Genomic DNA, 144,179 nt, shown 5'->3' with positions numbered 1-144,179 from the left:
GCTTCACCTTGGGGAAAAAAAAGCCGCACATCACACTTACAGGCTCAGCAATGCTACACTCGCTAGCACCATGATCAAAAGAGACTTGGAGGTCATGATTGACCACAAGATCAACATGAGCCACCAATGCAATACCACAGCTGACAAAATGAACAAAACTCTAACTTGCATCTACTGATGCATCTCAAGCAAGACCCAGAATATCACCCTTCCACTGTACTCAGCGTTGGTGAGGCTGCAACTGGAGTACTGCATCCAATCCTGGGCTCCACAATTCAGGAAAGATCTGGCCTTATGAAGAGAGGCTGTGAGCTATGGGAGTCTTCAGCCTGAAGAAGTGCAGGCTGAGGGGTGGCTTGGTGGCAACCTATGAGTACATAAGGGGTGTGCATAAGTGTCTGGGGAAACGCCTGTTCACCAGAGGATCTCAAGGGATGACAAGGTCCAAAGGTCACAAACTCTTGCAAGACCATTTTAGGCTGGACATAAATAAAAACTTCTTTACTGTCTGAGCCCCAGGTATGCAAGCACCTACTCTGGACACTTTTAAGAAACATTTACTTGCTTATCTTCCTAAGATCCTTTGACCCTAGCTGACTTCCTGTCCATTGGGCAGAAGGCTAGACCCAATGATCTTATGAGGTCCATTTCAGCCCTAATGTCTATCAAATCTATGAAATAGATCATATTCTTTTGTTAGAGACAAAATACAGTTCATTATTGAAACTATTCTATTCTATTCTATTTAAGAACTCAGCTTGCATTTTTCACAATCTTTTCCCCAGACAGTGGCTCAAAACAATGTATTCTTGATTGTGTATAAACCTTTACACTTTCTGACCTTATGAATTGTGGGTTTTTTTAATACAATCATAAGATTTGTCAGTATTCGAGGCCTATTTTCAAGGCCTAGCTTGTGAGTTTAAGTTGGAAATTGCACCAGCTTTCAGGTCTGTCCTTTAAAATAAGGGAGAGTGGGTTTATTTCTGTAACAATGATCCTAATGGATTGGGTAGTAGATTGGGAGTGTGGAGATCTAGACTGTGCTCCAGCCTGTTCTGCTGGTCTTCTATGTGTTTATGGGCAAGTTACTTCACTGTCTGCCATTTTTTCCCCTCATGCCCTTTGTTTGTTGTCTCTTTTATGGCTGTGCAATTTGGGTGCAAAGTCTGTCTCTTAATGCTCAGGCATAACCTGAAAGGTCATAAAAGACCATTATGGTTATATAGTCTGACCTCCTGCATAATATAGGCCAGAACATTTCACCCGGTAATTCCCACATCATCCCCACAGTTTGTGATTGTGTCGGCACACTGCCTACTGATGCAGCTAGAACTGCCAAGATGAGCTTCAGTGTGGATGTATAATAATAGCATTAATAACCATGCTCTGAAATAGCTGGAGCTTGCTGACCTTTGGGCCATTCTGGTGGGAGAATGTTAGGGAGTATGTTTCCAAGAATGGGGGTGTTTATACTGCTTTGATCTATTGACCGGTTGAGTTCATTCACTGTTTCTATAGGATTATTTTTGCTGCTGCTTGGGCATCATTTGTGCCTGTAAATGCAATTCATTGTCAGGGGCCCTAGAGCTTTTTTGTATTGGTATTTATAAACTTTTATTTGAATCTAAATAAATCCATTATGATTAGTAGAAGCAAAGGGAGAAAAAAAATAACATTATACAAAATATGCATGGGGGGCATTGTTTGTTTTTTTAAGGAAGCAAGAAACTACTGATCTACACCCTACAGGAAGCAATATTGCCTACAGAGAAAACAAGTCGATAGCTCAAGGAACCTGGGTTCATGCCTTTCATACCCCATTTGGAAAGCACAGAGTATGAAGCTGGCATAGGTGGATTTAGGATTTTGAAAATAAGAGTGTGAGAACAGCAACGAATGTCAGGGTTTGGCTACAACCCCTCCAGCTCCCAGTGGTAACCCTCAGTGGGCAGACCATGCTATGGCAGCAGCAGCAGCGGGCACTTTTTGAGTCCATAAAACAGGGAGAGGAGGAATGAAAGGGGAGGGGAGGTACCACTGAACAATGGAAGGGATGGGGTGCCAAAAGCAGAGGGTGGGGAAAATTTTGCCTGCTTCAAGGAGTCAAAAAGGTTCCTGGCTGGTACTGCAGTGGCACTGTCTGAGCTCAGTTCCTGCCTTGACTCGATAGGGGACATTGGGTAACCAGATCCACCGGCATGTGAGGTACACAGCAGAAGAAGGATGTGGCCACACCACCACACTCCCCTTGATCCCCTCCTAGATGCTAGTAAACACCATATAAATAACAAGCTTTAGTTAGTTTGCTGCTTGACAAAATCATTCCTTAATTTTTCAGTACAAACTTAAAATACAATTTTATTTTTTGGTTGTTGTCCCATAATAATCATGTTTTCTTTTGTGGTGACCCACAACAAAGTCTTTCATTTCACTTTAAGGCAGTGATTTTCAACCAGGGTGCCATGACAGTCTGGGGTGACTTGACATCATTTCAAGGGTCCCACTGGGTGTCACATACATGAATCACAAGATAAACCAAGAGTCCTGATCAAATAACAATCCAGAGTTAAAAACATTTTGATCTGCTGTGTTCTTTCTGATTTCTTAACAACAAAAGAACCACTTTATTATTTTTCTGTAATAAAAAATGAATGAAAATTAAGAGCTGGCATTTTCTGTTGGGTATCTTGAGTCTAATAAGGTTGAGGACCAGTGTGTTAAGTTAAATGAAACGTTTTGTTTCATCATTCAATGTCATTTGGGTTTTGAATTGTGTTTTTTAATACTTCTTTTTTTCATGGAAAAAATACAATTAAATTTTGAAACAAAATGCTATTTTGAGTTAAAAAGTCAAGGCTTTCATTAAAAATATATATATAATGAAACATTTAGATTTTTCCAAATGCAGTGTTTCATTTTGAAAAAGTTGAAATGAAATGTCTCATTTAAACTTCATATATCCATTTACACTTAAAAATTTCAGGTTTTTTTAATTAAACTTTTTGCTTGGTTTGAACTGATTTCATGAATAGTTTTTTTCCCTTGGAAATGACATTTTTTGGCCAAAACGAATCACCCATCTCTAATATTATATTCCTTTTTAAAATGTTTTAAGATTTATGGATTACACACTGTACAAGAGCAAGCTCTTTTGATTATGTCACTTGAAATCTATTTGTGAACCTATATATGACCTCCATAGGTCATGTAGATTTGAAACTGTAATTCCTATTGCTGAGCAGTTTTTAATAGAAGTGGTGACCTAAAATGGGTAACTATTCATCAGGGTAAGTTTGCAATTTGGTCATTACTATATGATACAAAACATCACCTTTTATTCATCATGGAATGAATCACTCTGGGTTGAATTCTATTTTCCTTTGTATGCTGAAATAACAGTTTCCAGTGACTACCTGGGTGTTGGTTCTGTCCCTAGGCTGTAGCATTTTGTGGTTAGAACTCTATAGTAGGATACTGGCATGACTGAGGAGGGGAACAGGACATCTGGTCTAGGCACTGACTTAGGGCAATAGAGGGAGTGAAAAAAAAGTGGTTGCTGTTTGCAGCTGTGTGATCACAATTGTGATTGTGTCAGCAACTTGAAGTCCTCCCTGCCAGGTGTCCCAACTGTCTGACTGTGTCTCCACACTGCTGTGATAGGAGGTCAGATAACTTCAGTTTCAAGCCCCCTCTGGGTAAGGGGTGCCTAGAATGTGGATCTCCTGCTTTCTCAATGAGTTCCCTAACTATTTGGCTGCTGGGACTGAAACATTGGAGGGCTGTCCACCTAACACCTGTTAGCTGCAGATTTCTGGATAACTGTGTTTTTGTGACTTCGATGCACTTATGCATGCAGAATGGGCAGTAGCTCTGCATCTGCCTGGACAGTGTAACTTACTGAACATGCTCAATCTAGGTGCACACTTGAATATCCATACTGCAACATTAATTTCCAAAAAATTCAATTGATGCAAATAGAATCTGATATTTATGCCCACCTGAGAAAATAGAATTCTGCCCTCAGCCTTTCACAGATGCTTTTACAAAACTCCAAGTGGGTAAGATTTCTGTTGATGTGATATTTGCTACTGTTTGGGTGCATCTACACATGCAATTAGCACATAATAAAGTCCAGCACAGTTTGCACCAGAATTTATTGCTCCTGGGCACAGCATTTACATGTGCATCCAGGACCACAGCACATTTAGCTGGGGCAGAGAAGCCCTGGCTGGAAGGGGCCCTGAGGGTCAGGCTGCCAGTGAGAGACTGCTCCGCCCTGGCTAAATGTTCTGTGGAGGGGCTGGCTTGGGCATGAGGGTGCTATAGTGTGGGGATAGCCAGAAGGGAGCCCCCCCAAAACTGTAGCACCTTTGTGCCCCAGCCAGCCCTGGTCACCATCTACATGTGCATTTCAGTGCACATACCTACTCAGCTGTAGGACAGTACTTGTTCTGGACAGTACTATCTTACAGTAGAGTTAATTAATTTACTTTACCCTAATACGGGCACAGATGTAGGCAGTGACACTTTACTGCAGAGCTAATTAGTCCTCTGTAGTAAAGTGCACTTGTAGAAACACCCTTTATGGGCTCATCCAGATGAGTGCACACATGCCTCTTGCCCCATCTCAAAGGGGTTTGAGATGGGGCAAGAGGCACATGTGGGAATGAAAAAATGTTCCCTGTGCTGCAGGTTAGCAGTACGGGGAGAAAATTGGACCCCTGCATATCCAGTGGTCTAAAAAACTGAAGCTTAAAAAAGCAGGACAGGACATGGTCAGGGACCATGGTCTGAGGCAACTGGAGGCTAAGTCCTCCATGGAGATGCTCTGGCTGCCAGAGTGTCTCTATAGTTGGCCTCTCACCCTGGGGCTGAACCTGTGGCCCCAGGCCATGTGTTCAGCACCAGGGCTCCAGTGCCATAAGTAAGGGATCGGGGGGGCTGGAGCAGCGAGGAGAGGACCACAGGGGGACCCCCGCTGGTCCTGCCCACTCCCCCAGCCTCCCCCACTCTGCCTGGCCCCACCCTGCCTGCCCCCCAGGCCCCCAATCACTTCCCTGCCTAGCCCCACCCCCTGCCTGCCCCCCCCAACTTCCCCATGTGCCCCCTTGAGGCCCCCGATTCCTGCCCACCCCAGCATCCCCATAGTTAAAAAAGAACAAAACCTGAGCAGTTTGGCTGCCATCTGGCTCACTGGGGCCCCACCCGCATAGCACGGGGCAGAAGGACAGCCCCGCTGCCCCCCAGTGCTCTGTGATGTCTGGGACGGCTCTGCCAGGAGGCCCCAGAGCCCCCTCAGCCCATGCTCCTGGGATAAGTAGGTGCATTTTTTTCTGTTTTTTCTTCATTTTTTTTCTTTAAAGTGATGGTGCCTAGGGTGGGGGGGGGCAGCCATGGGGGTCTGAGGGTGCAAGTGTGGGGTTGGATTGGGCAGAGCAGCCACTGGGGGGGGGTCTGGTGGAGCAGGGGGTGGGGCTGGGTGGGGCAGCCATCGGGGGCGCTGCAGCAGCTGGCAGGAGATGGGGCCAGGTGGGGCAGCAATTGGGTGGCTGGAGTGGGCCATGTGGGCCTTGCAGGGCGGGGGGGTGGTAGCCCTTGCAGGGTCCATTTGTCTTCTGTTGGGAGGATGTATCCCCTTTATGGAGGTCATATCCCCTGTTGGGGGGGCGGTAGCCCCTGTGTGGGGACCAACCAAACCCCCTGTTGGGGGGATATAACCCCTGTTGGGGGGCTATAGCCCTTGTATGGGGGCCAAATCCTCTGTTCAGGGGCCATAACCCCTGTGTGGAGGCTGTAGACCCTGTGGGAGGGCAGGAAAATATATATTCATATATTCATAAATTCATGAAACATGTATTTAGAGTTCACTTTAGTATTATGATAAGAGACATGCTTTAACACTGTAGATATATCAATAAAACATTGTCCAACTGATTGCTGTCTCTGTCTCACTCTCTGTCTCTCTGTATAGTGGTCTTTGCTTTACTTGTGGAGGAACATGAATTTTGGCATATTTTACAGAGTGTCTTTGGGATTTATTTAGTCAGGGATGTTTCAGTTTTCCAATAGGGAATACCAGAATTCCTGCTACGGAGGCCAGTGGCAGGACCCTTCCTGCTCAGAGCTGTCACCTTGGACCCAACTGGCTTTGGCTGACCTCCTGGCCAAATGGAGCCAGGAGGGCACGCTTTGACAGTTCAAAGCACGCCAACACACCCGGAACATCTTTCAGGCGATAGCTGCCCAAATGGCTGGGCAGGTGGCACATGTGGCAATAATGCCACATAGAGGCCAACTCTGCAACCACAGCCCACCGGCAGCTGGCCCAGAGGGGCAGATGCCTCTACTGGCTGTGCAGTCCCCATTCGGGTCTGACAGGTGTGCAGCAGGTCACAGCCAGGCAGCAGCCCCCACTGCCAGACTGTTGCAGTGGGTAAAGGGTACAGGGGACTCTCAGGGCTGCTTCAGCAGTCCAGCTGGCACAAGGGGTAGTGTTCTTAGGTACCAATTGGCTGGGCCGCAGAAGCTCCTGAGAGCTAATAGTCCCAAGCTACTTGCCAGGGTGGCTTTTTATACTGCTGGGGACAGCACAGGTCCTGGCCCCGGGCTGTAGCTCCCCCTGGCTGCAGATCTGGGAGGAGCCAGATGGGGTTATTTTGCCCCAAGTGGCACAATTTGCTCCACAACAAAGAGTATGTCCAAGCATGTGCCCTGAGGCAAAAAGCCCCGGCTCAGATTTGCACTGCTTCTATTTGAGCTGTTGTAAGTGCATGTGCTTACATGTGTGGACACTCCCTGTGTGTTTTTCCTGGTCTCTTTGATAGACTTGATTATGGATTTTGGTTGGAAATGAAGACCAAAGCCACGTTACTCGGAATTTTTAATACTACGTGAAGTTTTTGTATTAAGTCAATGATCAAAGCTATGAATGTGATCTAATGCCCCCTACCCTCCCAAATGTCTGTAACTAGTGCAAGGATGCCCTTCCCACTGCATTCCCTCCAGTTCCTTTCCATGGCCATCACTGGACTCTTATAAGAGATTTTTATAAGAGATTGCATATGTGTCTGTGCCGCATTCACAGTACAGACTAGGGCGGAGATAAAAGTGTGGATTTCCAGACTGGTCAAGACATCATAACACCATTAGAAATAATTAAATTGTGACAGCTTTCAATTGCTTAGGACCAGCTGCAAAGTTCATAGCAAAAGAGAAGGTCTGGCATGTAGATTGCAAGACCTAGGAGCAGATAAGAATTTAGTTATAAGGGACCCAGACAGGGAAGGTGTGAACTGGAAATTTAAAAAATGCCAGAGTGATTTTATTGTCTTTTTCTTTTTTCCCTTCCCTTCCCTTTATGTAATGACCTGCACTATGCTATTACTGAGTAGTAGGAAAAATTACAGTTAGCATCATTCAAACATGCTATACCCTAAGAAATATGATATTTCCCATTTATTTCTATACCTGAATAGGAATAAAAAATGAAATTTCATTTTTTTCTTTAATCACAGATTTTCTGATTAAAAAACCCTCACAGGGAAACATTTTGTCATCCTAACTTTGAAAGCTTTAGTTTCATTTTATTAGAGTCCTAAAACACTTGCTTTTGAGCCAGATTAGCATAAAACTACATTTCTTTTGCTTTTAGGAAACGGGGGTTGCTCTTCTTCCACCCAGTGCTCCTGTTGTCTGGGCTCACTAGAGAACTACATATTAATTACACTGCAAAGGAGGCTTAGTGGATTGAGCTATGTAGCTCATCAAGGGAAACACATGACTCTGAGTGCATCATAGGAGATAAACATCCACAGATTTTGGCCCGCATGAGAGAGAGGTTCATAGCACCACCAATAAGCCATGTTTCTCATGATACACTCTGAGTTAGATGATTTCCTTAAGCACACCGCCACAAGCCTGAATGTGTGGTTTGTCATGCCTCAAAGTAGTTTGGGGTGCCACAAGCCACACACAATGCACATGCACCAGTTTACCTCACTGGTAATTAGCAGCGTGGTGGCTTTTATTGGCACCAGGAGATCCCAGTATTAAAAAAAATGCCACTGAAAAAAGCAGTGCACCACCAGAAAGGGAGCCTGGCTAGCCAGAGCCACATTCTGGCTTCCAACCAGACTCTGAACTGCTGGTTCAGTGCCACTGTTGCCCCAGGAGGCCCCCAGGACCCCAGGTAAGGCTGCTAAGGCCAGCACAGTTGCTAGCTCCATCCTCCCCTACCCCACCTGGGTCACTTTGCCCTGTGCTAGAGTATATGTGTGGGGACATGCCTGTGTACAAATAGCAGTGGCACAAATATGTCCCATGGGAAATGTGTGCCCCTGTACTTGCACACTCTTGGGGACATGCCCCTTGAGTCATATGTTTGAAACTGAATTTTAGGAAATGTGATCCTCTATAGAGTCTGCTTTCAGGGAACTAATGGGAGGCTGAGCTACAAAGTAAAAACCTTTTGGGTCAACTTAATTAAAAATATTCTAGTTTGAATTTCAGCAAAGTATTTCATTTTGGATTTTCCAGTGGAAATAGAAATATTTTTTGCAAAACTGAAATTTTCCCAGGGAAAATTTTGATTTTGCAGAAGCTTCGTTTTCCCCTAAAAATATCATTTCAGCATAAAAATCCTTATTAACTCTTGATAGGACCCTTGTCAGGATCTGTTATTAAGGTATTTACATTTTAATTCCTTTATTTGTGGGAGAGATGTTGTTCCACTGTCAACCAGATAGTTGAGAACACTTAACAAATGAAGTGTGGTAGAGTCTATATCAGATACCTATTTTGCTGTTGGTGTGTTCTTTACTGGAAGATATGTGAACCTGGATTCTTATGACTAAAAGATGCCAACTTGCCATTGTAGCTAAGTATTGGCTTCCTTTTTCATTAACGCACTAGTAGCTTTGACAGTGTGGTCTCAACACTTGGCATTTCCTTGACATCTTCATGTTTCTTTCCCTTTCACAAGCCATTGAGTTCCTGCCACTGTCACCATTTTTATTTCCTGATTTGTTCAACAAATGTTGTAGCCAAAGTTCCTATTTTTTTAAATATAGCACATCAGAGATTGAAATTCAAAGTTGAATGCTGGGTTCTAATGACAGCATCTTTTTCAAAAAGGAAGCTCCTTTCAGAGGAACTACTTTAACTTCTGCTGCCAATCACATTTTGCATGTCTTCAGAGAACTGTCTGGAAAAATGTTGTCTTCTTCCAAGAAGTTTAATGTCAAAGCGCTATGTAGTTGAAGAATAGGATAAGATTCCATAAGACCATTTGTTTCTTTCTTCTTTCTAAATAAAAGAACAAGGCTGTGAATGGACTTGTAAAATCAGAAATCATACAAAGGTGCCATTGTCAAGGAAACACTTCCATTAGGAGGGCTCTAGCATTGACTCTAACTTAAGGACAGCTGATGCCTCTGTGGAGGGAGGAAGCTGTGTTAAATCGCATGACATCAGGAGTGACAATCCTGATGATGTGGTGCCTCTGTGATCTATGATTGCAAAAACCTATTTTAGCAAAGTCATCCTTCAACAGTGCAATATGTTTATAGTAGAAGTCTTAGTAGGCATTGAAAAATTGTATTTAAGAAATGGTTGTTTCTTAAAAGGTAATTTTGAGTTTTGCTTTCATAAGTATATGTGTACTTAAAACAGTGTTGATTTCCCTTGTTTTTCTCAGATTATGCAGCAGTGCTGAGTGCTGCTGGTAATTTGTAGTTGCATATTTTAACTATGGAAAATGACTTCCAGATAACTTGTACCATAAGTAAAACTATCAGGGGTCAAGTCTAGGGTTTAGTGCAGTGGTACTCAACCTTTTTGTCCAGTGGGCTGGATGGGTAGTGCCTAGTCACTCCACAAGTTGGAACTGGCTGGTAGACCCAATGTGGCACCAGGGTAGGTGCAGCAGGGATGCATTCAGCTATGCAGAGGGAATGGGGCAGCCTGGCCCCAAACCAGCTGTGCATGGCTAGGGGTCTGTTTTGGTCCATCCCCACAGATCGGGGGGAGGGAAGGGGAGGGGCATGACCCAGCCCTGATTCAACTCAGTGGGGTAGGGGGCATGGCTCAGCCCTGCATGGGAAGAGGGGAAAGAGGTGTGGCCTGACCCCAAACCAGCCATGCAACAGTCGGCTTTCAGGTTTAGGAAGTTGAGATCATCAGATTGTATTGAAGCCTGCCAGCATCCTTCCCCATTTCACAAGCTTGTGTTTGTTTTGCCACTGTTTTACTTGGAACGGGAGCCAGCTTCTTTTAGGGTTTGGTAAGTGCTTCTCGTAGAGCAGCTGCCCTTACAAATAGCATCTCAAATAGTAATTTCCTTTTGGCACATCTACACCTTCTCCATGAGGGTTCAATCATAGCTACCCTGTGCAACTCTATAGGGGAGTAAGGAGACAAAATTGGCCAATCTTTACCCCAGCCTTGCATTGAGGTTCCAATTCAGGGGAAGAGCATCTGCTGTGGTTCTACTTCCGCTTCTGCATGGATGGGCAGGATATGGATGGGCAACTAGGGCTAGCCAGCAGAGTAATTAGTCTATTCCAGACAGAGTTTGCCCAGAAAATTTCCCTCATGGAAAAGTAGGGAGGCAGGGCTCAAAGTAAGATTCTTTGGGCAACTATGACCTGCCCATTACTCAGTACAGGCTAAAAAAGTGTTACATATTTTCTGTACATGATAGATATTGTTGTAGAAGTATGAATGCAGATATTATATATATATACACACACACACACACAATATGTATCTATATATATATATGTATGAGTGTAGGATATATACTATTTAATTGTATATAATTAATGTATGTTGAACATATTACAATATAATAATATATAATTAAGTATATTTTTTATAATTACACGATATATTGTATACAGAAAACTGCAAAACTTTTCAGCCTGTACTAAGTAATGGGCAAGACATTGTAGAAATGTTAGTGTAGATTATGTATAATCTATCTATATATAATCTACACTGACATTTCTGTAACAATATAGGTAGCAAATAGGAAGAGCACCATCTACTGACACACAACAGTATGTTTACTGTGAATAAAGGAGTAGGACCAATGAATTATTATTGCTGCTCAGTTCAAAAGGCTTCAAGAGTGCACAGCTTTAAAGCAAGATGCCAACATAGCCTCATTACTTTACTCATCTCTTCACCTGCCTACACAGACTCTGGAGAAAGGTTTCAAGTCTTTACCAAGCCCAGTGTTACTTGATTCTGTCACTAGCACAGGCTGATGATCCTTCCCTTAGCTGGTAAGCACTACAGTACAGTAAATCCTAGAATAGCCAATTCAATAATTGGTTTGAAAGCTCCTTTTTAAATGATCTATTTTTTTTTAGGAGAACTTGAACCTTTATTTTAACCTAACATATTCTTTACAGTAATCACTGTGTGAATGATAGGCCTCTGTTCTGAGGCTAGGCCATGTTGATTTCTCAAAACACTGGCATAGCAGGTAGGCAACTTGATACCAGTTGTGGGTAATTCAGAAACTAAGGATGTTGGAAATGTTTTTATTTGATAAACTGGGAGCCCAGCAGATGCAAGCAATACGACTTGCTCACCCCCACTGAAATTCTTCTTGTTCCAGGCTGCTCCCAAATGTTCCTTTTTTTCAATGCAAGGTAGAATACCTGAATGAACTCCAGAAGACATCACTGAATGACTCAAAGTGTTAGCAGCTGGGTATGTGACTGGGTATGGCCATATTTGCAGTGTGGAAGAACTAGTTCTCAAGTATTTCCTTCTATCATGAAGATAACAAACTGTGTCTTCTACATGTGACTTTGATGCCCTAAACACCTGCTTATTCTCTAGTGGCGTCTTTTTTCTTCAGTATATCAATCAGTTATGTCCTGGACCTGGGCAAGTTTTTGCACTCAAAGTTTAGGTTTTGAAAGACTAGCATTTTCTGACCAAAAAAAGTAGGTCTACCACAAACATTATTTAAACATTCAAAATTGTGAAGTGAGAAAATTGCTCACAGAACAATCACCTTATCATAAAACACACCCTGGTAAGAATATTATTTCTGTTTCCATTTAATGTCAGGCAGTGTACCTCATTATTTTCCTTGCACAGTGAGCTCCATCTAAATCAAATCACACTGAAAAGGACAATTGTACCATTGATTTTTGGCACTAAAAATAATGTATAATAACCTTACTCTACTGTGAAATCTGCTCAGTGAATGAAATGGCTATCATAGAAGCTGTATCATCATTCATTGACCATATTATTCCTTCCAGGCAACACAGTATTCATTCAAGTCATTTTAATGGGACTTTCCTTAAGCAATAATAGAAAACAAGGTACACCTTGCCTGGTGCGTATCTGAAAGGTATTCAGCCAAATGTCTTTATCATCACAAAAGAGCATCAAATGCCTCCTAATGCAGCAAAGAAATCCATTTGTGAACTTCTGGATGTGGAAAAGCTGATCATCAGGGATCCTGGTTTTCCCTATTAAACAAAAACTTTGCAAATTCTCTGATAAACCCACAAAAATCTGTGATTAAAATGAAAAGCCACTCACTCGCCGCCCCCCAGCCCTGCTGGTGCTCCTCCCTCACTTCCCCCGCCACCCATAGCACCCTGGCTTTGCTGGTGCCCCTCACTCCCCACCCCCATGACACCTTGTCCCTGCTCATGCCCCTCTCTCCCCTTCCCCCCAGCTCTCTGGCCCTGCTGGTTCCCCTAACTCCCCCCCCATCCCTGCTGGAGCCCCTCACCTACCACCCACAGGCCCCTGCCCACCCTAGCCCTGACAGAGGGGGCCCCCAGGTTTGCAGCCTCCTGCCCTTGGCAGGAGGTGGCAGCTGCAGCAGTGGAGTGGAGCCTAGCTCTCCCCTGCCTGCTGCCTGCCTGTTGTGGGCTCAGGCAGGGTGGGGCCAGTTCTGCACAGTTGCAGGGGTGCAGGGGGACCTTTGCCCCCAGATCTGTGCATGGGGCAGAGGCAGGGACAGGCTCAGGCTCAGGCTTCCACCCTGCTGCCCTCCCTTGGGGACTCTGCAGCTCAGTGGGTGTCACCTGGTGCCGCAGGGAACAGTGGGGCTGTGTGGGGAGCTCCTTGCTGCTGCGAGTTCTGTGCTGCCTTGGTGAGTTATTAAGGCTTTTGAAATTCATGCCTTCCTCTGGCAAAGGGGAAAATCTGTGGTTTCTCCATTTTTCCGTAGGAAACTGAAAACCTGGATCCTTGGTAGTCCTTGGCAGCCAGTTGGATCTACTAAGAACATATTGTGCCAAAAAAATGTTGATCTTTCTTTGACAAAGAAACTAGCTGCATGGATGCAGAGCATGCTGTGGAAGTAGAGTACCTGGATGTTATTAAGGCTTTTCATCCACATGACCATTTCATAAAAAAATTGGAAAAATGTGGGCTAGATTATAGTCAATAGATCAATAGTCACAAGCAAAGGGATGCAAATGAATCAATGTAGGAATGGCAGGAAGTTCAAGTGTTGTTCTTTATTAATCTGTCCTGGATCTGGTGCTCCTCAATGTGTTCATTAATGATTTGGAGACACTAGGAGACCAGGAAGGATTGTTGACATGTGGGAATACAGAAGTAGAATTCAGAAAGATCTTAATGGATTGAAAGACTGGACTAGAGACAACAGGATAAAGTTCAAGGCAGATAAACAAAAGGAGCTGCAACTAGGAAAAATAAATCAAAAACAGAAATACAGAATGAGTGAGGACTGTCTGGGTAGCAGCATTGCAAAGAAGTGTACAGGAGTTTTGATGGTTCATAAACACAGATCAGCAATGCAATACAGTTGCAGTCTTCAGCTCCATCAACAGGAGTATTAAGTGTAAGGCTTGGGAGATGATAGTGCTACTTTCTCTAATGCTGTTTAGGATTCATCTAGAGCATTATGTGCAGTTCTGGGCCCTGTATTTTACAAAGTGGAGGATTTAGAGAGTCCAAAGGCAAGGAATGAAAATAATAAAGGGGTTTGGAAGGTAAGTCATGCAAACAAAGGTTGAAATAAATAAGCATTTTTACCTTGTGGAAAGGATGATTAAGAGGGGACATGATAGCAGTCTTCAAATATCTGGAGGGATGCCATAAATAAGAAGGAGAGCAACTTTTCTTCCTCACTGCGGAGAGTAGGACACAGAGCAATTGCTTGAAATTGCAGCAAACTAGGCTTAGATTTGATATCAGGAAAAAACTTCACTGTAGGATAAAACTTTACCAGTTCACTGGGGGCTTTGAAAAATAGCTTGGATTAGAACTGATAAGGGGTGATTTAGGTGTGACAATGTCTAAAGAATACTCTGAAGAACAACAGATGGAAACCAAGGAGATCCTCACACATACATTATTCAGAGCTCATGGGAAGAGCTCTGCAGCCCAGAGCACGTGGAAAATAAGCGAGGATCATGCTCAGCTACAGGAGAATGAAGTGAGCTCCATAAATAGTAGAGCTGTGGAAAGCTTCAGTCCCTGATTCAATATGGTGGTGATTTGTCCCGATTCAGTGGCTGAATCTTCAAATCCAAATCGAATCAGAGGACCCTTTAAGTTCAAATTGCATTGGAAAGGAGGGAACCTAAAATCTAGGGTGGAGTGTATATGTGTGGGGACACTGCTCCAACGAGCTGTAATTATAGTGCTTCAGAGCAGACTTGATTAATTGAGTCTACTGGAGCATGCTAATTAGTGCACTCTAGAAGCCTCTGCATCTTGTGTATTCAGCATCCCTGCATTTCAAAATGGTGGCGTAGGCAATTTAACTCTTGTTGAATGAGCTTTCATTAAAGTGCCTCCACCACAAGTTTGAAGCATGGGATGCTGCATACATGACACTGCGGGAGCTTTAATTAGAGCAGTTCTCAGAGCCACTCTAATTAAAGTGCTCTCCCTCCACCCCCAGAGTACATGTAAAGACACCCTAGATGCCTTCGAGGTGAAATAGGATCTGGGTGTGGGTGCATGTGGTCTCTGATTGTGATGTGACTGCTAAGGCTCACCCTTTTAATCAAAATGTGACTTTCATATGTGTCCACTGCTACTGACACTGAAAACTGGATCTTCATTTGATTTTTTTTAACATAAGAATCTAAGATGCCCAGTGCCTGAAGGCTACTTCTTCCATGTTGAGTGTAGACTTTCCAGGATGCTTCAAGGGCTAATTGGAAGAGATTGTGTAGGGAAAGATGGTCTAAAGCCTGTGTTCCATCTTTATTTTCATTAGTGCAGACATTCGCAAAATAGGACTGTGACCATGGACTGTGTTTTGGGAACCAGTGAATTAGAATCCTTGGGACTGTAACATCCCACAGTTTTTCAAAAAAGCACAGTTAAATTGTGGCCCCAGTTCTGTGATACAGGCAGGTGCAGCAGAGACGAGACGCAGGTCCTATTCTTGGTACCGCCCTTAATGTTCTGTGATCTTAATGGCATCATTTCTTTTCCTAATTTCTGTCTGATTACTTTATTTGGGCTTTAAGTTAGAACTATGCAACCAGCTGATTTTTTTTCATTTGGTTGCAGAACTAATGTATAATAATAACAGCAACAATAACAACAACAAATTGTATTGAAACAAAAACTGTGTAGTGTAATTCCAAGCTTTTCTTTATTGCTCTTTTTTATCACATTCATGTATATTTTAAATAACAAGTGATTTTGAATGATGAAATATTGAAACATTTTGAATATAATATTTTGATGAAATGTTTCTGTTCATTATTAAATTCACTTGAGACATCTCAAAATATCTCTTGATGCAAGTAGGCCCTTTGGTATACAAAGCTAATTAAGGCACTCACAGGGAGCAATAGGATATCCTCTTGCTGCTGTCAGGTAAGGGAGGAAGCAATCTGAGGCAGAGCAGTACTTATAGTACCTAAGGAAAGAGGACCTTAGACCAAAAGAAGATCAAAGGGAGCATAAAATATACCCTGCCCCTTCAGAACTGAACTCTGGCAATGGGATTGGTCAACATCCCTGTTGTAAGAGTTAATTCAGCACGTGGTTGGTATTTTGCCTGGTGAGACCTGAGTGAGGCCCTCTACAGGAATGTGCTTTGCATTGCAACATAGTGCACCCCTATTAAAAACCTGGTCCTCCTGAGTCCTTGGCCACAGCACTAGACCATATTTTCCTAATAATCCTAAAAATATGTTTTATTTTAATGTGCTAATGGATATTAGGCTGAACCTTTCTTACCATCAGGGATTTCTGAGACCTTAATTGCCTTTCAAACTTAATTGCCCCTGGAATGAGCTCAGGAATGAGCTTTTTGCTTAATGGAGAAATATTTGAGAGACATTATGGCTCTGGAACTATTATTTTTAGACCTAAATTAAGCCATGGAAATTAGATGCTGATAGCAATCTTCACTCCACCATTTATACACCTTAGAATGTACTAGTAGAAAAGAAATTAAAGACTAGTCTTAAACATTTCTGAGAACTTGTTTAAAACAACTAGTCTTGAGATTAAGTTACTAGTTTGTTTTTCTGACCACGTGCAATCTAAATGCATCCCCTCTGTGCTAACTCAAGGGTACAGCTTGGAAACATCATTAATAAATTCACTACTGCATGTATCTGTTAAAAGAACCAGCTTTATTACAACCATATGGGAAACTTAAAGCTTTTATTTTTATCTCATCTTTAAGACAAATTAAGTAAACTGAAGAATTGAGTAATGACCTAATGAGCTTTAGCAGCTGGTATACCAGTGTGTGGAGAATTCATGTGATATGGCTCATCAGTTGGAGACCCTGACCACTTTTTAATGCTTCATACCTCCATGGAGCAGTATTGCTACATCAGAGTAGTTGTGAGCCATAGTGACATACACATTTCAATAGACTGGACTTAAAGCTCATCAGCTGAAAGAGCAAAATCTCAAAGAGTTACAAATCAACAGGTTTTTGTTTTATACCAAAGTCATTACTCAAAGACGGAAAACTGAAAATCAGTTTGAGATGATAGCTAGCACCACTTTTATTCTCTAGAAGATATTTTAATAGCATGATTATTAAGTATTTGTAGTCTCCTTATTTCTCAATTTGGTTTAAAAGCCAATGTCATGTATTATAATTCTTATCATAAAAAGCAAAAACCCTCAACTTTTTAATAAAAAACAATAAAATATAGCAATTCTGAGGCTTAGATTTAAACCAAAGCAATCAACATAACAATATCCTTGACAGAACAATCCAGTGAGAAATGTCTAAGACAGGCCAATCTTTAGCTCATATTTGGGTTTCCTGAGGGGGGAAAAAAGCATATTATATATTTAATTAAAAGCTGTATCCCAATAGTTTTGTACAGGGGAGCTGAATTAAGGCTACATTGGCATTTCTTAATTTTAGGAAGTTTGAGTTTTCGATTCTAACAGCTTAAATAAATTTGCTTGCAGGTTTTTTGCACAATTGTTTGTAAACCTCAGGGCTGCCAAGAAAACCTAATGGGCAAAGAACTTCAGAAGAACACAGATTTCTAAATTAGATGTTTTTTTTTTCTTTTAAGAACCCAGATTCATGAATAAAATGTAAACCAAGGCTGCTTTGACTTCCAGAGTCTGCAGGCAGTTAAAGTTGAAAAGTTCTTGTGGTGTTAAGATCTAAACATGATCTTGACTCTTAAAATCCAAACACTTTTATTCAAATGTTGGTTTTGTTCACTACTGATTGTTTTGGCCTCTGCTTTTCCTAATGTACCTCTCATTTATTCTACAATTTTTACCCACTTGCAAAAGCATCAAGTACCCTTTTCCCCCTGCCAAAACCTTCACTTTCCCTCACCAACAGTGCAATTAAGTGTTGTCATCACAAGACCCTCAAAAGCAAAAGTGTAGAGAGAGCCTAAAATAAAATTGAACATCAAAAGAAATAACATGGGGCTCTGTGCTGACTGTGTTATTTATTGCCTGTTGCTTTCAGTAACAAACCTCCAGTTTAAAATGTAATGAAGCTGCTGTAGAATTCCCAGTCTCCTCCCTCGGGCACCAAAGAGATTGTGGGAGGTCCTGCTGTTGAATTTAGCTCCTGCTGAGGGCATTCAGCTGCTACACTGCATAGCACTGCATAGTCCTGGATCAGGCAGGTGCTCCCCCACAATGTGTTTGAGATGACAGAGGCTCATCATGTGCAGCCCTGAGTCAGACAGCTAAGCTGCAAGAAGGGGTGAGAGTTCAGACTCAGCTTGTGTCTCCCTGATCAGGTGCTCTGGAACATCCTGGGGAGGAGACTGTCTCCCCATATACTCCAGAAGAATCCTACAGCTGAGCCTTTTACTGATATGAGTGAACATCACACTTTTACTAGTATAAGTGATTGGAAACTAATCCAAACCCAGAACAGAAGTTGGGCACATGGACTGGTTTAAAAATGGTGGAACCCAATCTCAGAAAGGCAGCCTCCATGCCTTCCTCCAACCAAAGGGCAATGTGTGCTCTGTTCACTACTGATCTTAACTATGCTGCTTACAGAAAACCACATAACTTAGATTGAGTCCACCTCTGGATTTTTTAATGTCTGTACCTAGCTTAGTTGTCAGATGCTGGAAAGTTGTCCTGCCCTTCTGTGGCAAAGGATCTAAATTGAAGGGATGGCAAAGAGAAGAGGTCTACAAGGTCAATTTGGTTCTGGTCATAAAGGATCCAGTTAGTGGCAGAATAGGGAATAAATCTCAGGCCTCCTGTATCTGATCTCAGGTCTCTGCCATTCCAGAGTAAGGTCACTTTTATCAGTAGAGGAACCTGAAAGCAGAATTTAGCTTCAAGAAATAATTTTGAATTGTTGAAAACATTTCATCCCAAAGTTAGATGATTTCTGCCCCCTCTCAGTCTGAACAGGTGGCTCCTTACAGATTTGGGCACCTCAGGTATCCAGCTGCCTACAGGTGCAACAACCTGCAAGTCTGGGCAAGCTTGGAACCTAGGAATAGGGTATCCTGGACCTTTCTTCTGCTGGGGGTCTTCAGATCCCTATTTCCCCTGAATCCTATTGCCTGGGCAGCCTGAGAGCTAGGGCTTTTAGGAAGTTTGGCAGGCCAAGGAGTCAGCCATCTGGCTGCCTATCACCTTGGGGAGCTGGGAGGCTGACCAGTGAAGGGGCAAGGGTAGGCAGCTTGGCATCTCGCAGTATGGGCAGATAGAAGAAGGAAGCAAAAAGAATAAGGGAGCTGTCAGCTAGAGAACAGTAACTTCCATGTTCCTGGGAATCTGGAAGTCTGGTGGGTGTTCTCATTTTAACTTTTAATTTCATTATTTAAATTTTGGATTCCGTAGAAACTGCATTTTCCAGCAAGATAGTATCCCAATATAAAATACATGTCTCGGTTTAAAAAAAAAGACTAAAAACCCCAATCTTTAAAAAGTTTCCTCCCCCCTGCTGCAATAAAGAAGTGGCATATTGGATAGTACAAATGATTTTCAATATTTTCCCCCTCTATTTGCAAGCACTTTTTTTCCTCGGCTGAATGACAAGGAAGTTGTTTCACTTAGAATTGAAACATTTTTATTTGTCTTTGTTCCAGAGATAAAGAAGAAGAAAAAATCAGGAAAAGAAAAGGCTAAACTTCCTCCTCAAGTTTTGTTTCTCTTATTATCTGCAAATACAAGTATCTTGGCAAGGATTGCAGCTACTCTAGGAATATACCTAGGTCCAGATTCTGAAAACAAATCCCCACAGCCAGTGTCTTACCCACAGATGTGGCTGGGCAGTTTTGCATCTGGGGCAGTGGCAATGCATGGGGCAGCAGCAGCAGCCAAGCTGTGTGTGTCATGGCCTTGGCTTGGCTAGTATGGCCACTCATCCAGGCGTCTCACCATGACTCTCAGCATGGCTACTCATCCATGGCTGGTCACCTTGATAGTGCAAGTCTGGCTTGAAATCTCCAGTAGGGTCTAACCCTCCACTCACTTCCTGACCCTCCACTTTCTCCATATAAACCCCTGTACAGGAACAGGCCTATTGTTATACCATGGTTCAGTGGGCCTAGGCCCACCAGGAGAACTTTAACCCTCTCTTAATTTGGGAGGCTGTTGGCAGGAACAGAAAGTGTCTGGACAACAGAACTCAATTTGATTCCAAATTGCTTTCCTGGTCCGTCCAGCTTGTGCTGTGACTCTGCTCTCTGCTTGATCTCCCAGCTTCCTGACTTGGCTTGTTTCTTGGACAGGCCTCCTGGTTTCCTGACTGCTGGTCCCTGAAGTCTGCTCACTCCTCCCAACCCTGGCCAGCACCTTGATCCCTGAGTGAGGCCAGACCTGGCTGCGGTGACATGGTGGCAGTGGTGCAGGGCTGGCAATGATGGCAGTTATTGGTTTTTGTGCTTCCTCCCCTGAAGTTGAATCTTGAAACCAGTGCCCTGCTGGACCTTCCTTAGTTATGTTACTGGCCCTAACCCTCGCTAAAGTCAGCAAATCCCCACACCGATGGAGAGAACTCCTAACAGAGATCCACTTACGGAATGGGACTTTACATGGTTTGGCCAGGGCAGGCCACACATGAGGCCCATGAGAGGTTAAATTGTGACCCATAGGTATTAGGCCTGTGCGAGTAGGCAGCTATTTGATCCGGCTTCGGCTCCGGCCGCTTCAGATGCCAGTGATCCAATCTGGAGCTCCAGACTGGGTTCCTGCTTCAATCCAGCCAAAGTGGCTCTGAAGCTTTGGAGCCGCCTCAGCGATCCGGCCATAGGGTATAATGGGGAATCAATGAAATATCTATATCTTTAAATATCTATAACTTTGTTGTTTTTTGTCTGATTTGGATGAAACTTGCAGGGATGGTATCCACTTCTGAGTGCATGAAATCTGTCAAGTTTCAAGGTGATTGGTGCAGGGTTTTGGGGGGAACTGCACCCCAAACTCCTGAAAGCAAAATTCATGTCACGTGTATGTGTTACACTATGTGGGGGTGAAAACTGCAGGATTGGTAGGCCCTGGTGAGATCACAAAGCCTGTCAGATTTCAAGAAGTTCAGTGCAGGGGTTTGGGGGAATTGCACTTCAAGCTGTGGACAAGCAAAACTCATGACATGGGTGACACTATGCGCTAAGGTGCAGCGGCATGAAAGCTGCAGGCCTGCTAGCCCCTGCTGTGGCCATGAAGCCTGCCAGCTGTCAAGGAGATAGGTACAGGGTTTCTGGGTTCTGGGGCTCTGCACCTCTAGCTGCTGACAGGCAAAACTCGTGACATGGGTGCTTGTGCAACTCTGTCTGTCTTGGGGCAGTTGATTGTCTGTATTGATTTTTTCTCTCCTTAGTCTGTGGTTTTGTAAGTGTTAATCCTTTCTATTAACTTGCAGGCTTTGTGGCCTCACCAGGGGCCTAGCACCTAACACATACACATGACATGAATTTTGCTTTCAAGAATTTGGAGTGCGGTTTCCACTGAACCCCTGCACTGATCTTCTTGAAGCTTGGCAGGCTTCATGCTCTCAGCAGAGGCTACCACCCCTACATGTTTCATCTGATTCAGACAAAAAATAACGAAGTTATAGATATTTCATTGATTCTCCATTATACCCCATGGCCGGATCTCCAAGGTGGCTCCGAACTGCTTCAAAAAGGCTAAAGAAGCCAGTGCTTCGATCTGGACATGCTGCTTCAGACGCTGATGCATCGAAAACTTTTCTGGGTCCAAAGCCTTGCACAGTCCTAGCAGCTATGTTGGCAGACATCTGGAACCCCTGGAGTGAATGCCACCACTGCTCACCTCCCCACTCTCTTGCCTACTGCCAAATTTGTAGTCTTTGATTGCTGCAGGCAACTTGAATCAGAAGCGGAGGAAAAGTGGGGACAAGTGGTGGCAGTATTCACCCGCTGGTTCTGGAGCCATGTCAGTGCAAAAGCTCTGGCAAACATGCTGACAAGCTATTGCCCTGCCACTAGCAGGTCATCTGGCATATGAAATGCTCCATTGTCTAGATCTGGCCCAAGAGGCCAAATAAATTAGCCAGCCCTCGCTGAGTTTATTCCTTTAACTAATTCAGTATTCATGAGCTTCAACTTTCACTGCCCTTTCCCCTACAACCTCAGGTGTGCAGCCTAGTTGCAAACCAGTATTAATTGTGTGGGGCTTGGATAATAAGATGCCAGATGTGTCTTGCAATATACCACTTTCTTCTCTAAAGGATAAGTAACATAATTTCTGGGAATTCTCAAAACTAAAACATAACTTTTTCTGACAGGGTCAGTCAGATTTATATAATTTCTTGACAGATACTTAAGCTTAAATCTGTACAAACTAAAAAGCTACTGTCGACTGAAGTTAATGGTTTAGAAGCTCCACATTTACAACGCTAGTCACTCAGACCTCTTTTTTTACCACAGAGAAGCTTCTTTCTCTCGATCTATCTTTTCAGAAGCCCCCAAGAATCATGCTGTCATCAGACAAGACCCCCTCCCTACGTAAACCTGATCCCCATTAATAATAATATAAAAAAAAGCTTTTTAATGCGGGACACATTTGGGCTATACTGTGTCATGTCTGAAGGGCTTTTGAGTGTGTTTGACAAAGCAAAAAACATTTTTTCTCCTTGACTGCAATCAGAACAATAAGCCCGTTTTAAGCTGCCTAACTGGGAGAAATGTTATGTGGCTATAAAGTTCAAACTGGATCTTCATTTTACAAGTCAGTGGACACCTCTACATGAGACTTAACAGTGCAGTAGCTGAATAATACTGCACAGTAGTGTATCACCGCAAAACAGTGCCAATACAGTACTTCCCAGTATTATTAGGCTACTGTGCAATAGCTTCACTAAAAAGGCATTTGCTGGTGCTACTGCGTAGTAACTCCAGTTACTGTGCATTTCTTTAGTACTTGATTATGCAAATACTAAAGAAATACACAGTAACCACTGTGCGCTGCAGCAGTGTCTCATGTAGATGTTGCCAGTATGCTACCCTTAAGGTCTCCAAAACAGTAAACCACACTTCTTTATTTGAGCTGTGTGCTGTCTCCACACAATAATTAACCAGCTTATTAAAGATCAAAATGACACTTCAAACCCCATGCTTTTTTTCTAACAGTCATAGACTTTAAGGCCAGAAGGGACCATTTTGAATATCTGCCCTCAATCCTTTTGAGCAGAACTCTCCCACACCCTTTGTCAACCAGATTCATCTCATCTACCTTGTGAATGCTGACTACAAATTAACAGCACATTTCATTCATGTTCTGAAATAAAAGAACACAACAAATAACTCAAAGAGAATTAGAAGCTTAAGAAATATAGTGAAAAAAATTCAAAAGTGTCCAGTTATTTCAGATGTTTCAGGGGTTTGGGGGTGCCAAACTTCCAATACTTCAAAGAGGCTTCATTTCAAAAGTTTTTTTTCCTTTGATTGCTTGGTTTTTTAATAGATAATTCCTTCAAAGTGACTCAAGTTGAGTCAGCAGAAATGGAAATATTTTTTATTATTGGTCACTTTGAAAACGTTTGACTGCAGCAGGGCAAAGTGAGCACCTGCTACTTTAAGGCCCAGTCCACAGGGCAGAGCAGGCTGGCAGGTGAGGCTGGCCTCATTAAGCAGCCTGCCAATTAAGAGGTGAGCAGGTGTGGCCAGTTGGGAGCCTCATATGACCGCTGGGGAAGAAGCTGATTGAGGTCGGTGAGGGTTGCAGTCTGTGAGTTTCATCTGAAGAACCAGGGGAGTTACACTTCCCCGCCGAAGGACTATAGCCCCTGGAACTTCCTGGAGGAAAGGGTAGGAACAATGAGGATGGAGGAGGTTCTAGGGGACCCGGGCAGGGTCCCTAGCCCAGCAGATGCCATGAGAGTGGGGTAACCGGAGCAGGGCTCAGAGGACAACTTACAGGCCAAGAAGTGCAAGGAGATGAGCCAGCTGCCAGATGAGGGTGAACAGCCCTACAGAGCTTGGAGGCCAAGGCACAAATAGAGCTGTGCCAGGCAGTAGGGAAGTGCTGGAAAAATGTTGTGGCTGAGTCACAGAGGGGTACAGGAGACCCCAGAGCCATACAAGAGCATAGGGCTCAGAGAGAAAGGCCTGTCAGAGAGTATGAGAGGGCAGGTGGCTGGGGGGGGGGGCTTTCTCCACCTTAACTGGCACAGACTGAGGCCAGGACCCAGGAGGGGGTGATGGGTGGAGATGCCCATGGTAAGGGGCAGGTCAGGGCTAAAGAAAGCCATGGCATGTCAACTGGCTGGAGAACAGGGCCCAGCCCTAGGTGGTCCCTTGGGTGAGGGATCATTGGTGAGAGGTGGAAGCCAGGGCCACCTGAGGCCATATGAAGGGCGTCAGAAGGACCACCTAAAGACAGAGATGTTGCAGGCCAGGTCTGTAGCACAATAAGGGCAAGAGTTAGTAGAAGGACCCTGGGTATGTGGAGAGACATGCTGAAGGAGAGCAGGGGAGAGCTTAAGGGTAGGACAGGAGGGTCTGCCTGGTCCTGGGTATGACCTGAAACTCCATCCTGCTGAGCGGTGTGGCGGGACTGCCAGTGGTAGGGCAGCCCCCATGAAATGTCACAACTGTGCCTCCTCAGTGAAAGTAGAGGACAGGGCACTGGAAAGCCTCAGCCCCTGCTGCCTTGTGGGTGACCCCATGGAAGGGAAAGGCTAGGGGAGCACACCCTGACAGAAAAGCATTGGGCCAGAGGGGAGTGAGAGGCCCAGGGTGGAGGGTCAAGGTCCACTGAGTGGGGCCCGAGGACTGTGTGAGAGTGATACCAAAGAGGGGCCAGGGCCAAGGTCCATTGAGTGGGACCTGAGGCTTAAGGCATAAGTGAGGCCTAGAGTGTGACTATGAGGGGTCAGAGATGGGCCAGGTAAGGGGTCAAATGGTGTGTATGATAGACCCAGCAAGAAGTCAGTGTGTGTATGTGATAGGTCAAATGCGGCCCATTAAGGGGCCAGGGGAGTTGTGGAAACGGCTGTTATCTGCAAGGCTTGGGACATGGCATAGGGATAGTTTGGAGCTGTGTATTTGGGCCCAAGGCATGAGGGTTGTAAAATGGGGCAGCCTCCCACTTCACATCTATTTATTCACATCAAGGCATGCTGGGTGAGAGCAAGGCAAATTGTACTAGACAGGGGGTGGGCTGATCACCGCAGGTCCTGGGAGGGGCCTGTCACACTGACCTACTCTTATTTTCTGCTGAAGGGATGTTAAAGAATACTTTTCAATTTCCTCTTAATTGTTTTTAGCCAAAGGAAAAAAAACATGGCTTTTTACTGTTTGCTGTGAGCATTCAAAGCTCAGTTCTTTTGTGGGGAATAGTTGTATGAATCACACGCTGTTGTATTTTTTCTCCCATTGGATAAGTGAACTTATTATACTGAGGAAAAATAATGAAAATGTTCTCAACTCTGAAACTTTCAAGGTGAGGTGACAGCTTGAAGAAAGGTAACTCACAAAAAGGATTCAAATTTTAGCATTTTTAAACCTTTTCCTTTCTGAGCTATACAGGCTGTGCTCAAGGAATAACTGTGAAAAGTGTGGTGACTTTAAGATCTACTGGCTGGGTGCAGAGCTCAAATCTAATCTCTCTTCCCATTCATGCAAAGTGAGTGAATCTGCACATTCTATACTGGCAAGGTTTCAATTTAAAAGGGTTTAAACTGAAGAAATGGTTGCAAGCTCTTGTTTCAAGAAAATAGATGCATTTTATCTTACAAAAATAACCTACCATTGTTTAAAATGAAATTTTGCTGGTATTCTAATATGTCTCCTTAACATTTGAGTTTCCCACTCAACACTGTAGCAAGGACACAAGGATGTGCAATACAGTGGGCACATCTACATGGAGCATTTACTGTGCAACTGACTAATTATAACTGCCCAGTAAATGTCTTGGAGTCTACATGTGTGCCTCTATTTGTTTTGTGTGCCCTAATAATCTTGGCAGCAGAGTAGTCTTGTAAAATACAAGTACTACCCTAATGCAGAGCTTTTTCATGTGCAGCATTGCATGTGTTGGCACTGCCCTGGTTGGCTGGGGCACAGGGTGCTTCAGCACAGGGCTGGTCAGCAGGCAGCCCCAGAGCTGAAGCACCCTCATGCCCCAGCCAGCTGCTTTGCAGCACGTGAAGCCCCATTAGAGCAACCAACCCAAGACGGCTCCTTCTAGCTATATATGCTGAAGAGGGGCTGGCTGAGGCAGAAGCATGCTACAGCCCTTTTGTGCCTCAGCTAGCCCCTCTCTAGCATTTGGAACCCCATTGGAGCAGCTCTGGGCTGCCAGGTTGACCCTCCAGGTCCCCTGCCAGCCTGGGCTGCTCTGATGGTGCTCCATGTGCTGGGTATGAATAAACTCCAGAACAGTATGCTCCAGAGTTGTTGTTGTTGACAGAGGACTCAGTGTCTTTGTATGCCCCAGCAGAAGTGGAAACATGCTAATAATGTTGTAGGCATGTCCAGATATGCATGGACGTTTGGTTCCCCCAGGACAAATAGCAGTGGCGCATCCTGTGCCACTGGTTCTTGTCCCTGGGGAATGCCCATGCCACATGCGTTTTGGTGCACAGCAAGTTGCCCTGGGTGGCATAGGGGGGCTGGAGCCAGCACTACACTGGCCCCAGCAGCCTTACCTGGAGTCCTGGGGGTCTCCCGGAGCTACAGCTACAGTGATCCTGTTGGGCAGAGCCTGGCTGGCAGCTACAGCACAGCTCTGAGCAGCCAAGCTCCAGTTTTTACCAGTGCATGCTGCCCAAGCACGTGTTGCATCGGGTATTTTTTTTCTGTGTTGTTTTTTTGACCCCTGGATATCCAGGGGTCAAAAAATACCACAGAAAATAGAGCAGTGTATGCTTGGGCAACATGCCCTTGCAGCGTGGAGAACTCCAGACTGTGTGGTATGTGGTGCTGCAAAAGTATTTGCAGCACCACATACCGCACAGCCACTCTTATTTGCACACATCCTGTTTGTCTCTTAATCTGCATTTTTTTTTACCAACCATTCCTTTCCAAATAATTATAGTAGTCTGACCGTCTTTGTCCCACATTCATGCTAAGATCTGAAAACTGAGGGCAGATGCTATTCTGATGTAAATTGCCATGGCTCTAACTGAAGTCAGTGCTCTACCTCTACTCCTCTCAATTGAATTACAGCAGATTTTCATAAGTCAATGATTCACCTCCAGTGACTTCACTAGAATTACTCCAGATTTGTACTGATTTAGATTAGATTAGAGCCAAACTAAATTCAAAAAGGTTTTATATAAGAAATTACAAAGTCACTGGAGCTGTGACAATTAACACCAACTATGCAGCTTCCCCTTTGAACACTTAACTCAGGGGCGGGCAAAATGGATCCAGCCTGCGGGGGGTCTTTATCCAGCTTGTGGCAGGTCCCTTGGTCCCACCTGGCCCAGGCATCATCTGGCTGTGACACATCCTGCTGCCCCCTGGGCATGCAGCGAGGTTCAGACAGCTCCACGGCTGGACTACCTTTCTAGGCAGCCCAGGCAATGGGGGTTCCTCCTGGTAGCTGCTGCCACTGGCCCCAGCCCCATAATACTGGTAGGGATCTGCATGCACAGTCCCAACCTGCTCCATTCCACCCCTGCTCTTGACTTGCCCACCCAGGCTGAACAGCAGCAGTGCCTGGGCAGAAACCATTGCTCAGAACAGGGGAAAAGCAACCCCTGTCCCTTGCCGCTGCCAGGCCCTTCCTGCTGCAGCTGCCTGGAGCCTGTGCTCAGGCTGCCCCACAGCTGTTCTACACTGCCACTGCTGCTCTGCTGGGTAACCCAGAGGTGTTGGTGATGGCAGCAGAGATCCAGGGCAGCAACAGTTTCTGCCTGGTTGCCAGTGCTGCTCAGTGCAGGCAAGTCTGAAGCAGGTGCAGGGCAGGGAGGTGCTGCAGGGCGTGCAGAATCTGGGCTTTTCCAGGGCAGATACTGACCAGCTCAGGGGAGCATGCCCACCCCACCATACCAACAAACCCATCCCCACAGCTCACATAACCACACCTTCTCTCACACACCCCATAAACCCCACAACTACCCACACTCCTCCTCACACACAGACCCCCCCCTCCCACATACACACCTGCACGTGCCTGGCTCACTGATATGTGCACACATCCCACCACACATGTACCCAAAGCCCCCCAAGCACACCACACACCTACCCACCCACACCCCTAGCTACCTTTCCCCTATACACCACACAGCCCCCTATAAACCCCACACCCACCCATACACACACACACATTAACCCCCCCCCCCACAAACCTACCATATCGACACTGACCCCCACACCTTACATACACACCCTGCATACAGCCTCCTCCAGGAAACCCCATACAGGCCACCCATATCCCCTCCACATACCTCCACACCCCCAATATACAGCAGAAAAACTTCATTTTGAGCTATTATGCAATCACCTTTATACACAATGAAAGCACGCATGGATCAGGACAAAATTATATATATATTTTAAAAATAAAATTAAAATGTTATTGTCAATGTTTGTTTTTTTTTAAGTATATCATTGGTTTTCTATCTGGTTTCAAGATGGCAAACTGCTTTTGCAAAAGGAGTATTTCTGGGGGCAAGGGAAGGGACTTTTGTGGCAAAGGCCAGGGATTCCAGTCCCAAGATGGTAACCAGGGGGTGTGGCACCTGTCAAGGAGTGTGGCTACCCTTGTGGCCTTCAACAGCTCGCCAAAACTCATTATGTGGCCCTCCAACCCAAATAATTGCCCACCACTGACTTAACTTTTTGACAATGAACAATAAGATCTTGAGGGTTAGATCCTCAGCCAGGGAAAATCAGTATCACTCCGCTGATTTAGGTGAGTGGCGGATTTACTCCGAGAGTGAGGCTTTTCTAGCCATCTAAACCTTTACTCTTTACTGTTGTCCTGAAATGGTTACCTTTTTCTTTTTCTTTTTTAATCCATACCTCTTATATTCATTTGTTTCTGCATCTCTGGGCTTATGTTCTATTTTCCCAAGGGCTTTCTTTTTGTATCTTTAAAATCGCTTTTGTATTTTTGTCTTACACCTTGTCCTTTTCCATTTACTGAATCTTTTTTTAATCATTCCATGATTTCTTTTGTATCTGAAATCATCTGTCTGGATTCAAATATACACACTTAACTCCCATTGTTTTAGTGAAAGATGTAGGCATGTAACTGACACCAGAAAGGTTTGAAGAACCTGGACTCTAGAAAACAGTGTTAAAACTGGAATCTGGATGAAGTCTGGACTTCATGACTGGCTCTGGCTCTGTAATGTCCAAAAGTAAACAACACTTCTTGCTAATGAGAATATATGAAAATAGAAGTTGGCTTGGTCTGACCTTTAAACTGTTAAGTGTTACCTGGCTTAATAGACTATTCTAACTAGCATTCTTATAGTGTGAGGAAAAATTGCTAACCTAATGAAACGCTGCCTAGCATGTTCAGACATGAGCCGTGACTCTTCAAGGATAAGGGTTTATACGTGAGCACATTTCTTCTAAAATTCCTTTTGGAACATTATGGAATTCGTTGCTCCTGCTATCTTAGAGATTTTAATATTCTGCTCTTGTGAAGAGCTGGATTTTGCTTATGTCAACCTAAATCTGGAGTAACTCCAGTGAAGTCACTAGAGCAGGGTGTGGCAGGCTAAGGCCTGTGGGCCAGATTTGACTTGTAGAGCTATTAGATCTGTCCTACAAAGTTGGGGGGCTTTGTTGCATTTGACTGAGGGTGTTTCCAGCAAGATTCAGTGAGGGAGCTTCACCCATACCATAGCATGCTGCACCCAGGTGGCAAAGATCTTGGCCCACGCCATGCCTGGGCTGGGCAAGAAGGAGAAGCATTGTTGATCATGTCCAAATCCTGGCCCTAGCCTGTCTCGGACCCAAACTGGCCCACTTTAGTGCACCACCAGAAAAAATGCTGCCAATTGTTCTACTAGAGAATCTAAAAAACACAAATTTCTATTATGTGCTACTTATTTTATATAAAATATGCATTAATAATTTGGAAAAGAAACAGAAAAGGCAACAAGTTTGGATTGATTTTTCCATGTTAACTTCTAATATTAACACACATTTGAGACCTATACATTTAACATACCTGATAGCATAAAAGCAATCACACTATAACTTGACAGGTCAAACTGAGGGTGAAGCTACATCTTACCCTTAGGCCATACAAAAACTATTGAATGTTAAGTGGTGTTAAAGTTAGAACATGCTGTGAGCAATCACATGTTAAGGGTTAGTAATGTTTCTTGCCTGCAGAAACATTACCTCTTGCTTGCCTATCTTACCATTAGGGGGCCGGTGAGCAGGGGTGTGGCTAGGAGCCAAGACATCTGGGCTCCATCCATGTTCTGGGTTGGGAGAAGGGGGGTGCAAACAGTGCATGCTGGGATGCTGGAGGGCTGGAAATAGCTGATTTTTATCTCTGCAAAGCAGACTGAAGTTACCCTAAAACAAGTTATGTAGCACAGCCCAAAGTTAACTCTCACCTGAAGTGGTGTAACTGAGACACTCAGGGCTTTTTTACATGTGTAAGTGCTGCAGTGCTAGGTGCTTTGAAAAGCTCCTGGTGCTGCGAGATGTGCAGTTATATAAGCAGTGAAATGCATGTCAGTGTGAAGAAAATGGTGGCAGTGCCCTTTTGAACTACAACATCTCAGAGAGGCTTTTGTTCAAAAGTGCACCGTCACCATTTTCTGTGTGCTGATGTGCATTTCACCGCTTATACAACTGCACTCAGTTCAGTGCAGTGTGTGTCAGCTCACGTGTGGAGCAGACTCAGTTAATCAAGTCTGCTCCAAAGCAGCGGATCTCCGGCATGTCTCAGGACAAAAACATACATGTATAAATGCATTCAGAGGGAACTTAATACAAGCTATCAAGTTTTAATGTGCAGAAGCTCATGTTTTAAGTGCCTTTACACATTACATTTAGACAATATTAATTTCACTGGGAAACTCAAAAAAATTGTACCATATCAATGTTTCCACATGTAAGTGTGGAATTTGGACTTGATAGATTGGTCAAAATTGCTGGAATTTGTGCACTGCACCAAATTTACAGGAAAATGATATTACTGCAATGTTATTTAATTACTTATTTACTATAGCTTCAAAGTCTGGCAGATAAAAATGTCATTATATTAGCAATGTAGCATTACCTAGGACTCTTTTAATGAAAACCAGGCTACCATTTTCATATTTCTATTTTCTATTTCATATGTTCTATTATGCTTTATCACTTGTCTATTATCCTAAAGGTGGCAAATGGGACAAGACATCATACTAAGGTTCTGGAGTACTTGGTCACCAACCTTAGCCACATTCTGTGTGACCTGGAGCATTTGTCATCTGCATTGCCTCCTGGTCTTTGTTTGCTATCTCTGTTCAGAAAAAGTTATTTGTGGTAAGAACTATCCCTTGCCATGTGTTTTCACAGATTCTAGCTCCAGTCTTGGTTGGGTGCTTTATATTCTAGTATAATATAAACGACACTGCAGAGTTGCATTCATTGTCTCAACTAAAATCCAAAAAATATAGGGTGAAAATGCCTTCACATCAGTATTTTCTTCAAATGTTATCACTGCAGTTAATGTCACCTATAACTGAATTACTTACATATTTCTTCCCAGTGGGTTTATACTTTTTTCATGTTTTCTATTGGGTTGATTGAAGAGACAGAGTGGTCTTTGATCTTCTACGCAGAAGCTATTTTATACTTTTATTTTTAAACACTTTAGATCTCTGAGGGCTTTTTCCCCCTTAATGTTATAAACAGTTTTCTATTTAGAGGAAAAATAGAAATGTGACACAAGGACTGTGCTCCCCACATGGCAGATACAAAAACGCTAGAGGAATTTAGTGAAGCCTGTTTCTTTATTCCCCCAGCTGGCCTGTGATAGCACAACACAAAATTCTAGAAAGAGTGGAATCCCATCAAGATCACATCTGTTCAAATCATTTGCTTTTTAGTTTCTGTGCTGAAGTTCATAAATATGAAAAGAATGAAGTTTCCTGATTTTGCCTGCTTCAGAGTAGACCCTATGCTTTTAAAATTTAAAGTACTGTACCTATTTTAGTCAAAGACATTACTTTGGTATGACTTCAGCATAAAGACAGAAATCTTGCTTTTATAGGACAGCTTTCAGATATGCACAGCACCATTTTTTTTAAAAAGTAAGAATCCTATCCATCTCCCTTTAATGCAAGTTGTTGTTTGTTTGTTTTTTTACCCAGCATGTTTTCAAAATGCAGATGACTATATTCTCCCTGACCCCGGAGTAGTACTTACACAGCTGCTGAGTGTCTAGTTCACACAATGGCTTTCTGCTTCAGTCCATGTAATGGCCTGCATAGGACTGTATTTCCATCTTATGTGGTTAAGCTTGTCTGTTGCACATGCTCAGAAGTGAGTCAATGGGCCACTAAAGTGGCCTGCTCCATTCACACTCCATTGCAATTCAGCTTCCAATGGAGGCACCAAACTGCTGCACAAGTCCCTCCAAATCTTAGTTAACCAGAATCCATGGCTAATAATTGATGCTGATCCAAACACTCTTACTTTGGCAGCCAGTAGTGTAATAGTTAAGCACTTGCCCAGGGTGTGAGAAATTAAGGTTCTAAAGCAGTAGCTACTGAGCAGAGTTCAATGCTACTTCTCCATATCCTAGGATAATTACCTGACAACAGTTTAAGAAGCAATTGTTAAGTATCCTTCTTGAAGCTAAACTACTTTGCAACAAAGGAGAACAAGAAAAGGGGATCTTGCTCAGGGAGGAAGAAAGCTTTTGTTTCCCATGTTGTTTGTGCATTTTGCATTACAGAGTCAATAGGCAAACTACATAAACAGCATTGGGCCAAAGAGAGGGCTGCTTTACTTGGTGTTCCAAGTCTTTGGAACTCCTTTTCCATTAGGGCTGGAATAGATGTCCAGAGCATACTGAAAAGCCTCCTAGTATGAATCCTTACCCCAGCTTTAGTTGCCTATATCCTGGGTACCCAGAGTTGATGTACAGCCAGGGACTTCTCAGTGGCTGTGCAGCTAGGTCTGCCTGGGTACCAAAGAATCTGGCCATACAGCCCAGCCTTTCTGTCAAGCTCCTTTTAAAAGGGGCTTTCATGCAGGCTGCCTACTGGAATAATAAGAGTCTTTGAAGGATGAACAAGGGAAACAGAGAATCCATTTTTCATTCTAAAAATGAACAGATATGTCTCTGGATATGCCATGGCACTCATCTACTAAATTGTTAAGTGCCATTTTTGCATGATCGCTTTTCAGAAGAGAACCAGAATTTCAGGCTTCATCTGAAATACCCATGCATATCAAAAGGCAAGATACTTTAATTATCTACAGTGTCTTGGAAGGATACTAATTAAATAATCTCCACTGGGATTTGAATCTCTAGTTCAAGGGTCTCTGAATATTATGAACTTGATAATTTTGGTTAATAATTCAGGACTGTTTCATAGACAACTTACATGTGTACAAGGAGATAAGAGATGAAGGTAATTGAAGGATATCTGTGAGAGAAAATGGAAGGAACCAAATAAATGTAAGGATTTTGGTAAAATTATTTAGATTTTTTTTCCCCTCTAAATACTGAGAAGTGCAATTTTTTTTTTTTTGTAGTGATGCTCAGTTTTCAGTTTTGAAAACTGTAAAAAGTATTTTTGTTGGGAAAAAAACTTTCCGTTTAGAAAAAAAAGCCAAATTAATTTTAAAAAGTTCTGTCAGAAAATGTTTGAGTTCTCATATGTAGTATACAGATTGCCATCTACTGGCATATAAAAATGTGTGACATTGTTTCTTCATTAGAAGGTTCAATAAAGTTGTTATACACTGCAAGTGGATTCTTGTTTGACTCTTATTAAACATGCCACTTTTCCTCTTATACTTCATCTTTGCTATAGGAGCATTTAAGTATGTATTAGTACCTACAAAATATACAATGGTAATATGGTATTTGACTCATTAGGTGCCTGGAATAAAAACCAGAATAAGTTAGATATTTTATGCTCATATGTAGTATATTAAAATGACTTTTTGGCATTGGATCAAGATTTCTTTATTAGCATTCAATGAACTGCTGAAGCAGGAAGAAAGAGAAACACTGAATGCAAGGGGAGGTTATCAAAATGAATGAGGAGAATAAATTGTTTCTTAACTGTGATCTCTCTCTCATATCACTTGCCAAACCTACCACACTTACCCTGATTGTCTATGTGAAAAGAGCACACAAGAATAAATGTTATGTTGCAGAAACCTGACACTGGCCTATGTAACTTACTTGAAGGTATCTCAGTGGAAAATGTATATAACAACCAGATAGCTGCTAGCAATAATGAATGGAGGAGTCTAAAGCATGAATTATGGGTGTGTCATATCAGGGAACCAAATCAGGAACATGTGCAGAATGCAGCGGGATGGAAGATAAACTATGTTGAAAGGCTGGTGTGTGATTGATCTAGCCCAGGGGTAGGCAAAATGTGGCCTGTGGGCCTGATGCAGCCCACCAGGCCATTCTATCTGGCCCACGGGGCCCCTAAAAATTTAGAAAATTAATATTTATCTGCCCCTGTCTGCCTGTCATGCAGTCCTTGATGGCTTGCCAAAAGTCAGTAAGTGGCCCGGTGCCCAAAATAATTGCCCGCCCCTGATCTAGCCATAATCTAAGTACAGTTATATAGCACGAAAAAAAAGAGATGATGTGGGGAAGGACAAGTGAGGTGCACCCAGGGCAGGAATAGATTTGAATGAACAAATGGTGAAGCTGTATCTGTAACAAATTTAGTGTGGCAACAGTAACTCAGCTGCAACAATTACTCATGTAGGGAAGGTGGTAAGCGTACAGATCAAGGTTAGCAATGGGAAGTGCAAGCCATGCCCCATTCTAGTGCGCACACCACTGGCTTAGCAGGTCTCCTAGGCACCTTGAACAATGGAGCGCAATGCAGCCAGAAGAGGACATTGTACATCTTCTGGTTACCTAATCCTTTCTTGTATCATGTCTGAAGGCCAGTAGTGTTCTGCTGAATGAGAGGTTTCTCCCATGGTGTTCTTAATACCTTCACTTCATAAGCACCAGAGCCTTTTTAACAGAATGTTCTTGCAATAGTAACAGCCATGCACACACAACACAAATGGCTAACACAACATGTTTACTGCAGACTAATTTCACTATCTGGAGCAGACACACTTGCAATGCTTACTTGGCGTAATAAAGCAGGGGTTGGGTAACCATGGTACACATGATAGGAGCCGCATAGGCAGGCATTGTGTGAGATGTGAGCTCTGAGCACTCAGTAAATGGAGTCTGTAATCAGAGTGCTCTGTGGAGCAGAGCAGAGTCAAGACACTACTGTAAGAAGAGATGCCAGTGCCACCACCAAGATCCATGTTATTAGGCGTGCCTCTTTGGGGTAGGGATTGGTGTGGCACTTGCTCAGGGAGATGGAAGAGGCTTAGCTTGTGGTATGACTGCTAAAAAGGCTAGCCAGCACTGGAATAATATATTCGGTGACAATTCAAAGAAACCTAGTTGTAGCAAAAGCGATGGGAAAACAGCAGAAGCAGTCAGAGATGATGTGACTTGTTAGCAATTTCTATTCAACTCAAATTTCTCTTGTATCTTTCCTCCTATAAAATGTTATAATTATTATTATAAAAAGATCAAGGGGCCATATTGTGCTTTCCTCTGTACAGATATCTAGGAGGTAAGGAGCAGTTCCTTGTCCCCAAAACATACAGTTAATAAGTACAAAGGGAGTATTATTATCCTCATTTTACAGAAAGGGAATTGAGTTATAAAGAGCTTTGCCCAATGTGTCAGAGACAAGAAGTGAACCCAGATCTCCTGAGACTTAGACTATAGCTTTTCCATGAATACCATCTCTCTTCTCAGCAGTTGGTTATTACTTTTGAGTCATTTTGTTAGCTCCCAGCATTAGGTTTGTAACATGAAACTTTTCTGAGAAGTAGGCCATGCAGCTATGTGAAAATTGAAATTGTAAACCTATACTGTTAGTAATTGAAGCAGTTTGCTTTAAGTGGAGAAATCAAATTAGCAACCCAATTTGCCTAGAATTTTCAAGTAAAAAATATTGTTCTACTATTTTCATTCATAATCAGTGACTTGAAGATAAATGACTTTGCTTCTCATCGTAGCCCAGTGATCATTGCCCTAGACACTGCACAACATCTCTCTGTTTCGTAATTGATTTTTTTATTAGAAATTTTCAGAACAATTTCAAACCCAAATATTTCCCTCTTGTTCTTTTATTCCTTATTTGCTCACTCACTGATTTGGCTGTCAGTGCAGCACATTGACACATAAATCATTGTCAGGGTCTTATTCCCAAATGCTGAAAAGCCATGAGTTCAGAACAAACAAACAAACAAAAAAGATATAAAGGTCCTTATTTTTTCTTAGTTTTCTCAAAGGGTCCTGACTTTTGGGCATCACAGTGAGAACGAGCATGCACAATATGACATGCAACACCTTCTACCCTCACGCTCTGGGAATACACTATATGCATTTTGTCTAAGTCCTTTGCCACCCAGCATGCACCATACAGATCTACTTAACCTAGATAAAGAGGTTTCATTATGTGGCCTAATGAACCATCATTTCACTATGAATCTGGTGCCCACACTGCTCTTCCTGACTATGGTTACTTTGCGGCCTTTAGAAGGACACTTGCTTCCATGACTCTCTTTTCCATTCATAATTTTCCACCAGATTAATGGTTCACCCAAGCTACATATGGATTTCAACTCATTATCTTTGCTCTTCACGGAAAATGTTATCAATGTGATTTTTTTTCTGCCTTTTATTGGGCCTGTTTTTCTTGTAGTCATGAATGTACTGTCATCTTTTGTTTGTTTCCTTTTGAACTGGAGGGTGTTTGCTACAGTTCACCTAGAGGCATGTACGTTACTTCAAATATTCAACTGCTGATGCCCTGAAGAGTGGAGAGCTTGCACTGCAGACACTATGCAGGCATGGGGCATTGGGGGGAAGGGATGGAGGAGAGGGGGAGGGGTTGCTGTGCACACATCTCAGCATGCTCTGCTTGTTCCCTTAATCTGCCTGGTGACAAATGTCACTCATTGGCTGACCCAGACTACCCATGCAGCACAGTGTGAGGACTGTGTAAGGGGTATGTTCTGCTTCCTGCTGGAGCAATAGCGTCCAGAGAGTGACACACTGTCTCCCTGGGGAAGATGGGGAGGGGGTGCTGGTGATGTTCTCTTTTGAGACATGGCATGTACAGACATTTTCCCTTCTAAGAGAAACTCTCCTGGGATTGATATAACCCTTGTTGTTCCCAGATTATATTTCTCCTGGAGCAGCCATTTTTACCCTGGGTGAAAAAGCCTGGACATGTGTACACTCACGGTTTCTCCAGGGAAAGCAGTGACTCTCTCAAGAGAAGCTGAATGTCTGTATGAGGCTTAAGTGGAGGGGTGGCCCCTTATGTACAGAAAGGCCTAGAACAATTAAACACGATTCTTGTTGTGGCCTCAAGATGAAGAGTAAATGTTTTCGCTCGATCTGAGCCATGAGTAATATCAAGGACTGAAACAGGCTGAAAATAAAGATCTTATTATGATATTATGTAGCTGGCTTTCAGACTAATTTTTTCACCTTGTTTTATGCCCAGAGAGCAAAGGAGGTATATATTCATGTCACTTCTCACAATTAAATCATTAATCTCAAGGTATGGGATGATTTTAGCAGAGCTGTAGCTCATGGTATGAAGGCTATCACCTGAAAATCTTCATCTTCATTTAAAAAAAAAAAAAAAAAAGTAGTACTTGTTACAGAGAAAACTCTAAAAACATGATTCCCACATCAGTCTAACCCTACAGTCACCATTTTCTTAAATCTCATATTAACGTTAGTCAAGAATTGGTCACCACACAGGCTTCTTATTGCCTTGTGTGAGCCTTAATCTATTAGTTGTTTGTTCAAGAACAAGAGCTATTCAATTACATACACAGGCCTATATTATTAGTGATCTAGGGTGGAGATAGTGATAATTCTCCACACTTTTCCAATTCCTAGCATGAAACATATTCTTCTCTGTAGGAAGGGATGGATGAACACTCGGGTAAATTATCCTTTTATAAGTCTTGCATAGGATTTCATAGTCTGTCACACAGGAGCCATATTCTATCATGGTAATATGGTTCTTAGGAGAATATTTATGTCAAAACCCTTGTCTTTCATCATTTTCATTAGTATGAAAAGTAAGGTTTTAACAGTTATGGTAATAGGCAATAATATAGCATTAGAACATAAATTTAGTGACAATACAGATAACCATGAAGTGGCAGAAAGATGTTATAATTTGTCTCCAACACTTATTTTGGGGACAGATTTGTGTAGGTGGCTTAATTTTAGAAAGCATTCACTATTTAATAAGAACAGAAAGGCTTGGCAAACAGTGGAGAAAATCTTTGACTGTAATTAAAGATGTGCACATGCAGTTATAAAGGACTAGATTTCCAAAACTGCACAGAAACCATCCAGCTGCTCTGTAGATCTAACCCATATATGTCTAAAATGTGAAGCTACGTAAAAGGTTCATTGCTACGGACTGCATGGTTTAATGAAAGACAAACTTCTTTATGAGTAATATATGTTCAAGGGTATAAATGAGCTAAAGTTTTATAAAGATGAAACAAAAGTCATGTTGATGAATTATACACGCAATATTTTTGACAGGCAGTAAAATGTTGCCAGATATTTGGAGGAAAGTGGACAAATATTTGACGTAGAACCATGGGGTGTTTTTACACCACTCTGGAGGTGGTGAGGGGGGTGGGATTTATTTAGAGTCATTTGGACTGAAGTGCCTGCAGTGTCCTGTGTATCAGCATCCTTGTGCTTCAAAATGGCATCAAGGGTGCTTTAAAGCTAATTGGATGAGCTTGAATTAAACCACCCCTGCCACCATTTTGAAGTGCTGGGATGCTAATAGACGTGGTGTGCAGGCTGCTGGAGTACGTTAATCAGCATACTCCAGCAGACTTGGTTAATCTGATCTGTTTTGATGCTCTGTAATTATAGAGCACTGGAGGAGCCACCCTTCCTGTTTGCAGGCACCCATGATGGCCAAGAGGGAAGGAAGGAGGGAAACATTGCATAATTACTCAGAAAGTCAGAAAAAATATGAGAGGTAAGGCTTTTTGTGGGTAATATCTTTTATTGGACCAACACATGGTTGGGATAGACAAACTTTTGAATGCATTGCATACTTTTTCAGGTCAGAGACCTTGTTTAAGTCTAAGCCAACCATGCAATTGGGACAATAAAATGTAGCATCCAGAAAAAGTCTTGACCCTTGCATATTTCCTGGACCATCATGGCTACAGCATCATTCCATCACTAGAAAAAAATACAGTAATCCATACTGGAACTGGAATGCCACATTACAGTTAACTTCTTTATTGCTTAAAAGGTTATGAAATATTAAATGGCCACAAGTGGTGAGGAAGGGTTTGTTTGGTTTTTTCCCATCCTATCTGAACAACAGCTGATAATATGTTTAGAAGCACTTAAGTGACTTAGGAGCTGAGTCCCATTTTCAGGAGTAGTTTTAACACCTCAGAGACTAAATCCATTTAAAAGTCAATGAGCCTCTGGCTTTCTAGATGCCCAAGGTATAGGTTTAAGAAAAAAATGGATTTTGGGGCCCACAAAATGGGTAATTGAAGGTCTTCATGTTTAGGTATCTAGCCTCTGCAGTGGAGTCCACAGTCTTGAATGTGGTCCTTAGCTCTTTATGGAGAACATGATGAGACTAAAGCACCTCATAATAGGTTCCACAGCTACCTGTGTGGTGAGGTAGTTCTGCTACCCAAAACTAACTAGTAGGAAACAGAGGATAAGCAGGTCTCTAAAATGCTACTCTTTATAGAACTTAGATATCTGACAGAGTATCTCTATCCATTCATGATCCAAAGACTGGATTCCTCTCCTGAGTACAGGTATCTTCTTTTCAAAGAAAGAGTAAGGGAACAGCTGCTGCTCTTAAAACATAGCTTATGGAAGTTGCATCTTCCTTTCAAATTATGGTCTAGTGGTTAAGAATGTGCGAGATGTAATCATCCCTGAGTGGTGTTGAAACCTGCATCTCCCACCTGCAAACAGATAGCCCTAGCCCTCAGGCTATGGGCTTTTCTTGGGGGTAGGGCAGGGGAAGGGGTCAGAAGGCCACTACCCTGCCACCTAGTTATTTATACACTCATCATGAAGGGGGGAGTCCTGCTTCCAGCCTCTGTTTCAAGAATTCTTTCTGCTTTTGTCCAATGTCCATCCCATGCAAAATGCATCAATTTTTTTGGAGCAAGGGCTGCAATACCAGGCTCATCCACCCCCACAGGTAGGTGCCTAAAGCACTAGCCCTCATTTACTCTCACTCCTACACACTTTTACTTTCTTCCTCTGGGACACTGAATCTTGAATTCTTTCCTGCAGTCAAACAACTGCAGCAGGGAGCATTCCCTACTCTCCACCCCTCCCCAGAACAGCTGATGGCTAGGAATTTAGGGTGCTCTTCTTGGAAAAGTGTTAAAAACCCTTCTGGCATCTTCACTGGCAGCCAATGGGCTTAGGAAACTATGGAGATTGTGCCTTTGGTGAGTTACTGGGTACCACTACAGGTTTTTGAGTGGCTGAGTTCAATGTGTGACAAGCAGACCTTCCAGCAAGTTGCATATACAAATTTAGTTAAGCTTACACCAGCATACCAAGTACTGTCTTGTCTTGACTGCCTCTAATACCTTTTCTATAACTCATCATTGACTCTTTCCATCTTGAAGCAACAAAAGTTCTGTTTCACAGTGGCATTCAACTTGCAGCAGTCCAAACCAATTGATTCCCAGCATTAGCCATCACAGCACAGCTCACAATGGTTTTTCTTTCAGACATCAAGAAAATGGAGTTTGAGCCATCCATGTTGATGCTTGCCAGGGGCCAGCTCACCATAGAGTATGTCCTTGGGGATTGTTCATATGATTCTTATGTCCTAACCAACAGAGGCATCTCTATCTCTGACCCACAAATATACTGGGTATCTTGGCCTGTTCCGGAACAGTTAAGTTGGAGATTTTGTCACATCATGTTATGCCCAGGATACAGACGAAACAATGAAGACGGAAACTTTTCAGTTTTATTTCTTCCTTGACCTAAGGAGTTCACATTTCACTGCCATACAATAGAGAGCAAAGTACACAAGCACTGTTGATGGATATCTTTATCGATAGAGCAAACGCTCCATTTTTCCAAACTCTGTTTTGAAGTTTAGCCATGGCATTGCTTGCCTTTCCAATGCAAGTGTTAATTTCAGCTTCCAAGCTAAGATTTTGCAAGACTGTAGAGCCCAACTTCTTTTGAAAAATTATCTCTAACATAGGGGTTATTGAAATCAAGTTTCCCTCATTCTGGGTGAGTGCTTTAAGTGGGAGACTATTTTTTATAAGGGTGTTAGTAATCTCCACCTTCTCCAGCTGTATTTTAAAAGAAAGCAGTGGCCACTGCAATTTTTTGTGTACAGCCTAGTCTTGTGGGAGAGCAGTGAGAAAATCAGAAGGAAGAATGCCTAGTTTGGAGATCCTAGTCAGGCTTAGGCAAGATTTTCACACTGGACATATCTAAATGAGATACTAATTGCCGTAGTGATGAGCTATGGGGATGTAACTCATTGCTATGGTGACGTATGTCGGTGGGCACTAACTATGATGCTGCCACTACTGTGCAGTAGCAATGAGGTATGGTGCAGTAGCTCATTGCTACTGTGCAGTACAGTAAAAAATGACCCATGCATCACCAGGTCTGTGCTAAAGCAAGTACTAAATGACTGCATAGTACCAACTGCACAGTTAGAGGCACATGTACACATGCCCACTAAGCTGCTTAGCCTTTTCAGGACTGAGGTATTTCAGTGCCTGTGGTGACAATGAAGTGTAGACACATGGGGAAATGTAAAGTAAAAAACTGTGGAGCAGATAGCACTTAGGAATCCTTGGGGTTAAGCAGCAACTGATTGAGGATTGTTAGATTCTTAGTTTTAGACTGAGGCACTAAATTTTCAGTTCAGTCTCTTTTTGTAGATATGTCCTTAAATCACTTCTAAAGAATGGGACTTGTGCTTCTGTGTCACTTAGGTACTGTTGAAGGTTTAACTCAGAATCTTTATGATCACAATGCTGTCTAATTCAATGGCTTAGGCCTTACTTAGTATCGACAAGGAGGACAAGTGGCAACTGGTGCAACAACATTGCCATATTCTACTGCACCGGAGTCTCCCTTGGAGATTTTCTAGTCAGGCCATTCATTTATGGGAATAGGTTACATGGCAGCTCAAGAAAGCACCAAGAAAATCATGTTATTCTTCATCTTGGTGAGATTAGTATTAAATTAAGTAAACATGTTTGTCAGATTTGCCCTCTTTTTTGTTATCTGTAGATTCATCGGTCATCTTGATATCTCTGGTTCAGTTCATTATCAATAACAACAACAACCACCTCTGATTGAGAATATTTTCATAATTCTTGGAATGCTTCACAGAGGAAGATAAGTGCCATTATCTCCATTCTTTTGTTGAGAAACTGAGACACCATAAAGTAATTTGCTAAATGGATGATCAGTAGTAGATTTGAAAATAAATCCTTAACATCTAGTGCCCTATGAATGCATCACAAATTGCAAGAGATTGTTCAGGTGTACATAAAGTCCTATATGAAATATTTTATTTGAAGTGTTTCCTTTAGACAGGCAAATCCCATTATACTTATATGCTTCCGTGGCAGAATAAGCATAACTCCTGAAAGGGGGTTCCAATGTGAATATTTATGCCATTAAATCAGTATTTCCTTTATTAATGTATTGTATTCCAGCAAATATTCCTACCTGCAACCGTACTAGAATAGTCACAGGGAGAAGTCACAATTTGGACCTGCATATAGTAAAAAATAAATTCATTAAAAAGTTTATGAACTAACATTTATGTAGCAATCGCCCAGTTTTGTTCATGAAAATTAAACAAGTGAATGATTTAGCACTGTCATCTTCATTTTTATCAGCATAATCAAAATTATCACTGTTTATTAGTATTATCATTTGGTAGTTCCCGTGTTGCTATGTACTGTACAAACAAAGGAGATGGTTGTACCACTTTTGGGGATCCACCACCCCAACACCTGGTGCTCCATCCCCCACATGGTCTGACCTGCCTGCTCTTTCCCAGCCCCCACCTCACCTCCAGTCTTTTGCCTGCCATGAATCTGATGTTATCTTGGTTGTTTAGGGAGGTGATCCCTGGGGCTGGGGATAGGTTTTATGGTCCCCTTGACAGACGGGTGTGCTTTTACAGCTATGTTCACTCCGTCTGGGGCCTATGCTCTCTCTTTAAGTGCTTCCCCTTTAAGAGAGTGCTGCCTCAGGCTTCCAAGCACCTGTTGGGGCTCTGGCTGTCATAGCCTTAGCATCCTTTATCTATGTCCACCCCTTCTATCTCAGCTCCCAGGCATCAGCACTGACTTGGCAGCAGCCTCTCCTAAGGCTCTAGTTTCATACCACCAGCCTGAGTCCCTTGGGTTTGGGGCTAGCTACTGGCACTAATAGTGGGGAATGCCACTAAAGTACCCCCCACCTGTGGGGTCCTCCTTCCCTATAGCCACAGTCCTCCAGTATTGAGTTCAAAATGGAACATAAACACAAGTAAACAGCTTCAAAACCAAAAAGTCTCCCTCACTCAGGGTTATTGTCACCTGCAGGCCACACCTCCATTGGAGCCATCTAACCTAGATCCCCTAGATGGCTTAGTTGCATACTTGTCTGTCGACAGTACCTTTTCTCTCCGGGGAGCTCCTCTCTCTACCACATGCAGGAGTGGACCCCTGCTTGCATAGTCAGAGACGGGGCTTCTATACTTAAGCCCAGCTTCCTGATAGCCATGTGACCAGATCTCCTGTACCCTTGTATCACATACAGCTAATCACCTCATTAACTGCTGGCCTTTTTAAATCCTTGGTTCAGTCCATCTGATCAGCTTTTTCTTGCTGTCTTCCCTATCCCTGGGTACCTCGCCTTCCTCAACTTTCCTAGTAACAGGGGCAGGGGGTCCCTGTTACATGGTACAGGTCAGAATCCTCAGCTGAATCTAATCAGTTTTGTCCCACTGAAGTCAATGCAGACACCGATTGGCATAGTGAAGGATAAAATCCCAAGTCTCTGTGTCAAAGATCTTCAACTCTGAAACAGACCCAGATAAACAAGAAGGTATCTAACGTACATAATAAAAAAGTCTGGGTGTGGATTAGCGTTTTAACCAAGCATGCTTGACATATTAAAGAAATAGCTGTTCCTTAGAACTACATTTTTAGACTAATCATTGCTGAACCGTATTCTGACAAAAACCCAAGGATAAGTGTCCTTAGAACTGTGCCTGGACTGGAAGTAGTATCTAATCTCTAATTACTCTGGACATTTCAGGGACTCTGTCTTACCAAGCTCAAAAGCATTCTGATTACATGCATTACATCCCAGGCATTTCTAAATGTGGATGTGTAACACTTGACATCTGCACACTAACCTTTGCATCTACTGCATATATATGTTTATGTTGCCACTCACTGGGTCCATCTGCAGGGTGACATCTGTCTGCATTTGGTGAAAGGAAAGTGGCAGTAAGTGCTGTGTGCCTCTCTACAGAAACACTAATGTCTGTGTATTTACATATCACTGCTGACTGATTATTCAGAAGCCCTGAGGATTATTCCAGGATGATGATTTTTACATCAAAAGTAGATTAATGGAAGTCGACAGCCTCGTGTCCATCCACACTCAGTGTGAAGTGATAATAAGTATAGAATTGCTAGTCAGTAGGGTCCCATGTCACACACTCAGACTAGATCAATGATGAATAAGTAATGGAATTACACAGAATTGAGACAGATGGTTCCAGCTTTAGATAAATGCATATATCTTCATAATCAGATAATAATGCCAATGACTGGAAGATCAATTGGGATATAACAACTTTGAAAAATAAATCATTTCACTGCTTTCACTTTCAGATGCACATTAAAAACAGAATGTGGCTTAATTTAATTATAACCATTTCTTCTTCATCATGAAATTAGACACAAAGAAAAAGAAGAAAAGAAACCCCAGGAAAAAAAAATATGGCGACATTCTCATCTTACTTCACTTTGAACTGAAGTTATTTATCCTACTGCATATAATGAAATACCATCGCCAAAAAGAAAAGACAATTATTTTCTCTCCAATGGACATTAAGATAGATTGATGGTCCCTACTATAAAAAAGACTAAATGAAATTCTTGACACCTTTTCAGCAAGATGTCATTTCATTCCCAAGAAGTCTGGTTATGATGAAGCTTATAATACGGTCCACCTGTTATTGATAGGGATGTTTAATATTTTACTGGCTATTTAAGGTGCAAAGTCCTTGAGATAAATCAACTTCTCCTTTTCTCTCCTGATTTTACTAGTTTACTTTAGGCACATCATTCTGGAAATTGACATGATTGACTAAGGACAGGGTGTAAAAATTACCAGTTGAAATAATGTCATTACCAAAAAGTGAGGATTTTTCAGAACAAAATAATTATGAAGCTCATTAAATTCACAGTTTCTGCATATGGCAGATTAGTCAAAGAGCAATGGCAATATCTCAAAACATAATTTTTTACAGTAGTAGTGCATTATCTGAATTACTGTCATACGCTCTAAATTTAAGTTCTTGCTCATGCAGATAAAGAAATATCTTTTCTTCGTTTGTGTAGAATTTAGGCCATTGTTAGGTAAAATAAAGGCAGCATATGTCTTTTGTTTAGTGTTTCACCCAAGCTTAGGTTTTTGTTATAGGATAGTCTACAATTGTGCCATTGTGTCAGGTGCTGTACAGACACATAATAAAGTGATGAACTTGGTTATTAACAGCTAAATAGACAACAGTGAAAACAGAAGAGATGGGAAACTGAAGCATGGAAAGGAGAAATGACTTGCCCAATAGGGCTGTGCAATGCTTTGTTCACTGATTCAATTCAGCAGAGATTTGCCCCAATTTGGTGGCCAAATCTCTGAATCCAAATCGGATCGAGATTCCCTTTAATCTTTCTGAATCTAATCAGAACCCTCTGAATCAATTCAGAGAGATTTGGAAAGATTTGATGATTAGGACAAGACACAACTTTAAATATATTTTCTACATACCTCAGGGTACCAGCCGGGTCGTGAATGCCTAGCTGGTGGGGCAGATGAAGTGTCTCACAGGAGTGCAGTGTTATCCCCAGCACGCTCAGCAGCAGACCCAGAAGTAGACCAGAAGCACTTTGGTCCACTTCTGGGTCTACCAGGGAGCATGCAGGGGGGCCCTCTGGCTCAGCAACTGGCACCTCCTGGGTTTGGGGGGATACCTGGGGTCCCCCCATGGCTGATCGCTGAGCTGGGAGGGCATGGGATCCCCCTAGTGTGCTCCCCAGTGGACCCAGAAGTGGACCAGAAATACTTCTGGTCCACCTCTGGGTGCTCTGCCACACTCCTGTGGGGTGCTTCATCCACCTCACCTTCGCAGCATTCATGAGCTGTGCCTGCTACCTCAAGGTATGTAGAAAAAACATTTAAAGCAGTGTCTAAGGCCGAGTTGCTGATTCTCTGAATCAGCATCGAATCTTCAGATTTGGATTCATCCAAATTGAATCAGGGGCAGTTGTCTGAATCAACAAATCAAACCACTGTCCCTGATTCAGGCTGAATCTGAATTGAATATGGGCCATTTTGCACACCCCTATTGTCCAAGGTCATTCAGTATACTGTTGACAGAGCCAAGAATATAATACAAGTACATCTAATTATGAGCTCTCATGATCTCTCTGAGATTATTAAGTTGGATGAACTCATTGCAAGCTCCATAAAAGGATCTCCTGAAATGCCTCAATCATGCTTTAAGGTGCCACAGTCCACCAGGCCAGTCTGCCTAGTGGGCATAGGTGGGCACGGAATTGGGGGTAGCAGTGGTAGGGGTTTGAAGCCACAAGTCAGGAGCTGAATGCCGAGCCAGTTAGAAGCTAGAAATCAGAAGCCTAGTTATGAAATCTGAAGGTTAATTCACAGGGAAAAGTCCAACAGCAAGCCAAGCCAGGGTCAGGAGACGGAAGTCAGGTCTGCAGGAAAAATCCAAAGACAAAATTCAGTAACAAGCCAAAACAGAATCAGGAACCAGGGAAGACAGAGATGTTGCTAGGATCAGAGCTGCTCAGAGACTAAAGACCAGTGTGTTGTGCAGCCAGGTTCAGGTGCTGGAGGAGTTCCTTAAAAGCAGCTCCAGGATCAATCAGAGGGAAGTGGTTGGGGGTCAGCTGGCCTTGACACTTTAAAGTGGGCTAAATGCTTCTGCACCACTTTAATGGTTTTGGTGTTTGCACTCCTCAGCAGGGTATTGTACATTAATTCCAACTGCTGTAGGAAATATTGTGGCATAATGTGCCTTAAATGACTTGGGGCACTCCTTTGAGGAGTTTTAGTTTGCCGCCCTTACAATAGGGTGAAGCATGATGCTCCATGCAGCTCCACGACTTTGCAGGAAGCCCTGCAGGCAGCCTGGCAGCAGCCCAGAAAAGCAACTCCACTCAAGAAAAGCAGCAAGCCTGATCTCAGCCCCACCCCTGGAGCCTGCCTGGCTGCCTGAGCTGCCTGACTGCCCGGTGCTTCCTTCCATGGCTGTGGTGCCCCACCAAGACTGCCCAAGCTGAATGCTTGTGGGCAGCTGCCACCTGGGTGGGGAAGCCGCTGCTGCCATGATGGGGGAAGTACCAGCCTACCCTACCACACAGCCCAGGGACCGCTCAGCCCACTGACAGCTCGCCCTCCCCTCCCTACCAGACAGGCAGGTAAGTCAGTGGGGTGTGTGCCTGACACAGGAGTTTAATCAGCCCTAAATTGAAGCAGTGTTTTTTAAAACCCACCACTTCAATTTAGGGCCCCCATTTCATCTACACATGCCCTAGGTCAGCAGCACTTAACAAGGGCTGCAGGGCAGGAGCCTACCTGAGCTTTTAAAAAGCTTATCCAGACTGCAGTACAGGTGCCTTACATAAAGAAGGCCTCACTTAGCAGAATCTTCATGGAAGGTGATGCCTTGTATAGTTGAAGAGCCACATAGCCTGGACTGATGTGGATGGAATGAATCAGGCCCAGCACAACACTTTGCTGTCTTTCAGGATTCAGGGAAATATGGAAATATAAATTAATGTATTCTCTCAAAATCACACAAGGGTTACTTGTGCTACAATTAGAATAGGCAAATTGGGTAAGCAAGAGGCTTAGTAGCACAGCCTTACCTCCCAGACAGCTGTGTGATCCCTAAGGCAGCACCAATGTCCATGGTGCAAATCTTAGTGGCGTGGGTTTAACTATTTTTGCACCCCTCCACAAAAACAGCACCCAGGGCTCCTGCTGATCACTCTCCTTCTGTTATGTTACGGGGGTAAGCAACAACATAGGAATTATAATTTTTACTCAGGCTGAAAATAAATTAATGTAAGTCAGTGATTCTCAACCAGGATGGCATGGCACACTGGGATGCCTGAAATCCTTTCAAGGGCGTGACATGATATTAACATTGTTAGGTGTGCAAACATGATTCACAAGACAAACATAGAGATTTCAAATAGGAATGCACAGTGTTGAAAACATTGTGACCTGCTGTGGTCTTTCTGATTTGTTTGCTACAGGAGACTTGCTCTATTATTTTTCTGTAGTCAAAAAGGAGTGAAAAGTAAGTGTTGGCATTTTGTAAGGTGTCTCTTGAGTCTAACAACAAGTGCCCTGAATCTAAGGACAGATGTCTTGTTTTAAAAAGGTTGAGAACCACTGATCCAAGGTCACTGTTGTGATTATTGGGAGGGCAGAGTCCAGATACTTTTTAGCCCACAGTACAGCACAGTTACTAGAAGGCAGCTAAAGCTCTCCTGATTGGTCTTTTGTGGCCTGACCCAAAGCTCATAAAACTCAATGATAGCTTTTCCCTTTACTTAGGTGGTCTATGTGCAAGGCTCTCCTTTGGATAGGTACAGCCTCATGCATCCTCAGGAATGTGCATATTACAACTTACATGGATGTGTAATACAGGTGTACCATGAGCTACTATGCTTACCACTACTGGACAGGAGATAGCAGCCCTTAACAGCTATTGTATTTTCTGGCTGCCTGCTATTTATGGCTCTCTGAGATGACATTTTCTTTCAGTCCTTTTTGGATTTTTGACTATAGTTTATTTTGGGGCTCTTTTCCCCCCTCTTCTGGTTTCCGCATATTCAAAGGATATCTCATCAATAAGTGTCTCATAATCACTTTCAAGGTTAGCTCTCTGAGAAGCACTTTTCTCAGAGATTTATCTGTACCGTGCTGCACATCTTTGCTACAATAGGCACATAATATATTGAAGAAAAGTGATGGTAACTTTGATATCTGGGTACAGTCCTGATCAGTTAAATGCAGCATAACTACCCAAAGCAAATATCTGGTGCTATTCTTTGTTCAGTCTCCAGCTCTTAATTGTAGCATAGATCACCTTGCCCTGATTTTGGGAGAATGCATTAAATTGTATTTCCTTATTTGCCTGAATCCTCAAAGAAAAGAAATTGTTGGCCTAAAATACTGTGTGCTAAAAGAGAGTAAAAAAAAAAAACTGAGAAGGAAGTATACATCCCTTTTATCCCAGCACAACTCAGTGGGCATGTCTACATATGCTATTAATGCAATATAAGCTTACTATGTAGTAAAATACTCTCTGAGGGGAGCTGGGAACTGAACAGCACCAGGACCAGGGACAGAGAACTCCCTTGTCCCCTGTGGCCCACTGCTGGTGTGGCTGATTGGGAGCAATTTTGCTTCCAGTAAGCATTTATACAAGTGTTGCTGTACAGTAACTACTGGGCACATCTACATATGTTGTGGACTGTGCAGTAACTGGCATTACTGTGCAGTCTCATTGCTGCATGGTTATTTTTAGCTGCTACTGTGCAGTAGTGTCACCATCACAGTTTGTGCCTGGAGATGCTGCATTACCATAGCAACAATCTACAGCAATGTAGTGCCTTATGTAAATGCATCCACTGTGCAGTTAATCTACTACCTATATCTATGGGTAGTGGCCAACTATACAATAGACAAATTTACTGCACAGTAAGTGCCACACGTGTAGACAGTGGTGCTTTACTGCAGAGTAGATTAGTTTACCATGCAGTAAAGCACCTTTTGTAGACATGGTCAGTGTGTTCTATTGTTAATTCTGTGTCACCGGTGACTATTATTGGTCCTTTGACATACCCATCAGCCCCAGACAGGAACTCATTACCCATGTGAGACAGGAAGACAAGTTAGGCAAGGGTGAAACTACAGTGCAAATTTGTAGGTACCATAAAAAGGTTTGGCCTTTCAAAAAAACACAGGTCATCCCTTCCTTGAAGATCACCCATTCTGATGTGTCAGGTTGGGCACTCAAAATCTGAGAGACCAAAATCAAAAGGTACTTTTGAAAACTTTGACCCTAGATTGCAGTAAGGATGATGATGATGATTAGCAGTAGTATTAGTAAAGAAAAGACCCCTAAATAAATATTTTTCTTTATTGGGACCCAGTCAGAAAGAATTTGGGGGAAAGATCTTAAGATATCTGTGCACTGCCCAAAGCAATGCCATTGCAGTCATCCCTGAGCCATCTCTGAGGGAACTTGATAAAGTACTGGAAGCAGTAATACTATATTACCCTGGTGCTCTCTCCTGGCTAATACAACCTGTGCACATCAACATGTGCATTAATGTGCCATAGTTACCATGCATTAAATTTAGTACCTGTACTAACAGGTACTAACTCAATGCACAGTAACTGGTGCTACTGTTTAGTAACATTGGTGCACACCTTTTTAGTGATGATAATGCACAGTAGACTAATTTTAATGCACATTAGTGTGTTAGCATTGCTTTTGCCATGACACACTAATGGACAGTACAATTAGTTTACTGCACATTTAGCATCTCACACAGATGCACCCCTTATAAGCCTAGTATATATATATATATATAATATATAATGCTTAGCATGGAAAGAACACCATATTATTGTGATGATTTTGTTTCCAGTACATGTGTTAAACCATTCAGAGCTAATCCAGATCTCTACACATCAGTGCACTGTGCCATGTAGACATGTTACTCCATTTCCTCATAAGACGAGACTTTGTCTCCATTATTACCTTGCTTCTTATTTATGATAGTTGATTGAGAGAAGCAAATGAAATCATGTATTTGACCTCTGGTATGAATACAGTTGATAAAGAGACAGCCAACCAGTATTTTCTTACTTTAGCCTCTTCTGACTGTCCTGTAAATTTTACCTGCTTTTGCCCTTCCTTGTCTTAGATTTCTCCTGTTCTAAGGCTGGGAACTGGGTATGAGGTCCCATTATGCCAGCCACTCATTACTTTGCAGACCTATTTTGGGTTCACAACAGGGTTTTGTCACCTGTTTGACCCTGCTATGGGGGCCTGTGACTAGTGGTGGAACAGTGACCCAAGCTTTTGTAATGTTTATTAGCAAATGGAAGAAGACAATTTAGAAAATGTTCAAAGAACAACAGTCCATATGCAGCTTTAAATTTCAGGCCTATACAAATATATAAATATTTAAAAAAATATTATATTATACACTAATATAAGTAATAAATGGCACTGAAAATAAAAACTGTGTATTTTTCCTTTATTTTTTCCCCTATATTAACCAATATCAGTTGTATATTCTTGCATGCATACATACTTATTGGAGCTAGAGAAAAATAATGCTATCTTTTAAGCTACTGCATCTCTATGGAAAGGAGACCATGCCTTTTCTTTTTAACTTCAAAGCTGCTTAAGGAAAACTTAAATATAGAAACTTGCCAGAATGGGAAAAATAATTATATTGGCCAGAATCCGTCATATACCACTGGGTTCTTTGCCTCCTGATGTGGACTCTGGATTTGCCTTTGAAAGGAAAGAAAAAAGCTTTTGTTGGTTTGTTGTCATTAAACAGTTAGAGGTTGCAAATCCTGTACTGTCATGTCCACAACCAGATTACATTTGAATCATAAGAAAGAACAACATGTTTTGCTTAATTACAGAAGCTGGAACTGAAAAAGACCTATAGGGCACCCAATCCATCTTCCTGCCAACATAGAATTGTTCCCCATAGAACATTTTTTAGTTCCTCATTTAATCTATTTTTTTGTATCCAAGGTGATAGATCTTCCGCTATTTCACAGGGGAACTTGTTCTCCTTCTTTATAGGTTCCTGGGTACACTGTAACACAGATAGCTAAACATAGTGTTGGCTACATATACATAAAAAAAGAAAACTTAGCTAGGTTATCATATCTAGGTTCCATCCCTATCCAGTCATTCTGTTAAAAAAAAAAAAAGCATAAGTAACCCCTGGAGGAAAAACTGAAATACTCAGGGCCCCCATCTCAGGGAAGTGTCCTCATCACTGATGTGTAGGAGTAGGCTCCTTCCTTTGGGCCCATGATCCTGTATTCCTTTCTGTCAAATGGCCCAGCTTCAGAAGAAAGGATGAAGTTTCCTCTTACCATTCCAGACAACTGTATAGCATGCTCTTGGGCTTCAAAGATGCCTTCCTGGGTAGTGAATAGAGAGAGATGTATGAGGCCAGAAGGAAGAGAGCATGTTGTTGGGCTGTAGCTTAAGGAGGCAGGTACTAGGCTCTAGCTTGGCCCTTTACTCTCAATGGAGCAGAAACATACCTACTGTGCATCATTCATTTTAATGTGTCACTATTAAAGGCAACCTGCAGTGGCTAATCTTGAAAAACAGGGCTGGAGAGGTAAATTAATAAAGCCTGACCTGCGGCATAATGGTTAAAATACTATTATTAACAGTCTGAGAGATGTAAGTTTAAATCCCTTTAGGTAAGGAGGGGTCTAGAACCCAGATTTGGTGCTTTCTGGGCAAGCATCCTAAGTCAGAGATGGCCAGTCTATGGCATGCATGCTCCAGGCGTTCTCTGTAAGTGGCAAGCAGCAGAAAGCAGAACATCAGATTTTGGAGGAAGCACAGGGCAGGGAACAGAAAGCAGAGCAAGAGATTGGGAAGAGATGGGAGTGACATTTGGGGAAGACACAGGGCTTAATTTGTGGCACACCTGCCAAAAAAGGTTGACCCCCACTGTCTTAAGTACTCAAAGTATTTGACCCAACCCACAGGGCATGGGCTATTTGGCTCATCCATCCTTCTGGCGGGAGTAACCTATGCTGAGCTATGCACATAGATAGTTGCATAGCTTACTGAACACACAAATTCACGCTGCTGGACCTGTGGCATAATGGTTAAGACACTATTATTAGTAGTCTGAGAGATGTGAATTTAAATCCGTCTGGGTAAGGAGGGGTAATAAACACACATTGTGCATAGGTGCCAAAGATGCCACTTAGGTGGCTGGAAAACAAAGGGTAATCATAGAATCATAGAAGTAGGGTCAGAAGGGACCTTATAGATCTTCAAGTCTGACCCCCTTCCAGGGCAGGAGAAAAAAAAAAAACTGGGTTCAAGTGAGCCCAGATAGGTAGGCATCAAGCCTCCTCTTAAAGACCCCCAGGGTAGGATCCAGCACCACTTCCCTTGGAAGTTGGTTTCAGATCCTAGCCGCCCTGACTGTGAAGTAGTTCTTACGGATGTCTAATCTAAACCTACTCTCCAACAACTTGTGGTTGTTATTGCTTGTTATGCCAGGGGGCGCTAGGGGAAACAAGGTCTCTCCCAAACCCTTCTGGTCCCCCCTAGTGAGTTTATAGATGGTCACCAGGTCCCCCCTCAGCCTTCTCTAGTGAAGGCTGAACAGGTTCAGGTCCCGCAGTCTCTCATTGTAGGGTCTGCCCTGTAGTCCCCTGATCATGCGGGTGGCCCTCCTCTGGACCCTGTCAATATTGTCCACATCCCTCCTGAAGTGGGGCACACAGAACTGGACACAGTACTCCAGCTGACCTGTACTGGCCTGACCAGTGTTGCACAGAGGGGGAGGATCACCTCCTTGGCCCTGCTAGAGATGCACCTGTGGATGCATGACAAGGTCCGGTTAGCCCTGCCAACTGTGACCTCACATTGTTGGCCCATGTTCATCTTGGAGTAAATAATGACTCCAAGATCCCTTTCTGCCTCCGTGCTCTCAAGAAGGGAGTTTCCCATCTTATAAGTGTGCTGCTGGTTACTACTGCCCAAGTGCAGGACCCTGCACTTGTCAGTGTTGAAGCGCATCCTGTTTTTCCTAGCCCACCCCTGTAACCTATCCAAGTCTTGCTGCAGTCTTTCCCTCCCTACTAGTGTGCTCACCTCACCCCAAATTTTGGTATCATCAGTGAATTTAAACAGGTTGCTTTTCACCCCATCGTCCAAATCGCTGATAAAGAGATTGAACAGCGCGGGCCCAAGGACCGAGCCCTGGGGGACTCTGCTGCCCACTTCTCCCTAGGTTGAATATGATCCATCCACCACCACCCTCTGAGTGCGACCCTTCAGCCAGTCTGCAATCCATCTGACTGTGTAGGCGTCAGTGCTACAGTCACCCAATTTCTTAATGAGGATGGGGTTGGAGATGGTGTCAAAGGCCTTGCTGAAGTCCAGAAAGACTACATCCATGACAATACCTACATCCAAGGATTTTGTGACCTGATCATAAAAGGCAATCAGGTTGGTCTGACATGATCTGCCCCTAATGAAACCATGCTGGTTGCCCTCGAGCATCATTTCTGAGGCCAGCCCATCACAGATGTGCTCCATGATGATCTTCTCAAAGAGTTTCCCTAGGATTGAGGTAAGACTGACAGGCCTATAGTTGCCCTGGTCCTCCCTCCTCCCTTTTTTAAAGATGGGGACCACGTTGGCTACCTTCCAACCATCTGGCACCTGGCCCGAGCACCACGAGCACTCATAAAGCCATGCCAAGGGCCCTGCAATAACCCCTGCTAGCTCCCTCAACATCCTGGGGTGGAGAGCATCTGGACCCACTGATTTGAACACGTCCAGCCCCTCCAAAAGCTCTCTAACCCGGTCCTCCCCAACCTGAGGTCTGGAGGCGTTCCCCTCAAGTCCATCTGGCATCACAGTGGGGTGTCCCTGCCCAAGAAAACAGGTGAAGAATTGGTTAAAGAGGTCTGCTTTAGAATTCTCCTGGAGGCACCTAACAGGTTTGTGTATTCCAGGTGCCCAAACCTCAAGTAGGGCATTGCTGACCATTGCTATGCATAAGTATCTTTGTGGATCTGGGTGGAAATGACTTGCATTAGACCATACATTGTGATTTCTAGTTGCTATTCCTGTGCAGTCCCCTACTTCCTGACCCCCTTCCTCCCCCCCCCCATTTTTAATGAGTAAACATGCTTATCCTAGCATAGATAAGGCAAGTTATAGGTAGCCTAAAATAAATGCTTGCGTATTTCTAAAAAAAAAATATGCTGACTGAGCTATGATGGTATTTATAACTAGAAAGCTGGCCAGGGTTTCTGATTAAGAGGCCATATTTAAGCTTTCTATGGAGAAAGAAATTGAATCAGTAATACTATTAGTTAGAAAGTGCAACCCACTGAACTGATATATACCACACCTGTACAGAACAAAATTCCATCTCATGGTACAGTTCATTATGACTCCCTTTACAGTAGCTGTGGGAGTCTAAGATACATAGAGAGAAATATATTGTGGTCATCTGTCAGCAGATAGAGAGGGAAGCACCCTTCTTTATCATCAGCCTCTAATAGAACTCCAGTGTCATGCCCTTCCTGAGCAGTGAGAGGAGAAAATAAAATGCTAGTAAACAGACTGGAAAAGTGGTTCGGATTGCAAAGAGCCATCCTTTCTGTAAAATGGATTAGCCAGAGGCAAAGTGCTTTCATCAGTCAGTGATTACTAGCCCTTTGTTTTTTGTATGCATAAGGTGTTAGAAGTCGAAAACTCAGATAAGGAGGAATGTTCTGTTTCAAAGTGTTCAAACATCAGTTCCTTGAATCTTTCTCAAGGAGCAATAGCAATCTTTAATAACTCCCTGGTTGGTGCCTTGGAAACCTAAAATTGCAAAATTGTTAGAGTAGCTGTTGCCGATAATTCAATACATATGATGCCTTGGCAGTTTCTCAGCACCTTGAAAGATGGCATGGGAATTTCAGGGTTAACAAGGCTTAATGTTTTTCAAGAAGAATATGGCACTTTATAAAACATTCCACCACTCAGTCTTCTTAAAGAAGTTGCGTTGTAATAGTAACTGTGGCAAAAGGAATTGAGCTGTCCATTTTGGTTGTGATGCTCTGGTTCTTGTGACAAAGCGTAGTCATTTAAGTTTATCTTTTAGATGCATTTCCTTCTAGTGGATTTCTTTTCAGCTGGTAGGAAATTACCCCATGCTGGACTTCCTTGAATACAACTTGTCAAAGAAACCTGGCTTCATTAATGAACATAGGTTTTAGTTCTCCAAAACTTGTTGGTTTTTAATGTACCCACCTGAAACAAGGCAACCATTCAAGGATGGTTTCAGCAGTATCCCTAGAAACTCAAGACAGGGTATAATGAACATGAACCCACATGCACCAAATATTAGTTGACAGAGAGCCATGCGCATCACACACACACAGGTGAGGAATAATGCCACATTCCTGTTGTGAACCATAAACTGTGATTTCCAAATCATTGGCTTAAAATCTCTTCCCATTGAAGTCACTGGGTATTTTACTATTGATTTAAACGGGAGAAAAGTTGAAAAACAGTGCCTTTGCTCTATCAGTATAGATTTCCATCTATTTCACCTCATATTATCCCATCCTACTTCACCCCATCTCACTGCTGCTGTATCTGTTTCTGCAGACACGAGTTACAAGACGGTACATGTTACTACTTTGGAACAGGACTCAATCTGATCTCCTCTTGAACTGAGTATCCTAAGCAAGTTCTGCCTAATATTTGCTTCTTAGTATTATGCTGCTATAAGTAAAATAACTTTGTGAAAATAACCAGTGAAAAGAGTGCATATGCAGCTGCCCCACAGAATTGTTGCATATGGTAGGCAGTCTCTGAGAGGTCTGTGTGTTCATTGAAAATCCATTTCCTGCTAATGACAAGTTCACCCGCACCTTTTGTTGCACCTGACAGAATTTCGGGCGGGGGGTGGGGGTTTCCAGTATTATTTTGAATGTATTCTATTAATTCCAAAGACAAATAATATAACCTTGAAAATAAATGCTGGAAATGGAAAATGCAAATTATGTCATGACAGAGAACAAAAAAAAAAATCCCATCTTTTGTCATCTGTTGCATATTGTGATGGCTTGTGTTACACACTCTCAAGCTTGAAAACTGAAAAATGAAGACAATGAAATGCTATGTAAAAATAAGTCTTTTCTTCCTGAGGTATGCAGTATCTTCAGTTTTATTTGAAACAATCAGTAATGTCAACTATTTTTATCAGAAGGAAACCCTTGATACCCACTGGTAAAATTGTGGCCATTTTAATGGAAGTATGAGTAGTTCCAATCTTACTGAATAGCTTTGGTAGCTCTGCAGTTCAAAATAGCAGCCATTTTTAATAAGGGAATATTGGTCCAGATGTTTAAAGGTATTCAGATACTTATTGCCTATTGACTTCAGTGGAAAATAGGTGCCTGAATACCTTTAACACTTTGTTTTATTGTGATTATAATAGGAAAAACAGAAGAAAGTATTCGTTAATAACTTTCTGAAAATTGAACCTAATTTTAAATATAGATTTGAAGAGTGTGAGTGATAAGTTATACTGTATGGAAAATATGAGTAATAACAATTAAGTGTTCGGATATATTGGCTATGACAAACATAAAATGATCTGGATAGACAAACAGAAGAAACTACCATTAGAGAGAAAATGTTATAACCTAAAAATTTTTATAAAAGTCCCATTCTTTTCATCCAACTAAATTCATAAGTAACAGACAACTGAAAATCCTAGAGACTTTTTCACTTATCAGTAGATTATGTGCTGAAAATTAGATGAAAATACATTGTACCCTTCATAGAAAGCCCTGCTTCAAGGGGGAAAAATGAATTCAATGTTAATACAGACTTGCTACTATGCCTCACTTCTGTGCTTCAGTTTCGTAGTCCATAACAGATTAATTGACACAGGACATATTAGGTTATTTTAATTTAGAAAAAGAGGCAATTAAGGAGGTACGTGACAATAGTCTTCCAGAGTGCAAACAGTTATTGTTAAGAGAACAATGAACATTTTTTCCTTCAAGTCTACAGAAGGTAGGACAAGAAGCTACCTGTTTAATTTACAACAAAGATGATTTAGGTTAGATATTAGGAAGAACTTTCTAACTGTAAGGATGCTTACAAACAGAAGCAGACTATCTAAGACGGTTATGAAAAAAATCTATTTGAGAGTTTCAAGAACAGAAAAGGCAATTGTCTTTTACGTATAGTCTAAGCACATTTATCTCTTTAAGTCCCTTCCAATCCTACAATTCTGTGGTTCATCTGGGGCCAGAGACAAGGTTGTGTTGTAAGAAGATACATGAAAAGACATAGTTGGACTAGGAAACAGTCTAAATATTGAAATTAAGTGAAAATACCTATATATTGCCCCTTTCATACATGTAGAAGTTGCATCCATGTAATAAAATACATTTGTCATGCTCTTTTCCCCGTAGAATTTGTTCTATGCTCACTATTCCATTTCTCTAGGACTTGTTATCTAGCAACTGTGCACAGCTAAATGTATGAGAGTTATGCCTTTGGGAAGCGAAGACTCTGTAATGATACTCCTGTCAGAATCAAGTCTGTTATACGTAGTAGTTACCAAAGTTACTAAGAAAGAACTAGAAGTTTGTTTCACCAGTGCCCTAATGTCCAGCAGAAAAATCATGCTTTTTTATTTTTTAATACTTTGTACACACTCTAACTAAAATAGACATGCTGTATTAATGATGGTCGACTAATTAAGTGGAACAGCTGGCTGTCATCTTTTTAACATTACATGGCCAATGTCCAGCAAACTGCCAGTTATCTGTCTGCAGGGCAGGCAAAGTACTTTCTGTCTTTATTCTGCTTCTTCAACAGAATAGAGAGAGTTTGTTCATAATTGTGCTGTTTCCTCTTTGTCCGGCTTCCAAATGTTAGCTCAGTAGAGGACAGGCATCCTACAGAGGTCGTGTGTGTATTCTGAAAGGCTTATTTTCAACTTGCTGCCATTTGGCAATTTATATAATAGTGAAATTGATTTTTATGACATACAAACACCTTCTTAGTCCCAATTAATTTCTGAAGGAACATTTTTTTTTTTTTGGAGGCAGGAGGGAACCAAACTAGCAGCAATGTTTCAGTCCCTAGGTTAATATTTACAAACCATACAACACACATGTATGCAGCAGTTAGTTACTGGTTGAATGACTGGCCCTGAAATGGCCAAATTCCATCTATTTTGTTGTAGGTTGCTAACAATGTACAACGAAATAATGAAACTGCTTTTCAGTTTGTAGATTTCCGTTCCATTTGTCCCTTACCTTTCATCCAAACTGTAATGTTTACCTGGGAATTACCCTATTAGGACATCAGGCACACTTGAGAAAAAAACCTGCTGCTACAAGACAGGTGAGCCTAATCAGTATCTGAGTTTTCTAAATGTAATTCTTGGAGGTTATTGATTCTTGCCAGCTATCTGTGCTTAATATTTTTTGTCCATTATTTATTTGTACATAAATAAAAATATTTCATTAGACAGGATATCTGAAAGGGGAAGAAAGCAACTGTGTCACCCCCTTGAGCCAGGAAAGGGTTTGTGATTGGTTCCCCTTTGCTCTACAGGAGAAGCAATCTGTTTTCAATCCATACTATAGCAGGTTATATCCTGTTCTGTACTAGATCAAACTCAGTAGCAGGTGTGATGGGGCTGAAGCCATGGTCCCCTTCATTATCCAGTTTCCACTGACACACTCCCCACTTGAGTAAGGGATGGGAAGCATAGATGCTGTAAAGCCCACTGGCTGTTTTCTGCACACAATTGCAGCTTGAAACAAGATATCCCTCATGTGATAAATACGTTTGTGTGTCCACAATTTATATTTAATATAGGGTAGCAATGAAGGTTGATATTGAGGTGGCTAGGCCCTAGTGAGGAGAAACAGTCAGTCTTAGAAGCAGCTTAATTAGCAGCTCAGAAAGGGCTTCTTGACAGCAGGAGCCATCTATATGTCAGAAAGGGGCAGAAATGTGCCAGACCAAGCCAAAAGAGGATCAAAACATCTCAAAAGAAGGGTGGGATGGCACAATTGCTGAAGATGTAGGACATAGAATGTCAAGGGGTGAAAGAATGCAGGAACAAGGGTGATTTGGAGAAGTAAGAGTAGTGGAAAGGTAGGACTAAAGGTGATAAAAGAAGAGATGAGATGGCAAGACAGGGTGCCAAACATGCAGCTGCACATGAACTTGAAACTGCACATGCAGAGTTGTTTTAATTTCTTCAAGTTGTCCCTGAGAGTGTCTTCAGAACCCTGAGCTCCATGACATATAACACAGATATTCTGCAACCCTTCCACGAGGGTTTGAGACTTGACCTGTGTGACTGCTTAAGATGGATTGAGGACTGAAGACTAAGCCCAACCCTATATGGTGCTGTTGCCCTCTTTCCCATTCAATATCATCTTGCATGTCTACATGCTTGACTGTGACTGAAAGGATAATTCATTACAAACTTTCTTGGAAAATGCATCCCACAGAAACTGACTTGCAGTCTCACTGCTTTTGCTGTTCTTCTCATCCAGAGTGAGAGACTTTTATCAAGTCTTTAATTTATCTCAAAGCTTTATTCTATCATTTCTCCATTTCCAATTCCATTTCTATAATAACAAGACTTCCCTTTATTTACACTGGTGAAGCCTTGAATTCATAAACTGCCAGGGTGATTTTAATGTTGGAAAAGGTTTGATCGCTGCATATAAATACATTTAGCCTTAGATTCATTTTGAGTCACCCTCTGTGGGCTCAGAATAAGCTTAACAGTTTTTTATGTGTATATACAGCTAGATTTAAACTAGATTTATGACATTCACTGCTATTGTTACAGAACACAGGGAAATAGAAGGAACACTTTCCTGGCGTATAAGACTTTACCGTTTTGAAATAATAAACCATTCTCTTTGACTTCAATGCAATTTTATACATAGATTCAAAGAACACTGAGAGTTTGTCTACTGCATCTTTAAGTTTTATACTCAGTCAGAAAAACACCATTGCAAATTGTTATTATTTCTTTATTGTTTGTACTGTAATAGTGTCTACGTGCTGGGAACAAGATTGGAGCTCCATTGTACTAGATGCTTCACATATACAAAGTAAAGGTAGGAACATACAAAAAAGCTACCCTGCAGTAAAATATGTCAGGGCTTTACCAGATGTCACACACTATACAGTAGATGACCATGTGCCTACCCTTATCTTTTGGTAAGAGGAATATAACTGCAGTAATTTACCCACATTTCATTAAGAACTAAACTACTATGGTTCAGTTTTCTCCTATCACAATTTAAGAGCCATGTACACAGGCTGCTATCATAGAACAGCTAACATTCACTTAAGTCTTGTCCCCTTTAATGTCATGGTAAGTTGTTCATATATCCCGTAAAAGGAAGCTTTGGGCATTTATAAATGTGCTTCAGGAGTGTGTGTGTGTGTGTGTGTGTGGGGGGGGGTACTTTAATAAGAGTGGCTCCAAAAAGCCACTTTAATTAAAGCACCCGAAGTGTCTCATGTATCAGTGTCCCCACTCTTAAAAATGTCAGCAGGGATGCTTTAATTAGAGCTCATTCAATGCTGATACATGAGATGCTGGAGTCTGCTGGAGCACAGTAATTACCAGGCTCATGTATAAGTGCCTTTAGTGCTTCTGTTGCCCTTTTAAGAGGAAAAACTGCAGCACATAGAGCTCAGGCGGCTGAACGGGGCCTAGATGCAAGAGAGAAACCAACAAGGAAACACTGCTGCCTAGGCAGTGAGCTGCCCATTAAGGCAAAGGGACACATCTGCAGAGGACAGAGCTCCACAGCAGGAGGGATACAGAGGACCTCCTGGCTGACACCTCTGCTACATTGGGGAATGCAAATAGGAAACTGCTTGGAGTCTGACTTGAGGATGGGGGGAGGCTTTGTGATATAGCCATGGAGCTGGTGTTTGTATTCAGACCACATATGGAATTTGTGTTATAGACAGAGAGCTTATTCCTATGTTTTAGTTACCATCAGACTGGATTGGGATGACCAGGGGTGGTAGAGATCCCAGCAGTACCTTGGCAGGGTGGAGACGGGGCTGGGGAGCCCAATGCCCAAGTGAGGTAGAAACTGGGCCAGGAGATCCAGTGCCCAAATGGGGTAGAGACAAGAGCTGGAGCCCAGAAGCCAGGTCTGGATCAGTGGGCCTGGGCTAGAAGGCCCTGTGAAGGAAAAAGGGCAAAGGCCAGGAAAGCTGAGGTCCCAACAAGGGAGAGTGGTTGTATGGCAACATCTGAGAGGCATAGATGTGGCTACAAGAAAGGTTGGAGACCACAGCATTAGCTCTTAAGGCAATCAGTGCCTTGGGGTCATGGGTGGGCTGGGAGGGCCTACCTAGTATGAGGGCAGGATTGAGACCAGCAGAGTCTGAGAGGAATATGCTGGCAAAAAGGCCTAGGGATTGCTGTAGGACCCTTGGGCAGCCTATCTTTTCACTTTCTAATAATTCTAAGAAAGGTGTGGCAGGTGAGGGAAAAGGGAGGGTTCCCTACAGTTAGAGAAGAACAGGAGCCATGTGGCCACCAGGGGGCATCATGGCCAACCCTGGGGTCTGATACTTGCTACAGTCCATACATGAATAGACAACCTGTACTCTTTAGAGCTAACAGTAAAATGCACAAAGCGGACAAAATATCTACTATAATCTCCATTTTACTATTGCAGAGAGAGTTTAGACCCAAGTTTTACAAAAAGAGGAGCTTACATGTAAGCTCCTAAATCCATACTTAGACACTTAAGGAGGTCATTCCTCAAAATGAAGGGCACTCCCTAGCTCCTATTGATATAAAAAATTAGGTCTTCAATTGAAAACCTCAGTAAGGACATAGGGACAGGATACACAATTCATTTACTTGTGTGTAACTTAAAATGATTGCACATTGTTGCAATTACACCGGATTCTAGACAAGAGAGACAGCTTTCCAGGATCACTTGCTCACTGTATCGTAGGATTATTGATAGAATCTTTGACTCATAGAAGAGTGTGGTTGGAAGGGACTTTAGGGGGTCATCTAGTCCAACTCCCCACTGAAAACAGGTTCATCCTTGACTAAACCATCCTAGTTCTCTTCCTCTCTCCCTTCCCATCCCTTCTCTCTTCCTCCCCACCCCCACCCCCACCATGAGGTATTGACCAGCTGTGCAGCTGGGTGGCAAGCACCCAACCCACCACTCTAAAAATTGGAGGTCCATTGCCCTAGACCATCACAACTATGGCACTATTACAGCCCTTCTCAGTCTGTTGCAGGGGAAGGGACAATGGCCTATTTACTTAGAAAATAATAGCAACCTTGGATGTTCCTATCTGTGAACTTTTTGGTTTAAGGAACTCTTTCAGGATCACACAGTAAGTCTGTGGCAGAGGTAGGAACTGGGTAATCAGATTTTCTTGTAACCCATTTATCTGCCTTACCTAGAAGAATATCGTTTCTTTTAGAGTTGTCTCTTACAGAGAAAATAAAAACATAAAAGCTCCAAATTCTACTACAGCACTATGAAAAAGCTAAGTGTTATGGCCTATTACTGTAAAGCACTGTGGTAGGGCACTGGTGGTGCCTGCCACTTCAATTGCTGAGCCAAACAGCTAGAAAGTTCTTGATTATGGTGGCCATTTTAGAACTCTGGCCACCTATATAAACAGAGCAGTTCACTGCTGGCAGGCCAGGCAGGAATACTGCCTGACTGAAAGGCTGCACGAAACATCTTGGAGTTCAAGGCAGGAGCTTAAGAGGATGGTTTGGTGGGTTCTGGTCCTGGGCATGACCTAAAAATGCACCCTACTGGGAGTGGGTGGCCTGGTCGGGCTCCCAGTGGTGTGGGAGCCCCTAGGAAATACTAGGCTAGTTACCACCTCAGTGAAAGGTGGGTTGGGGTTCCTTAACCCCTAGCCCCCACAATACTGTGGGTACAAGGGGGCCAGGCATGGCTATGGCCACCTGAGCCCCTGCCAGAGGGGGGAGCCCCATGGCACCAGTGAGGAGGTGGAGATGAGGAGCCCCATTGAGGGGGCAGGTATGGAGCCCCAGTGAGGGGGGTGGCCCCGATAAGGGGGCAACCAGAAGGCTGGGAGCCCAGTGTATGTGTATTTGAGTGTATAGAGTTGCACAGTGAGGGGTGTGGGGCAGAATTAGCCCAGGGTTTGGCACAAGGCTGGACCACACAGAGTGGAGGAACTTGCAGGACCCACAGGAACTATGTGGTGAGGCCAGTATGTGAGTGAGAAAGCCTCATGGCCCACAGGAGTCACTCAAGGAGAATCAGGGTGGTGAAGTGTGGCCCAGTAATGGGCAGTATGCCAGAGACCCTGGTGAGAGAGGGGCAGAGTGGAAGAGGCCTTCTGTGAGAAGGGAGGTGGTGTGAATGTGCATGGGTGTGGAGCCTAACTTTGGACTCAGTTTGCTCTGGTCTCAGGCCAGGAGTATTATTAACCTGGATGCCATCTTTGAGGCTTGGGCTGGTGTAGGGGAGGAACGGAGCCGCAGATAGCGCCCCCTGGCATTGGGGCAAGAATGGGCAGCCTCCTGTCAATTAACACCATAACTATGTATTATCAAGGTGTGGCAGGTGAGGAGGCAGGCAGTTAGCCCAGAAACAGGTGGGCAGGCCAATGGCAGACCAGCCCCAAGAAAGCCCCCTTGTTAAAGGCACTATATCATTCTATATGTTTTCATTACACCTCTGATATGCTAAAATCTTGAAAGTTTCTTACTAGATTTCCCCACTGGCTTTTTGCTTATTTCATTTTATTAGTAAAGTTATTTGGTCACCTACTATATTGCTGATGCTATCCTTTCTCTTGGAAAAAGTTTGGAGAAGTTATGTCTGCTACTATTAGCTCGGTAGGAAACATTCCAATCGATTTATCAATTGTGCTATAAAATGAACTGTAGAACTGCTGTATTTTTATTAGAAAAGTGACACAGACAAATATTGTCACATGAACCGCTCAATAGCATTTCACCAGCAACTTGGAGTGCCTTTCAGTTGAGAGCGTCTCTCAGTTATGGATAACCTGTCTCCTTTTTAGCTTTGTTGTCACAAAAATATATGGTAAAAAGCTGCTTGTGTGGTACCATTAATATCTCTGGCTTTCTGAGAAGCACAGAGAAAGTACAGAAAGCAGGTGTGGGTTAAACATGCTCTGGATAGTTATAAGAGCCAAGGCCTTAAAATGGCTTTTGGGTTGTATATGAGAAAGGTGACTTCTGTTGAAAAACAAAATCTGCTATGTCTTTCTCAGTGGGGTGACTGCTGGAAGAAAGCTGTGAGTGACAGGTTACCATGACCTTTTAGGAAATGCATATTCAAAGCAATTTATTATTATCTTTGTTCCATTTTTTCTGGCAGGTTTTTCTTTTGAAGTGTTTATAATTGTGTATTATTCCTTCAAGGAAGCACTTACTCCTTTTTTAAAAAGACAAACTGTCTTCTTCATGGTCACTTACCAGCTTCAAATTCTAGTTTTGTATAGTTCTAATTGAAAGGCTAATCAGTTGTTTTCTTGGACTTCCTTCCTTGCAGGTTCCAGAAACTTTGTTTTATGACTAGTAACATGATCTGCAGATAATGGAATTGAACTGCATTCCCGTACATGCAAGCATTCACTCATTACACAGTGGGTCTGCTGTATTTCATAACATTATAAAAAGACTTTATTTCACATGGGTAAAAAGATCCAATAATTTTATATGTAATTAAATATTTATTTTATGCTTTCTATCCAATACTAGCAGATGGTAGCCAGACAAATGGCCTAAAACTTTGAATGGAATATGTGATATGTAACAAAAGAAAAAAGACAAGGCTGCTTTTAATTCACCCTAGATAGAAAATGGAAACAGTCTTTACTGTACCTGTGTGAGTTCAAGAAGTTAACGCATAGCATTCTGGCAAAAGGAAAAGGATAGGAGATTCCATTTTTGTTCTGTGTTAGGGTCAGAAGGGGCCATTATGATAATAAAGTCTGACTTCCTATATAACAGGGTACAGATAATTTCTCAAAGAGTTTCCCATGACAGGAACAGGAGGAACAGGAGCAAAGGGAGCAGGGCGCACGTGTGCCACACACACACGTGTACCCCCTTACCTCAGTGGCGGAGGCAGCAGCTGCAGGGGAGAAAGTGGCGGGAGCAGCAACAGCTGATTCCCCCTAAGGTAAGTGGGGCAGAGGGTATAGCACAGCTGAGGCGGATCTGGAGGGGAAGCCCTTCGGAGCCCTCTTAGCTCACCCGACAGGGAGCTGCGTTCCTGAGCCACGCGTGGGCAGTGCCCATGAACAGTGCACAGAAACAGGCGCTCCCTGTAAGGGCACACCGGCATTTGCACTGGTATTCATGTAAGGCGGGTGTGAGGTAGCTGCCCAGAGTGGCACCTACACTGAGCAAAAGCAGTAAGCTGCAGACATGGTGCAGATGCAGAGTGCAGCTGCCAGGGGCCCTGCCCTGGCGCTGCTGCCTGCCATGGGCTCTTCTGAGGCCTCCACCCAGATGGAGCTCATGGTGGGGTTGGTGGCCCCTTGCCCCCCTGTCTGTTGGGGGGTGGGTTGGTGGGGTCCTGGGGGGGTAGGTCCTGGTGGTCCCCTTGCCTGTCCCTCCTGTGCATGACTTAGGGCCCTGGAGAAGCAGGTGAGGGGGCTCCAGGCTGAGGTGAGCAGGCTGAGGGGGATCAGGGATGCAGAGGATGAAATTGATGCCTATCTCTGTTCTCTGCAGCCCCGGTTGCCCACCGTACAGTCCCCACAGGAGACACATCCAATACAGGAGCAGCAGTAAGTATCCAAATCCAGAGCTTGCTAGGCCTAGAGTGGTGGAAGCTCCCTAGGTTCACCTGGGGAACAGGTTTGATGCCCTGGCAGCTGTGATGGGGAAAGATAGAGAAATTGCCTCCAGCGGGGACGATACCACTCCCCACATGACAAGGAATGGGCAGAGAATGAACACCAGCAGGAAGAAATGCTGGGTCCTCATCATCAGAGACTCCAACCTACGAGGAATGGAAGGTCCCATTTGCCGGCCTGACCCCATGGTGCAAGAGGTCTGCTTTATGCTTGGGTCTCGGGTTAGGAACATCACGGAGAGGATCCTGGCCCACATCCAACCTGCAGACCAGTACCCCATGGTTGTCAGCTACGTGGGAACGAATGACACAGGGGCAACCCTGACCACATTATGAAGGAATTCAAGGCTCTGGGGGACAAGCTTAAGGAGACGGGGGCGCAGGTGGTATTCTCTTCTCTTCTTCCAGTGAGTACATGGGGACGGCAACACAAGGCCTGCATTGGCGAGGTCAACAGTTGGTGCTGCCAGGCAGGCCTTGGGTTCCTACATAATGACCCATGCTTTCGGGCAGGGGGACTTGCTGAGGTGGGATGGGTTTCACCTCTCTCCAAAAGGCAAGTGTGTCTTCTCTTCCAGGTTGGCTGATCTCATATGGCAAGCTTTAAACTAGCCTCGCCAGGGGAGGGGGCCACAGAAAGATGAGGAGACACCACCCAAGCAAGACAGGTGACAAATGCAAGGACTGCCCAGGTAAGAAACAGGGGTCCAGACAGTCTCCCAAATCGGGGGGTGGTACATGCAGCTATGCAAGGCCTTAAATGTCTATATACCAAATCTCGTAGTATGGGGAACAAACAAGAGGAACTCGCCCTCAGAATAGCCAGTTCAAACCCAGACATAATGGGGCTTACAGAAACATGGTGGGATTCATCCCACGACTGGGCAGTTAGCATTAGGGACTATAGGTTTTACAGGCGGGATAGAGAAGGAAGGAAAGGTGGGGGTCTATGTCAAGGAGCAATACACATCCTCTGCCAGCAGAATGGGGTCAGAGGAGGGGCAAGCTCAAGTGCTCCAGGTTCTTGACCACCTGGGTGATAGCGATCATTGCTTGCTGGAATTCACCATCCAGCACAGGGTGTCAAGGGCCTACAGCAAGGCGGTAGCCCTAGACTTCAAGAGGGCCAACTTCAACGAGTTGAGGAGATTAGTGGGAGAGGCACGGGGGTTCTTGAGGGCAGGGGAACTCAATGTCCAAGATGAGTGGTCGTTCCTTAAGGAGATGATACTCAGGGCCCAAGGGGTGACCATCCCAACAAGAAGCAAGGGGAGCAGGAGTGCCCATAAGCCCCCCTGGCTCACCAAAGTCATCTGGGAATGCCTGATTGCCAAAAAGGCCGCATACACCTGGTGGACGGGGGTTGCTATCTCGAAAGAGGAGTATACCTCCTTTGCTTAGGCCTGTAGGGGTTCTGTCAGGAAAGCTAAGGTGGACATAGAGCTAGGACTAGCGTCCAAGATCAAAACTAATAAAAAGTACTTTTTCAAATATATAAGGAGGATGAAGAAGGCACCAGGAAATGTGGGGCCCCTGCAAGATATGCTGGACAATCTGGTGGTTGTGCCAGAGGAGAAAGCAGACCTCTTTAACCAATTCTTCACCTCCATTTTCTTGTGCAGGGACTGGGACTTCCCCACTGTGATGCCAGATGGACTTGAGGGGAACGCCTCCAGACCTCAGGTTGGGGAGGACCGGGTTAGAGAGTTTCTGGAGGGGCTGGACGTGTTCAAATCAGCAGGTCCAGATGCTCTCCACCCCAGGGTGATGAGGGAGCTGGCAGGGGTTATTGCAGGGCCCTTGTCATGGCTTTATGAGTGCTCGTGGTGTTTGGGCCAGGTGCCAGATGACTGGAAGATAGCCAATGTGGTCCCCATCTTTAAAAAAGGGAGGAGAGAGGACCCTGTCAACTATAGGCCTGTCAGTCTTACGTCAATCCTAGGGAAACTTTTTGAGAAGTTCATTAAGGGGCACATCTGCAATGGGCCGGCTTCAGGGATGATGCTCAAGGGCAACCAGCACGGTGTCATTAGGGGCAGGTCATGTCAGACTAACCTGATTGAGTTTTATGATCGGGTCACAAAAGCATTGGATGCAGGTGTCACCATGGACGTAGTCTTTCTGGACTTCAGCAAGGTCTTTTACATCGTCTCCCTCCCCATCCTCATTAAAAAACTAGGCGACTGTGGCATTGATGCCTATACAGTCAGATGGATTGCAGATTGGCAGAAGGGTCGTACTCAAAGGGTGGTGGTGGATGGGTCACATTCGACCTGGGGGGAAGTGGGCAGTAGAGTCCCCCAAGGGTTGGTCCTTGGGTCTACGCTGTTCAATCTCTTTATCAACGATTTGGATGATGGGGTGAAAAACAACCTGTTTAAATTTGCTGATGATACCAATATATGGGGTGAGGTGAGCATGCTAGTAGGGAGGACGTGGATAGGTTACAGGGGTGGGCTAACAAAAACAGGATGTGTTTCAATACTGCCAAGTGCAGGGTGCTGCACTTGGGCAGTAGTAACCAACAGCACACTTATAAGATGGGAAACTCCCTTCTTGAGAGCACAGAGGCAGAAAGGGATCTTGGAGTCATTATTGACTCCAAGATGAACATGGGCTGAAAATGCCAGGTCACGGTTGGCAGGGCTAACCAGACCTTATCGTGCATTCACAGGTGCATCTCAAGTAGGGCCAAGGAGGTGATCCTCCCCCTCTACACGACACTGGTCAGGCCACAGCTGGAGTATTGTGTCCAGGAAGGATGTGGACAACATTGGGAGGGGCCACCCGCATGATCCAAGGACAACAGGGCAGACCTTACAATGATGGACTGTGGGACCTGAACCTGTTCAGCCTTCACAAGAGAAGGCTGAGGGGGGACCTGGTGACCATCTATAAACTCACTAGGGGGGACCAGAAGGGTTTGGGAGAGACCTTGTTTCCCCTAGCGCCCCCTGGCATAACAAGGAATAATAGCCACAAGTTATTGGAGAGTAGGTTTAGATTAGACATCCGTAAGAACTACTTCACAGTTAGGGCAGCTAGGAACTGGAACCAACTTCCAGAGGAAGTGGTGCTGGCTCCTATCCTGGGGGTCTTTAAGAAGAGGCTTGATGCCTACCTGGCTGGAGTCATTTAAGCCCAGTTTTTCTTCTGCCCAGGCGGGGGGAGAGATCTACAAGGTCCCTTCTGACCCTGCTTCTATGATTCTATGATTCTATGACTTACCACAATTTGGTTGGGTTTTTCCCCCCTTTTTAGTTTTTTTTTCTTCTTATTTTTCACTTCACACTGTTGTATGTGTTGCTAGGGACCATTGTTTGGTTTTCTGATGACTTGGGCACCATGCTGAGTGTGTTCAAGGTTATACATAAAGCACAGCCTTTTTAATGAATGGTTAAAAAGAAGCAGCAATACTCTTGGCAGTCTACAGGGGAAGTGACATGGTTTCTTGCTTCTTGATCTTGGTTAGCAAGGGACTGGGGAAACTTCAGTTTGAACTTCATGGTAATTCAAAGATTTGAAACAACTGTTGCTTAAAGAGCCAAAACATAGAACCAGGTCCTGGACCATATCACAGCTTTTTTGTGCTGCTTTGGGCATATTCAGGAAGCACCAACTTACTACATGGATGAAGCCAGGGGCAGTTTCAGCGAAGTGCACTGTTACACTTGTCCCCACTTTGATTCCTGGTCCACTCAAAGTTTAAGACCAACTGCCTGGCAGTGGCAGCTGCATTTCTGTTTAGGCAGTGCCAAGGAAGTCAATTGACTTAATGTTTCATTGTAATCTAAATGATCCTTTCTAAACTCTTTATTCCACAAGTGTTAATGACCCTCTTCTTCTTAATAGTCTTGATGTTCTACTAATCGAACTATCCTTTTTCCTGCAATTCTGCTGCCTGACAGCTGCTCCTGGTAGTGAAACTCCTACTTCCCAGCCCTGCAGACTGTTTTTAACTCATTCCAATGAAGTTATATTTGTTTTTGCTTCAAACTTCAACTGAATAATACAACCCTCATCCCTAGCATATTAGCAAAGTTTCTAATTCATTTTTAAATGGAGGAAAATGTGTTGTTTTATATGTGATGATGCACCACACCATCTACACCCCATTTTCAGACTTCTAGATCTACCCTTTGATGGAACATCCCAGGGAGAGTGGAATTTGAAGAATGAGTCCTGACTCCTTGTAATGGATGGGTGAAGGTGTACTGTGAATAATGGAAGGAATCCCACTTCCTTGTACACAATGGGGTTCCATTTAGGCCTTAACAATTTTCTCCTGCTGTTTCCTGTGTAGGGAATAGTTAGGTCCTGACATGGTCTCTCCACAGATCCATATGATGGGGTGGAAGGGGAACGGTCTATGCCTGTCTGGTGGCTGTGCTTGGAAAGGGCTAGTGAGGCTTCTAAGTGGAGCTGGAGGCTGGGAGAGTGGAACACTATCCTCAGCAAGTCAGTGTTATTTTACATCTGTGCAGGAGGTAGGGCTGGAAAACCCTGAGGTTCCAAACCTTCTCCTAGTTCCATGATGCTGTGATTCCTTGCAGGGCAGGTAGAAGGATAAAATTTTAAGAAAATGGTTATATATGTCTCCTTCAGTGTAAATTTGTCTTACATTTTCCTTTAGATGACTAAAGATTAATTCCTTCATTGATTGACTTATATCATGATTCTGCAATTTCTCACTGGGTAGACCACACCTTTCTGCTTAGGAGCATATAATCATAGACAATTAGGGTTGGAAGTGACCTCAGGAGGTCATCTAGTCCAACCCCCTGCTCAAAGCAGGATCATCCCTAAATAGGTCATTCCAACTGAGGCTTTGTCTAGCCAGCCCTTAAAAACGGATCCAGTCCTCCAATATTTCTAGATCTCTTTGAATCTTAACCCTACCCTTCAGCATATCTGCTGCTCCCTACAGTTTGGTGTCATTTGCAAACTTTGTGAGGGTGCATTGTATGACATCTTCCAGGTCATTGATCAAGATACTGAACAAAAACAGCCCCAGGACTGACCCCTGGGGCACTCCACTTGATGCCGGCTGCCAACTAGACATGAAGACATTGATTACTACTCTCTGATCCCAATGATTCAGTGAGTTTTTTATCCACCTTACACTCCATCCATCCAACCTGTAATTCCTTAGCTTGCCTGTGAGAATATTGTGGGAGACTGTATATGCTGAAGTCAAGGTATATGCTTCCTCTCATGTGACTGAAACTTAATGCCTTGACTACTATTAATTTGATGGTGCAGCCATGAAGTCAGGTGTAGAATGGGGATAATCACTCACATCCTTTTTGATTTTGGTGGGAACACTCATGAGTTGGAGGCAATGCTCATTGAGGTCAGTGGAAATATTTCAATTGATTTCATTAGAAAAAAAAGTATATACTACAATGAATAGATGTAGAACCTGTGAGATGAACTTAAGGGGTTTGCAGAGATATGATTTTCTCATGCCCACAGTAAAGATACTACAGTAATATCTGTCTTAAATTGGCACCTTACAAGCCAGCACACTCTATTAACCAGCATGCTGACTTGTAAAGTAAAAGCAAAACTGGAAGTGGCCACCATGTCACTTCCAGTTTCGCTGAGCCCCCATGGCCTGGGGCATAGGAGCCTATGTGGGGCCCACTTCCCTGTCCCTTGGGGCCTGCAGGAGGGTCAGCAATGTGGCGGGAGGGGCAGTGATGCCCCAGATGCAGTGGGAGAAGCAGTGACCCAAATAGACAAAGACTTCTGTTCAGATCTCTCCATTAACTGGCATATTTTGTTATCCAGCACCCCCCATTCCCTATGGGTGCTGGATAACAAAGATTTTGCTTTGTAGTTTTACAAAATGAAAGGCATTCTTAACCGTCCTTGAATTTCATATACTTCAAGTAAAAGCCTGCAACCCATTGAATGGTTGAGTCACTTATTAAAGACGGTAGTTTCTATCTAGCACATTTTTATTTAAATTGAACACATATTGCATTAAGCAAAATGTGAGCCATGTTTTGGAAGATAGCATAACTCACAAGTGGGATTGCCATAAGCCAGTTGATGGTTTACTTATAAGTGGGTAAATCTAATATCCTAGCTAGCTTTAGGGTATGTGATTTTCCGTATGTGCTTTTCACTTCAGTAATTGTTTGTTGTAGAAGACAGTGAATTCGCCAGTTGCCACTAGCTTTTTCCTTGCCCTCATGCAGTTAATATGGATGAAAATATTTTAAAAGCTTTCTTGAAAACTCTGTCATTTTCAGCAATTTTATGAATGTAATTTTCCATCTGGTGAAGTGAATCTGTGGAGAAAATGACCAAGAGTAAAATATTTATTGAATTCCCAAGTATTTGTGACTGTGTTTGTTTAAAGAAATCCATGTGAGACTTCAGCCCCTTATCCAGTATTAGAAAGTAACACATCTAAGCATGATGCAGTTGAAAACCAAACAACACCATATCCAATGGCTTTAATTATCCCACAAAAATTTACACTAAAATGTCTGTGAAATGTATAGGATGTTCTAGCTACTTTCTGTAATGAAAGTAGGGGGGAACACATATTTCAGAAACAACTGCAAGGATTCGTGGGATGAAAACATTATATTGAGGCACATGAAGATTTGTGCCAGACAAACTTCAATTAATCTAATCAGGGAACAGATAAAACAAAAAAAACCCATTGTGGGCGCATCCACATATGCAGGCACATGTGCTTGCAGCAGCTCAAATAGAAGTGGTGCAAATTTGAGCCAGGGCTTTTTGCCTCAGTGCACTTGCCTGGACATGCACTTTGGTGTGGTGCAAGTTGTGCCACTTGTGGCAAAATAATCCTGCCTGGCTCCTCCCACATCTGCAGCCAGAGAGAGCTAGAGCCTGGGGCCAGCATCTGTGCTGGTACCAGCAGTGTAAAAAGCTATCCTATCCTGACCCCAGCAGTACAAAAAGCTACCCTAGCAAGTAACTCAGGGCTACTTGCCCGCAGGAATTGCTGGGGGAGGAAACTTTGGGAGGAAGTGGCCATGCTCCTTCCTATCCCAGGCTGCTGCTGTTGTTGCTGGTTGCTGCAGGCTTGGTCTCAGGAGTTTCTGAGGAGAGGATTGCCAGACCCCTTCCTGCCTGTGGCTGCTGCTAGCTTGTTCTCAGAGCTTTTGGGGGTAAGCTGCCCACACTCCTTCCTGCCTTGGGCTGCTGCTGCCCCCCCAACAGTGGGGTCCTCTACTGCATGCTGCTACCTGTTCTCAGGGAGGGGCCCACCACACTGTACCACACCCCAGCAGTGCACCCCAACAATGCACCCTAGCTTCTACACTCCTGTTCCGGCCTGCTGTCCAGTCCACCACCAAGCCAAGGTCGGGGGACAGCCTGGGGAGGGAGCCTGCACTGCCTGTGGCTCCCTCCCACACCATCATGGCCTTAGCCTAATGGTACCTTTCCTGCTCCTCCTACCTTGGCAGGCCAACCCCCACCTTCACCTCCACTTTCAACAGAAAGACACCCTGAGTGGCTGAACTAGATAGCTCCTATCATCACTGCTACTGTTACTGCCATCTGTTCTGCTGCTGCCCCCTCTCAGGAGAGATGGAGATACCCTGCTGCACCACCATGCACCACTCAACACCACACCTGCACTGGATTACTTCCTAATTTACTGATTTCTTGGGAGTGCTGACCCCCGTGCTGAAGAAGGGGGATCCCTATGACCTGAGGAACCGGCATCCCATTTCCTTCCTCTGCATAACTACAAGGTGGCAGCAAAACCCATCTTGCTGTGCCTTGGTCTGTGTTGATGGACATGATCCATCTTGACCAGACCTACACTGTGCCCAGACATTCTATCCTTGACAACCTGTACCTCCTTTGGGACCTCCTGGAGTTAGCATGCTGGAAGGGCCTGTATTTGACCCTCCTATCCCTGGACCAGGAGAAGGCATTTGACAGAGTGGATCATGGGTACTTCACAGGCACACTGCAGACCTTTGGAGTTTGTCGGCACTTTGTGGGCTCTCCAGGTGCTGTATGCTGTGCAGAGTGTTTGGTCAAGCTCAACTGGACCCTGACAGAGCCCATCCCATTCAGGAGGGGGGTACATCAAGGCTGCCCACTGTCAGGCCAGCTGTAAGCCTGGGCCCTGAAGACCTTCCTTGTCCTCCTGTGGAGGCAGGTTGCAGGGTTGATGCTCCAGGAGCTGGAGGTGCAGTTGGTCCTCTCAACGTATGCCAACAATGTACTCCTCATAGTTCAGGACTTAGGTGACCTAGTGCAACTGGAGGCCTGACAGGCATTATACTCGGTGGCCTCCTCTGCCCAGGTCAACTGGGTCAGGAGTTTAAGCCTGGCAGTTGGTGACAGATGGCAGGTGGGCTTACTCACACCCATGCTCCATGGGATCCACTAGACCGTGGGCTCATTGCTCTATTTGGGAGTCTACCTGTCCCCCACAGATCCCTCTCTGCCGTAGAACTGGCACTAGCTGGAGGCAGGGGTGGTGGAGCGGCTCCAGGCATTGGCAGGATTCCTGAGGTGTCTCTTCCTGCATGGGAAAGTGCTGGTGCTGACTCAGCTGGTCCTGCCCATGCTCTGGCACCGCTTACACACCCTTCTTGTGACCCCTGAGGCCTTGGCAGGGCTCCAGAGATTGGTGCTGGAGTTTTTTTGGGCAGGATGGTGCTGGGTCACTGCAGAGGCCCTGAGCCTCCCTTTGTGGGAAGGCAGCCAGGTTCTGATGTTCAGCCTTCAGGCCCTGCAGCGACTGCTATACAGTGTTGGTACCCACATGGCATCGGGCTATCTGGGGTGTGTCTTCCTGTGCCGCTTCCATGGGCTCTGATATGACTGGCAGTTCCTCAGCTGGTGTCACCTGTATTAGAGACCTCCTGGAGTACGATAGGGAGGAGTGAGTGGACCCCACTTTGCTGGCCCAGCGTATGGGTCTACCCATGACACATGCAACCTGCCCTCTGGTCCAGGAGGTGAAATCTGCCCTACATCTTGATGCCCTTGCCTTGGCTGACCAGGTCCTGAACAGTGGCAGGCCCCCCGCCATCCTCCCGCCCCATGTCCTCTAGCCCACCAGAGTTTGTCATGGGGCCGGTGCCTTGCCCTTCCTCATGGTGTTCCCCACTCCACCACCTGAGTCAGCTGGAGGATATCAAAACAGCTCCTTGGATGCCTTTGAGGACTGGTGGGTGCAGCTCAGGGGGCTCTACTTAGTGTCCCCCTCAGACACACTTATTTTCACTTTTTGATCCTTTGACCCCCCCATGTCACTCCTATTCTGTTTTTCCCCCCCTTAGTTGTCCCCCAGTCAGTTGTTTCATTCATCCATTATCCCCTATATAGTGGGGGATACTAGTTTGCTGACTGGCCCTTAGACTCCATGGCTATTTTAAATGGACAAATAGACAGGAGCTTCTGGGTTCTGGCCAATTGGTACCCGGGGACAGTATCCCTTGTGCTGGCTGGACTGATGAAGCAGCCCTGAGAATTCCTTGCACCCTCTACCCATTGCAGCATTCTGGCAGTGCAGGCTGCTGCCTGGCTGTGACCTAACTGAAAAATCCCTAATAAAGAAAATCCCAAAGTCATTCTGTAAAATATCCTGAAATTCATGTTCCTCCACAATTAAAACAAAAGACCACTATATATATATTTGCTTTGTATTAGAACATACTGGACCACATTCTGGTTCACAGTTCCTTGAACCTGCTAATATCCATGTATGAAGTCTAGCATACCCCAAGGTTGCCATCCATATATTAATTCAAAGGGCAATAACCCTGGAGAGGACTGTGGAACATCCCAAATTGAAAATAATAAGTAAGGAAACACTTGGTCTCAGTTCCTTGGTTCCCCTGTCACAAATTTTCACAGCATTCCCTTGAGAGTCTGGTTGAATCTCTCAATCAGACCATCCATCTGGGAATGGTACACAGAAGTCATTACTAGGCATATTTTTAACAGGGCCCAGACCTCTCATAAAAGCTGGTACATAAAGGCAATGCCCTGGTCAGAGAATACTTCACTCAGACTGCTCACCTAGGAAAATGTCTGCAGTAGCTCAGATGCCACTATCTGTGCTGGTGCTAAGCAGATCACTACCACCTTGGGGTAGTGGATGGCATAGTAAATGAAGACCTTTTGAACTAGGTTCCAAAGGCCTCACAAGTTACTCCTAACCTCCTCAAAGGGTACCCCCACCAGTGGAATGGACACCAGTGGGGTTTTGAACGTGGGCTGGGGGGCAACCAATTGACACTTAAGGCACAATTGTCTTTGATCTCCAGATATACCCCAGGCCAGAAAAACCTTGCCAACACCTTATCCTGTGTTGGTACTGGATTTACAAACAAGTCCTGATACCTTGTTCTAGGTGGGCACAACCTTTCTAAATAACTGACCATGACCCCTCCATTCAGTAATAGGAAAATGTTATGGATACATAGTGGCACTTTTCCTAATGCACATTAAATTTAGTATCTTCAGTTTGAGATACTAAATTAATGTGCATTAGGCTGCCCTAATGTGCAGTAGCACAAACACATGCTTTTTAAGTGATGCTTAATACACAGTAGCCTATTCTACGATGCATTAGCACTTTTTTTTTATGTGCCACTTGAACGCACAGTAGATTAGGCTACTGAAATAGGTCAATGCCCAAATTGTTGCCCTGAATATCAATCCTTTTGTATTCTTTTTCTCCCAATGACTCTTCATTTCCAGGTCCCTTTGATAAGGTTTCCTTGTGGTTGTCATGCTGTTCACATTCTGCCCTGTCAGCTTAATCTCTCATTTTTTATAAACCCATCCTGTGCACATATCTTAATTTGGTCATTCACAGTCTCCTAATTTGATTATTTCCCCAAGACCTGGGGATCATAGGCTCTTTGTCAGGTTACAGCTGGTCATTGTGACATGATCCTGATTTTGTATGTTCCTATCTTGTTATGGGTTTTAAGGAAACATTGTGGTTGTTTTGCTACTGAATGTGCTGAGAATGTGAATCTCCTTGCCATTCCCCTGAACCATTATTCTAATACTATGTCTATTGTTCTCACTAGCCAATTTCTAAAAGCAAATTTCTAAATATCATTTTCTAGCCAGCAGCCTGCATCTTCATCTCCTCTATCCCTAGATGCCCCCTTACCCCCCACCACCCTGTGATGTCATGTGCAAATGTCAACACCTGATAGCAGTACTGCCTTGGGATTAAAAGATTTCATGGCTAGACCCCTGTGTTTTTTTTCTCCTGGTCACCTTCATCAAGAGAGCCCTCTTCAGCTTGAAATGGTGGTCCTGGGTGGCTAAATGTGCATCTGCAATGAACCCATTCACACAACCCAATTGTCCATACAGAGGGCCATATATTTGATCCTCTTGCTCATCTTTCATGATGTCCTGGCTTTCCCCTACCTGATTAAACTCTCTTTCCTTGAGGACCTCAGAGAGTTACAAACTCTCTGCCCCTTGTGGAGGGAAGTCTAGGTTGCATTACACCCTGACCCTTTTCCAAAAGCATTCCTGTTGGCTGGAAAGGGCCTCCCATCTGACCTGCCACCATTCCCAGCATGACCTGGCCTGCAGCCTGAAAAGTTCAGGGTGCAAGAAGGGAAAAATCTATCCCAGATCAGGTTCACTAGGATTGGAAATAGCCAGGCTTCTACCTCTTCATCACACCCATCATAATAGTTTTCCCATGAACCCCAGTCTAACCCAACCACTATGGATTAGACTGAATAGCTGGCCACTACAGCTCCTCACATGGTCTTCTTGTCCCATAATGGTCAGGGTGAGGTGAATTATGGGGTAGGGTTGGGTGTCCCTGTTAATGCATATAATATATGTGTATTCTCCTACTGAGATATTGGTAGGATTAACAAAGCATTCATACATAAGTCTTGCACAAACCTGAATCTATGAGTCCTACAGTGTATACAGCCCCAAATTTCACCAGGACCATGTATCCCCTTGGGCCTGGGGTCTCTTTTTTTGCCTCCAAAAGATAGGTGTGAGTATACCTACAATCCATCGGTGGGCAGTCCCAGTAGTGGTCGCCCTTTTCTCTGCATCAGAAGCATGTGATTTAATCTTTCCATCCTCCTTCCAGGCTGTGGGGAAGTCCCAGGTGGCTGTGTTCTCTGGTGGGGCCATTCAAGGGCCCTCCTCCTTGCCACGCCCTTAAAGGAGAGGTAGGCAATGTCCTCACTGGTGTCCCCCTAGCGTCCTGGCCTATTTTCCACATAATTCCAACCTCCTTGGGCTTGGAGGCTGATAGACTGTTTCCTAAGGAGACTGACTCCAACACCAAGAAGTCCTTCACTTTCGGAATATCTTCTTCCAAACTGGTCACTCAGTGGCAATACACCCACTTCTAGACTTTTACTGAGAGGATGTTGCAGAACTGTTCTAATGTTACCAGTTTGGCAATCTCTGAAGGTAACTGGGATTCTGGGTTTGGCCAGCAGGTACTTCAGGATATGGCTCAGGGCCAGGTACTTGGGTCCCAGGTCTCTGATCAAAATTTGCAGTCATAGATTTCCTCTATAACACCCAACAGGTCTAATATGCCTGCCTTGGGGGTCTACTAATCCTGGGCCAAATCTGCCCCCAGGGTCCAGTACACAGTTTGGGCCTCTCCAGTTAGTAACACAACCACTGTCACAGCCCATGTATCCCACAGCTACTGATGGGTCTTAGTCACCCACTCAAACTTTGTGAGAAAAAAATCCTCTAGGTTATTGAATGGTTCCCTCTGGGGGATCCCTCAGCCTTCAAGCCTCAGGGTTCCCAGTAACTCACCAACACGGGTGGGGTTCTTTCTCCATTCCCACTGCTATTGAAGGAACTCCTGCTGTTACAGCTGCTGCCCCCTTTGTAATTGCTTCAGTTGCTGCTGTTGTAATTGGAGCTGCTGAAACCATTGCTGCTAAAGCCCCTTCAGCCATTTTAGCAAGGCTCCTGTCTCCATTGCTGAAGTCACTTTAAGCTACCTGTGCTTTCTACCACATGTAATGGGTTATCTGGTCGCACCATACAGTTTTTTATTTCCTTGAGAGAGTTTGCCCACAGAATACATCATAAATCATAAGTCCACAAATATCAGGTATAAATAATAAAGAATTAAACCAAACCCTGTGTAGCAAATCCCCCAGTTTTTCATTTTTCTTTTACATTCCCTCCCCTTCCCCTAACCATTTCTGACTTTCTCTCTGCCCACTCTATCCCTTATAAGTGATTACAAGTAAAACTGGGTAAGCTAAGTTTTAGTATGCTGTTATTGTAATAAGCCCCTTTTTATATTGTAAATAGTGTTCTGTTCCTATCGTTTTTGCATTGTTTTTTATTGTTTCATATGAATACTGTATGGTTTAGGCCTGTGTCTGTAAAGTAATGTCAAGTAATCTCAAGTCTCCATCTTGTGTCCCCTCCCCAGGCATACCTTATTGTAACTCTGTTCTAACTATGCGACTCTTACCTACCCCTCCTATGTAAATTGATTCCTGAATGAATGGGGATAAAGGAGGGTGCTTGAGAGACAATGGCAGTAGGTCTAAAAATAGCTCCCTCTGAATGACTCAGTCATCAACTCAATGACCCAACCATCACCCCGCATTGACCCTCCCTGACTCAAGATTTGGAAGACAAAGACAGCTGCAGAAATCAGTCAATCCACCATTATAGACACCTGAAACTGCATGTCCTTACCTAGGAGTGCATATGCTCAGTACACCAGGGGCTGACTCTTGCCTGGGCATGCCCCTGCCACTAGGGTCATAGTTGGTCTGCCCCTATAAAAGGGGAGTGAAGACAGACCCAGTGGGATGTCCTCTCCATCTGGACAAGCATCATCCCACACCACCTATCCACCCAGAGCCCATACTGGTGACCCCCCCGCCACCTCCTTTGGACAACACCTTGCTGGAGAAGACCCCCAACTCACCATTGAGGATCAACTCACAGCCCAGGGTAGGTAGCTGTCACTCACCTTCCTTCCCCAAGCAAAGGACCTGGACCCTGTCCCTACATACCTTGATTTCAATCCCTCCACCAATCCTGATCTCCTGCTACCATTGTGTGCACATGTATATGAGTGCTTGTGTGTGTGTATGTGTAGTAACCAATAACTTCATGGGGCTGTGTAGTGTGCTGTCTGTTTAATAAACCTGTTATATTGAAACCCTGAGTTGGGTTTTTGTCTTACTGACCTCCCAACCCTCCTCCTCAATCTTCCAGCTTTCTGCCTCAGTTTCCAGCCCCCTTCTCCCAGCTTTATGCCTGTTTCCAGTCCCAATCTGCCAGCTTTCTGCCTTAGTTTCCAGCCCCAATGTCCCAGCTTTCTGCCTCAGCTTCCAGCCCCGATCTCCCAGCTTTCTGCCTCAGTTCCCAGCCCCAATCTCCCAGTTTTGTGCCTATTTCCAGCCCCGATCTCTCAGGTTTCTGCCTCACCAATCTCCCAGCTTTCTGCCTCAGTTTCTGTCACATCCAAGGACCGGTACACCCTTGACCTGCGAGCCTGGGTCGGCATGACCAGCTGGACGCGGGTATGAGACGGTGGTCGTACAGGTGGAAAAGCGAGAGGAGGCAGGGAGTTTAAATGCGTTTTGGTTAAAGATTTATTGTTACTTACACCACAGAAGAGTTGCGGCATAGGAAGGAAGTCGTGGTTACATAGTGAGAAAGGAGAAGTTCAGTTCAGCTTACAGATACTTCTTCTTTGCACAGATCATAAACTGCTTGGTGCAGGTTTTCAGCAAAGCGTACAGGTAACTTTGGTTTAAAGACGTTCGTGAGCTCTTGGAGAATGGACGAGTCGACAAAAATTCGAATACAACACCAGTAATTTTTTTTTTTCTCACCGCAGGTGGGGAGGGGTCAGTGACTGGCCAGGCCGCTGACTATGTCTCCTGGGTGTGTGTGGAGGTCTCCGCAGAAGGCGGAAATCTTTCCAAAATTAAAGGTTTTCAGGTGGCCAATCACAACACACCAGGCTTGAATAATTACAGGACTGCCAATTATGACTGCGAGCAGACTTTGTGTGTTCTTTACTTCTGCTCAGGTTTCATGCAAGAATGACTGCGCATGTATTTTACATTTAAGCTGGGGGAGGGCTGAATATGGAACTATGATGATGAAATATGTTATGTTAACCTTTTGACCTTTTTGCCATCAGCAGCTGAAATCAAAGATTTTTCTTTGACAGTTTCCAGCCCCAAAGTCCCAGGTTTCTGCCTCTCTGTTTCCAGCCCCGATCTCCCAACTTTCTGCCTCAGCTTCCAGCCCCAATCTCTCAGCTTTCTGCCTTGGCTTCCAGCCATGATCTCCTAGGTTTCTGCCTCAGTTTCTAGCCCTGATCTCCCAGCTTTCTGCCTCAGTTTACAGCTGCAATCTCCCAGCTTTCTGCCACAGTTCCCAGCCCTGATCTCCCAGTTTTGTGCCTGTTTCCAGCCCCAATGTCCCAGTTTCCTGCCTATCTGTTTCCAGCCCCAGTGTCCCAGCTTTCTGCCTCAGTTCCCATCCCCAATCTCCCACCTTTCTGTCTCACCAATCTCGCAGGCTTCTGCCTCAGTTTCCAGCCCCAATCTCCCAGCTTTCAGTGACTGTTCCCAGCCCTGATCTCCCAACCTTCTGCCTTAGTTTCCAGCCCCAAACTCCTAGCTTTCTGCCTCTCTCTCTTTCATGGATGTCTCCTCCTTGCCACCAGGCTTCTTCCCTTGCACCAGTGACCTTGAGTAACCCTGGGGCCACTTGACCTTAAATAACCTCAGCTCCCCTCCAGGCTGCTGGTTCTAACCCTGGCCCCAGCAGCTTTCACTCCTGGCACTTTCACTCTCATTTTAACCCCCATCTATCTCCCTCCTTATGGAGATTTTTGACCTTTGATTCCCCCTCCCATGGTCACAAAGCACCCTAGGTACCTCAAGTACCCTAAACACACACATACACCCCACACCACCCAAGTTAGGAATTCAGCTGTGTGTATGTGTAGGTGGGTGGTATATTCATGAACTGGCACATATATATATCATTGTGTGCATGATATATGAATGAGTGATCCGTGTAATGTGCATTGCTTGTGTGGGTGTTGGTAACTGATTTTGTCCAATTTTTGGTGTATGTAGTGTGCATGTGCTTGAATTGGTGATAGGTGTGCATGTGCCTAGGCTGGTAATCTTGGATGTGTATGTGCCTGAGTTGGTACTCTGTGTGTGTGTGTGTGTGTATACACCTAATTGATTTGTGTATTTCTTTATGTGCAATTGTGTCATACCCTTCCATTTAACAGCACAATTTTGAGATCCTGAAACTTAACCAGACCCCAGAGGGCAACACCTGTTGTTTTTTTCCCAGACCCAGAGGGAGTACCCTGGCTCATTGCAGCAACCATTAGCCTCCCAACCTTCCCTTTCTCTCTCCAGCTCCCTTCCCTGGGAGCTTTTAATTTCCTCTGGACCAGCCAGTTATCCTCTTCAGCTGGGCCAGTTTTCCTAGGCAGGCCTGTAATCACTTCCTTACAGCCTACAGATGGGCTGCAGCTCCTGAGACCTGAAGCTTCAGAGGAATCTGTGTATCCATCCTGCCATACCGCATATACATCTACATAGAAGCTGAACTCTTTGGAAAATGTGTCATGAACTCTAAGGACCTGGCCCTTATTTATACTGAAGACTCTTTATTTGTGTAATGCCCCGGACATTTTTCAAAGGCCTACTCATGTGATTCTCTTCTTACATGAGTCTCAAAGTGAACTAACTCCTGATATGAAAAGTGTAAAGCTGAAGAAAGAAGAAAATGTTGCTTTCCACATTCCTCCCTAACACTAGCATGAAAACTCTCTCAGCAAGACACTGTTGTTGAAAATAAGATGATGAGCCCTCGTGTATTCTCCCTTCCCCCTGGACTCTTTGCAGAGATAGCATAAAGTAGCTCAGAATAAAACAAAACCAAGGCAGCTATACCTGAGAGAGCAGACTATGGTGAATTAGAGCATTTGTCATGCAGAACATCTCAGCTCCTTGATTAATGGCACATACTCCTGTGATTTATAAGCAGGTCAGAATTCAACTGGCAACAGAACAGCAAGAGAAATGAAAAAGGGATAGAGAGAGAGAGAGAAAGCCCTTTGCTAGTATGAACACTACACAGCTACTCATATACTGTTGCCCAGGACCTTGTAATAATTATTGGCATGTGAAGCAAAAAAAAAAAAAAAGCCCCCACAAACAAAGAGTAGGTTAAGACTCCTGGACAGTGGGTGAGGTTTTCTGATGAGATCATAATTGGCCTACTGGGAAACAACCTCGTTTGGAAAATTAGCTTCAACTGTGGGAACTAAATGCTTGTGAAAGGGTATCAAAACCTTATACTCTAGTGGTTTGATACATTAAAACAGGATAAATCCTTTGTGGAAAGGAGTGGATAACTCCACAGATTCCTGAAACTGGATTTTTGAGGCCCCTGCCAAATGTTACACTGAAGATGTGATTAACCAGTTAGTTGTGACTCAGCCACATGATTACTCAATTAATGGAGTGATAAAATGTTATTCAATAATTAATGTGCAATAACTTTGGGGCTGGTTTCTATCATGTTATTAATTGGAATGTGTGGCCAGGGGTTGCCCCTGTAGTTGGAAGCCCTATGAGCTAGCCCTAGCACCATGAACCTGTACTGGCAATAAGGTGTGATATGTGATCCCACAATCATGCCTTCTGCCATGGACATGTGGCATAGCAGAAACTGCTGTTGCATGTATCGTTCATCAGATCATATCACATGTTTACCTACATGTCTGGAGGGGTCCTGGTAGTTTTTACTGAAGTGTCTGATGCTTTCTATTGTCAGAGAAGAGATAACTGGACTAGAGGAACTGCAGATCTGATCCTGTTGGGCAGTTATCTTAAACTGTGTTCTGATTCCATGTAAATGCTGCTTATTTTCTATCTAGGTCCCACTAACATCCAATGAATGCAGAGTTGGAGGCCAATGTTCAATATTTAGATAAAGGCTAAACCTCTGGCTAGGTGTCCCTCGTCATTAATGCAAGAATAAAGCAGCACCTTTCACTGGGGATCTGGCTGTTCTGACTGAGACCACAGAAGCAACATTAGGAATGCTTTGAAGCCCAGCAGTCACTGGCACGCATCTGCCTTAATTTGCTGCATAAATGTCAAGGTTTTAAATATTTAATGACATCAAATATTCAGTTGGCTCCAACATGGAAAATAACCTCTCCTGCAGGCAGTTTCACCAAAGATTTAATAAAGCAGAACCAGAATTCTATCCCCATCCCTCATCCCAATATCTCCCACCCCCAGTAATTATCTCACAACAGGCCAGAGGGGAGAGGCAGTCCTGCCTTCACATTAGAGGCCACAGGGCCTGTCCTCAAATTCTCTGTTCTCTCAGGTGTGAAGCTTAGACAGTTTATAAGAAGACTTGTCCCTATTCACTGGGCCATGATCCCATCAGCCCTTCCAAGCTCCTTGGGAGTATAGCTGAAACTGGCTCCTGGATTCTGACAGCAGGATCCATGGGACGTTCCCTGGAGCTGTATAACTTCTGCCATGTATTCTTCCACTGAAGGGGAGGTGATACAGATTTCCTCCCAATACTGCCACCTTTCTGTATCCATTTCAGCTTACTTCAAGTCCACCACATTCCCAGCTTGTAGACTTGTGGAGAGCCTCCTGTAGAGCCAGAACAGTGTGTGGAGGGAAGGGGAGCAGGCAGGGAGAAGAGAGGGGAAATTGACATTGTGAAGAAGCCTAAGTTATCTTTTTGTGGGGAGGATGGAAGATCTGTGTGTGGAGAAACCTCCTATGTGTGGATTTACATGGATTTACATGGGTGTGGATTTACATGGGTGTGATTACAAGTATTTATGGAAGGATATGGTGGGGTGTCTAAATACATGTAAATGATGTAGGAGCACACCTGCCACTGACCTTTACCAGGATTTACGTTCTCTAATTACTTAGTTGCTTTTGAAAAAAAAAATCTTTTCCAGTGCTGAAGGGAAACTTCCATTACAGAGGAGACAATGCAAGCCCCGGAGTGAGCAGAGTGGAGACAAGACAAATTAAGAGGAAATGATCTTGAAACCTATCACTTCAAAGAAGTTCTCCATCTGTAATTCAGACCCTGGTTTTGAGGCCAGGCAGAAAAAAATTCCAATCTCTAGCACAGAATTCTGAAGACACATACACGGCACAGAAAAACTCTTTGCTCCATAGGATGTTTGAAAAGACATTCAAACTTATACTGAGTTGGATTGCCATAGTCTTCACTGAGCTTTAGGCCAGGGAGGAATAAGCCTTTTCTTATTCTTCCCTAAGTCCAGTGGTAAGGAGAGCACTGGGCTTGCTTGCTTGCTTGTTTCCCAGAGTAAATGGGAAGGAGCAGAGTGGGCCGGGGGTGGAAGGAGTTGTATTTCAAATCCCATTTAATAGATGAAATAAGAGCTGACACTTATTTTCAAAATAATCTAAATGTTTAACCCTCCTTAGGAAGAAAATGCTCTCGAGCATCCTACTACACGCTTATCTGCACTTTAAGGTACATACATTCCTGGAAAATCTGACTCTTTCCCACTCACATGTTCTCAGTTTCATTTCACTGGAAACCTGTGTTTTTTAATATGAGTAGGAACAATGGACAGTGTTGTGAACCTCTCTTTACTAATAAGCTGTCATAAAAGGATCAAAATCACCCCTTTGCAAGGGAAAGGGAAAAACTCTTCCTTGTGACTCCACAAGAAGCAGCCTTATATAGTCCTTCTCCTAAGAGGACCCCCTGAAGCCAGCCCTACAGTGGCTTCACAATGGGCAAGCCTATAGGTATGAGACCTTGCCTCTTCTCAGTCCCTAGTTTCCCCAGTGACGCATAGCACCTCCAACTCTGGGAGCTTCTTCTTTTCTGTCAGCTCCTGGGAAGGAGGGAGTGTTTTGTTTTTTTTTTAAAGAAGAGGGGTATCAGGTTAGTGACTGTCTCCAACAACACAACAAATTGCTACAAAACAGTCTTTATTGTGCTATTTCAGTTCCCTCTGTCCTTGCTCAGACTTTACTCTGTCCTCCCTAGAACCTTTCATTTCTCCCAGTTCACCTTGGGATCTTCTCCTGGCCTGCCCTGGAACCTTGTCCTACCCCTCACTGGACCTGCTTGCTCTGTCCAGCCCCCTCAGAACCTCCCTCTTTCTCCTCAGGCCCAGTGACACGCTTGTAACAAAACAGTAATAAAACTATAGTCTTAACTGGGGGACAACACTCACCCAATACAATGAAACACTATGTCATGCAGAATTGGAGAGTAATTTTCAGGCCCTTCTGATAGGGCCAGACTGCCTTCTGCCCCAGGCATATAGATATACTTAGGGAACTATTTACAAAAAAAGTGTTTACTGTAAAGAATACCTACAGTGAGGACCTTTAAGTGCTTCCCACTGGAACTACAGGCTAGAATCCTGTAGGACACAGAAAAAGCTATTCACTTCATCTAGATACCAAAATGGGAGCAGAACTCTTGAAAACCTTGACTTAATTTTTTTAGCATCTTCTGGCTGAGATTAAATATGGAAAACGCTTGTCCTGGAGGAATTTATCAGAGAAAGTTATGAGCAACTGAATGGAAGTGAAGTGGGGCAAAAGTAATAAAGGCCACTGGAATTCTGAGTTCCCATTGCCGGCACTGATAATATCAGACAATGTTCTGCAGTCATTTTGTCTGCAGTTAAAGTAAGGTGAGCTGGAAGCAGTCTCAATCTTATTTCTTCTCACTTCTGTCACTTTCAGTCAGGCTGTCTGTGTTATTTTAACATTATAGTGTTTGCATGTATTATCCATCATAAAAAGAGTTGGTTGGGTTGACACACAATTTTCTGCTTCACTTCTGATATTTGCCTATTAACAGCATTTTTAAAATGGCATTGATATCCTTAAAGGGAAAAGAGAGAGAGAGAGAGAGAGACAAAAAAGACACCTACAAAATTCAGCAGTTATTAGGACACTTGGCCAGGTCAGAAGAGTTCAAGAATGCTCCTTCAGTGCCATTCACACTGTCTGAATCTGTGGTGGATGGGGAGAACTCTGCAAATTATTAAGCATTTGGCTGTGCCTTCTAGTCATATTAAGTTATAACTGCATCAATGGATTGATTAAAAAGAAGTGACAGAGAAGACAGATAAGAAAATGAGTCTCACACTGTTTGAAGCAATTTTCACTCCATCATACAACATATATACAAATCCTATATATTATATATGTGCACAGGTGGCAACACAACAATAAAGATGGATCTAGTGTGTGATCACTTAAAAATATTATATATTGGATGAGTTAGTGGATTAGGATTTTCTATATGAATGTTGTGTCTTTCTCTCTTAGAGGTTGCCTGGAAAGCAGGAAGGTGGGAACAGGTCACAGAATCATAGAAAAATAGGGTTGGAAGGGACCTCAGCAGGTCATCTGGTCTAACCCTCAGTGCAAAAGCAAGACCACCCCGAAATAGATCATTCCAAGCAAAGCTTTTTCTAGCTGGGTTTTGAAAACCTCCGAGGATGGAGATTCCGTCACCTCTCTAGGTAACCTGTTCCAATGCTTCACCACCCTCCTAGTGAGAAAGTTTTTCCTAATATCCAACCTAAATCTCATTTGCTGTAACTTGAGAACATTGATCCTTGTTCTGTCATCTGTCACCACTGAGAACAGACTATGTCCATCCTCTTTGAAGCCACCCTTCAGGTAGTTAAAGGCTGCTATTAAGTTTCCACCCCCCACCCCCCCAAGCTTCTCTTCTTCAGACTAAGTAAGCCCAGTTCCATCAGCCTCTCCTTATAAATCATGCCCCAGTCTCCTAACCATCTTTGTTGCCTTCCACTAGACTTTCCAAATTGTCCACATTCTCTCTGTACTGTGAGGCCCAAAACGTGGTGCAGTTCTTCAGATCTGGTGTCATCACTGCTGAATACAGGAAAATAATCACTTCCCTTGATCTGCTGGCTACTAATGAAGCCAAGTACGCCGTTAGCCTTCTTGGCAACAAGGGCACACTGTTGATTTATATCCAGCTTATTGTCCACTGTAATCCTCGGATCCTTTTCTGCAGAGCTGCTGCTTAACCAGTTGGTCCCAAGGCTGTACCAGTGCATGGAATTGTTCCATCCTAAGTGCAGGACGTTGTACTTGTCCTTGTAGAACCTCATGAGATACCTCAGGCTACTGACCTATGAGCTCTCATTTCAGAGTTATTAAAGGAGCAGTGTCTAGATTGTTAGCTGTTAGGATGCTGGTGCAGGATCATGGATTGGTTTGACCAGGAGTGGCAAATGTCCAACAACATGTGGTGAGTATAGGAAAGATAGGTTGGATGAAGACCCAGGAGGAAGAGATGGCCTGCAATAGTTTGGGCAAAAGGGACTGGGACCTGGAGCCAGGTCAGAAAGAAACAGGAAATAAAAGCTGTGAGGGGGCAAACAGTCTTTAATCATATAGGATGCATCTATATGTGCAATAATGCACTTTAGTTAATGTGCATTAAATCTAGTACCTCCATTATGAGGTACTAACAAATGTGCATTAGCCTGTTTTAATGTGTATAAACTAAAGATGACAGGGTCCCTGTACATGAACTGCTCTGATGTGCTGTAATTATAGCATGTCAGAGCAGATGGATTAATTGAGTCTACTGGAGTGAGGTAATCACAGTGCTCCAGTCACTCTCCATGTCTCATAGATCAGTGTTCCTACATTTCAAAATGGCAGTGGGGGCATTTTCATAGATTTCATAGACATTAGGGCTGGAAGGGACCTCAGACCTTATTGAGTCTAGCACCCTGCCAGAGGGACAAGAAGTCAGCTGGGGTCATACAATCCCAGAAGATAAGCATCTAATTTTCTCTTGAGGGTGCTCATTGAAGGTGCTTGAACAACCTCCGATGGCAGGCTGTTCCAGACCCTGGGGGCTCGGACAGTAAAGAAATTCTTCCTTATGTCCAGCCTGAAACGGTTTTGCAGTTGTTTATAACCGTTCCAACTCGTCACCCCTTGGGGCGCTCTGGTGAACAAACGTTCCCCCAGAAACTGGTGGTCACCCCTGATAAACTTATAGGTGGCCATCAGATCACCCCTGAGCCTGTGCTTTTCCAGGCTAAAGAGCCCAATAGCACTCAGTGTGTCATTGTAAGATCTGTTTTCCTGACCTCTGATACTGTGTGTGGCTCTTTTCTGGACTCTCAAGCTTCTCCACATTCTTTTTGAATTGTGGAGCCAAAACTGGTTGCAGTACTCCAGCTGCAGCCAAACCAAGGCCAAGTACAATGGGAGAATGACATTCTATGATTTGCTTGAGAAGCATCTTTGGATTCAAGTCAGTGTTTTGGTCACTTTACTAGCCACTGCATCGCATTGAAGGCTCATGTTCATCCTGTGGTCAATGATGACCCCCAAGTATCTTTCTTCCATAGTGCTAGCCAGCGTAGCACTACCGAGCCTATGAGGATGCTGCAGGTTTTCCCTCCCAAGGTGGAGAACCTTGCATTTTTCAGTGTTAAACACCATCAGGTTCTCGTCCACCCATTTGCTGACCCTGTCCAGGTCAGCCTGGATTGCCCTCCTGTCTTCGGGTGTGGATGCTTTGCCCCAGAGTTTGGTGTCATCAGCGAACTTGGCCAGGCTGCTTCTGACTCCAATGTCCACGTCATTAATGAAGATGTTGAACAATATGGGTCCAAGGAGAGAGCCTTGTGGGACCCCACTGGTCACAGGGCACCATGACAATTGACTTCCATCAGTTACTACCCTCTGGGTCTGACCATGGAGCCAATTTCCCAGGCAGCAGATCGTGGTGGACCCAAGGCCACAATTGTCCAGTTTTGCCAAGAGGTGATCATGGGATACCAGATTGAAGGCTTTTTTGAAGTCAAGATATATGACATCAATCTCTTCTCCCTTATCCAGGTGATAGGTCAACTGGTCGTAAAAGGAAATGAGATTGATAAAGCAAGATCTACCCACAACAATCCCCTGCTACCTATCCCTCAGGATGTTGGCGTCAGCCAGTCCATTAAGGATGGCCTCTTTAATAAACTTTTCTAAGACCTTCCCCAGGATAGGTCAGGCTGATGGCCCTGTAGTTTGCCAGATCAATTTTTCCCCTTTTCTTGAAGATAGGCACCACATTGGCTTTCTTCCAGGCTTCAGGCACTTCACCAGAGCACCAGGAGTGCTCAAAGATCCATGCCAGGGGCTGGACTATGAAGCTCGCCAGCTCCTTGAGTAACCTGGGGTTTAGATTGTCAGGGCCAGCTGACATGAAAGTATCCAGCCTCTCAAGGTGTTCCTTCATGAGGTCAGCATTGATGCAGGGCAGGAGATCATCCTCACCCAGACCTCCCAGTCCCAGAGCGGGCATAGGCGTCCCATGGTATTGATGAAAGACCAACACAAAGTACCCATTTAATAGGTTGGATTTTTCCTGGGCATCAGTTGTCAGATGTCCCACCTGGTTTAGCGGGGGTCCAATATTGCCCTTGCTTTTCCTCTGGCTCCCCACATATCTGAAAAAGGACTTTTTGTTGTCCTTGATACTTGAAGCTAGTTGGAGTTCAGTTGTAGCCTTGGCTTTCCTGGTTTGCTCCTTGCAGGACTGGACCAGTGCAGAATATACCCCCTTGGAGGTGAATCCCGCCCTTCATGCTTTGTACGCTTTTCTTTTTAGCCTCAGGAGGTCTGCTAGATCCCTGGAGAGCCAGGGGGGCTGCTGTGCCGTCTTGCTGCCTTTCCTCTGAGATGGAATAGAATTAGCTTGTGCATTGAAGATCACCCCTTTGAGGAGCAACCACTCTTCCTGAACTCCCCTCCCCCTGGGGTCATGGTCCCTTAGGGCCTGACTGACTAGTCTCTTGAGCTTGTCAAAGTCAGAATTCCTGAAGTCAAGGACTTCAGTGTTGCTGACTGACTTGCCACCTTTAAAGCAGATGGTGAAGGTGAGCAGCTCGTGATTGCTGTTACCCAGCTTCCCATTGATCACTAGGTCACTGATTAGGTCATCCCCAGTTGCCAGTACAAGGTCAAGCAATGCTTTACCTCTTGGCCCGTAGACTCCTTGGGTCAGGTAGAGGTCATCCATGCATGATAGGAAGCTTTGCAACTGCTCCAATTTTGTTGAGTGATCCTCCCATGAGATGTCTGGGTAGTTGAAGTCAGGTTACAAGGGTGGGTGGATAAGAATAGGATGGGTTTCAACACAGACAAGTGCAAGGTGATGCACCTTGGGAGGAACAACCGCCACCACACCTACAGGTTAGGGAACTCCCCTTTTGTCAGCATGGAGGCGGAAAGGGATCTGGGGGTCATCATTGACCCCAAGATGAACATGGGCTGGCAGTGTGGAGAGGCAGTTAGGAAGGCCAACTGCACCTTGGCATGCATCCACAGATGCATCTCGAGCAGGTCCAAAGAGGTGATCCTCCCCCTCTATGCGGCACTGGTCAGGCCGCAGCTGGAGTATTGCATCCAGTTCTGGGCATCACACTTCAAGAGGGATGTGGACAGCATGGAGAGGGTCCAGAGGTGGGCCACTTGTATGATCAGGGGAGAACAGGGCAGGCCCTATGAGGAGAGGCTACGGGACCTGAACCTGTTCAGCCTCCACAAAAGAAGGCTGAGGGGGGATCTTGTGGCCTGTTATAAACTAGTCAGGGGGGATCAGCAGGCATTGGGGGAGTCACTGTTCCCCTGAGCACCACCAGGAGTGACCAGGAATAACGGTCACAAGCTGGCAGAGGGCAGGTTTAGGTTAGATATCAGGAGGCGCTACTTCACAGTCAGGGCGGCTAGGGTCTGGAACCAACTTCCAAGAGAAGTGGTGCAGGCTCCTACCCTGGGGGTGTTTAAGAGGAGGTTAGATGAACATCTTGCTGAGGTCATTTGACCCCAGTACTCTTTCCTGCCATGGCAGGGGGTTGGACTAGATGATCTGCTCAGGTCCCTTCCGACCCTAGAAACTATGAAACTATGAAGTCACCCGTGACAACCATGATCCTGGAGCACACGGCCTCAGCAAGTTCCCGGGTGAACTCCTGGTCAAGCTCTTGGCTTTGGGTGAGAGGTCTGTTATAGGTTCCCACCATTGTGTCCCCTGTGCCATGTTCCCCATGGATTTTAACCCAGAGGGTGTCCATTCATGTGCTATGGTTGCCCAGATCAGCTTGCAGGGGTGTGTAGCTTTCCTTAACATAGAGAGCTACATACACCCCCATCCCTTTTATCTACTCAATCTCTCCTGTACAGGGTATAACAATCTATACCCATGGTCTGGTCATGGGTAGAGTCCCACCAGGTCTCAATTATCCCTATGACATCATAATTATTTGTGTTAAGAAGGAGGACAATTTCCTCCTGCTTATTCCAGAAGCTCCTGGCATTTGTGTAGAGGCAGGCAAGTGTCCCCTTGGGGGCCCTTGCCTACCCAGAAATTGTATCAGGTCTGGGGCAGGGGTGAACTCTGTTAAGTGCCTTCGACTGCTGGCTCTGTGAGGGTTGGGCCAGCAGTGGTGGTAGTCCCCTCATCCCCCAACGGGGTTAGTTTAAAGCCTGGTGGAGCAGGTCAGCTAGTCTGGCTGAGAAGAGCCTCTTCCCCAGTGGAGAGAGGTGGAGGCCATCTCTTGCCAGCAGCTCGCTGCCTCTCTCACCAAAGAGTGGCCTGTGGTCATGGAAGCCAAGGCCTTCCCAATGACACCAGCTCCACAGTCTTTGGTTAACTACCTGGATCCTCCTCTCCCTCCTCAAACCATAGCCCAAGACTGGGAGGATCAAAGAAAACACTACCTGTGCCCCCAGACCTTTTAGCCCCACTCCCAGTCCCTATAGGTTCTCATGACCCAGCTGGGAGTGCTCTGAGCCATGTCATTGGTGCCCACATGAATAAGGAGCATAGGATAGTGGTCTGTGGGCTGGAGGAGCTTAGAGATATTCTCCACAATGTCTTGGATGTGGGCCCCAGGAAGCAGCAAACTTCCTGGGCTAAAGGGTCGAGGCAGCAGATTACCCCTTTCGTCCCCCTCAGGATGGAGTCTCCCACTTTGCATTTTGTCTTGGGGAAAGCAGGGGCAGTAGCTACAGTTGAGCCTGTGTTGCCTGTGGGAACTGGCAACTTAGCAGGCTCTGCTGGGGCTGCAAGAGGTTTGTACCTGTTGTTGAGCTCCAGCAGGGTAGGGGCCTTGGTGCGGCAGGCCTTAGGGCCCCTGATCACCTTGGTCCATGCCCCTGACTGGACAGAGTGGTCTACCCTGCAGGTCCCGGGGGAGAAGGGCCTGGCAGTAGGAGTCTGTCTCCTGCTCACAGTCCCTGATGGAATGCAGTCTCTGGACAGAGGCCTGCAGCTCCTCCAGCTTGTGTGCCAGAGACCCCCAAAAGGGCTCAGACCCCACAAGAGGAGGTAGCCATGCTTCTGGGCCCCAGATCCTGAAAAAGGGACAGGCAGCCCAGGCAGCTGAGAACCAGGGTCTCCATCTGCATGGAGCCAGGAACCATGGGTTCTGCCTGGGTGGCCATCTCTGAGGCGCCAGAGGGAGGGGGGTCACAGACCCCAAGGGAACCCTTGGGGTGTGACGAGTGCCCATCCAGGGCATGCCACTGGTAGGCGGGCTGGGACTGAGTCTGCCTACCTTAGGAGACTCACAGGAAGGGCCTCAGGCCCTCCCGTGCATCCTCCTGTGCAAATTCCACACTAACTCATGCACCAGCAGACAAGCATGCCTATTTGAGCAGCCTGTTCACATGGCTTTGGTCTCATGGCTCCCTGGGGGGCTGGACAAAGTAGGGGCCTAGGCAGTGGGAGATCCAACTTGGCACCCACTCAGCCACCTCCTCCCACTCTCTAGGGGTTAACCCTCTCCCACCATGGGCCCCACTTACCTCCAGCTCTCCTGGGGGTCAGCAGGGGGCTCCGCGGCTGCTGGGGGGTATCTGGGGGGCTTTTGAAGGAGTGGGGGTGCAGCGGGCTTTCACCCATGCATCTCTTGCCCCTCCCAGAGCCTAATTTTAACTAAAGCTCATTCAATCTGTGTGGGAAAGGGACCCCTGGCCCCCTCACTACAGCTTCTTGGCAATTGCAGCCAGGAGCTACAGCATGGGACTGCCCAGATTTTCATTGCACCAGGAACTGTGGCTGTAAGAGGGAAGAGATCCCCTCCTGCCATTCTGACTCAGCTCAGCAATACTCTAGACAGCAAGTTGTTGGAGGAGGGACAACATGGCAAGGTGTTCTTCCTTTCCACCTGGCCCCAGTTCCTGGTGCAGCAAAAACCTGGCCAGGCAGTCCCATGCTGCAGCTTCTGACTGCAGCTGTCAAGAGGCTGGGGAGCATGTGGGAAGGGACCTCCTCCCACTGCAAAGGCCCCCCAAAAGTTTGCTAGCTGGGGTCTCGGCGGGGCAGGGGCCTGATCAGGTCTACATGGCAGGGAGCTCCCTTCCCTTCCTACCTGAGCCTCTTGACAATGGCAGCCAGAACTTCAGTGTGGGGCTGCCCAGCCAGTTTTTCACCACACCAGGAATTGGGGCTGGGGAGAAGGGATCCTCTCTCTGCTGTACAGACCCAACGCATCCCCTCCTGAGTCCCAGGCCAGCAGGAGAGTCTCCCTTCCCTCTCATCCCCCATTTCCCAGTGTGATGAAAAGGCAGGAAGGCAGCCTCATTCTGCAGCTTCTGACTGCCATTGTCAGGAGGCTTGGGTAGGGGTGGTGGGGGAAGGGAGTCCCCCCACCTTTTTAACCCATCTTCCCTTCCTGATACCTCAACCAGAAAGCTGTGGGGGTGTTCTTGATGCAGGGGTGCTTCCTTCTACCTTACCCCAGCCTCTTGACAGCTGCATCTGGATGCTAAAACACAGGGCTGACTGACTAGCCTTTTTCTGTGCCTGGGTGGGGAGAAATGGAGCTTCTCTGCTGTGTGGACTTCACCCAGCCCCCATCAAAACCTGAGTCCACAAGCTTGAGGGGAGGGATCTGAACTGCAGAGAAGCTCTGTTCCACCACCCCCTGTCTAGCTGCATGGGGAGTAGACAGAGCTTTTTCTGTCTCCTCTCTCTGATAGCCCAGAGGCAGAGGTGGGCTCCTGCTAGCTTGGAGAAGATGAGCACTGGATGAGAATATGAAGCTGCCCAATGAGGGTCCCCTGGGATGCCAGGGGAACACAACCTACATTGAAGCACAATAGATGTTGTACAGATGTTGAAAAATGCACTCTAACTTAAAGCACTTTAGTCTAATACCACATCCACTGAAGGTTAACTTAGAGTATGATCCACCACTCTTTAAGTGCTGTGAATGTCTGTTCTGTTATGGCTTTAAAACACTTTCTGCACACAATGCACTTTAAGTGTAATGTCTGTACCTAGCTATAACCAAATACTATTTTTTTTCTACAGGTCAAGCAGGCCCAGTTAGCACATTCATTCACATTGTTACTGCAAGGAGGAATTTTCTTTTAATTCCTTGACCTCCCATAGAACTATGTGGAAGAAACCTTTGAGAACTGGGATGGAGTTGTGCAGCCCCAAGTTTCCCACATAAAACTAATTTAGGAAATGTATAGATAAATCTGAGCCTGCCTCATCGTTTTTCTATTGCTTAGTTATAAATATCTAGAATACAGATATGAAATACAAATGCCACTCAGTTTTTTTTCCACCTTGTATAAAGGTCAAATCTACATATATTATTGTGATGCTTGTCCTTTTGGAAAGTTTCTCTGTGTTGATGACAGAAATCAGTAGCATCTTTGCTGATGCATTGGGCACTGTGTTTTCTCATATTTATTTTGTTGAGATATATTTTATTAACATTATTTTATTAAGATTATAAAGCATCAAATAATATATCTTATTTAAAATACATTTAAAATGGCACCTTAATATGCAAATATGCTGTATTTATCAAAAAAGGTTTTATAATGAATTTATATTTGGGGTTGAATTTTCTGATCACAAAGCAAGAAACTCAGAACAACTTGAGACTAATAAAGAATGAATAAAGGTTTATCTGTAGATTGGGACTAAAACATCAAAGAGGAACACGTTGGATATGCCTACATAAGATATGTTAATGCACTTTAGCTTAATTTAATGTGCATCATAGGTGCATGTCTACACATATATCCCCTTAATGTGTACTAAAAATGATGCAATTAGACTAACTGTGGCTAAATTTGATACCTGTAAATGCAGGTGTCAAATTTAAGTGGGATTGGTTAAAGTGCATTAATTCATGTGTAGAAGCAACCTGGCTCTAACTTTAGTTCCAAGTCTGCCCATCCACTATGGGCACATGGCAGGGCTGTAGGGATTTGACACTAACTTTAGTGCCAAGTCTCTGCATGTGTAGGCACCTGCCAAAAATCACTTAAAGCACATGTAGACACGCCTTCTTTAATTATGTTTGTGGCCAATGGAAATTGTATCTAACTCTATCAGGACCTGAATTTACTAGCATAGAACCAAATGGAATCTATGATTCACAAGGAATTGGATGGGGGGGGGGTTGTGTTGTTTTTTGCAAATTAGGCAAGATTTTTATAGTTTTATTTATGTGAGTAGAAAAGGGAGTACTCACCAGAATCTTTTCATTTGGCAATCTCATGAGAAAAGATTGGTAAGAATTCCAGCATTATTACTTAAGATCACATGACTAGGGATGCCCAAATAGTAGCCTTCTGCTTAAATTTGCTACTTGCAAGCTTTTGTTGCTGATAACACTTGTTGTGCTGTGTAAAATAGAGCAGCTTTAGTTTCTAGGCATTTGGATGAAAAATAAGAAATAAATCTAAAACTTGCAAATGCAAGTAGCAAAATTTAAGAGGGGATTAGTTAATGTGCAAAAACACATGTGTAGATCCAACCTGGGAGCAAGTTTGCTCCTGGGTCTGCCCAGCCACTAGGGGGCTAGCCTCAGGCCATCCCCAGGCTGTGGGCTAGGACGCATTCCTTCCCTAGGGATGAGCTACCTCTATGGCAGCACCTGTCAGCAGGCTTTAAAAACAACTGATGCCTGATAGCTGCCAGTTTTTTCTGTGCCAAGCTGGGTCATCTATTAATCTGCCTATGCCCCCCGGACCTCAGTTATTATGCAGCATGCAGGCTGTGACAACGACCCAGGGGAGGTTGTTTTTGGTGAACTCAGGTTCGGTGGTGAGGGTGCACCAGCAGCCCTTAAAGCAGCCAAAGACACACTCCATAAGGGCATGGGTCCAGCCCAGGCAGCAGGTGAAGTGGGCCTGAAGGGCACATTATGCTTAGGAGCAACCAACACGGGTTCATTAGAGGCAGGTCCTGTCAGACCAACCTGGTGGCCTTCTTCAACCAGGTCACCAAATCTTTAGATGCAGGGGTAGCAGTGGACATAGTCTTTCTGGACTTTCAGAAGGCCTTCAACACTGTCTCTCACCCTGTTCTCATTAAGAAACTGGGGGACTGTGGTGTTGACACCTACACAGTCAAATGGGTCGCTAACTGGCTGGAGAGCCACACCCAGAGAATGGTAGTGGATGGATCATTTTCGACTTGGAGGGATGTGGGCAGTGGGGTTCCACAGGGCTCGGTTCTTGGGCCCACACTGTTCAACATCTTCATGAGTGACTTGGATGCAGGGGTAAAAAGCACCCTATTCAAATTTGCTGATGACACTAAGATGTGGGGGGATGTGGAAATGTTAGAAGGAAGGAATAGGCTACAATTGGACCTAGACAGGTTACAGGGGCGGGAGAATGAGAATAGAATGGGCTTCAACACTAACAAGTGCACGGTGATGCACTTGGGGAGGAAGAACCAGCACCATACCTACAGGCTGGGGAACTCCCTTCTCATCAGTGCAGAGGCAGAAAAGGATCTTGGAGTCATCATTGATGCCAAGATGAACATGGGCAGGCAGTGTGGGGATGCAGTCAGGAAGGCCAACCGCACCTTGTCATGCATCCACAGATGTACCACGAGCAGGCCCAAGGAGGTGATCCTCCCCCTCTATGTGGCACAGGTCAGGCTGCAGCTGGAGTACTGTGCCCAGTTCTGGGCACCGCACTTCAAGAGGGATGTGCACGACACGGAGAGGGTCCAGAGGAGGGCCACTTGCATGATCAGGGGGCAGCAGGGCAGGCCCTACGAGGAGAGGCTACGGGACCTGAACCTGTTCAGCCTCCACAAGAGAAGGCTGAGGGGGGATCTAGTGGCCTGTTACAAGCTAGTCAGAGGGAACCAGCAGGCATTGCGGGAGTCCCTGTTCCCCCGATCACTACCAGGAGTGACTAGAAATAATGGTCACAAGCTGGCAGAGGGTAAATTCTGATTAGAGATAAGGAGGTGCTGCTTCACTGTCAGAACAGCTAGTATCTGGAACCAACTTTCAAGCGAAGTGGTGCTGGTTTCTACCCTAGGGTCTTTAAGACAAGGCTTGACAATCACCTTGCTGGGGTCGTTTGACCCCAGTACTCTTTCCTGCCATGGCAGGGGGTTGGACTCAATGATCTGCTCAGGTCCCTTCTGACCCTACTAACTATGAAACTATGTTGAGGTGGCCAGTTTAGGGCCATATCAGCTAGGGCAGGAGTGGGTAAGTGGGGTCCCCGATGAGCAAGGGTGGGACCACAATAGCAGGCAGCTGCAAATCTGGGAGCCCTGGCATAAAGTGCCTGCTGTCCACCAGGCTTGGCAGGCTGAAGCTGAGAAACATGTGGTCATTGTGGGCACTGCCCAGCCAACCAGCACTCACGTGTGTGAATGTGCCCTCATGGTTCACTATGGCCTGCAGGACCACAAGGTGGAATCCTCTATGGCTGTAGTAGGGTTGGATTCCATGGGTCAGGCAGATGATGGGGATGTGGGTCTTGTCTAGGACCCTGATGCACTAGGGGGAATCCTAGAGCATGAAACCCTGCCACCACTGCCAGAGATGTATGGATGCAGAGCATGGTGTCCCCCAGTACACCCTGGAGGGCTCCACACACCTCCAGAATGTCCTCACTGGTGGTAGCCTTGCCTATGTTGAACAGATGGCCAGTGTACCAAAGGCTGGCAGGTGTGGTCAGCTTCAGCAGGGTTAGGACCAGCCAGGTGTCTGTGGGGAGGGCCAGGCACATGCTGGTGTCCTGCTGCTCCAGGTGGGTCTGGAACTGCTGAAGGAGATCCTGGAAGGTGGTCTTCATCAGCCAGAATATGTCCAGCTGCTGCTCATCTTCCCAGGTCCACTGGATGACATGTCCTGGCTGGTGCAACAGGTCCAGAGGTGATGGAGCAGGAAGCCTAGGAAGCTGATGGTGGCCCCAGCAGTGGCATCTTGGAGCCTGCTGTGCAGTGGAAGCAGCAGCCCTGGGAGCATGTGTTGTGGCCAAGCAGGTGGGCACTGCATGGGGAGGAGCTGGGTGGGGCAAGACAGCCATAGGCTAGGTAAAGTTTTGCACAGCAGGCCAGCAGGGCCAGCATGGCAGCCAGCAGGAGCATGGACCACTGACCATTGGTGCCAGGGCCTGGGGCTGGTGCAGCCATAGAACGGGAAGGCAGAGTGGCCATGGAGAGAGCTGCAGTGTGCTTGGCACACTGCTCCTGGGCAAAGAAGAGCTGATCAGAGAGAAGAGAGTGGGGCTAGCTTTTAAAGATGGCAGCCAGGTGCTGGCAGCTTCAGCCAGAGCCTAGAGCTCCCCCCGGTGGTGGCTGGGGCCCATTGCAGGGCTACCGGAAACTTGGTGCAAAGACCAGCAAATCTGCTCCCTATTCCAGCATGTGTAGATGCCTGCCCAAAAGGGCTTACACAAGACTAGCTTACATCAGAGTAAATTTAGGCCGGGTCAAATGCACGTGTAGATAGTCCTAAAAGCAGTTACAGTTTAATGGGTATTTGATGCCTTATGTGCAGTGGAATTATAGGCTCCATTCCCAATTAGCAGATACGTGGAGTACAAGAAACACTGCAAATGGCAGAGTTTGTCAAGTTACGGAGAAGCCAAAGGGTGGCTGGGACTGGAATCCTCTCTATGTTTACCCCTGTAGTAGTGACTCCCGCCCCAGGCACTTTGGCAATACAATATGGGAAAGCATGTGTGGTGCTACTCATGATGCATACATTTTCTGTATAGAGATATCCTCTTCAGGGCGTGTTTTTATACATCTTTGGGATTTATAGATTTATTTTTGATTTTGCATGCAAATGCCTGGAAACTAAAGCTGCTCTCTTTTACACAGCATGACAAGTGTTATTATCAACAAAAGCTTGTTGAGGATCCATTTGCTGATGTGTAGATGTCACAGATACAGCATTAGATGCAATTAAGCAAGTCAACACTGAAGTCCTCCTCATGCAAAAAAACATGTCTCATAATGCCATTTGTTCCCATTTCATTCTCATGGAGGCTGCCCATGGTGGCTTCTTCTGTTTTGGATTTGTACCGAGGGTAAACCATGGGCCTTATTCTGCCATCCTTCATTGTGTTGAATGATTCCTTTCTTTACAAATGGGTGCATAAAATATGTGGAGCACAATACTTGGATTCAGGTATCATTTACTGGAGGGCTGGGCAGAATCCATATTAATTCCTATTAATTTGCTTTCAACAAAATAGCTGATGTATAAGAGTGTAAGGCAGTGGTACCTGTTTGAATCAGGTATGAATTTGGTCCAGTGTCTGAAATCTAAATAAATGTGTTTAGAAGACAACCAAACCATTTTTAGATCTGAAATTCCAGGCCCAGTAAAGTTAATGGTGGCCATGATTTCTGAATATGCTGCCTCATATCTTCACTCTCCTTGATTAATATTGTACAACCTATGCCCCTTTGTTGTTCCAAAAAAATACCTCAAAACAAACAAAAAACCCCACAACATACCAACAAGCCACAACGAGCCAAATATGAATGCCTTGGGTCTCTTATAAAGAGCATTTATAATATAACTCTAAAATGACTTTGTACATAGCTATTTTCCACTCTGTTTCTCAGAGAAAAACAAATATATAACAAAAGTCTGAAACTCCTTTGCAATTTTTTATTCACCAGTTTTCAAGCATCGTCCTGGGAGCAATGAGACAAGAAAAGAACCTTTCCTCCTTTCAAGGGCTGCAATGAACTGTGTAAAGATGTGTAGAATGGTTTTGGAAGAAGCTTTATATATTATGACAACCCAGCGTATCTCCAGGGTGTTCTACTGCTGAAGAACGTGGTTACAAGCCAGATCATCCATTAAGTCTCTGAATGTGGTAAAATTTTGCAATTTCTTGTAGATGAAAAGCACAAAAATAGACACCCACAATTCACTTCTTATGAAAGTAATGGAGTAAGATCATCAACCTAGGAATGCACAGTGTCACTATACAAAGATAATCAGCATGAGTCTGCAAAGGCTGAGCATTTTATTATACAGAAGTAAATGCAAGTTTCCTTCCAAGTTGACTGCATTGAGTCCCAAACCCAAGCATACTCATTTGCTTCAGCAGAGTAGGTTCATTTGTTAAGGGCCAGCTTGAATAAATACCTACAGACAAAGGAAAATTTACATGTATTGCAAAGGGCCAATGTAAGCAGTAGGCACCACTTCTATTTCACTAAATCTTGTAAATACAACAGAAGTCGTTCTTTGTTCTCGCACAGTCTTCTAAGAGTGAATCTCATGCTTCCTTGTTAATTCATGGACTTCAGTCTGTTGCAGCCTTCTTTCCACTTACGAACAGCAATTTTCAATGTGCCAGAAATGGTTTATTGTTGGTATATGCACTGCAGAGTAGTAGGTGTTTACTGAGCCTGATCAGAGACTTAAACATAGAGCAATCATCTGAAGAACCCAAGTTAGTAAATAAAGGGTGCCTGTTTCACTCAAATAGTGGACTGATAAGCATAGTTAAAATTAGGCAACTTAATGCATCTGCTTCATATTTATGCATTTCACTTGCAACTGTTGTTACCAAAGACATAGCAAAGACATTTTTGAAACAGAATGCTTAAGTTAATTTTGCTTTTAGTGTATGTGCAATTGTCTAGGGATTTTTTATACCTATAATATATTGCTGAGTGTATCTCTGTTTCTTTAGAGGCTATTATCCTACCAATAGACTTTTAGACATAAAGGATAGACTTTGTAAAAGAGTTAACAAAGTTAATTAAGAATGAGAACAAACAACAACAATGACCAAAAAAGCACAATAGCTGAACGAAACATCAGACAAAAGAAGAAAATAACAAAATGAAAAATTAAGAATAAAAATCATAAAGCAAGTTTTGAAGGTTCCTCTAACAACATTGCACTTCAGCGATTAAAATGTTTTTATATTAATCCTTCCTCCTCTCAGAAAAATCTTTGACTTAAAAATATTTTCTTTATTAATTTAAGTGTATCATTTTTTTCCCCAAAAGGACACAAGAATTCTTGTAACAGAGCAAACTGTAAGTCCAATTTTCAATGAACTTATTGTTTATTGTAGGGTGTGAACAAGTAAAAGTGCTGTGTTTTTTATACAGGAGTAATTTTTATCTCACTTTTCACAGATTTTTGTTTGTTTTTTAATGAAATGCCAAAACTTTTCCTTCAGTCCAAATTTAGGGGGTTTGGTAAAAAAAAAAAAATGTTAAAAAAAAAAAGTTTTTCATTGAAAATTCTGGATAATTCTGATTGAACTGAACTATTTTTTGATCAACAATCTACTTCTGATCAAGATATTGTTTGATAAAATATTAAAATCAGCCTCAGACCCCTGTTCTTTGGAAAAGCAGGCCAATATTAATTAGGCAACTACTCTTGACACAACATCTATGGTAGCTCTGAGAACTGTTGGGACACCTATTACCACTTACTGACATGCAGGCTGTTCTCTTACCTTTCCTCTGTCTTCTGGAATTTCTGAAAAGAATCAGTACAACATGTCAGAGATGGAAGGTTGCCAAAACTGCATGTGTTGGTGGGAGGCATGGAGAGGAGGGCACAAAATGCTGGCTTCTCTCAGATTCCCAATGCATAATAGATGTATCAGCCTTGGTGGGACAACAGAGCATATAGAAGGAAAGAGGGGTGGTATTTCCTGCACTAAGCTGATCTCTGGACAGAAAAGATAAAGAAAAAGGTTAAGGACAGAGGAATCATGGAACAAGAGTTGAGGTCAAAGAAAAAAATCTGAGTTAATAGGCACAAGGGAAGGGATTGGTCAATGCTGAATTATGACACAGCAGGAAAAGTAAAACTTCAGGCATTCATATAGGGTGCATCTACACATGCTGATTTAAGGTGCATTAGCCATTTTTAAGGCACATTAAGAGTGTGGGTCTACATGTGTGTACCTTTACTGTGGGTTAAAGTGTCCACACTTGAGGACAGGAGAATGATCCAGGTTGACCTTGACAGGCTTAGGAAATGGGTGGATGAGAACCTGATGGTGTTTAACACCAAAAAATGCAAGGTTCTCCCCTTGGGAAGAAAAACCTGCAGCATTCTTATAGTATTGGCAGTGCTACTCTGGCTAGCACTATGGATGAAAGGGGCTTGGGGCTTATGACTGAGCACAAGATGAACATGAGCCTTCAATGTGATGCTGCAGCTAGTAAAGTGAGCAAAAGGCTGGCTTGAATCCAAAGCTGCTTCTCAAGCAAATTGTAAGGGGGGCATGGCTTTGCCGTACCCTCCGCCTCCCACGTCGGGACTCTTCCCAGTAGCTAAGGGTTGCTCACCTGAGGGCTGTACGTGTCTGGTTCTCCTGCCATGACTTTGATTGTAATCCGGTTCAGTGTTATCTGTCCGGCACGTGTCAGTCCAAAGGTGGGACTCCTTGACTCTCGAGGTCCCGCGTCGATGAGGGCTCTGCCACCCCTATACCCTCACCCGGTCCTCCGAGTGGTGGCCGCCAAAGAGTCAACACAAACAGGTACAGCCAGGGATTGTTCAGAGCCTGGGGCCCGCTTCGATCCTCCTCAGACATCCTCCGCTCTTTCCCTGTACGCCATGGGGTTGAAACCCCTTTTCCAGCTCCCAAGGAGTTCTTCAGTACCCCCCCTCTAGGGCTTCTCGCAACCCCTTGGTCCTTTACTAATGGAGTGACAATCTCACAGTCTGTGCCTGCCCCTCTATTATAGTCGATACGGAAGCCGGGCCTACCGGGGTCCGGCTGCTCCCGGCGGTTTCCTACAGTCCGCGGCCTCGCTCGGCTGGTTGCCCGGGTTCACTAAACCACGCAGGGGCTTACTCTTGCACCAGAAAGTCCGGCCACGCTTCAGGACAGGGAGCCTCTGCCCGAGCGTGCTCCCGCCGGCGTCTGCTTCCCTGCCGGACTCTTCCAGTTCCACCGCCTCCCGTCCTGGCGCCGGTGTCTCCTTTATGTTGGCCCTTGCCGTCCAGGCCCTGCCTTCTCCCACGCACCTGGAGAAGGTTAGTTTGCACCCCGCATTCTGGGATTGAATGCAGGGACCTAGCGCGGTTGCGCTGGGGCAGGAAGCCTCGGAGTCCGCTCTCTCCTTCACTCCCTCAACATATCCCGCCGCTCAAGATGCTACTAAGCGTTCTTTTTGTCTGCCTTTGGCTCTCTGAGGCTCCGCCCTGAGCTTTGGGAGTATCCTTGTCACACCTTGATAAAAAGTCTGCCACCATGTTTGTTTTTCCTGGCTTGTATGCCACCCAGAAGCGGAAGAGTTGGAGAGCTAGGACCCATCGCATGATACGAGCGTTATCATTCTTAGCAGTATTTAGCCATCTCAAAGGGGCATGATCAGTGATTAGCTTGAACTCACGCCCTAAGAGGTAGTATCTAAAATAGTCAATCCCCCATCGGATAGCCAGGCATTCCCTTTCGATAGTAGAGTACCTCTTTTCATGACCGTTGTTATTTCCAGCTCGCATACGCTACTGGCTGTTCTAGTCCATCTACCTCCTGCGACAGGACCACTCCAAGTGCATAGGCTGAGGCATCAGTCTGTAATGTAAATGGAAGGGCAAAATTGGGGGCATGTAGAATTACCTCCTGGCATAGAGCCCTTTTAAGTTCTTCAAAAGCCTTTCGCCGCTCTTCAATGTTTCCATTTCTCCTTCCCTTTGTTGTCTCAACCAAGGAGTTTGCTATTTCGGTGAACTTGGGAATAAATTGCCTATAATAGTTGGCCAGCCCCAAGAAGGCTAACATGTGCTTCTTGGTTGTTGGGGCTGCGTATTCCTTGATGGCTGCCACTTTATCAGCAAGGGGTCTTACTCGGCCTTGTCCCACTACAAACCCCAGATATTTAGTCTCCTTCTTGCCTAGTGCACACTTCTTGGGGTTAGCTGTTAATCCCATTTGCCTTAACTTGAGCAAGATGGCTCGGAGGGCCTTTAAATGTTGCTCCCAGGTCTCTATATAGATTACGATATCGTTTGTGTATGCGGCGGCATACCCTTGGTGGGGCGCAAGGACCCAGTCCATCAATCTCTGAAAAGTGGCAGCTGCCCCATTGAGACCGAAGGGCATTCTTTTGAATTCAAACAGATGCCAGGGGGTACCAAATGCTGTTTTTGGCTGATCTTCCCTTCGTAAAGGGATGTGCCAATAACCCTTTGACAGGTCCAGGGTCGAAATAGACTTCGCTTGACCTATACACTCCACCAGTTCACTGACTTGTGGCATCAGGAATGCCTCAAACTGCATCAGGGCATTTAACTTCCTAAAGTCTACACAGAGCCGCAGGCTCCCATCGGGTTTTTCCACGGCCACCAAGGGCCTGAGCCACGGACTACGGGAAGGTGTAATGATCCCCTGCTCCAACATTTTCTCTAGTTCCTCTTTAATTGGCTGGCATTTAGAATAAGGGATCCTGCACCACTTTTCCCTCACTATCTGTCCTTCTTTGGTGATGGTTCTGTGTTCCACCCTGGTCGCCTTCCCTGGTTGGCCCATGAAGACATCACAGAATTCTTTCACTAGGCCCATCAGCTGTTGACACTGATTAATTTCCAACTAACTCCCTACCGGTATTAGGTGACCTTCTGTGGGCTTGCCTAGATTCTCTCTGACTTGTGTCCCAAACTCATCTGCCTCAGGGTCAGGGGAGATCAAGAGGCCCTCAGACTCATGTCACTCCTTCAGGAGGTTGATGTGGTAGATTTGCCGCTCCCTTTTTGCCCCTGGACGTAGCACCTCATAATCGACGGGGCCTACTCTCCTCACTACGGAGAACGGCCCCTGCCAGCACGTTAAGAACTTCCTGGTCGAGCTGGGCAGCAGAACAAGTACCTTCTGCCCCACCTTCAACTCCCGCCCCTTAATCTGAGCATCATACTTTTCCTTCTGGTATCTTTGGGCTTGCTCCCAATTAGCTTGAGCAATTCCCCAGACTACCTGGAAACGCTCCCTTAGGTCCCAGACATATTCTGAGGCCCCCTTACCTGGGTTTGGGTCTGCCTCCCATCCTTCCTGCACAATATCAAAGAGGCTGTGGGGTTGGTGCCCGAACGTTAATTCAAAAGGGGAATATCCCAGCGATGTCTGGGGGGCATCCCTTATAGCAAACAGAAGGGGCAGGACCAGCAAGTTCCATTTCCTGGGCTCGTCTTGTGCACACCAGCATAGCATCCCCTTTAATGTCCCGTTAAAACGTTCTATCAGACCATTCGTCTGTAGGTGGTACACTGCCGTTTTAAGGTGGTGGGTTTGCAGCACTTTGCATAAGGCCCTCAATACTGAGGACATGAAATTGGGTCCTTGGTCTGTAATAATCTCTCGGGGAATCCTGAACTTGGCCACCCACTTCATTAATTCTTCAGCTACCTTAGGTCCAGTTATGGCCCTCAAAGGAATAGCCTCCAGAAACCAGGTTGTATAGTCTATGAGGATCAGCACAAACTGGTGTCATGCTACACTCTGCAGTAGTGGGCCCACTACGTCCAGGGCCACCCTTGTAAAAGGTTCCCACACAATTGGCATTGTTTGCAGCAGCACCTTAGGGGGTTTATGGGTGCTCGCCCTCTGGCACACCTCACAGGTTTTACAGTACTCCTCCACATCCTCATATATATGTGGCCAGAAGCACCACTGAGTTAAATGGGCCTCCGACTTATGTTTCCCCAAATGTCCCCCAAGGGGATTCCTATGTGCTAGGCGTAAGAGAGGTTCTTGATAGGGTCGGGGTATAACCAACTGTGTGATTTCCTCTCCCTTGACCCGGACCCACTTGATCCTGTGCAGTGACCCATTCCTTATCTCTACCCGGGGAACTGTTTTCCCGCATTCGGGGGGATTACCTGAGTGTCGACTTCCGATGATCCATTCTCTCTGAATGGTCACAATTCTCTCTGAATGGTCATCTCTTTCTTGAGCCTCCTGGAATTGACTGGTGTTGGCCAGAGTCTCTACCTCCATATCATCCGCTGCGTTGGCCTCGGTCCCAATAAGTCCTTCAGGTTAATTGCTTGCTGCAATGTCTCAATCCCTGGTAATCCGGGTTGGTGCTGCATTTGTACTCCGTAGTACTCTTAGAGAGACTGCCATCGGAAAGAGTTCCCGGCCAATGCACTAATGTGAGGGGGCACAGCTTTGCTGTACCCTCCATCTCCCGTGTCGGGATTCTTCCCAGTAGCTAAGAGTCACTCACCTGAGGGCTGCACACATCCGGTTCTCCTGCCACGACTTTGATTGTAATCCAGTTCAGTGTTATCTGTCTGGCACATGCCAGTCCAAGGGTGGGACTCCTTGACTCTCAAGGTCCCACGTCAATGAGGGTTCCGCCACCCCTACACCCTCGCCCAGTCCTCCGGGTGGTGGCTGCCTATCTAGGTCAGCCACCTAATCAGGTATCTCTCAAATTAGTCCAAAAAAGGAAAACCACCAAAGAGTCAACACAAACAGGTATGGCCAGGAATTCTTCAGAGCTTGGGGCCTGCTTTGATCCTCCTCGGACGTCCTCCACTCACCCCCACCTTCAATCACAATCACACCCACCTTCCCTTCCACCAAGGACTTGGACTCTGTTTCTCTTCCCTACCTGGACTCCAACCCTTCCACTGAGTCTCTTTCTCCTGCTGCCATTGTGAGTGCTTGTATGTGTGTGTGTGTGGGGGGGGGGTTGGGGAACCAATAACTTCATGGGGCTGTGTAATGTGTTGTCTGTTTAATAATCTGTTATCTTGAAATGCCGAATTAATCCACAATTTGTGATGTTCTCAGACTGAGAGTCTGCTTAAGTTTAAAGAAAGCCTAAAAAGAAATAATTTTATTAAGAGGTCCCTCTATGGTATGTTATTTGTTTGTGTACAATACAAAACAGATCTTCAGAATGATGTGAGCACTATCCCATTGCCATCCTCCATTCATTCCTCAAGAACGTTAGAACAGGATAATAGAAAAACATGCAAAGGTGACAGAATGTAACTTCTGATCTGTTTCATGTCACATCAACACAAGATATTATCTCTATTAGAAATAATGACCCACAGATGCCATAACTTGCTTTAACACATGGCATCCAGTTTTGCAAGGCCTGATGACAGGTGCAGAATTAACTTGTGCTTCCCCTGTATGCATGACTGGAAGCCACTTACAAGATTCAGCAGCATGTCAAAAAGCTCACCCTAGCCTTGCTAAGAAGAGAAATAACCATCAACATCACCATTTGAAAGAACCCTGATAAATTTTGGGAGAAACTGAAAAGCTATTTCAATAATTCTTTTTCAATCTTCCATAGCCTTGCTGAGGAATCATTCACTCAAAGCTGCATCTTCAGTCAAAACCTGTAAAGCTTTCCACATTAAACTGATCCCTTAAGAGACAGCCTAGAGGTATTAATGAAGACTATAAAGTTGCAAAGTTCATTAGTGTTCCATAGAAATTTACAATTTTTTTTAAATAAATTTAAAAAACCAGTGTTTAATGAGGATTTAAATTCTTTCTATTCGGATTTTTGTTAATATCTTATGAAATCCTAGAGAATAAATATAATTCTTTATTAAATTCTATTGAATGGTTCAAAAGGTGTATAAGGTTATAATTTTTATTCAAGTCTATAGGACTTCCCCATAATGGATTATATATGAATGATAAATGTTTTGGAGAATATCAAGTTTTTTTTCCACAGGTGCATTTTTCTATTTCTATACATCAGTCATTACTCATGTCATTTGTTTTTTCAGGGGGAAAGGGCTGTATTTTACACCTTTGCTACAGAAGGCTGGAAAGCAATCCAAAAGAATGCCTCAAAACACTTTCTGAATCAGTACTAATGAATCCTAATTAGAAATCTGTGCAATGACGTTATCCTGATTGGTGGGAAATTGGCAAAGGAAATAACCAATTTTCCATCAATGTAATTGGTTTCTCAGAAGTGTTCCAACCCAGAGAAATGGCATCATACCTTTGCAGCTGTGTAACAAGATTTTCCTGGAAAATTCAAAAGAAATATATGGTGTGGAGTAGATTTTAATTTGACAAAAGTCTTAAACGTAATGTTAATTCTTTATGGAAATGCATATTGGAATTCAATAAAATAAATCCTTTCTTTATTTGTGTTTGACCACGATAACTTTTAATAAAACTTCTATGGAATGATATATGGTGGTTTAAAAAAAAAAAAAATCTGTATAGAAAATATATTTCTCTATGGAATTTTACCAGTTCTTAGTGCAGTTTGTATATTCATTTTTCCCCCACCCATATGAAATTCCAAAAGAAAAACTTTTGTCTTGTCCTTGTTATTAATTTTTAGTACTGCAATAGAAGGTAGCATCTCTAATTATGAACAAAGACCCCTTTGTGCTACATGCTGCACAGGGGACAAGAAAGCAGTCCTGACCAAAAGACTTATCTCCCTGCACATTCATGGCAAGATCACTAGATGGAATAAACCTACTGATGTCAGAGTAGCTGGGGTAATTTACAATATACCTAAAAATCTGGCCATTATATAACAATGAATATTGTCAATCCATGGGATGCCATTTCCCTCCCCCCAACTTTCATCCCCAGCTCCAGAGATGTAACAGTGATAGAAAGGAGCCCATTGAGCATACTTTTCTGTTGTGTCAACCTAAATCTGAAGCAACTCTACTAAATTGTGTGGCATTTCCTCCATATTTATTACGTACGTTAGCCCAGAGTTTTCTACTTAGAACAGAGAATTCAGGGCCCTCTGCACAGCTTCCATAATGAACCCAAGCACCACTGAAATTGGTGGAGCTGCAATGCCTCATACCAGCTGAGGATCTGGACCTATCATCTAATAGCAAAACCAAAACACTCTGCCTGTTGGCATTGAAAAAGTGACTTATAAAGGCAGTTCAATCAGTATCTGTAAGTAATAACATGTCTGCATTTGAATGTCATATTCTCCCTAAACATCTCTTACTGTTATAATGCCATCTGAATATATGAAAGAGAAAATGTTCAGAGGGGAAATGTTGCTAATAGACAGCTGTTCTTCTTATCAGGTAGTACTGAAAATAGGTATTGACTATATTGGTTTATCTCTGCTAAAACTGCAGACAATAGTAAAATTCTTGTTGGTGTTTGTGAACATTGTTAAGCCAATTTTTGGAGCATTTTTACAAGTTCCAGCCCTAGCTATCAGTTAAAGTTGCTCAGTATTTAACTGAGAAATATTCCCCTCTCCCCCAGCATTTTTTCCCTCAGAAGACAATGCATTTCTAGAAATATGTTTTAGACCAGAATGTGCCTGTGTATAAATGGGTCTGTACAGGTATGCCTGTATTAACACACATGAACACACTTCCTATAATTTTCTTTCCTTAAATTGTTCTTAGCACAAAGCAGACATGCTGTACCAGGACATAAAACATTTCTGCAATGCTTTCTCATAGAGACGATTGCTCCCGTATCACCTTGAGCTGTCCACTGAAGTGTAAAGAAAAAAATCACTCTGCGCCTTCTAAAATTATTGTCTCCATCTATTAAAACAAGCTCAAATCCTCTTGAAAGGATAAATTGTGCAAAATGATTTGATTCACATCTATGTGCTCGAAATTTCACACATCAAGGAAAAAACTGTGAATACATCATTATTTTGACAGCTTTGTGAAAAGGAGGCGAAAAGATCACATTGCGTGGATGTAATTTCTTCCATTTTACTGCGTTGTATTTTGCAAAGAAATGAAATCCATTCTTCTGAATGGAGCAGGTGGGCATGCTGAAGGTCAAAGAACAGTGATTCCATGTAGGATTTTACCTTCAGAGATGAGGCTTGTACAGAGGAGGTAGGAATAAAGAAGAGTTTTTGTGTGAGGCCAGAGCTGGTTGCATGACAGACTAATGCTCCTGTTCCATAAACACCTATTCAGCATGCTCCACTTTCTGTAGCCTTTGGTGTCAGTGGCTGCACCTACATGCAGAGATGTATACTGTGCAGTAGATCATTACTACCGCACAGTAGTGTTGCCAGTCACAAACTGTGACATAAAGCTAGTGCGCAGTAGTAATGAACTACTGCACAGTAAGCATCACTAGACAACTGTACTGGGATGGTACTGTGCAGTAATGCCAGTTACTGCACAGTCATTTAGCACTTGTTTATGCAAGTACTAAATAACTGTTCAGTAACAACTGTGCAGTGAGCAGTTCATGTAGATGTGCCCAGTGAGGTCAGTCATATCTGGGAAATTAAGCCCATGACTGGAAATTCAGGCTCCAAGGAAGTCGATATCAGAACTCCCTTATTCCTCAATACTTGAAGATGGTGAGGATACTACTTTCTCAGGGGGAAATTATCTGGGACCAGTACATCCTGGAAGACAAAAGGGAAGTTTGGAGAGGCATTGCTCACCCCATACAGAAAGAGAAGGAGAAATGGCTCCCATATGAAAACAATGGCTGGGGTCAGGTTCCCCATGCTCAGTCATGCTCTCCCCAGTTCTCAGACTGAATCCAGGGACCAAGGCAGGCTAAGGAGACAGCTGATTATGACTGCAAACGGGTGCCCCAGTGTGGCCCTCTCCCTGATTACCTGAGACAGAAGAGCCTACAGATGCACTCTTACTTGCAGACCTCAATCATTTAGTAGTTTTGCACTGTTCTGAAACACTCTTATTTTATTTTGAGTGTCCTCTTGCATGGGTCATTTATCAATGAGAATCCACAAATACTGACTAGCTTGTGCAGTAAGATTTTTTCCCGCCCCTGGTTAAATTTTCCATCATAGTTGTTATGGTTGCGTCAGGGTTGACGGTGTAGTTTTGCTAACTACAGGGTTGATGGTGTAGGTCAGACAATGGTTTGTATAGGATGGTTTGGATAGGGATGATCCTACTTCTGGTGGGGGGACTGAACTAGGTGACTGCTAAAGATCTCTTTCATCACTACTTTCCTATGATTGTACAGGAACTTGCACAGTTGCATCTACATCTGTTTGTATGTCAGCTGGATAAAGGGGAAAAATCCTTCACATAATTAAGCATTGACCATTTCTACTCAATAGCTCTCTTGTCTCTCTTCCCTTGTCAGTATTCCCAGCCACATGCATTCAAAAAAACATAAGCCAGAACCCCAAAATGCATAAGGTTGCCTTTAAAAATAGCACATAAATCTCTAATAAACACAGTACCCTTTTGACTTGCCTTCCGCTTTCTGAGCCCTTAGAGGAGGGGAGAGGAGGGACGTCATGTATTTTGGCTTTTCTTTGAAACTACAAGTGCTGGAAAGATTATTTTATCACATAATCCCATGATTCCAAAAGCTGAGTCTTTAGAGGAAAAAAAAAAAACAAGTTACCATGCAACAGGGAACAATATCACATGTTAGCCACATTTTCTTCCTCCCTTCTTTAGTCAGCTGCCTAACAAGGTTCCCAGTTCTTGATTTCAACGATGTGAGCATGTTCTTTCTTCTGAAGTGAAATCCGGGCATCACTGAGGTTAATATTTCAATTTTGCCTTTGACTTAAAGAAACTGTGATTTACTTATGGGACCAGATTCTATTTTACCTATTGGGCATCTGAGGGTACTTAAATACCTAAGTATGATCACACGCTCATCAAGTCCTGAAAATTTGCCAAATCATCTAGTACTGTAAACCCAGTCATTTCCCCCTTAAAATACTCTCACAGAAAACAGTGATCAGAAAGAAGTGAAGCTACCATCCTTTGCATTAACTGTTTTTTTTTTTGTCAGGGACTCAAACAAGGTGGCATACAATTACACTTAGGTGCCTTAGTCCCTAGTGTTATAACAGTTGCATCCAATGCTAGATGAATACAATAGGTGCAACAGGTGACAAAGGAATTATAAATAAAACTAAAAGCAAACTGAATTTGTGTCAAACTTCAGAAAAGTGTCAGGTTACGCTTAATTTTTAAGGTGTTGCTATTTTGTATGAAGCAAGTGTCACATTTTAAGGGCTTTTTTAAATGAGTTGCAATCTACTTTTCCCCCTAATTTAAATTCAGCTCTATCAGTTTGGAATACTAGGTTTAGCTTAGGAGTGAAATTAATTTAGTGGTATGACTGAGTGCTCATACATATTCAGGCAAGCACACGTAAAATGATCATTCTTTATATTAAGGGTATATCTACCATTCAGAAAAGGTAATAAGTGATTGAGAGATGTTATAAGGTGCTACAGTCAGGACCAGTGTGTATTACACAAGGGTATAAGCTCATTAGCTGAAAACATTCTGGTTGGCTACCAGCCATAGCTTTATGCAATCTATTGACCTGTTGGACTGCATAGAATTTGATTAGTGGTGCATTAAAACATATTTTAACTCTTTATAAACTACTTATGGATAAAAATTTATTGAAAACATGACTGGAAAGAATAACCCATAGTATCTTAGCAATTGGGTATACTCTCCATCTTTATCTAAATATAAATGTTAAGCAAAATGCTCAGTACTGCCTCCATAACTTAAGTTGCTAATGGCATGTCTGTGACACCCCCAACCATGCTAGAGAGTGTTGCCATGAAAACATACCCCACCTATTCATCCCACATTTCTCCCTCTCTTCAGTCCTCAGGAGGACAGCATACTGAGCAATACCAGAAAGAAGACTGAACAATTTATGTTGTGGTGGTTGGTCTACTATATTATGAAGTTAAGATGATGCAGGCTCAAATTCTGTCTGCGCAAGGGAGGCCTAGAGCAGAGATCTTCCTCTTCTTGGACGAGTGCCCTAAACAGTCAGCTACTGGATCTAAAAAGCAGGGGAGGCCTCCTCTTCCATTTCTTGCTGGAATGTAAATGCTCAGCCATGCACATACACAGTTGTCTACATATGAAGTTACGCATCCAGGAATAAAACAGCAGCCTGAGTGTAAGTGCCCCAAGCCATTTAGGTAATTAAAAACTTGCTACTTAGACAACTAAAAAAGGAACATATTTAAATCCCAATGCGAAAAAAATATAACATGGCTGCTATTTGTTGTGTTCAGCTGCGTAAGTTGAATACTACTCTCAGGCTTGGACTGCCAGTTACAGCATTTCAGCATTCAGCTTGTGCACAGCAGGAGCAAGTGGGTGAGGCGGACTTTCATGATGGTCTCTAACAGTCAGAGACAATGTAGGTAGCATGTAAGTGCCATCTACAAAATTGACCCAGTAATTCAGGTTACTATCTTCCAATGACTTTCAGAGAGTTTTAGGTTTCTAAATCAGGTACCTAAGCTATTTTGAATCAACATCAATTCTTTGAAAGAAGATCTTACCCAAAGTCACCACTGGCTTATCAAAAATGGTATTTCTACTACTACTCATAATTTTGGCTGCTGTTGAAGGAAGTTGGGCAAAAATATGTACCATGAGAAAAATAAATTTAGATCTACTGTAGGAATGTGGTGTTTTTGGGCATTTATACATGGACTCCAGGAGTGGCAGTGTGGGAGGGCACTTTAATTAGAGTGGCTCCAAGAGCTTCTCTAATTAAGGTGCCTGGAGCGTGATATCTATCTGTTTTCTTGCACTGAAAAATTATAGCAGGGAGACTTTAACTTAAGCTCACTGAATGAGCTTTAGTTAAAAGACTCCTGCTGCCATTTTTCAGTATGAGGATGCTGATACATGTGATGCTGGAGCCTGCTGGAGCACGGTAATTAATACACTCCATCAGGCTCGACTGAGTCTGCTCTGACATGCTGTTATTACAGTGCATTGGAGCAGCCTTGCTGCATGTGTATAGGTGCCCTTCCTTTTCAACAAGTTTCCTAGGAATTTCAGTAGCTTCACTTCAGGTCTGCAGACCTTTCAAGATCTCTTTTCCACACTCAGCTGGAGGGGAAATCACCTCTAATTTAATTTTGGGAGAGCAAAGACAGAGTGTTAGCTTTGCACCTAATAGGTATGCTAATTTGCTGTTTTCATAAAGGTGCATACAGCTGTCTTTTGTTTCTTTGTGTGCTTGTTTTTAAAGAAAGGATAAGATTTTAATTGCTGATGGACCTTTTAAATTGTATTTTTAGTTCTGCAACCTTTAGCTGCAACACTGATGCAGCATGTATAGCTATTAATAGTTATCTTTGCTCCATTTGTTCATTTTTGGAAGTGAAATCACTGAAATCATTGGGAAAAAATCCTATTACTTTCAGTTGCTTTGGATAGGATCCTCTCAGTGCAGAGCATGTGAAGAGATGCTAAATAAAGCAATGCGTGAAGAACATATTTTACAAATATAGATACTGTTGTATATTTAGATTGAGAAGATTTGTTATTTAAAAGTACGCCTAATGTTTACAATTGCCATTGGGAATAAATGTATATATAGGTGGCTGTTATATGTGCACACACACGCACACACACACAGGCTGTAAAACTTATGCTTCTCTTTCTAATAAAAAATATTTCTCAGTACAACACTATAGTATTCATCAAACACCAATTTAACTTCTCTTAAATTATAAGCCACTCTTCTCTCTATTAACCTGAAATAACATTATGGTAAAAAGACTATATTTTAAGGTTCATTATTTTGCTCACAGTTTAGTTTGATTATATTAGACATTCTCAATAATAACTCAGATAACATTGATTTTTTTCCCCTCCATTGTAGATTTAGAAGCTTAGTTTAACTGAGAATGAAAAGAGGAACAATCTGTATCAGATTTTGATTTTTCGTTCACAATTTACTTTAAAAAATGATGAATTGGAACAAGTAAAAGCCAACCCTATTGTTGCTTTCTCCTTTCTTAATTTGTTGTTACAATTGGAAATCAGGATGAAAATCAATGATGAGTGAACCTAAAGAGATTGGAATGCTGGGCTCATTAAAGCATTCCACAATACCATAATGAACTTGCTGGTTCATTACTGGCTAACTGCCAACCATCCCTGCACCCTTGGAGGGGAAGGTTCTACTGTGTTATGTTACCCAGTTCATTTGCCCACCCTTGGGGTATGCCTGACTATAAGAATATAGAGAAAGGATGAGATTCCTTCAGGTAAGGCAGAACCAGGCTCAAGGGGAATCTGAAGTAGCCTATGAACAGGAGTACAGCAGGTTGGAGCCAGCATCCTGGGAGCTGGTTGTTGAAGGAAGACCAAATACTAGGTAGGGTGGAACTGGGATAAAAGGCTGGAAGGGGCCAGAAAGAGCCACGGCATAAGGGTGGATTGCAAGCAGGAAGAGATGATATTACCATTGGGCTCCTGAACACATGCAGGGAGCCTGCTCTGACATGCTGGAAATCCAGCACGCCGGAGCAGTCTCAATTAATCGAGTTTGCTGGAGCATGGAAATTGATGCGCTCTGGCAGCCTCGTGCATCATGTTTATGAGCATTGCCATGCATCTCAGCGCTGACAAAATGGTCATCGTGTGCGTTGAAATAAAACACATTCAGTGAGCTGTAGTTCAAAGAACCCCACCACCATTTTTCCAGTGTGGGCACACCTGGAGATGCTGATACACATCATGCGTGGGCACTTTTAGTTAGAGGGTGCTTTTATGCCCTCTTCTGGCCTGCACCAGTGTCTGGTTAAAGGATTGTGAGACTGATGTTTCATTGTAAAACTTGAAGTCCTTGTGCCGAGGTTGACCATACCTTTCTGCTTCTGGCAGTGCTAATAAAATGTCCTCTGTTTCTCAGTGTGTATGCTTTGGGTAATATTAAACCCTTCCACAATAGCATAAGGAACCTGCTGGCTTATTAAAACAAGAATGAAAGCTGATAGAGCACTATGCATTAAGTTTTTACAGTTTCTCATGGTACTTAGGGTACCCAACTGCCCATCAGAGAGAACTGCACTCTGCTTCCACATCCTGCTGAATCACTAGTATGCCACTTGCAACTACAAGCTAAAAACACAGTCTTACATTCCCTAGTGGTAAGACCAGCCAGCTCATGCTCCCCACCCTCCCTTTTGTTTCCTATCTCTCACCTGCTTTGACTTTTTCCAAGGACTGTTAGTTGCTTGGTTTCAAAAGGCACATTGAAGAACACTGCTTGATGGATGATCTGTGGCAAGGTAGTTGGGATCCCTGTGCTGAGAAGTGCGAAACATGTTGGTTCAGCCCCCATGTCTGGGTGATGTAGCTTAGAAGCGAGAACTGCAAGCATCTCAAGAGAGTGCCTGGCTACTAAACTGGAGAGGGGGCAAGGGGCACGCACACATATAACTCCTTTCTTTTCCTGAGTCTAAGGTCAGTAGTCACAAGTTTTAGATAACTCCATTTCTGGGCTTCTAAGGCCATTTCATGTCCAAAAGTACATCTCTGACCACTACTGCACAAATTCATTCTTCATGGCTACATACTTGAACCTAGCTGTCCATGCATGTGCATAGGACTGTATACACAGGAACAGAATGCCAGCCTATCCAGAAATAGTTTCTGGGGGTCTTGAGGAAGCGGCAAGCATAATATCTGAAGTACTTCAATGTGCAGGCACACTTTTAATGCTTCAAAATTGAAGCATTTTAGCCACAGTGTGATATACAGAGCCGCCTGCCATGCCACCCCCTCCCCACCCAGCAGGATGGCTTCATAATTGCCACAGCTGCATGGAGCAGCATGTTCTCCAGCCATAGTGTATGACAGGGGGATGCAGCAACCTGTGGCTGTGCTTCTGCCATTCCACAGAGAGTGGGGAATGGAGTGGACCCTGAGTACAAATTTTCAGTCTCTGATTTCCCAGGGCTTATGGCCCCTCTCCTTTCCCACAGAAGTTTAAGAGAGAGCAGCCATTCTGCCACCTCTGTCTTGGATAGCCCCTTTTCAGTAGCCAAGAGACCAGACAATGCATGCCTTTCCACTAGAACTGGGAGGCCAGATCCAGACTGCTATTAAGGGGTTGGGGTCTAGATCTAGAAAGCAAGAACCCCAGTTCTGGCAAGGGGGTCGCTGGGAAAGTGGAGGTGGAGCAAGAAGGAGTGTGCTTATTGATAAAGTGTCCCACGACATGGAGGTGATGAACACTAAAGTGTGGGATACTAGAGAACTGATCCCTGTCTTGTGACACTCTGTATAGCACCTATGTTCAGAGAAAACCTTAGAGGGGTGTGGGGCTAGGGCAAATCAGCCTGTGCAAGGCCCCTTTAACACTGTGAGGGGTGGGGCCGCGGCTCCTGGCCGGCTCCATGGGGCCCTCAAAAGCGTGGGGCCTGTGGTGGTTGCCCTGATTCCCCCCCACCAAAGGACATCCCTGCCTATGTGAAACAGGAAGCACTTCTTTTGAAGCAGTCCTACATCATACTTACTTCCTTCAGTTTGACTTTTGAAGTGCTTCCACTGTTTTTGGAATGCTTCAAAGGGCATGTGCACCTCTCTGGTTTGCCCTTTGAAGTGCTTTGAAGACATGTCAAGCCCTTAAATGTTATATCTGTTCACATCCTGAGATGAACAAATCCATGAACACTGCATGCCCCTGGAGGCTGGCGGGGCATGGTGAGCTCCCAGAGGTGGCGGCGGTGCTGTTGGCAGCAGAAGTGTGGCGGTGGCAAAGCAAAGTTCCCACTGACTGCCACAGCACTGTCAGGAGTGGGAGGGCGGGGTGGTGGTGAGTGCCGACTGGTGGTCAGTGACCACCCACAGATGCTACCAGCATCAGTGGCCAGCAGCAATCGTGCACTGCCCACAGGTGCTGCCAGTAGTGTTGGCGGTAAGGGGGTTGGGAGTGGCAAGCGGTGACCACCCGCAGGTGCCACTGGCAGTGTCGGCAGCACCTTTTCAGAGGAGGTACACCACTACGCTCAGGGGGTGCATGTGCACCCACATGCACCCCCTACACATTGCCAATGACCAAATCTATATGAATATATGACTAGAAAATCCATCCCCTTTCCTCCCTTGCACAGGAGTTTATGTACGTACTTGTAGCCCTTTTAGCTCATACTTTTAGATCTGGAGGTTTGGCATCAATTCCTGCTGTCAGCCCTTTCTGGAACAAACAAAACTAGTAGTTGTGAGTATGAGGATTTGATTTCAAAAGTTCCATATGAGATTTCCTAAGCAAGGGAAGTGGTGTGATTATGGTCTTTTTCCCAGTAATGGCTAAATACTGGACCATTTAATAGTTTCTAGTGTCTGTTTCCTTTGGCCTTTGAGTTAACAGCCTTGATTAACTTGAGCAGCACAGGTTTGAACTACTCACTCCCAACATGCAAGGTTCCATCCAATTTCATGCTGCCATACTTACATTTTAAATTTCTGAAAATGCTTGGGAAAACTTCACATGATTAGGCTATTTTGAGGAGAAATAAAACTATTTCTGAGACAGAGAAAGTGAATGTTTCTTAGGAGAAAAAGGTTTAGTTCCAAGTGAGCTTCAGACTGATTCTTGTTAGAGGTGGGAATGATTAGTCTGTGTGGTAAAGAGTTAAAAAAAAGTGTGGCCATGATTATGAAATTGGACACTGATTTTTAATACTCAGTTGTGAGGTCCATTTCCAGAGAAGCTTACCACCTGCAACTCTAGTTGTCTTCACTTGGCATCACAAGCATCTTTCTTGTTTTTCTTCTTCCCTTGCTTGTCCTATCTAAAGGGATTCACTGTTGTAGATATTAGCTCTCCACCAGCTTTGGTCATACATATTTTTTCTTCCAACTCCTTCCTTTTCATGTCCCTCTCCACTATGTCTCTCCATCTCATGTTCAGTCTTCCTCTTCCTCTTATCCCTGGTAGTGCCATTCTGGTAACTTCTTTTCCAACATATTCTTTTGTGAACATGCTCATATCATGCCAGTCTTCTCTCTAGTATTTTCTTATATGTCTTCACTACCTTCACTGATCCTCCGATATAAGTATTCCTCACTTTATCCATATTTGTCATGCCACACATTGATCAGAGCATTCTCATCTCTGTCATGTTTCATCTTGTTTCTTGAGTTCGGTTCAGGGGCTGTGTCTTCATTCCATACCATAGTGCTGGATGTACATGTCTTATAGACTTTCCCCTTTGGCTTCATTGGTACTCTTTTGCTGAATAATATTTCTGTCACAAATTTTCAGTTTATCCACCCCGCTGTTAATGGTTCGGCTCTTCATCTATCTCTGCATCCCACTGAATGGTTAACCCTAGATATTTGAACTTTTCAATTTTTTAACATGTTTCTCATATCATATTTCCAACATCAGATACCTCAGAGAAATCACAGTGCATCTATTCCATTGTAGATTGACTAAACTTCAGTCCTCTTCCCTCTAGCACTTCTCTTCATTAGTTTAATCCAGGTTGCACTTCTTCAAGACTCTCAGCACAAATGACCACATCATCTGCTCTCATGATAATTTAAATTATTAGGGAGCATTCAATTTGCAGTTGAATAAAAGGCATGATCTGTGGCCTAGCAGAGCTGCTAACCACAAGGCAGAATGATATATTAAAAATATACTGCAAGATACTTAGGCAACCAGATTTTGCTTATGAATGCTTCTGCTAAGCCAGCCATTTGTTTATGCTAAGTAACCATCTTAACTGTGTCAACCATTTTCTGAGAAAAAAGCAGCAAGTGAATTGGTGTGAGTCTGTGTGCTGTGAACCAGCTACAGTGAGGAACAAGATAAGATACAGGGGCCCCAAAAAGGTGGAAGATGGTACATCATGAGACAGAAAAACAGACTGGAATGTAGAAAACAACATGTAATTGGTAACAGAATCAAAGATGAACCTATGCAAAATGGTGAATGGTGATTGGCGAAGAAGCCTCCAGAAGCTTCTAGGTTTGAGTCAAAGTCCATCCAGTGACTGAAGAAAAGGAGTCAATATCTTAGACGTGCTCATAGCAAGAAGTCATGTAAATGAATGAGATGCATAGGCAATTTCATGCTAATGAAGCAAACAGTAAACAGAGGCAGAGCTTAAACTGGGAGGAGAAATGGGTGGAACATAGGAGCAACGGTAGAATAAATATTAATAAACATGAACTGAAGTGTATAAATGTAAAAAATATATATTGTTCATTGCTGCTGCCCGTATTCTGTCGGTGTGGGAGCTTGCCCAAAGCTGTCTCCATTCTAATAAAAAGCTGTTGCAAGCAAAGTGTTTGCTCCCTGCTCTGCTCTGGCTAATGAGTAAAGGATCCATGAGCAACTGGATCGTCATCTCCCTAGTCGTCGGGCACCACATGGAGCTGGGATCTAACACTCACCATAAACAGCTTTGCATCACTGAAAAACAAGCCAAAGGGACCTACAGCTGGGGGCTAAAAGATTAAATTACTTTCATTCTTATTGGAATCAATGAGAATTTGATATGTAACTTCAATGGAAGCAGGCAGGACACTTCTGAAAAGTTATGCTTTATGCACCTCAAATCTATAGGCATATGAAAAACAGAGCTTTAGTGTTGTACAGACAAAGGACAACATGATAAACCAGAAGAATTCATCCACTAAAAAACAAAATTAATAAATAAATACTTACTAGCATCAAAATTGTTCTTCCGATCTTTCCCTGCTGCTTTTCCCATGCTTTCTATTTTTCAGTCTTAATTTCTTTCTCCAGTTGTTCTTTCAATGGATTGCTTTCTCTTTGTCCTATCTCTACTTCCATCGTGCCATAGATTCACGTGAATGGAACATGAACTCAATAGTCTTTGCAACTGAGTTTCACGTTGGAACTCCCAGTGCTTAAGTGGGGTCAAACTCTAGAAACGATGAGTTTGCCTAGTCTGGCTATTACCCAAATATTCTGATATGAGCAATGCAAATGCTATGAACTTGTTTTTATGGTACTGACTTGCTGATACTGGTACTTACTTGCTAATATAAGTACTAAATAAAAGCACAGTAACACCTGTACAGTATTGTCTCGTGTAGATGCACCTGCTGAAGAGCACATACTAGCCTTGCTGTATGTGCCCAGCATTTTGCCATGACTCTGGAAAAAAAGTTTTTTTTTCTTCATTCCACCCTCCCCAAACAAGTTGCAGGGCTTATTCAGGGTGCATGAAGTATGGAAATAACTGAATCCCCTTTTTTGGCAGGTGAAACATCCTGCTTTTGCATTTTTGCATTTTTGCCTTTTCATGATTTCAGGTAATGCCAATCACAAATGAACTCCATGACTCTAGCCATATAACACAGAGAAAGTCTATGTGGGGTGGAGGAAAGGCAATGCTCAACAAGTTTCAGAGTATATTATGAAGTGCAAGTCAAATGAAAGATTAAAAGGTAATATTATATTCAAATCCAGCACCCCTACTGCTTAAGATAAAATATATCATCCACAGAAAGCAATTATTAGCGAGTGCATTCAGAAATGAGTCGTTAAAAATACAGCTCATTTGCATGTCAGCAGGAGAAAATAGAAGGCTGATTGCTTTAAGACTCGAATATTGAACTGTGCCATGCTGAGCTGTGGTCTATCCCCCTAGCTTCATTATGTTGGTTCAGATAACTGTACTCAAATTGTTTGGGTTGGGTGTTGCCTTTGAGCAGGGAGAAAAATGCATGGTGCTTCTGGGAAGCAAAATTCCTCTCTACATGGCCTGACTAGCAGTGGAGAGCTCCCTTCTAATCATTCTGCTCCACTCCTTTTGGAGAGCTATACGCTGAGAAGCTGTGATGGGGAAAAAACTACCCCATGCTCCCTTGAACTCAGCACCAGCAAAGCTGCTTAACTTCTCCACAGGGAGGGAGACCCCTTGTGCCTTCTTCCCTCCAATAGGAAGAACAGATCAGGAACTGTGCCTAAATGAACTGATCTTTATTTAGCTGTTTATGCTTCTTGTGTAGCACTCATTACTTATTTAATGTAATTTCCCAGTGAAATAAAGCAGCCAATTCATAAGCGCCTGACAACAAACAATAATGAAGATTGCCTTTGAATTCCCCTAATTTGCATGTGGCGTCAGAACAATGGGAGAGAATAATTGTGGTTATTAAAAGAAATTGCCAAAGACAAAATATGACCTGTTTTATAACATGAATCTAGGAAAAGCGAATGGGGAAAAGAAAGCCACCCAATGAGACACCTCTCATTCCCTCCCTCCCTCCCTCTTCCTTTGTGATGAGAAACTTTACTTCATTCTTTTGTACAGCCCTGTTATTTAGGTGGGAAATCAAAGTATTTAGCATCAGCACAGTCAGACATTGTCAACTGTGTGTGGCACAGCTTCCCCTGGCAAAGTAACTGGAAAGCCCTTTTTGTTCTGCTTGCCCTTCTTTGTAAGCTAACCTGTGTAAGGTGCAATTGCTTCTGTGTTACTGTGCAGAGGAATTTAACTCCTTCCTGGACACTCTCTGTAGATGAAATGGATACATGGAATATGTTAGGGTTTAAATGGTTTTAGCAGCTCAAGTACCATATTGGGGTTTATACTCCTAAATCACTAAGGGCTAGATTCTATTCCATCTATAAGATATCTAAATAGACTTAAGCCCCTAAGTGTGATTCTATTTCAGTTTGTTCAAGACACTGAAAATCCATGAATTCAACAACTGTTGTAATATGCCATCATCTTGCCCTTAGGACTGAGTAACAAAAATTCAGCAAGGAGGAAGACTCACCCACCTTTTACACTGACAGCTTTTCATTGCACTTAGGTGCCTAAATTGACTTACATTTCTACTAGATGGAATAGAACTTGGTGCTTAGTGACAAATAATCAAATACATTTAGGTGCCTAAAGGAGGAGACAGGTGCCAAGTGGTTTCCATGTAACTTATCTGAGGGTTTAGTCCTCAGGGATAAGTGTTATTTTGCCTTTGCTCACCTAAGTGTTACTTAAGTGAAGACATAGGCCCCTGACAGACATTAAAACAATGGCACAATTGAGATCAAAGGAATTGTATGGCCCAAATTAAATACTGCATCACCTACCATGCTAGGCATGTATGGCATGAGGTATAATGTTTGGGATGGGGCATATAGTGCCTCCAATCCCAAATGGGGGGATACAGTTGCTCCAATCTGAAATGTGCTACTGCAGAATTGCTCCTAGCCTGACCCTGTGGCTCCTTCCCTGACCCAGGGCTGACAGGGCCAGGGCTGACAAATAGCTGATTCTCAAAGCTCCTTGATTCTGGGTTCCTGGTGCCTTGGGAATTCTAAAACTGTGTGTGCAGCCTAGCTCCATATGGCTCTCCATGACTGGGCATTTTCAAGTGAAAGCAGAAAAGGCTGCTGGCCATGGGGTTGCCAGTTTCATAGCAGGGAGAACCCCTAAGCTTACCTTCCTGGGGACCAATTTGTAGGGGCAAAATTGTGGACTCCCTTGTTCCAGATGTGGAACAAGAGGCTGAAAAAAATACCTGACAGTGAAAAATGGACGTTCCAGCAGACCAGGGGCTGAAGAACTGTGGCAAAGATGGCGATCTCTCAACCACCTACATACCAGAGTTGGATGCTCCAGGGAACAACTTAGGAAAAAGTGGGGCTATACCATTAGTTTAACCACCTATGACTGTGGCACAGAGCCTTAGGCTATGCAACACCTGCTGAAGTGCCCGCTGCTTGAACACACATATACAATGAAAAGTCTTGCAAAGTACAATAAATGAACACAAGCATGCATACAAAATGGTCAACTGTGGTGTAGAGACATGAAAAGAAGAAGCATGGGGACTGGGGCTATCCCAATGCCAGTGCCGATAATCAAAGCTGATTGTCAGCATCCTGGTTGTCATCATCAGGATGGAGGCATGCTTTACGTTTAATTTATGGTGCTATATAAACACAACATACGTTCTACATATTTTGTGTCAGAACTTTGTGGCTAGTTTGCCACTTCGTGGCACCAGAAATTGGCTGAATGGGTAGAACCATTACAACTGATGGTGCAGGTAAAACATTCATCACACCATAACTATAATGTGCACCAGGGGCGATGATGACAATTTTTGGCACTTGTGCAGTTTGGAGACTATTCCTACCTCTGGCAGGTTAGAATTGCTTTGCATGTGTCTGGTGCAAGTGAAATGGAGGATGGCAGCCCTCTACTCCTTAGCCCAATACCTTCCCCAGGGAATCAGAGAGCTGTGGTCTAGACTCCCCTCACCCTAAGGGGGTTTGAATCATCTCCAGCTTTCTATCAAAGTGTGCTAACAGGCTAGTCATTGCCTTGCACTATTGAAATATGATAGCTAGTTTTCCAAACCCTTAATACTTCTTTGAAGAGTCCACACTTAACCCACAAACCAGTTGCTTTTATCCCAGTTGCATGAATAGAGCACTTGAACATATGGGTACTCTGTCTCTAAGCAGGAATGGAGTGTAATTGGCTTCTTTCTTCCCCTCAACTTAGAAGAATATAACAGATCAAAGGGCTGATGAATTGGAGGGCATCAGTGAATAAGGAATGTGTCAGTAGCTTCCTCTCCTCTTCAGTCTACATAAATGGAGAACTTATTTCGTTGGGTTCTTGCCTGTTCTGAGTCAAAACCTTCTGCACTCCTGCTGGAACTAATGATATAGCACTACAAATTTTCAGCTACTTTCTATATCACAGATTGACCCACTTGTTGTAATGAGAACCAGACTCCTCACATGATGTTCTTCCAACTATCTCTTGCTGTTATAAAAAAGGAAAAGCATTTCAGATAGTCCCAAATTGCTGTTTACCTTCATGTTGTACCACAGGGACAAAGGTTTTTTGAGGGGTGGGGGGGAAGATTGTCAGGGAGAAATGATATATAAATGTTAACGGGGATCAGGATGTAGTCTGGAACATCAAAGATGCCAAAACTTTTCTTAATACTGGGGATGTAAAACCATGTACTACTAATAAGCATGCACAACAAATCCTCTTTTATGAAGATGAACATATAAGGCCAAAACTCCTCTTAATATTACTTTGGTGTACAATTGGAAGACTCCTGTGATTTTCTCTGTATTTAGACTGCTTTATATGAAAGAAGAATTGAGTCCATATTCAGTATGCAGTACCATCAGCCATCTTCCAAGGCAGAGTACATTACATAGTCCATTCAATCAGTGCTTAAATTCCAGGCAAATCAAGAATCAACATTATCAGTAATTTCACTTACTGTTTTCCTCCATAATATGGTTTTCTTCAGATCACAAAAGCTAATGCCTCTGCACTACCCAAACTGGATTGAATTACTTTTAAAAATTGATCAATAAATCAATCAATCAGTCAATCAATCAAACAATCTGTGTAGGACTTCAATTTAAAGACAACATTTGGAAAGACTACAGCTTTTCAAAAAGTCAGCAAAACCTTTTCTTTGCTTTGTACTTATCCCACTAGCCAGAGTTCTGTGGTTTCCCTGCAAGGGTTGGTGACATCAAGGACACAGACATATGTAAGTGTTTGTGATGTCATCACTGTGTAAACAGTGCCAACCACTGAGTGTATGAACTCAGCTCTTACTATGTCAATGTCTTTCACATAAACCCACTTAACTGTACATCCTGAGTTCACCTTCTCTATACTTTTCCAGCTTTACACGGGTGCTCTTGTCTACATGGGAAAAATTACTGCAGCATAAGCTAGACTGCCAGTTTACAGGGCACTAGTTACTCAGCACAAACTTGCACTTGGTAAACCCCTATTGCTCACTTAGGGCAAGATTCTTTCCCATCTATTAGGTGCAGAAGGTGACTTAGGCAAAGTGGACTTAGGCTGCAATAGGACCTAGACAGGTTACAGGGGTGGGCAGATGAGAACAGGATGGGTTTCAACACTGACAAGTGCAAGGTGTTGCACCTGGGGAGGAAGAACCAGTAGCATACCTACAGGCTGTGGAACTCCCTTCTCATCAGTGCAGAGGCAGAAAAGGATCTTGGAGTCATTATTGATGCCAAAATGAACATGGGCAGACAGTGTGAAGACATGGTCAGGAAGGCCAATCGTACCTTGTCATACCTCCACAGATACATCTCAAGCAGGTCCAAGGAGGTGATCCTCTCCCTCTATGTGACACTTGTCAGGCTGCAGTTGGAGTACAGCATCCAGTTCTGGGTGTTGCACTTCAGCAGGGATGTGGACAGCATGGAGAGGGTCCAGAGGAGGGCCACCTGCATGATCAGGAGTCAGTAGGGCAGGCCCTATGAGGACAGGCTATGGGACCTGAACCTGTTCAGCCTCCACAAAAGAAGGCTGAGGGGGGATCTAGGGGACATTTAGAAACTAGTCAGGAGAGACCAACAGGCATTGGGGGAGTCCCTGTTCCCCTGAGCACTACCAGGAGTGACCAGGAATAACGGTCACAAGCTGGCAGAGGGTAGATTTAGGCCAGATATCAGAAGGCGCTACTTCACTGTCAAGGCAGCTAGGATCTGGAACCAACTTCCAAGAGAAGTGGTGCTGGCTCCTCCCCTTGGGGTCTTTAAGAGGAGGCTGGATGAATACCTTGCTGGGGTCATTTGACCCCAATACTCTTTCCTGCCATGGCAGGGGGTCAGACTTGATGATCTGCTCAGGTCCTTTCTGACCCTACCAACTATGAAACTATGAAAATCAATTCTAGTCTGCTTGAGTCTTTGAAAAAGTGCTATGCAAAAGGTGGGTGGGCCCTTCTCTTTTTTCTCATTGCTTTGTTGTGACTCAGTTTTAAGGTGATGGTGTGCTACAAAAAGAAAAGCAATAATGGATTTTTGGGAACTTAAACAGGATGAAATAGAATCATATTTAAGTGCTAGAAGTATACTTAGACACCCAATAGGTTGAACAGGGACTTGTCCTAAAAATGCTGGTGTGTTAGGTCAAGAACTCTACTTTGAGAGTAGTGCTTGTCACTCCTAATTGGTGTCAAAGATCAAAGTCTTTGATTTCAGATGCCGATGGCAAAAGGTCAGATGACAAAAGGTCAGAAGCTAACACAACAAACTCTGTAATTGTAATTTATCCCTCTGTATTAACAGTGCTGCATATACACACCCCTGTCTGTGCCTCATTTGAAATCACTTGAGTTCCCATACGAGAGAAAGACACTAACCTTGAACAAATTGCAGCTTGGTACCGTGATGTCAAAAAAAGATATCGGTACCCATGGTGACCAGATAAAAATGAAAATACTTTAGTGAAGTTGTAAAATTAAATATTATATTATGTGCGCCATCCTGTGACCAAACAGGACCAGTACCACCCAAGTAAAAATAACCCCCCTTTTTCTGAAACCTGAGCAAACAAAGAGAGCACAAGTGACAACTCATTAATTATTCGTGCCTAGCGTATAGTAATTGGTCACCTTTGGCAAATATAACTTTGAAAGAACTTCTGCCCAAAGCAGAGAACTGTGTATACACTCAAGAAGAACAGATCGTGCACAAATATTATCTCTCCACCTACGTATCTTTCTGGCGTATCTCCGTCTTGCCAGCCCGTTTATCTCTCTATCTCTGTCGTAATCTTTCTTATCAAGAGCTCTCGGTAATCTGCAGACTGCAACGGCTTATGTGAATCGCTCGGAATCTGTAACAAGCAACTCTCTTACCCATCCGTAAATGCTGGGTAACATGATATCTGCATGCTGTAACTGAATAAATCAACTCCTCTGCCTACGCTGCAGCACATCAGTAGCGTAAGTAAAATAAACCTTTTGTGTAACCATATGCTGTGTTTAAATCCTCTGACTCCTGCTCACCGTTATCACCCACCTGTCCGGTTATAAATCCCCCTTCTCATGCCAAGCCGGTCGTGCCGACCCAGGCTCGCAGGTCAAGGGTGCACCGGCATTAGGGGTGCGACAATTGGTATGCATGAAGGGTGACATTCTATTATTTACTGGATGTCTAGGTCTCCAGATTTGCTCATCTACCTGGTTTTTTACTTGTGTAAGTCCCAACAAAGCCAGTTATGTACAGGCTGGCAATCTGTTCCTGTTCACATAGTCCTGTCTCCCTGCAAGACTAATTGACTATGTAGTTATGCAAACTAAGCATGCATAGTAGTGGCTGGGACCTCTTGTGGATGCATTTCAGTCTTAGAGACTTACAGATGTGGGGTTGGCCAAAACCCAGGACTTCATGGTGGACAAAAATTTAGGTAGCAGTGTGGGTGGGTGTCCTTTTTTGCCCCCATAGCTCAAATGGTGAGTGCACTCACTTGGTATGCTGGTTGGGTCCCCCTATACAGGTGGCATTTAAAACAGGGCCTCCTTCGCATCCCAGGACAGCAGTCTATATACCATGCAAAAGAACAGCCATTAACTAGCCATTCTCTGATTTCATAGAGTTCAGTGATTTCATAGACAGCAGGGCTGGAAGGGACTTCGGAAGATCATCAAGTCCAGCCCCTCACCCAAAGGGCAGGAAGTCAGCTGGGGTCATAGGATCCCAGCAAGATAAGCATTCAATTTACTCTTGAAGGTGTTCAATGTAGGTGCTTGAACCACCTCCGCTGGCAGACTGTTCCAGACTCAGACAGTAAAGAAATTCTTCCTTATGTCCAGCCTGAAACAGTCTTGCAGGAGTTTGTGACTGTTCGAACTAGTCATCCCTTGGGGCGCTCTGGTGAACAAAAGTTCCCCCAGATCCTGGTGGTCACCCGTGATAAACTTATACGTGGCCATCAGATCACCCCTGAGCCTACGCTTTTCCAGGCTAAAGAGTCCCATGTCTCTCAGCCTATCATCATAAGATCTGTTTTCTTGACCTCTGATCATGCACGTGGCTCTCCTCTGGACTCTCTCAAGCTTCTCCACATCCTTTTTGAATTGTGGAGCCCAAAACTGGACACAGTACTCCAGCTGCGGCCCCACCAAGGCCAAGTACAAGGGGAGAATGACGTCCCGGGATTTGCTCGAGAAGCATCTATGGATGCTGCTTTGGTTGGAGCTCATCCACTTACATAGGCATTCTAAAAAACAGATGGAAGGCAGTTTCAGTTCCACTAGGGACAAAGCTTGAATATAGGATCCTTTGCCCTCTAAGCTTGTAGCTACCTACATAAGCCACACACCCTCAGGTTTGCTTTAGTTTACCTGGCCCACGTATCTCCCACAGATCTTCCTCCTGGGGATGTGCTGTCCAAGTGTCCAGCTTCAAAGGAATTGCTAAAGGAGGTACCGGGTGCTAACCTGTGGATAACCTGTGGTGTGGTGCTTAGAGTACTATGCTGTGAAGTCAAGGCAACTGATACTTTAAACCACCTTTTTGTGTAGGGTTGGGGTGACCCAGGGCTTCCAGTTTCCCCAGTGACTGGCCTACCCACTTCGGTATTTGGCTGAAAAACTGGAAGTTTGTTGCCACAGCATAAGATCAATTTGGGTGTATGCATAGCTCCTAGGTGCATAGGACTACACATGCTGTAACAGAGTTACAACCTCATCTTGTAGATGAGCCCTCTCAGCTGAAACTATAGAAGTCTTTAAAGTAAGTCCCATTGGTATGTATATCATGGATGAAGTTACACATTCCACTTAGACCATACTACATCAGTAGAATGTTAAGTGGTATTAAAGTTAGAACATGGTGTGCATATCTACACGTGCTTTTACTTAATGGACATTAGCCTAATGCACACTGAGATGATTTAGGTGCAGTCCACACATGCACACGCTAATGCACATTAATGTAGGTTTGTGGACCGACTAAGGACTAAAGTTTGTCCCAAATCAATAGACACACTGAGTTAATGTGCATTAGCACTTCCGCATGTTCACTAATGTGATTTAACTATTCATGCATAAAATTGATGCCTGCTTTATGCAGTATCAAATTTAGGCTCAAATAGCCTTAAATCACCATTTTTAAAGACTATTAAGGGTGTGCATGTGTAGACACATGCCCTTAATGCACCTTAAATTGGGCTAATGCATATTAAATGTGCCCATGTAGACACCTGGTGTGAGCAGTCTCATGTTAAGGGTTAATATGATTTATTGCCTGAGCAGCTCTGGCTTGCCACTAGAGGGTTGGTGATCAGGAGTTTGGTTAGGAACTAGGACACCTGGTCTTTGTCTCCACTCTGGGTGGAGCTAGAGGGTGGGCTGCTGACAGCTGTGCATTCTAGGATGTTGGAGGACAGCAGATTGCTCATTTTATCTCCATAGAGCAGACTGAAGATACTTTAGCATGAGCTAGGTAACATGAGCCAGAGTTAACCTTTGTCTGAAGCAGAGTCATTTTGAGATGCTCAGAAGGTGCACTTACTATGAGTTAAAAAGGGGTGGGCAAAATATGGCCTGCTGGCCAGATCCAGCACACTAGCTGATTGGATATGGCCTATAAGTGGGGACCACCAATTAATTGTATCTGGCCTGGCCACAGCTACCCCTGCTGCACTTGCCATTGGGCCAAGCCCTTTCCATTGCTACTTAGAGCAGTGTGTGCTGCAGTCTGCCCTTGCTTGCCAGGGGGCTCCAGCCCTGCCCTTTGCAAGCAGCTTTCCATCAGGGTTGTTTCTGCCACCACTGCAGTCACCTGGGGAACTGATTGGCTCCCCACTGCCTCCAGCGATGGCTCCTCCTCCTGTCCCTGCTGCAGTACTCAAGACATCAGGTATGGAGGGGAAGCAGTGGCAAGCTGGGGGGAGAGGGGACAGTGGTGAGCATGGGAAGTACAGGAAGTGGCAGTGGCCCCTTGGGGTAGTCATGGCCCACAGCAGGGGGAGCCTCCCAGAAGTGTGCAGCTCCCCACTAAATCCCAGGAGCAATACATAGCAACAGGAAGCAAAGCAAAGCCAACTTGGTTCTGTTGTGTGGCCCCGGCCAAGTCCTAGGATCTGCATGTGGTGGCATGGGATGAGGCCAAGCTTCTGGTTGCATCCTGGGAGTTAAATATGGTGGCAGCGAGCTTCTGCTTGTTGACATGTGTTACTCTTGGGACTCAGCCAGAAGCTGTGCAATACTGGGGGACTCCATCTGTCATGGGTCATGAGTGCCCTGAGGGGCTATTGATGGCTGCTGCTGCCACTGATGCTGCCAGTGGTGGGGGCTATGTTCCATGAACCAGAAGCAGCCCTGCTCCTCCTGGGGGGCCACAGTGCATGGGATGGGGAGGTGTCATATGAAGAGGGCAGAGGATGCCTAAGCCCCTCAGTCTGCTGGGTGAAAAGAGTGATGGCTGTGGCTCCATTACACAGGGCTTCCCATGGCTCACAGAGAAATGGCAGTGAGTGGGGTGGGGGGGGGGGAGGAAGCTGGGGAAGTGGTGATGAGGAGAGAAGCTGGGGAAATGGTGATGAAAGGCAGGGGAAGCTGAAGTTGGGGGGATCCTGCCCCAGCGCATGGGGCTCCAGCTCCCAGTTGCCTTTCACCCACTCCACCTGCCCAGTGTGATCAGCAGCTACCTGTGGGTGGCTGAGGGTGGAAGGCAGCCCCACCAGGAAGCTGTGTACACTGGCCACGGCCAGAGTGGGTGCAGGTGGAAGCATGGGGCAAGCTGCTCTGGATGGGAGCAGGTGGGGCTTGGCCCCATATGGAGCACCATGGAGCAACCACAGTCCAGATAGGCACCTGCTTCTCACCCAAAGGAAGTTGAGAACCAAGCTCCAGTATGTGCCTTTGAGAATCTCTGACAAGTACATATACTGCAAATTAGTTCCCTCATGATCACACACAATCTTGTTTTGTTTTTAGTAATGCCAATTATAATTATATATCCCCATTTTATCATGTTGGATGAATCCAAATAAATAAATCAGTAAATATTAGGTAATCTAGGCAATGCTTATTTTTCTTTATGACTAATTCCCAGAATGCAATACCCTAGTGATTATGCCAGCTAGCTATAAACCCCTTCTATGTTTGGGTCTTTTGCTTTCATTTATTTTATATTCCTTTTAGTTATGTGATCATTAATTATTTATGTCCACTGATATTTTGGAACCAGTAGTTCACAGCAATAAATGGTATCAAACCAATAATAAAACAGACTTCTCTCCTATCCGACTTTTTTGTTTCTCTAAATGTATTGGTGGAGAGAGAGCCCTTGTGCTCTGAATTCCCCAAGGTGTTTTTCAAAAACCTCACCCTTAAGTCATTGGAGGAAATCTCATTAAAGATGAATTGAACTGTTTCGATAAAGATAAAAAAAAAACAGAAAATATTCTTGGAGATGAAATTTCCTTTATCATTACATCTGTTTCTTTTGGATTTCTGAACTTTTGTCCATTGAAGAAATTCAAATTTCCACCGTGATGTGTTTGCTCTTGTTCTCTCTCTTCCTCTAATTTATTTGTATTCAATTACTAGACCGCTACAATGCAGTATACCCAGACAGCACATTAAAAGCAGGAATATGGAGCCAAGCCCTGATCACACCCACTGGTTTACTTATATGAGCAATTGTATAATTGTTCCAGATGGTTTAGAGTGAGCCCCAAGTCAGATATGGACTTGCTGATGAAGAGATACACTAAGCTCTCTCAGTCTTTCTACTATAGTAGAGTGTTTAAAGGGAAGATTGCCAAACAGTCATGGCTGTTAAGAGAGATTCTCCCTTCCATCATCACTTCTGGAGAGAGGAAACAGGAATAATAGAGCTCAATCATAAAGCAGGAGTGGGGTGCTTTTTAGTTTAAGATGCATCAATGAATGTCTGTAAAAAAACAGAGGATGTCCAGTGGCAATGTTGAAGGAGAGACTGTCTGTAAATCTACAGATGTCAAATGTAATTTTAAAAGACAGGAAGGCAAGTCATAAAAATAGTTCCTAATAATGCTGAGTTAAGAGTTATGTTATAGCTGTGATGGTACACTAATTATGTTAGAAGCAAGGTGTTTTTAGTTATACATTTTACTGGACCAATTGTATAATTGGAAAAGATGTCAGACATGCTTTTAAGACCCCTCTTCAGGAAAGAAGCACTTTCGCTGATGGAAACTTGAAAATCTGGGCCTCCATACCCTGGTTTACCAGAGTCCAGTATAAAACCAGCAAATGCTGCCAAAACCAAATCAAAACCAAACAAATCTCCACCTTCACTTGATAGAATAACAGTTATAACATCCTATTTTCCGTAAGATGACAGGGTGAATGTGTTGCTGAACATATTTCAGTTTGGAAGAGCTTCAACCTTTGAAGCACAGTATCACTTCTGAACTTTAAATTTACAGAATCATAAAATACATGGGTAATGTACAATCAATGAAATAATAAATCACACACTATCTACACCAAGTAAGTGCTTTGAAGTATAGCCCCTACTGATAGGTTTGAGACTGAGCACCTAGTGTAAGTACTTTATTGTTAATTTTGATTATGCAGTAATAATGCTGTGTAGTGTGTTAGTATATGTGGTTCCCAGCAAGACTCCCTGATCCATTCTCCTTGATGTTATATACACATAAAATGAGAAACACGAAGAGCTGGCTGTTTAACTAGACACAACAAGCAGAATGCAGGAGGAGAGACAGAGTCAAAAAGACCCAAATTCAGGAAAAAAGGTAAGCAACTAAACACAAAGACCCATTGACTTCAAAGATCTATAAGTAGCTGTTTAAATTTAAACGTGTATAAATGCTTTTGTGTATTGGGGCTAGAGATATCCCCTGGCATGGAGCCTTAACTTCCACATTTCCACATGACTCCTCCACTCTTTAAAAAGCTAGATGGCGGTGCCAAGGGACTGTGAATGCGGTAAACTCAGGAATTTTGGGGAAAAAGTACTCCCCTCATAGAAGAAAGCATTATCTTGGCATTCCTATCTTCAGCAGAAAGGGATTAATATATTTTTCAATGATAATTTTCATTTATCTAACATTTAGATGTGACTTGCCTCATTAACACCTTTTAAAGCATTTTAATTGTCCAGATGGTGTTTTATATGCCCGGTACTATACCACTGCAATATTATTTAACTTGGCAACATGGACTGAAAAATATATTCACAAGTGTACTTTTTGCTAAAAGTTCATCCAATATTAGATCTCGAAACATCCCTTCAGCTGTGCGTGTATTTCAGGTGCCTGTATTTCTTACAGCAGCACTAAGATCATGCATTTGACATATTCCGATTAGTTAAGTCAATGTAACTTTAAGGTGAATAAAAATTAATTAAAAATCTAAGTTTAAACACATTGGGGAACAGGTAAGCTAAGATTCTCATAGTAACTTGAAATCATATACATTGTAGGCTGGATTCCAACAGAGTTGGAATTCCAAAGTTCTGCACTCATCTATCAGATGACTGCATTCACAGTACCAGGAAGCTAGCTGTAATTGTATTTAATTGCCTGTTTCAAACCACTTCTGGAAGTTGGCAGATTAGAACCCAGGTCCTCTGCCTTCCTGTGAACTGTATTAGTCACTGAGCTATTACACAGAAAAACATAGCAAGCGTCTTTCGCACTTTGTTGCCAGTCTGCATGACTACATAATTGTGCTTAGTTATACACACACAGGGTTTGTCTACATGTTTATTAAGGTGCTTTTCCTAATGCACATTAAATTTAGTACCTCCAATGTGAGGTACTAAACAAATGCACATTAGGCTGCTTTAATGTGCATTAAGAAAGTACATGATTTTTAAGTAACACTTTCATAGATTGCATAGATTTCATAGATATTAGGGATGGAAGGGACCTCGGAAGATTATCGAGTCCAGCCCCCTGCCCAAAGGGCAGGAAGTCAGCTGGGCTCATAGGATCCCAGCAAGATAAGCACCCAATTTACTCTTGAAGGTGTTCAATGTAGGTGCTTGAACCACCTCCACTGGCAGACTATTCCAGACCTGGGGGGCTCGGACAGTAAAGAAATTCTTCCTTACGTCCAATCTGAAACAGTATTCCAGTAGTTTATATCCATTCAACTTCGTCATCCCTTGGGGCACTCTGGTGAACAAACATTCCCCCAGATACTGGTCATCACTCCTGATAAACTTATACGTGGACAACAGATCACCCCTGAGCCTGCGCTTTTCTAGGCTAAAGAGCCCTGTGGCTCTCAGCCTGTCATTGTATGGTCTGTTTTCCTAACCTCTGATCATGTGTGTGGCTCTTCTCTGGACTCTCAAGCTTTTTCACATCCTTTTTGAATTTTAGAGCCCAAAACTGGATGCAGTACTCCAGCTGCAGTCTCACCAAGGCCGAGTACAAGGGGAGAAGGACATCCCAGGATTTGCTTGAGAAGCATCTAGGGATGCAAGCCAGTGTTGTGGTTGCTTTACTAGCCGCAGCATTGCATTGCAGGCTCATGTTCATCTTGTGGTCAATGATGACAACCAAGTATCTTTCTTCCATAGTGCTAGCCAGCGTAGCACTGCTGAACCTATAAGGATGCTGCAGGTTTTTCCTCCCAAGGTGGAGAACCTTGCATTTTTCGGTGTTAAACACCATCAGGTTCTCGTCTGCCCATTTGCTGAGCTTGTCCAGGTCAGCCTGGATCACCTGCCTGTCTTCTGGCGTGGATATTTGCCCCAAAGTTTGGTGTCACTGGTGAACTTGGCCAGTCCATTTCTGACTCCAATGTCCACATCATTAATGAAGATGTTGAACAATATGGTTCCAAGGACAGAGCCTTGGGGGGCCCCACTGGTCACAGGGAACCATGATGATTGACTTCCATCAATTACTGCCCTCTGGGTCTGACCACAGAGCCGATTTCCCAGCCAGCAGATCGTGATGGACCCAAGGCCACAATTGTCCAGCTTTGCCAAGAGGTGATCATGGGATACCATATTGAAGGCTTTTTTGAAGTCAATATGTATGACATCAATCTCTTCTCCCTTGTCCAGGTGATAGGTCACCTGGTTGTAGAAGGAAATGAGATTGGTCAAGCAAGACCTACCTGCAACAAACCCGTGCTAGCTATCCCTCAGGATGTTGGTGTTGGCCGGTCCATTAAGGATGGCCTCTTTAATAAACTTTTCTAAGATCTTCCCCAGGACAGAAGTCAGACTGATGGGCCTATAGTTAGCCGGATCCACTTTCCTCCGTTTCTTGAAGATCGGCACCACGTTGACCTTCTTCCAGTCTTTGGGCACTACACCAGAGCACCAGAGGCTGGGCTATAATGCTAGCCAGCTTCTTAAGTACCTTGGGGTGTAGATTGTCAGGGCTGGCTGACTTGAAGGTATCCAGCCTCTCAAGGTGTTTCTTCATGAGGTCGGCATTCATGTACGGCAGGGGATCACCATCACCCAGACCTCCCAGTCCCGGAGCGGGCATGGGCATCCCATGGTACTGATGAAAGAACAACACAAAGTACCCATTTAATAGGTTGGCTTTTTCCTGGGTGTCAGTTGTCAGTTGTCCCATCTGGTTCAGCAGGGGTCCAATGTTGCCCTTGCTTTTCCTCTGTCTCCCCACCTATCTAAAAAAGGTCTTTTTATTGTCCTTGATGCTCAAAGCTAGTTGGAGTTCAGTTGCATCCTTAGCTTTCCTGGTTTGCTCCCTGCAGGAGCAGACCAGTGCAGAATATTCCTCCTTGGAGGAGAATCCCATCCCACCTAACACACGGTAGACTATTTTACTGCACATTAGCATAATAGTATCATTTTTTACATGATGCTTTAATACACAGTACAATAGGTTACTGCACTTAAAGCGCACGTCTAGATGCATCCACAGTGTTATGTATCCAGGAATAGAGTTCCTCTAAAATGCCCTCTAGAAGCATGTCTAGATGATCATGCACCTGCAGAGGTGTGTGTTTCCCAGGGGACAAATAACAGTGGCACATATTTGTACTGCTGCTTTTTGTCCCAGGGCATGCCCCTGCACATGAGTTATGGCATGCAGCAAATAGATCCAGGTGTGGTAGGGGAGGCTTCCAGCAGGGATTCTGGGGGCCTCCCATGCTGGCCAGGCCTTAATTCTAGTGGCACAAGCTACTGCTGCCACATGTGCCACTCTGCTTTTTTTAGCAGCAGGGGTTTTTTTTTTACACTTGGATCTCTCAGTGTCAAAAAACCCTGCTGCACTATTAATTAGCAACATGATAAATGGGTGCACATGTGCCTTCTGAAGTTTGTGATGCCCCAAACAGCTTTGAGATGCTGCAAATCACACATGCATGCTTGTCAGGACACACCCCAGGTGGCAAAAAAGTATCCATTTAGATGGCCAGGAAAGAACAGAATTTCATTTTACGTCTTCTGTAGTAGGTTCTTGTCCAAATCAGGCCTGAGTGGTAGTATCAGTGGTGCTGTTCTGATTTCATATGGGCCCATCTTTTGTTATAGGAAATATCCAGACTTTCCTATCCCAAGGAAATTCTGTCAGATGCCTGGGACCCAATCCAAGATTTAAATGAACTTTCATAAATTTACAAACCTAAAATAAGTGTCTGATCCTGAGAAATATTGGTCACCTTCAACTTTCATGCCAAGGTCATAGGGCTCCATCCAGTAAAGCATTTTTATCATGTTATTTACAGGCTTTAATACTTTTTTGCAGGTCACATCTACACATGTGTTTTAATGAATAGTAGCCTATTTTACTGTACATTAAAGCACCATGTAAAAATCATGTGATTATTCTAATGTGCAGTAAAATAGGCTACTGCACATTAAGCATCATTTAAAAACTGTGTAAACTTGTTACTTCATACTGAGGCAGCCTACTCTTAATTTGTTTGGTGCCTCACATTGGAGGTACTAAATTTAATGTGCATTAGGAAAGGTGCCTTAATGCACATGCAGATGTGCCCGCATTGTACAAATATGTAGATTTTGCCTATACAATTTCCTAAGTGAGCCAAGGTACACCACAGAATAAAATAAACGCTGAACACTGATACTTGCCTAAGCCCACAAATTAGGCAGTATGGGTAGTTGGGGAACTACACTGAATTACCTGTTCAGCACTGAACCAAGCCACTTGGGCCAACTCCCAAGCCATATTTACTGCCTAAAATGTAAACAAGGGTGTACATGGAGCAAGTGTGTGTGGGTACAACCTGTATGTAAGTGGTACATTCAGGCTTGCTCAGAAGGCCATTTAGACATATTAATAACTTCTTTTTTATTTGCATACAGTTTGCCTCTTGGTTGGGCTCATAATCAGTAATAATAAGCTGTTGGTTGCTAAAACCTGTGTCATAATTTCCAAAAATAGGGCTGCCCAAAGCCATATTTAATGGCATCACAGGTCTTCCTTAACCCTCATACCATCTGCCATGCTGCCTTGCTTTAAAACAAGCTAAACTATTTTAAAAGTAGAACTTCCCATTTACACAGGAAGTCTCCTTTAGCTCTTGTGTATTGGGCTAGGGAAAATGCGAACTGCATAATTGCCTTCAGCAGCCTTGTCAAGCCAAGGGAGCCTTTTAACACTGCAAAGAAGGGAGAATGTAATGAGAGCTCTGGAAGGAAGTTGGCGAGATAAGAGAAACTGGCAAGAATCATTAACATATACCTTTAACAAGCCTTTTAACAAATAAAAAAATGACCCAGAGGTTCCATGACTGTGGTAATTTTAGCAAAAGAATTGAGCACATGCCTATATGTGGAAGAGAAACACTCCAGTAATTTCTCTGTGTTCTTGTATATTTCACTTTGGATAGAGCATGAGACAAAAAACCAAAAATGTTTCCCTCTTTATTCAGGTTTTCGAATCAGACCCCACAGTAACATAAAACACATCATTGGAAGACTTAAAAAGTGGAAGATCTACAGTGCTCACATTGCTGATGGCATTAGAATAACTCTTCTGCTGTTAACAATAAGTCATACCAGGCATGAATTATTGGAAACAATTTGCTACAGTCTACATTCATATTGTCTCTCTGGGACCTTTCAGGCCAGATTTATGGGGGGAAAAAAGTGTTTCCTGTCCACTTCCTTCTGAAGAATACTAAAAATCTCAGGACAAATCAAGTTTTGACTAAGGACTTCAAAGTTTGAATTGCTTAATGAAAGGTAGGTGTAAGAACCTGCTTAGTAGGGCAGGTGCCCATGAACACTTAACAACAAGTATAGTGTAATCTACTGCAGCATTTCCCATTTTAATAGATATAATGATTGTGGTGAAAATTCACACCATTGGATGGCACACCCCAGGACAGATTCTCGGCTGTGGTAAAAATTACCTCCATTTTAGGGAGCTGTTTATATCTTCTTGGCCCCCTGCCCACATATATTCCTGATTAGCTCAAATCTATGCCAGCTACAATAGCTCCTATAGGACTATCTGTTCACTGGGGTGTGTGTACCTACTTTGCCTATAGAAAGAGCTACAAGGGCAGGTGTCAGGAGAGCATGTAATCTCAAGCAGTCAATCTGGTGGTGTACTGAAACAGAAGGAGTGATTACACAAGTTACATTTTTCATGTGATTGGGCCCCTGAAATCACTCTACAGCCATGACTTCACACAAGTGCACAGTTGCAGAGCACTTTTAAAATGACCAATTACACAAAAATTAACTCCGGTTAAATGAGGTATTAGATTAAGGTGCTGTAAAGCAGAGCACCTTAAGGAACTTTTTCCTCCAGGGTTAATTTTTCATTCGGAGGCAGGGTTGGGATGGTGCTCACAACCACTACAAACACCAGTGCATCCCTGCCCACAACAGCACAGAGCTGCCAGCTGCTTTGTTTGGCCAAAGCTGAGGGAGGGGACACAAAGTAGAATGGAGACCCCTCACCTAGTGCCCCACACCTCCCCAGCTGAGGTGCTGGGGGGAACCCGGTCAGGCAAAACCAGAACACACAGCTCAGTAACTGACAGCAAGGCAGAAAGCAGGGCAGTTCAAACAATGCTGCCTTTTATGCAGTTTTTCCATCCCTCCTCCAGAGCACTGGGATTGGAAGGGACCTCGTGGAAGGGTGACAGTCTCTGGCCAGCTACACAGTCAATGATGACAACACTCCTTCCCCCCTACCCTCCTTCCCCCTCCCTCTCCTTACTTTAGTTCCTTTTTCTCTGTAGGCAAGCCCAGCTTGAGCTTCAAAACTCGAAACGTTTAAAAAATTTTGAAACTTTTTGACTTGCCTTGTTTTGTTCTGAGGCTGTTTTGAAGCTCTCTGCTTCATTTCGACTGCACTGTTTTGAGCTCAAAATGAGTCAAAACAGTGTTGAAATGAAACTGCTGGCAAAATTTTGCAGGGCCCTATTGTTGTCATCTGTAAAGGTGCAAATCTATCCTTCAATCTTTGTATAGCACTTAAATCTTCAAGGGAACACACACTGACTGCAGTAGCAACACAGACAACACTGACAGAGCACTCAGAACCTACTTGCCTTGAGCAGGAAACCCTGTGGGGTCCCTTCTGTCCCTTTCCTGTCATCATACTCAGAGAATTGCGCTGACCTGGACTAGAGAACGGAGGACAACAAGGGTAAGCATGGGATGTAGGTAACCAAAATTGTGATCAACCTACAAAATCAGATCAACCTACAATTCCTCTGCTCAGAGGACCAGTCCATCCTCAGGTAATGGGGAATTGTGGGATGACTGCAGCTGCTTCTTTTCCTCAGAAGTTGAAATCCAATCTCTACGTTCAACCCCCAGCCCATGGTCCTCCTCAGTGGATCTTTTGAGCATATTGTAATAAAATACTTCTTGTCCCTGAAGTGGCAGGACATCACCAGTGCCTTAATTCCCCTGCTTTATGTGTGGCACATTAAAGGGTGTTTTTAATGTTTCAGGCAGTAGGTCTGGTAGTTTTGCATGAGGGTTCTTTCCAACATTTTTAAGAATATGACAGGCCAGGGGTGCATAACCTCTATCCCACAGGCCAGATCCAGCCTACAGTGCTATGTCATTCAGCCTAAGAGGTTCCTCGCGGGTATATAAATGTAGTGGTAGGCAACCAGTAGTACTTCTCCCCTGGTGCCAAGTCTCTAGACCCATTGGGAGCCCCAGGCCCTGTGTGCTGGATGCAGCATCTAATTCCAGTGTACAGGAGGGGGGCAAGAGATGCTGAGCTCCAGGGCCCAATCCTGGTCTGTGGGGCTGGAAGGGGATGGCACAAAACCCCTGGGACAGTCCCGGTATGTAAGGGGTAAGAGGGGATGGGGCTAGATGGCCATGACACTATCCTAGTGCCCAGAGGGCATCAGGGGTGCGGGGAGTGTTAGGTTCCCAGCAGATAATCCCAGTCCTCTGAGAGTGGCTGGGAGACCTACTTTAATTAACATACCCACAGCGTCACATGTATGCAACATCCCATGTTTCAAAATGGTGGTGGAGGTACTTTAACTAAAGCTCATTCAACAAGCTTTAGTTAAAGCACCCCTGCTGCCATGTTGAAGTTCTGGGAAACTGGACACACATGATGTGGAGGCTGCTGGAACATGCTAATTAGCATGCTCCAGTAGGATGATAATTACCACATATTGGAGCATGTCTGGTACATGTACAGGTGCCTAGAGGTGCTTATGGTGGCTTTCTATTCTTGATTTACTAAGTCACAGGAAGATGTGATTTATGTGGCTAAAACATTCTAAATTCCATTCCCCATGCACCTCCCTATGCCTAAAGGACTTTAGTGCTCTATATATGGGGAAATATAGCTACATGAAATAGCTGTGTCTGTGATTAGCTTTTTTCTAGCTACATACAGGCTTTGCATGACTGGAAACATTCTACTAAGTGTCTCTATCCACGTAGAATGCTGAGGGGATAGAAAAATATAGTTATGCTCAGAGTGTGACTACAGGGACTTTACCCTTATAGGGAGGTCCCTGGACAACTGGAGGGGGTGGCAGGTAGGCATAGCTGAGCCAGACACTAGAGAGAAAGGCAATTGTGGGGATCCTAACGGGATTAGTTACAGCTAGGTTTTAAGCTGTAGTTATAGGGATTGGTGGAGCTGGGGTTATATTAGGGACTCAGGGCCATCCAGAGGGTTCTTGGGTGAAGCAGAGAAATGCTAGAGATGGATCAGGGACACAG

The sequence above is a fragment of the Crocodylus siamensis genome, chromosome 2 (assembly GCF_052110815.1).
Source record: "Crocodylus siamensis isolate JL-2025a chromosome 2, ASM5211081v1, whole genome shotgun sequence".
NCBI classification, from domain to species: Eukaryota; Metazoa; Chordata; order Crocodylia; family Crocodylidae; genus Crocodylus; species Crocodylus siamensis.
Note: the sequence above shows the minus strand (reverse complement) of the source record.